Here is a 124,793-nt window from a genome sequence, read left to right on the forward strand (position 1 = left end):
GCACAAACTAGGCACCGCGCACAACCTCGGCATTGCGCACTACATTGACTTCGATCTATTTTCACTTAAAAAAAATCCTAGAATTGCACAAACTATGCACCACGCACTACAATGGCTTTGCCCATGTACACATCGATCTATTTTCACTTAAAAAAAATCCTGGAATTGCACAAACTAGGCACCGCGCAGAACCTCGATTTTGCGCACTACATTGGCTTTGCCCATGTACACATCGATCTATTTTCACTTGAAAAAACATCCTAGAATAGCGCAAACTAGGCACCGCGCAAAACCTCGGCATTGTGCACTACATTGGCTCTGCTCATGTACACATCGATCTATTTCCACTTAGGCACCGCGCAGAACCTCGGCATTGTGCACTACATTGGCTCTGCCCATGTACACATCGATCTATTTTGACTTAAAAAATCTCCTAAAATTGCACAAACTAGGCACCGCGCACAACCTCGGCATTGTGCACTACATTGTCTTTGCCCATGTACACATCGACCTATTTTCATTTAAAAAAACATCCTATAATTGCACAAACTAGGAACCGCGCACAACCTCGGCATTGCGCACTACGTTGGCTCTGCCCATGTACACATCGATCTATTTTCACTTAAAAAAAATTCTAGAATTGCACAAACTTTGCACCACGCACTACAATGGCTTTTCCCATATACACATCGATCTATTTTCACTTAAAAAAAAATCCTGGAATTGCACAAACTAGGCACCGCGCAGAACCTCGATTTTGCGCACTACATTGGCTTTGCCCATGTACACATCGATCTATTTTCACTTGAAAAAACATGCTAGAATAGCGCAAACTAGGCACCGCGCAAAACCTCGGCATTGTGCACTACATTGGCTCTGCTCATGTACACATCGATCTATTTCCACTTAGAAAAACATCCTAGAATTGCACAAACTAGGCACCGCGCAGAACCTCGGCATTGTGCACTACATTGGCTCTGCCCATGTACACATCGATCTATTTTGACTTAAAAAATCTCCTAAAATTGCACAAACTAGGAACCGCGCACAACCTCGGCATTGTGCACTATATTGGCTTTGCCCATGTACACATCGATCTATTTTCACTTAAAAAAATCCTGGAATTGCACAAACTAGGCACCGCGCAGAACCTCGGCTTTGCGCACTACATTGGCTTTGCCCATGAACACATCGATCTATTTTCACTTAAAAAATCCTAGAATAGCGCAAACTAGGCACCGCGCACAACCTCGGCATTGTGCACTACATTGGCTTTGCCCATGTACACATCGATCTATTTTCACTTAAAAAAACATCCTATAATTGCACAAACTAGGCACCGCGCACAACCTCCGCATTGCGCACTACATTGACTTCGATCTATTTTCACTTAAAAAAAATCCTAGAATTGCACAAACTATGCACCACGCACTACAATGGCTTTGCCCATGTACACATCGACCTATTTTCATTTAAAAAAACATCCTATAATTGCACAAACTAGGCACCGCGCACAACCTCGGCATTGCGCACTACGTTGGCTCTGCCCATGTACACATCGATCTATTTTCACTTAAAAAAAATTCTAGAATTGCACAAAGTAGGCACCGCGCACAACCTCGGCATTGTGCACTACATTGGCTTTGCCCATGTACACATCGATCTATTTTCACTGAAAAAAACGTCCTATAATTGCACAAACTAGGCACCGCGCACCACCTCGGCATTGCGCACTACGTTGGCTCTGCCCATGTACACATCGATCTATTTTCACTTAAAAAAAATTCTAGAATTGCACAAACTATGCACCACGCACTACAATGGCTTTGCCCATATACACATCCATCTATTTTCACTTAAAAAAAATCCTGGAATTGCACAAACTAGGCACCGCGCAGAACCTCGGCTTTGCGCATGTACACATCGATCTATTTTCACTTAAAAAAACATCCTATAATTGCACAAACTAGGCACCACGCACAACCTCGGCATTGCGCACTACATTGACTTTGATCTATTTTCACTTAAAAAAAATCCTAGAATTGCACAAACTATGCACCACGCACTACAATGGCTTTGCCCATGTACACATCGATCTATTTTCACTTAAAAACAATCCTGGAATTGCACAAACTAGGCACCGCGCAGAACCTCGATTTTGCGCACTACATTGGCTCTGCCCATGTACACATCGATCCATTTTCACTTAAAAAACATCCTAGAATAGCGCAAACTAGGCACCGCGCAAAACCTCGGCATTGTGCACTACATTGGCTCTGCTCATGTACACATCGATCTATTTCCACTTAGGCACCGCGCAGAACCTCGGCATTGTGCACTACATTGGCTCTGCCCATGTACACATCGATCTATTTTGACTTAAAAAATCTCCTAAAATTGCACAAACTAGGCACCGCGCACAACCTCGGCATTGTGCACTACATTGTCTTTGCCCATGTACACATCGACCTATTTTCATTTAAAAAACATCATATAATTGCACAAACTAGGCACCGCGCACAACCTCGGCATTGCGCACTACGTTGGCTCTGCCCATGTACACATCGATCTATTTTCACTTAAAAAAATTCTAGAATTGCACAAACTTTGCACCACGCACTACAATGGCTTTTCCCATATACACATCGATCTATTTTCACTTAAAAAAAATCCTGGAATTGCACAAACTAGGCACCGCGCAGAACCTCGATTTTGCGCACTACATTGGCTTTGCCCATGTACACATCGATCTATTTTCACTTGAAAAAACATCCTAGAATAGCGCAAACTAGGCACCGCGCAAAACCTCGGCATTGTGCACTACATTGGCTCTGCTCATGTACACATCGATCTATTTCCACTTAGAAAAACATCCTAGATTTGCACAAACTAGGCACCGCGCAGAACCTCGGCATTGTGCACTACATCGGCTCTGCCCATGTACACATCGATCTATTTTGACTTAAAAAATCTCCTAAAATTGCACATACTAGGCACCGCGCACAACCTCGGCATTGTGCACTACATTGGCTTTGCCCATGTACACATCGACCTATTTTCATTTAAAAAAACATCCTATAATTGCACAAACTAGGCACCGCGCACAACCTCGGCATTGCGCACTACGTTGGCTCTGCCCATGTACACATCGATCTATTTTCACTTAAAAAAAATTCTAGAATTGCACAAACTTTGCACCACGCACTACAATGGCTTTTCCCATATACACATCGATCTATTTTCACTTAAAAAAAATCGTGGAATTGCACAAACTAGGCACCGCGCAGAACCTCGGCTTTGCGCACTACATTGGCTTTGCCCATGTACACATCGATCTATTTTCACTTTAAAAAATCCTAGAATAGCGCAAACTAGGCACCGCGCACAACCTCGGCATTGTGCACTACATTGGCTTTGCCCATGTACACATCGATCTATTTTCACTTAAAAAAACATCCTATAATTGCACAAACTAGGCACCGCGCACAACCTCGGCATTGCGCACTACATTGGCTTTGCCCATGTACACATCGACCTATTTTCATTTAAAAAAACATCCTATAATTGCACAAACTAGGCACCGCGCACAACCTCGGCATTGCGCACTACGTTGGCTCTGCCCATGTACACATCGATCTATTTTCACTTAAAAAAAGTTCTAGAATTGCACAAACTTTGCACCACGCACTACAATGGCTTTTCCCATATACACATCGATCTATTTGCACTTAAAAAAAATCCTGGAATTGCACAAACTAGGCACCGCGGAGAACCTCGGCTTTGCGCACTACATTGGCTTTGCCCATGTACACATCGATCTATTTTCACTTAAAAAAAATCCTAGAATAGAGCAAACTAGGCACCGCGCACAACCTCGGCATTGTGCACTACATTGGCTTTGCCCATGTACATATCGATCTATTTTCACTTAAAAAAACATTCTATAATTGCACAACCGAGGCACCGCGCACCACCTCGGCATTGCGCACTACGTTGGTTCTGCCCATATACACATCGATCTATTTTCACTTAAAAAAAATCCTGGAATTGCACAAACTAGGCACCGCGCAGAACCTCGGCTTTGCGCATGTACACATCGATCTATTTTCACTTAAAAAAACATCCTATAATTGCACAAACTAGGCACCGCGCACAACCTCGGCATTGCGCACTACATTGACTTCGATCTATTTTCACTTAAAAAAAAATCCTAGAATTGCACAAACTATGCACCACGCACTACAATGGCTTTGCCCATGTACACATCGATCTATTTTCACTTAAAAAAAATCCTGGAATTGCACAAACTAGGCACCGCGCAGAACCTCGATTTTGCGCACTACATTGGCTTTGCCCATGTACACATCGATCTATTTTCACTTGAAAAAACATCCTAGAATAGCGCAAACTAGGCACCGCGCAAAACCTCCGCATTGTGCACTACATTGGCTCTGCTCATGTACACATCGATCTATTTCCACTTAGGCACCGCGCAGAACCTCGGCATTGTGCACTACATTGGCTCTGCCCATGTACACATCGATCTATTTTGACTTAAAAAATCTCCTAAAATTGCACAAACTAGGCACCGCGCACAACCTCGGCATTGTGCACTACATTGTCTTTGCCCATGTACACATCGACCTATTTTCATTTAAAAAAACATCCTATAATTGCACAAACTAGGCACCGCGCACAAACTCGGCATTGCGCACTACGTTGGCTCTGCCCATGTACACATCGATCTATTTTCACTTAAAAAAATTCTAGAACTGCACAAACTTTGCACCACGCACTACAATGGCTTTTCCCATATACACATCGATCTATTTTCACTTAAAAAAAATCCTGTAATTGCATAAACTAGGCACCGCGCAGAACCTCGATTTTGCGCACTACATTGGCTTTGCCCATGTACACATCGATCTATTTTCACTTGAAAAAACATCCTAGAATAGCGCAAACTAGGCACCGCGCAAAACCTCGGCATTGTGCACTACATTGGCTCTGCTCATGTACACATCGATCTATTTCACCTTAGAAAAACATCCTAGAATTGCACAAACTAGGCACCGCGCAGAACCTCGGCATTGTGCACTACATTGGCTCTGCCCATGTACACATCGATCTATTTTGACTTAAAAAATCTCCTAAAATTGCACAAACTAGGCACCGCGCAGAACCTCGGCATTGTGCACTACATTGGCTCTGCCCATGTACACATCGATCTATTTTGACTTAAAAAATCTCCTAAAATTGCACAAACTAGGCACCGCGCACAACCTCGGCATTGTGCACTACATTGGCTTTGCCCATGTACACATCGACCTATTTTCATTTAAAAAAACATCCTATAATTGCACAAACTAGGCACCGCGCACAACCTCGGCATTGCGCACTACGTTGGCTCTGCCCATGTACACATCGATCTATTTTCACTTAAAAAAATTCTAGAATTGCACAAACTTTGCACCACGCACTACAATGGCTTTTCCCATATACACATCGATCTATTTGCACTTAAAAAAAAATCCTGGAATTGCACAAACTAGGCACCGCGCAGAACCTCGGCTTTGCGTACTACATTGGCTTTGCCCATGTACACATCGATCTATTTTCACTTAAAAAAATCCTAGAATAGAGCAAACTAGGCACCGCGCACAACCTCGGCATTGTGCACTACATTGGCTTTGCCCATGTACATATCGATCTATTTTCACTTAAAAAAACATTCTATAATTGCACAAACTAGGCACCGCGCACCACCTCGGCATTGCGCACTACGTTGGCTCTGCCCATGTACACATCGATCTATTTTCACTTAAAAAAAATTCTAGAATTGCACAAACTATGCACCACGCACTACAATGGCTTTGCCCATATACACATCCATCTATTTTCACTTAAAAAAAATCCTGGAATTGCACAAACTAGGCACCGCGCAGAACCTCGGCTTTGCGCATGTACACATCGATCTATTTTCACTTAAAAAAACATCCTATAATTGCACAAACTAGGCACCACGCACAACCTCGGCATTGCGCACTACATTGACTTTGATCTATTTTCACTTAAAAAAAATCCTAGAATTGCACAAACTATGCACCACGCACTACAATGGCTTTGCCCATGTACACATCGATCTATTTTCACTTAAAAACAATCCTGGAATTGCACAAACTAGGCACCGCGCAGAACCTCGATTTTGCGCACTACATTGGCTCTGCCCATGTACACATCGATCCATTTTCACTTAAAAAACATCCTAGAATAGCGCAAACTAGGCACCGCGCAAAACCTCGGCATTGTGCACTACATTGGCTCTGCTCATGTACACATCGATCTATTTCCACTTAGGCACCGCGCAGAACCTCGGCATTGTGCACTACATTGGCTCTGCCCATGTACACATCGATCTATTTTGACTTAAAAAATCTCCTAAAATTGCACAAACTAGGCACCGCGCACAACCTCGGCATTGTGCACTACATTGTCTTTGCCCATGTACACATCGACCTATTTTCATTTAAAAAACATCATATAATTGCACAAACTAGGCACCGCGCACAACCTCGGCATTGCGCACTACGTTGGCTCTGCCCATGTACACATCGATCTATTTTCACTTAAAAAAATTCTAGAATTGCACAAACTTTGCACCACGCACTACAATGGCTTTTCCCATATACACATCGATCTATTTTCACTTAAAAAAAATCCTGGAATTGCACAAACTAGGCACCGCGCAGAACCTCGATTTTGCGCACTACATTGGCTTTGCCCATGTACACATCGATCTATTTTCACTTGAAAAAACATCCTAGAATAGCGCAAACTAGGCACCGCGCAAAACCTCGGCATTGTGCACTACATTGGCTCTGCTCATGTACACATCGATCTATTTCCACTTAGAAAAACATCCTAGATTTGCACAAACTAGGCACCGCGCAGAACCTCGGCATTGTGCACTACATCGGCTCTGCCCATGTACACATCGATCTATTTTGACTTAAAAAATCTCCTAAAATTGCACATACTAGGCACCGCGCACAACCTCGGCATTGTGCACTACATTGGCTTTGCCCATGTACACATCGACCTATTTTCATTTAAAAAAACATCCTATAATTGCACAAACTAGGCACCGCGCACAACCTCGGCATTGCGCACTACGTTGGCTCTGCCCATGTACACATCGATCTATTTTCACTTAAAAAAAATTCTAGAATTGCACAAACTTTGCACCACGCACTACAATGGCTTTTCCCATATACACATCGATCTATTTTCACTTAAAAAAAATCGTGGAATTGCACAAACTAGGCACCGCGCAGAACCTCGGCTTTGCGCACTACATTGGCTTTGCCCATGTACACATCGATCTATTTTCACTTTAAAAAATCCTAGAATAGCGCAAACTAGGCACCGCGCACAACCTCGGCATTGTGCACTACATTGGCTTTGCCCATGTACACATCGATCTATTTTCACTTAAAAAAACATCCTATAATTGCACAAACTAGGCACCGCGCACAACCTCGGCATTGCGCACTACATTGACTTCGATCTATTTTCACTTAAAAAAAATCCTAGAATTGCACAAACTATGCACCACGCACTACAATGGCTTTGCCCATATACACATCGATCTATTTTCACTTAAAAAAAAATCCTGGAATTGCACAAACTAGGCACCGCGCAGAACCTCGGCTTTGCGCACTACATTGGCTTTGCCCATGTACACATCGATCTATTTTCACTTAAAAAAAATCCTAGAATAGAGCAAACTAGGCACCGCGCAGAACCTCGGCATTGTGCACTACATTGGCTCTGCCCATGTAGACATCGATCTATTTTGACTTAAAAAATCTCCTAAAATTGCACAAACTAGGCACCGCGCACAACCTCGGCATTGTGCACTACATTGGCTTTGCCCATGTACACATCGACCTATTTTCATTTAAAAAAACATCCTATAATTGCACAAACTAGGCACCGCGCACAACCTCGGCATTGCGCACTACGTTGGCTCTGCCCATGTACACATCGATCTATTTTCACTTAAAAAAAGTTCTAGAATTGCACAAACTTTGCACCACGCACTACAATGGCTTTTCCCATATACACATCGATCTATTTGCACTTAAAAAAAATCCTGGAATTGCACAAACTAGGCACCGCGGAGAACCTCGGCTTTGCGCACTACATTGGCTTTGCCCATGTACACATCGATCTATTTTCACTTAAAAAAAATCCTAGAATAGAGCAAACTAGGCACCGCGCACAACCTCGGCATTGTGCACTACATTGGCTTTGCCCATGTACATATCGATCTATTTTCACTTAAAAAAACATTCTATAATTGCACAACCGAGGCACCGCGCACCACCTCGGCATTGCGCACTACGTTGGTTCTGCCCATATACACATCGATCTATTTTCACTTAAAAAAAATCCTGGAATTGCACAAACTAGGCACCGCGCAGAACCTCGGCTTTGCGCATGTACACATCGATCTATTTTCACTTAAAAAAACATCCTATAATTGCACAAACTAGGCACCGCGCACAACCTCGGCATTGCGCACTACATTGACTTCGATCTATTTTCACTTAAAAAAAAATCCTAGAATTGCACAAACTATGCACCACGCACTACAATGGCTTTGCCCATGTACACATCGATCTATTTTCACTTAAAAAAAATCCTGGAATTGCACAAACTAGGCACCGCGCAGAACCTCGATTTTGCGCACTACATTGGCTTTGCCCATGTACACATCGATCTATTTTCACTTGAAAAAACATCCTAGAATAGCGCAAACTAGGCACCGCGCAAAACCTCCGCATTGTGCACTACATTGGCTCTGCTCATGTACACATCGATCTATTTCCACTTAGGCACCGCGCAGAACCTCGGCATTGTGCACTACATTGGCTCTGCCCATGTACACATCGATCTATTTTGACTTAAAAAATCTCCTAAAATTGCACAAACTAGGCACCGCGCACAACCTCGGCATTGTGCACTACATTGTCTTTGCCCATGTACACATCGACCTATTTTCATTTAAAAAAACATCCTATAATTGCACAAACTAGGCACCGCGCACAAACTCGGCATTGCGCACTACGTTGGCTCTGCCCATGTACACATCGATCTATTTTCACTTAAAAAAATTCTAGAACTGCACAAACTTTGCACCACGCACTACAATGGCTTTTCCCATATACACATCGATCTATTTTCACTTAAAAAAAATCCTGTAATTGCATAAACTAGGCACCGCGCAGAACCTCGATTTTGCGCACTACATTGGCTTTGCCCATGTACACATCGATCTATTTTCACTTGAAAAAACATCCTAGAATAGCGCAAACTAGGCACCGCGCAAAACCTCGGCATTGTGCACTACATTGGCTCTGCTCATGTACACATCGATCTATTTCACCTTAGAAAAACATCCTAGAATTGCACAAACTAGGCACCGCGCAGAACCTCGGCATTGTGCACTACATTGGCTCTGCCCATGTACACATCGATCTATTTTGACTTAAAAAATCTCCTAAAATTGCACAAACTAGGCACCGCGCAGAACCTCGGCATTGTGCACTACATTGGCTCTGCCCATGTACACATCGATCTATTTTGACTTAAAAAATCTCCTAAAATTGCACAAACTAGGCACCGCGCACAACCTCGGCATTGTGCACTACATTGGCTTTGCCCATGTACACATCGACCTATTTTCATTTAAAAAAACATCCTATAATTGCACAAACTAGGCACCGCGCACAACCTCGGCATTGCGCACTACGTTGGCTCTGCCCATGTACACATCGATCTATTTTCACTTAAAAAAATTCTAGAATTGCACAAACTTTGCACCACGCACTACAATGGCTTTTCCCATATACACATCGATCTATTTGCACTTAAAAAAAAATCCTGGAATTGCACAAACTAGGCACCGCGCAGAACCTCGGCTTTGCGTACTACATTGGCTTTGCCCATGTACACATCGATCTATTTTCACTTAAAAAAATCCTAGAATAGAGCAAACTAGGCACCGCGCACAACCTCGGCATTGTGCACTACATTGGCTTTGCCCATGTACATATCGATCTATTTTCACTTAAAAAAACATTCTATAATTGCACAAACTAGGCACCGCGCACCACCTCGGCATTGCGCACTACGTTGGTTCTGCCCATGTACACATCGATCTATTTTCACGTAAAAAAAATTCTAGAATTGCACAAACTATGCACCACGCACTACAATGGCTTTGCCCATATACACATCGATCTATTTTCACTTAAAAAAATCCTGGAATTGCACAAACTAGGCACCGCGCAGAACCTCGGCTTTTCGCATGTACACATCGATCTATTTTCACTTAAAAAAACATCCTATAATTGCACAAACTAGGCACCGCGCATAACCTCGGCATTGCGCACTACATTGACTTCGATCTATTTTCACTTAAAAAAATCCTAGAATTGCACAAACTATGCACCACGCACTACAATGGCTTTGCCCATGTACACATCGATCTATTTTAACTTAAAAAAAATCCTGGAATTGCACAAACTAGGCACCGCGCAGAACCTCGATTTTGCGCACTACATTGGCTTTGCCCATGTACACATCGATCTATTTTCACTTGAAAAAACATCCTAGAATAGCGCAAACTAGGCACCGCGCAAAACCTCGGCATTGTGCACTACATTGGCTCTGCTCATGTACACATCGATCTATTTCCACTTAGAAAAACATCCTAGAATTGCACAAACTAGGCACCGCGCAGAACCTCGGCATTGTGCACTACATTGGCTCTGCCCATGTACACATCGATCTATTTTGACTTAAAAAATCTCCTAAAATTGCACAAACTAGGAACCGCGCACAACCTCGGCATTGTGCACTATATTGGCTTTGCCCATGTACACATCGATCTATTTTCACTTAAAAAAATCCTGGAATTGCACAAACTAGGCACCGCGCAGAACCTCGGCTTTGCGCACTACATTGGCTTTGCCCATGAACACATCGATCTATTTTCACTTAAAAAATCCTAGAATAGCGCAAACTAGGCACCGCGCACAACCTCGGCATTGTGCACTACATTGGCTTTGCCCATGTACACATCGATCTATTTTCACTTAAAAAAACATTCTATAATTGCACAAACTAGGCACCGCGCACAACCTCGGCATTGCGCACTACATTGACTTCGATCTATTTTCACTTAAAAAAAATCCTAGAATTGCACAAACTATGCACCACGCACTACAATGGCTTTGCCCATGTACACATCGACCTATTTTCATTTAAAAAAACATCCTATAATTGCACAAACTAGGCACCGCGCACAACCTCGGCATTGCGCACTACGTTGGCTCTGCCCATGTACACATCGATCTATTTTCACTTAAAAAAAATTCTAGAATTGCACAAACTTTGCACCACGCACTACAATGGCTTTTCCCATATACACATCGATCTATTTTCACTTAAAAAAATCCTGGAATTGCACAAACTAGGCACCGCGCAGAACCTCGGCTTTGCGCACTACATTGGCTTTGCCCATGTACACATCGATCTATTTTCACTTAAAAAAAATCCTAGAATAGCGCAAACTAGGCACCGCGCACAACCTCGGCATTGTGCACTACATTGGCTTTGCCCATGTACACATCGATCTATTTTCACTTAAAAAAACATCCTATAATTGCACAAACTAGGCACCGCGCACCACCTCGGCATTGCGCACTACGTTGGCTCTGCCCATGTACACATCGATCTATTTTCACTTAAAAAAAATTCTAGAATTGCACAAACTATGCACCACGCACTACAATGGCTTTGCCCATATACACATCCATCTATTTTCACTTAAAAAAAATCCTGGAATTGCACAAACTAGGCACCGCGCAGAACCTCGGCTTTGCGCATGTACACATCGATCTATTTTCACTTAAAAAAACATCCTATAATTGCACAAACTAGGCACCACGCACAACCTCGGCATTGCGCACTACATTGACTTTGATCTATTTTCACTTAAAAAAAATCCTAGAATTGCACAAACTATGCACCACGCACTACAATGGCTTTGCCCATGTACACATCGATCTATTTTCACTTAAAAACAATCCTGGAATTGCACAAACTAGGCACCGCGCAGAACCTCGATTTTGCGCACTACATTGGCTCTGCCCATGTACACATCGATCCATTTTCACTTAAAAAACATCCTAGAATAGCGCAAACTAGGCACCGCGCAAAACCTCGGCATTGTGCACTACATTGGCTCTGCTCATGTACACATCGATCTATTTCCACTTAGGCACCGCGCAGAACCTCGGCATTGTGCACTACATTGGCTCTGCCCATGTACACATCGATCTATTTTGACTTAAAAAATCTCCTAAAATTGCACAAACTAGGCACCGCGCACAACCTCGGCATTGTGCACTACATTGTCTTTGCCCATGTACACATCGACCTATTTTCATTTAAAAAACATCATATAATTGCACAAACTAGGCACCGCGCACAACCTCGGCATTGCGCACTACGTTGGCTCTGCCCATGTACACATCGATCTATTTTCACTTAAAAAAATTCTAGAATTGCACAAACTTTGCACCACGCACTACAATGGCTTTTCCCATATACACATCGATCTATTTTCACTTAAAAAAAATCCTGGAATTGCACAAACTAGGCACCGCGCAGAACCTCGATTTTGCGCACTACATTGGCTTTGCCCATGTACACATCGATCTATTTTCACTTGAAAAAACATCCTAGAATAGCGCAAACTAGGCACCGCGCAAAACCTCGGCATTGTGCACTACATTGGCTCTGCTCATGTACACATCGATCTATTTCCACTTAGAAAAACATCCTAGAATTGCACAAACTAGGCACCGCGCAGAACCTCGGCATTGTGCACTACATCGGCTCTGCCCATGTACACATCGATCTATTTTGACTTAAAAAATCTCCTAAAATTGCACAAACTAGGAACCGCGCACAACCTCGGCATTGTGCACTATATTGGCTTTGCCCATGTACACATCGATCTATTTTCACTTAAAAAAATCCTGGAATTGCACAAACTAGGCACCGCGCAGAACCTCGGCTTTGCGCACTACATTGGCTTTGCCCATGAACACATCGATCTATTTTCACTTAAAAAATCCTAGAATAGCGCAAACTAGGCACCGCGCACAACCTCGGCATTGTGCACTACATTGGCTTTGCCCATGTACACATCGATCTATTTTCACTTAAAAAAACATTCTATAATTGCACAAACTAGGCACCGCGCACAACCTCGGCATTGCGCACTACATTGACTTCGATCTATTTTCACTTAAAAAAAATCCTAGAATTGCACAAACTATGCACCACGCACTACAATGGCTTTGCCCATGTACACATCGACCTATTTTCATTTAAAAAAACATCCTATAATTGCACAAACTAGGCACCGCGCACAACCTCGGCATTGCGCACTACGTTGGCTCTGCCCATGTACACATCGATCTATTTTCACTTAAAAAAAATTCTAGAATTGCACAAACTTTGCACCACGCACTACAATGGCTTTTCCCATATACACATCGATCTATTTTCACTTAAAAAAATCCTGGAATTGCACAAACTAGGCACCGCGCAGAACCTCGGCTTTGCGCACTACATTGGCTTTGCCCATGTACACATCGATCTATTTTCACTTAAAAAAAATCCTAGAATAGCGCAAACTAGGCACCGCGCACAACCTCGGCATTGTGCACTACATTGGCTTTGCCCATGTACACATCGATCTATTTTCACTTAAAAAAACATCCTATAATTGCACAAACTAGGCACCGCGCACCACCTCGGCATTGCGCACTACGTTGGCTCTGCCCATGTACACATCGATCTATTTTCACTTAAAAAAAATTCTAGAATTGCACAAACTATGCACCACGCACTACAATGGCTTTGCCCATATACACATCCATCTATTTTCACTTAAAAAAAATCCTGGAATTGCACAAACTAGGCACCGCGCAGAACCTCGGCTTTGCGCATGTACACATCGATCTATTTTCACTTAAAAAAACATCCTATAATTGCACAAACTAGGCACCACGCACAACCTCGGCATTGCGCACTACATTGACTTTGATCTATTTTCACTTAAAAAAAATCCTAGAATTGCACAAACTATGCACCACGCACTACAATGGCTTTGCCCATGTACACATCGATCTATTTTCACTTAAAAACAATCCTGGAATTGCACAAACTAGGCACCGCGCAGAACCTCGATTTTGCGCACTACATTGGCTCTGCCCATGTACACATCGATCCATTTTCACTTAAAAAACATCCTAGAATAGCGCAAACTAGGCACCGCGCAAAACCTCGGCATTGTGCACTACATTGGCTCTGCTCATGTACACATCGATCTATTTCCACTTAGGCACCGCGCAGAACCTCGGCATTGTGCACTACATTGGCTCTGCCCATGTACACATCGATCTATTTTGACTTAAAAAATCTCCTAAAATTGCACAAACTAGGCACCGCGCACAACCTCGGCATTGTGCACTACATTGTCTTTGCCCATGTACACATCGACCTATTTTCATTTAAAAAACATCATATAATTGCACAAACTAGGCACCGCGCACAACCTCGGCATTGCGCACTACGTTGGCTCTGCCCATGTACACATCGATCTATTTTCACTTAAAAAAATTCTAGAATTGCACAAACTTTGCACCACGCACTACAATGGCTTTTCCCATATACACATCGATCTATTTTCACTTAAAAAAAATCCTGGAATTGCACAAACTAGGCACCGCGCAGAACCTCGATTTTGCGCACTACATTGGCTTTGCCCATGTACACATCGATCTATTTTCACTTGAAAAAACATCCTAGAATAGCGCAAACTAGGCACCGCGCAAAACCTCGGCATTGTGCACTACATTGGCTCTGCTCATGTACACATCGATCTATTTCCACTTAGAAAAACATCCTAGAATTGCACAAACTAGGCACCGCGCAGAACCTCGGCATTGTGCACTACATCGGCTCTGCCCATGTACACATCGATCTATTTTGACTTAAAAAATCTCCTAAAATTGCACAAACTAGGAACCGCGCACAACCTCGGCATTGTGCACTATATTGGCTTTGCCCATGTACACATCGATCTATTTTCACTTAAAAAAATCCTGGAATTGCACAAACTAGGCACCGCGCAGAACCTCGGCTTTGCGCACTACATTGGCTTTGCCCATGAACACATCGATCTATTTTCACTTAAAAAATCCTAGAATAGCGCAAACTAGGCACCGCGCACAACCTCGGCATTGTGCACTACATTGGCTTTGCCCATGTACACATCGATCTATTTTCACTTAAAAAAACATTCTATAATTGCACAAACTAGGCACCGCGCACAACCTCGGCATTGCGCACTACATTGACTTCGATCTATTTTCACTTAAAAAAAATCCTAGAATTGCACAAACTATGCACCACGCACTACAATGGCTTTGCCCATGTACACATCGACCTATTTTCATTTAAAAAAACATCCTATAATTGCACAAACTAGGCACCGCGCACAACCTCGGCATTGCGCACTACGTTGGCTCTGCCCATGTACACATCGATCTATTTTCACTTTAAAAAAATTCTAGAATTGCACAAACTTTGCACCACGCACTACAATGGCTTTTCCCATATACACATCGATCTATTTTCACTTAAAAAAATCCTGGAATTGCACAAACTAGGCACCGCGCAGAACCTCGGCTTTGCGCACTACATTGGCTTTGCCCATGTACACATCGATCTATTTTCACTTAAAAAAAATCCTAGAATAGCGCAAACTAGGCACCGCGCACAACCTCGGCATTGTGCACTACATTGGCTTTGCCCATGTACACATCGATCTATTTTCACTTAAAAAAACATCCTATAATTGCACAAACTAGGCACCGCGCACCACCTCGGCATTGCGCACTACGTTGGCTCTGCCCATGTACACATCGATCTATTTTCACTTAAAAAAAATTCTAGAATTGCACAAACTATGCACCACGCACTACAATGGCTTTGCCCATATACACATCCATCTATTTTCACTTAAAAAAAATCCTGGAATTGCACAAACTAGGCACCGCGCAGAACCTCGGCTTTGCGCATGTACACATCGATCTATTTTCACTTAAAAAAACATCCTATAATTGCACAAACTAGGCACCACGCACAACCTCGGCATTGCGCACTACATTGACTTTGATCTATTTTCACTTAAAAAAAATCCTAGAATTGCACAAACTATGCACCACGCACTACAATGGCTTTGCCCATGTACACATCGATCTATTTTCACTTAAAAACAATCCTGGAATTGCACAAACTAGGCACCGCGCAGAACCTCGATTTTGCGCACTACATTGGCTCTGCCCATGTACACATCGATCCATTTTCACTTAAAAAACATCCTAGAATAGCGCAAACTAGGCACCGCGCAAAACCTCGGCATTGTGCACTACATTGGCTCTGCTCATGTACACATCGATCTATTTCCACTTAGGCACCGCGCAGAACCTCGGCATTGTGCACTACATTGGCTCTGCCCATGTACACATCGATCTATTTTGACTTAAAAAATCTCCTAAAATTGCACAAACTAGGCACCGCGCACAACCTCGGCATTGTGCACTACATTGTCTTTGCCCATGTACACATCGACCTATTTTCATTTAAAAAACATCATATAATTGCACAAACTAGGCACCGCGCACAACCTCGGCATTGCGCACTACGTTGGCTCTGCCCATGTACACATCGATCTATTTTCACTTAAAAAAATTCTAGAATTGCACAAACTTTGCACCACGCACTACAATGGCTTTTCCCATATACACATCGATCTATTTTCACTTAAAAAAAATCCTGGAATTGCACAAACTAGGCACCGCGCAGAACCTCGATTTTGCGCACTACATTGGCTTTGCCCATGTACACATCGATCTATTTTCACTTGAAAAAACATCCTAGAATAGCGCAAACTAGGCACCGCGCAAAACCTCGGCATTGTGCACTACATTGGCTCTGCTCATGTACACATCGATCTATTTCCACTTAGAAAAACATCCTAGAATTGCACAAACTAGGCACCGCGCAGAACCTCGGCATTGTGCACTACATCGGCTCTGCCCATGTACACATCGATCTATTTTGACTTAAAAAATCTCCTAAAATTGCACATACTAGGCACCGCGCACAACCTCGGCATTGTGCACTACATTGGCTTTGCCCATGTACACATCGACCTATTTTCATTTAAAAAAACATCCTATAATTGCACAAACTAGGCACCGCGCACAACCTCGGCATTGCGCACTACGTTGGCTCTGCCCATGTACACATCGATCTATTTTCACTTAAAAAAAATTCTAGAATTGCACAAACTTTGCACCACGCACTACAATGGCTTTTCCCATATACACATCGATCTATTTTCACTTAAAAAAAATCGTGGAATTGCACAAACTAGGCACCGCGCAGAACCTCGGCTTTGCGCACTACATTGGCTTTGCCCATGTACACATCGATCTATTTTCACTTTAAAAAATCCTAGAATAGCGCAAACTAGGCACCGCGCACAACCTCGGCATTGTGCACTACATTGGCTTTGCCCATGTACACATCGATCTATTTTCACTTAAAAAAACATCCTATAATTGCACAAACTAGGCACCGCGCACAACCTCGGCATTGCGCACTACATTGACTTCGATCTATTTTCACTTAAAAAAAATCCTAGAATTGCACAAACTATGCACCACGCACTACAATGGCTTTGCCCATATACACATCGATCTATTTTCACTTAAAAAAAATCCTGGAATTGCACAAACTAGGCACCGCGCAGAACCTCGGCTTTGCGCACTACATTGGCTTTGCCCATGTACACATCGATCTATTTTCACTTAAAAAAAATCCTAGAATAGAGCAAACTAGGCACCGCGCAGAACCTCGGCATTGTGCACTACATTGGCTCTGCCCATGTACACATCGATCTATTTTGACTTAAAAAATCTCCTAAAATTGCACAAACTAGGCACCGCGCACAACCTCGGCATTGTGCACTACATTGGCTTTGCCCATGTACACATCGACCTATTTTCATTTAAAAAAACATCCTATAATTGCACAAACTAGGCACCGCGCACAACCTCGGCATTGCGCACTACGTTGGCTCTGCCCATGTACACATCGATCTATTTTCACTTAAAAAAAAATTCTAGAATTGCACAAACTTTGCACCACGCACTACAATGGCTTTTCCCATATACACATCGATCTATTTGCACTTAAAAAAAAATCCTGGAATTGCACAAACTAGGCACCGCGGAGAACCTCGGCTTTGCGCACTACATTGGCTTTGCCCATGTACACATCGATCTATTTTCACTTAAAAAAATCCTAGAATAGAGCAAACTAGGCACCGCGCACAACCTCGGCATTGTGCACTACATTGGCTTTGCCCATGTACATATCGATCTATTTTCACTTAAAAAAACATTCTATAATTGCACAACCTAGGCACCGCGCACCACCTCGGCATTGCGCACTACGTTGGTTCTGCCCATGTACACATCGATCTATTTTCACGTAAAAAAATTCTAGAATTGCACAAACTATGCACCACGCACTACAATGGCTTTGCCCATATACACATCGATCTATTTTCACTTAAAAAAAATCCTGGAATTGCACAAACTAGGCACCGCGCAGAACCTCGGCTTTGCGCATGTACACATCGATCTATTTTCACTTAAAAAAACATCCTATAATTGCACAAACTAGGCACCGCGCACAACCTCGGCATTGCGCACTACATTGACTTCGATCTATTTTCACTTAAAAAAAAATCCTAGAATTGCACAAACTATGCTCCACGCACTACAATGGCTTTGCCCATGTACACATCGATCTATTTTCACTTAAAAAAAATCCTGGAATTGCACAAACTAGGCACCGCGCAGAACCTCGATTTTGCGCACTACATTGGCTTTGCCCATGTACACATCGATCTATTTTCACTTGAAAAAACATCCTAGAATAGCGCAAACTAGGCACCGCGCAAAACCTCCGCATTGTGCACTACATTGGCTCTGCTCATGTACACATCGATCTATTTCCACTTAGGCACCGCGCAGAACCTCGGCATTGTGCACTACATTGGCTCTGCCCATGTACACATCGATCTATTTTGACTTAAAAAATCTCCTAAAATTGCACAAACTAGGCACCGCGCACAACCTCGGCATTGTGCACTACATTGTCTTTGCCCATGTACACATCGACCTATTTTCATTTAAAAAAACATCCTATAATTGCACAAACTAGGCACCGCGCACAACCTCGGCATTGCGCACTACGTTGGCTCTGCCCATGTACACATCGATCTATTTTCACTTAAAAAAATTCTAGAACTGCACAAACTTTGCACCACGCACTACAATGGCTTTTCCCATATACACATCGATCTATTTTCACTTAAAAAAAAATCCTGTAATTGCATAAACTAGGCACCGCGCAGAACCTCGATTTTGCGCACTACATTGGCTTTGCCCATGTACACATCGATCTATTTTCACTTGAAAAAACATCCTAGAATAGCGCAAACTAGGCACCGCGCAAAACCTCGGCATTGTGCACTACATTGGCTCTGCTCATGTACACATCGATCTATTTCACCTTAGAAAAACATCCTAGAATTGCACAAACTAGGCACCGCGCAGAACCTCGGCATTGTGCACTACATTGGCTCTGCCCATGTACACATCCATCTATTTTGACTTAAAAAATCTCCTAAAATTGCACAAACTAGGCACCGCGCAGAACCTCGGCATTGTGCACTACATTGGCTCTGCCCATGTACACATCGATCTATTTTGACTTAAAAAATCTCCTAAAATTGCACAAACTAGGCACCGCGCACAACCTCGGCATTGTGCACTACATTGGCTTTGCCCATGTACACATCGACCTTTTTTCATTTAAAAAAACATCCTATAATTGCACAAACTAGGCACCGCGCACCACCTCGGCATTGCGCACTACGTTGGTTCTGCCCATGTACACATCGATCTATTTTCACGTAAAAAAATTCTAGAATTGCACAAACTATGCACCACGCACTACAATGGCTTTGCCCATATACACATCGATCTATTTTCACTTAAAAAAAATCCTGGAATTGCACAAACTAGGCACCGCGCAGAACCTCGGCTTTGCGCATGTACACATCGATCTATTTTCACTTAAAAAAACATCCTATAATTGCACAAACTAGGCACCGCGCACCACCTCGGCATTGCGCACTACGTTGGTTCTGCCCATGTACACATCGATCTATTTTCACGTAAAAAAATTCTAGAATTGCACAAACTATGCACCACGCACTACAATGGCTTTGCCCATATACACATCGATCTATTTTCACTTAAAAAAAATCCTGGAATTGCACAAACTAGGCACCGCGCAGAACCTCGGCTTTGCCCATGTACACATCGACCTTTTTTCATTTAAAAAAACATCCTATAATTGCACAAACTAGGCACCGCGCACAACCTCGGCATTGCGCACTACGTTGGCTCTGCCCATGTACACATCGATCTATTTTCACTTAAAAAAAATTCTAGAATTGCACAAACTTTGCACCACGCACTACAATGGCTTTGCCCATATACACATCGATCTATTTGCACTTAAAAAAAATTCTAGAATTGCACAAACTTTGCACCACGCACTACAATGGCTTTGCCCATATACACATCGATCTATTTGCACTTAAAAAAAAATCCTGGAATTGCACAAACTAGGCACCGCGCAGAACCTCGGCTTTGCGTACTACATTGGCTTTGCCCATGTACACATCGATCTATTTTCACTTAAAAAAATCCTAGAATAGAGCAAACTAGGCACCGCGCACAACCTCGGCATTGTGCACTACATTGGCTTTGCCCATGTACATATCGATCTATTTTCACTTAAAAAAACATTCTATAATTGCACAAACTAGGCACCGCGCACCACCTCGGCATTGCGCACTACGTTGGTTCTGCCCATGTACACATCGATCTATTTTCACGTAAAAAAAATTCTAGAATTGCACAAACTATGCACCACGCACTACAATGGCTTTGCCCATATACACATCGATCTATTTTCACTTAAAAAAATCCTGGAATTGCACAAACTAGGCACCGCGCAGAACCTCGGCTTTTCGCATGTACACATCGATCTATTTTCACTTAAAAAAACATCCTATAATTGCACAAACTAGGCACCGCCCACAACCTCGGCATTGCGCACTACATTGACTTCGATCTATTTTCACTTAAAAAAAATTCTAGAATTGCACAAACTATGCACCACGCACTACAATGGCTTTGCCCATGTACACATCGATCTATTTTAACTTAAAAAAAATCCTGGAATTGCACAAACTAGGCACCGCGCAGAACCTCGATTTTGCGCACTACATTGGCTTTGCCCATGTACACATCGATCTATTTTCACTTGAAAAAACATCCTAGAATAGCGCAAACTAGGCACCGCGCAAAACCTCCGCATTGTGCACTACATTGGCTCTGCTCATGTACACATCGATCTATTTCCACTTAGGCACCGCGCAGAACCTCGGCATTGTGCACTACATTGGCTCTGCCCATGTACACATCGATCTATTTTGACTTAAAAAATCTCCTAAAATTGCACAAACTAGGCACCGCGCACAACCTCGGCATTGTGCACTACATTGTCTTTGCCCATGTACACATCGACCTATTTTCATTTAAAAAAACATCCTATAATTGCACAAACTAGGCACCGCGCACAACCTCGGCATTGCGCACTACATTGGCTTTGCCCATGTACACATCGACCTATTTTCATTTAAAAAACATCGTATAATTGCACAAACTAGGCACCGCGCACAACCTCGGCATTGCGCACTACGTTGGCTCTGCCCATGTACACATCGATCTATTTTCACTTAAAAAAATTCTAGAACTGCACAAACTTTGCACCACGCACTACAATGGCTTTTCCCATATACACATCGATCTATTTTCACTTAAAAAAAATCCTGGAAATGCACAAACTAGGCACCGCGCAGAACCTCGATTTTGCGCACTACATTGGCTTTGCCCATGTACACATCGATCTATTTTGACTTAAAAAAACATCCTATAATTGCACAAACTAGGCACCGCGCACAACCTCGGCATTGCGCACTACATTGACTTCGATCTATTTTCACTTAAAAAAAATCCTAGAATTGCACAAACTATGCACCACGCACTACAATGGCTTTGCCCATGTACACATCGATCTATTTTCACTTAAAAAAAATCCTGGAATTGCACAAACTAGGCACCGCGCAGAACCTCGTCTTTGCGCACTACATTGGCTTTGCCCATGTACACATCGATCTATTTTCACTTAAAAAAAATCCTAGAATAGAGCAAACTAGGCACCGCGCAGAACCTCGGCATTGTGCACTACATTGGCTCTGCCCATGTACACATCGATCTATTTTGACTTGAAAAATCTCCTAAAATTGCACAAACTAGGCACCGCGCACAACCTCGGCATTGTGCACTACATTGGCTTTGCCCATGTACACATCGACCTATTTTCATTTAAAAAAACATCCTATAATTGCACAAACTAGGCACCGCGCACAACCTCGGCATTGCGCACTACGTTGGCACTGCCCATGTACACATCGATCTATTTTCACTTAAAAAAAATTCTAGAATTGCACAAACTTTGCACCACGCACTACAATGGCTTTTCCCATATACACATCGATCTATTTGCACTTAAAAAAAATCCTGGAATTGCACAAACTAGGCACCGCGCAGAACCTCGGCTTTGCGCACTACATTGGCTTTGCCCATGTACACATCGATCTATTTTCACTTAAAAAAAATCCTAGAATAGAGCAAACTAGGCACCGCGCACAACCTCGGCATTGTGCACTACATTGGCTTTGCCCATGTACATATCGATCTATTTTCACTTAAAAAAACATTCTATAATTGCACAAACTAGGCACCGCGCACCACCTCGGCATTGCGCACTACGTTGGTTCTGCCCATGTACACATCGATCTATTTTCACGTAAAAAAAATTCTAGAATTGCACAAACTATGCACCACGCACTACAATGGCTTTGCCCATATAACACATCGATCTATTTTCACTTAAAAAAAATCCTGGCATTGCACAAACTAGGCACTGCGCAGAACCTCGGCTTTGCGCATGTACACATCGATCTATTTTCACTTAAAAAAACATCCTATAATTGCACAAACTAGGCACCGCGCACAACCTCGGCATTGCGCACTACATTGACTTCGATCTATTTTCACTTAAAAAAAATCCTAGAATTGCACAAACTATGCACCACGCACTACAATGGCTTTGCCCATGTACACATCGATCTATTTTCACTTAAAAAAAATCCTGGAATTGCACAAACTAGGCACCGCGCAGAACCTCGATTTTGCGCACTACATTGGCTTTGCCCATGTACACATCGATCTATTTTCACTTCAAAAAACATCCTAGAATAGCGCAAACTAGGCACCGCGCAAAACCTCCGCATTGTGCACTACATTGGCTCTGCTCATGTACACATCGATCTATTTCCACTTAGGCACCGCGCAGAACCTCGGCATTGTGCACTACATTGGCTCTGCCCATGTACACATCGATCTATTTTCACTTAAAAAAAATCCTAGAATTGTACAAACTATGCACAACGCACTACAATGGCTTTGCCCATGTACACATCGACCTATTTTCATTTAAAAAAACATCCTATAATTGCACAAACTAGGCACCGCGCACAACCTCGGCATTGCGCACTACGTTGGCTCTGCCCATGTACACATCGATCTATTTTCACTTAAAAAAAATTCTACAATTGCACAAACTTTGCACCACGCACTACAATGGCTTTTCCCATATACACATCAATCTATTTGCACTTAAAAAAACATCCTAGAATAGCGCAAACTAGGCACCGCGCACAACCTCGGCATTGTGCACTACATTGGCTTTGCCCATGTACACATCGATCTATTTTCATTTAAAAAAACATCCTATAATTGCACAAACTAGGCACCGCGCACCACCTCGGCATTGCGCACTACGTTGGCTCTGCCCATGTACACATCGATCTATTTTCACTTAAAAAAAATTCTAGAATTGCACAAACTATGCACCACGCACTACAATGGCTTTGCCCATATACACATCGATCTATTTTCACTTAAAAAAAAATCCTGGAATTGCACAAACTAGGCACCGCGCACAACCTCGGCATTGCGCACTACATTGACTTCGATCTATTTTCACTTAAAAAAAATCCTAGAATTGCACAAACTATGCACCACGCACTACAATGGCTTTGCCCATGTACACATCGATCTATTTTCACTTAAAAAAAATCCTGGAATTGCACAAACTAGGCACCGCGCAGAACCTCGATTTTGCGCACTACATTGGCTTTGCCCATGTACACATCGATCTATTTTCACTTGAAAAAACATCCTAGAATAGCGCAAACTAGGCACCGCGCAAAACCTCGGCATTGTGCACTACATTGGCTCTGCTCATGTACACATCGATCTATTTCCACTTAGGCACCGCGCAGAACCTCGGCATTGTGCACTACATTGGCTCTGCCCATGTACACATCGATCTATTTTCATTTAAAAAAACATCCTATAATTGCACAAACTAGGAACCGCGCACAACCTCGGCATTGCGCACTACGTTGGCTCTGCCCATGTACACATCGATCTATTTTCACTTAAAAAAAATTCTAGAATTGCACAAACTTTGCACCACGCACTACAATGGCTTTTCCCATATACACATCGATCTATTTTCACTTAAAAAAAATCCTGGAATTGCACAAACTAGGCACCGCGCAGAACCTCGATTTTGCGCACTACATTGGCTTTGCCCATGTACACATCGATCTATTTTCACTTGAAAAAACATCCTAGAATAGCGCAAACTAGGCACCGCGCAAAACCTCGGCATTGTGCACTACATTGGCTCTGCTCATGTACACATCGATCTATTTCCACTTAGAAAAACATCCTAGAATTGCACAAACTAGGCACCGCGCAGAACCTCGGCATTGTGCACTACATTGGCTCTGCCCATGTACACATCGATCTATTTTGACTTAAAAAATCTCCTAAAATTGCACAAACTAGGAACCGCGCACAACCTCGGCATTGTGCACTATATTGGCTTTGCCCATGTACACATCGATCTATTTTCACTTAAAAAAATCCTGGACTTGCACAAACTAGGCACCGCGCAGAACCTCGGCTTTGCGCACTACATTGGCTTTGCCCATGTACACATCGATCTATTTTCACTTAAAAAATCCTAGAATAGCGCAAACTAGGCACCGCGCACAACCTCGGCATTGTGCACTACATTGGCTTTGCCCATGTACACATCGATCTATTTTCACTTAAAAAAAATCCTATAATTGCACAAACTAGGCACCGCGCACAACCTCGGCATTGCGCACTACATTGACTTCGATCTATTTTCACTTAAAAAAAATCCTAGAATTGCACAAACTATGCACCACGCACTACAATGGCTTTGCCCATGTACACATCGACCTATTTTCATTTAAAAAAACATCCTATAATTGCACAAACTAGGCACCGCGCACAACCTCGGCATTGCGCACTACGTTGGCTCTGCCCATGCACACATCGATCTATTTTCACTTAAAAAAAATTCTAGAATTGCACAAACTTTGCACCACGCACTACAATGGCTTTTCCCATATACACATCGATCTATTTTCACTTAAAAAAAATCCTGGAATTGCACAAACTAGGCACCGCGCAGAACCTCGGCTTTGCGCACTACATTGGCTTTGCCCATGTACACATCGATCTATTTTCACTTAAAAAAAATCCTAGAATAGCGCAAACTAGGCACCGCGCACAACCTCGGTATTGTGCACTACATTGGCTTTGCCCATGTACACATCGATCTATTTTCACTTAAAAAAACATCCTATAATTGCACAAACTAGGCACCGCGCACCACCTCGGCATTGCGCACTACGTTGGCTCTGCCCATGTACACATCGATCTATTTTCACTTAAAAAAAATTCTAGAATTGCACAAACTATGCACCACGCACTACAATGGCTTTGCCCATATACACATCGATCTATTTTCACTTAAAAAAAATCCTGGAATTGCACAAACTAGGCACCGCGCAGAACCTCGGCTTTGCGCATGTACACACCGATCTATTTTCACTTAAAAAAACATCCTATAATTGCACAAACTAGGCACCACGCACAACCTCGGCATTGCGCACTACATTGACTTTGATCTATTTTCACTTAAAAAAAATCCTAGAATTGCACAAACTATGCACCACGCACTACAATGGCTTTGCCCATGTACACATCGATCTATTTTCACTTAAAAAAAATCCTGGAATTGCACAAACTAGGCACCGCGCAGAACCTCGATTTTGCGCACTACATTGGCTTTGCCCATGTACACATCGATCTATTTTCACTTGAAAAAACATCCTAGAATAGCGCAAACTAGGCACCGCGCAAAACCTCGGCATTGTGCACTACATTGGCTCTGCTCATGTACACATCGATCTATTTCCACTTAGAAAAACATCCTAGAATTGCACAAACTAGGCACCGTGCAGAACCTCGGCATTGTGCACTACATTGGCTCTGCCCATGTACACATCGATCAATTTTGACTTAAAAAATCTCCTAAAATTGCACAAACTAGGCACCGCGCACAACCTCGGCATTGTGCACTACATTGTCTTTGCCCATGTACACATCGACCTATTTTCATTTAAAAAAACATCCTATAATTGCACAAACTAGGCACCGCGCACAACCTCGGCATTGCGCACTACGTTGGCTCTGCCCATGTACACATCGATCTATTTTCACTTAAAAAAATTCTAGAACTGCACAAACTTTGCACCACGCACTACAATGGCTTTTCCCATATACACATCGATCTATTTTCACTTAAAAAAAATCCTGGAAATGCACAAACTAGGCACCGCGCAGAACCTCGATTTTGCGCACTACATTGGCTTTGCCCATGTACACATCGATCTATTTTGACTTAAAAAAACATCCTATAATTGCACAAACTAGGCACCGCGCACAACCTCGGCATTGCGCACTACATTGACTTCGATCTATTTTCACTTAAAAAAATCCTAGAATTGCACAAACTATGCACCACGCACTACAATGGCTTTGCCCATGTACACATCGATCTATTTTCACTTAAAAAAAAATCCTGGAATTGCACAAACTAGGCACCGCGCAGAAACTCGTCTTTGCGCACTACATTGGCTTTGCCCATGTACACATCGATCTATTTTCACTTAAAAAAAATCCTAGAATAGAGCAAACTAGGCACCGCGCAGAACCTCGGCATTGTGCACTACATTGGCTCTGCCCATGTACACATCGATCTATTTTGACTTGAAAAATCTCCTAAAATTGCACAAACTAGGCACCGCGCACAACCTCGGCATTGTGCACTACATTGGCTTTGCCCATGTACACATCGACCTATTTTCATTTAAAAAAACATCCTATAATTGCACAAACTAGGCACCGCGCACAACCTCGGCATTGCGCACTACGTTGGCACTGCCCATGTACACATCGATCTATTTTCACTTAAAAAAAATTCTAGAATTGCACAAACTTTGCACCACGCACTACAATGGCTTTTCCCATATACACATCGATCTATTTGCACTTAAAAAAAATCCTGGAATTGCACAAACTAGGCACCGCGCAGAACCTCGGCTTTGCGCACTACATTGGCTTTGCCCATGTACACATCGATCTATTTTCACTTAAAAAAAATCCTAGAATAGAGCAAACTAGGCACCGCGCACAACCTCGGCATTGTGCACTACATTGGCTTTGCCCATGTACATATCGATCTATTTTCACTTAAAAAAACATTCTATAATTGCACAAACTAGGCACCGCGCACCACCTCGGCATTGCGCACTACGTTGGTTCTGCCCATGTACACATCGATCTATTTTCACGTAAAAAAAATTCTAGAATTGCACAAACTATGCACCACGCACTACAATGGCTTTGCCCATATAACACATCGATCTATTTTCACTTAAAAAAAATCCTGGAATTGCACAAACTAGGCACCGCGCAGAACCTCGGCTTTGCGCATGTACACATCGATCTATTTTCACTTAAAAAAACATCCTATAATTGCACAAACTAAACACCGCGCACAACCTCGGCATTGCGCACTACATTGACTTCGATCTATTTTCACTTAAAAAAAAATCCTAGAATTGCACAAACTATGCACCACGCACTACAATGGCTTTGCCCATGTACACATCGATCTATTTTCACTTAAAAAAAATCCTGGAATTGCACAAACTAGGCACCGCGCAGAACCTCGATTTTGCGCACTACATTGGCTTTGCCCATGTACACATCGATCTATTTTCACTTGAAAAAACATCCTAGAATAGCGCAAACTAGGCACCGCGCAAAACCTCCGCATTGTGCACTACATTGGCTCTGCTCATGTACACATCGATCTATTTCCACTTAGGCACCGCGCAGAACCTCGGCATTGTGCACTACATTGGCTCTGCCCATGTACACATCGATCTATTTTGACTTAAAAAATCTCCTAAAATTGCACAAACTAGGCACCGCGCACAACCTCGGCATTGTGCACTACATTGTCTTTGCCCATGTACACATCGACCTATTTTCATTTAAAAAAACATCCTATAATTGCACAAACTAGGCACCGCGCACAACCTCGGCATTGCGCACTACATTGACTTCGATCTATTTTCACTTAAAAAAAATCCTAGAATTGTACAAACTATGCACAACGCACTACAATGGCTTTGCCCATGTACACATCGACCTATTTTCATTTAAAAAAACATCCTATAATTGCACAAACTAGGCACCGCGCACAACCTCGGCATTGCGCACTACGTTGGCTCTGCCCATGTACACATCGATCTATTTTCACTTAAAAAAAATTCTAGAATTGCACAAACTTTGCACCACGCACTACAATGGCTTTTCCCATATACACATCGATCTATTTGCACTTAAAAAAACATCCTAGAATAGCGCAAACTAGGCACCGCGCACAACCTCGGCATTGTGCACTACATTGGCTTTGCCCATGTACACATCGATCTATTTTCATTTAAAAAAACATCCTATAATTGCACAAACTAGGCACCGCGCACCACCTCGGCATTGCGCACTACGTTGGCTCTGCCCATGTACACATCGATCTATTTTCACTTAAAAAAAATTCTAGAATTGCACAAACTATGCACCACGCACTACAATGGCTTTGCCCATATACACATCGATCTATTTTCACTTAAAAAAAATCCTGGAATTGCACAAACTAGGCACCGTGCACAACCTCGGCATTGCGCACTACATTGACTTCGATCTATTTTCACTTAAAAAAAATCCTAGAATTGCACAAACTATGCACCACGCACTACAATGGCTTTGCCCATGTACACATCGATCTATTTTCACTTAAAAAAAATCCTGGAATTGCACAAACTAGGCACCGCGCAGAACCTCGATTTTGCGCACTACATTGGCTTTGCCCATGTACACATCGATCTATTTTCACTTGAAAAAACATCCTAGAATAGCGCAAACTAGGCACCGCGCAAAACCTCGGCATTGTGCACTACATTGGCTCTGCTCATGTACACATCGATCTATTTCCACTTAGGCACCGCGCAGAACCTCGGCATTGTGCACTACATTGGCTCTGCCCATGTACACATCGATCTATTTTCATTTAAAAAAACATCCTATAATTGCACAAACTAGGAACCGCGCACAACCTCGGCATTGCGCACTACGTTGGCTCTGCCCATGTACACATCGATCTATTTTCACTTAAAAAAATTCTAGAATTGCACAAACTTTGCACCACGCACTACAATGGCTTTTCCCATATACACATCGATCTATTTTCACTTAAAAAAAATCCTGGAATTGCACAAACTAGGCACCGCGCAGAACCTCGGCTTTGCGCACTACATTGGCTTTGCCCATGTACACATCGACCTATTTTCACTTAAAAAATCCTAGAATAGCGCAAACTAGGCACCGCGCACAACCTCGGCATTGTGCACTACATTGGCTTTGCCCATGTACACATCGATCTATTTTCACTTAAAAAAAATCCTATAATTGCACAAACTAGGCACCGCGCACAACCTCGGCATTGCGCACTACATTGACTTCGATCTATTTTCACTTAAAAAAAATCCTAGAATTGCACAAACTATGCACCACGCACTACAATGGCTTTGCCCATGTACACATCGACCTATTTTCATTTAAAAAAACATCCTATAATTGCACAAACTAGGCACCGCGCACAACCTCGGCATTGCGCACTACGTTGGCTCTGCCCATGTACACATCGATCTATTTTCACTTAAAAAAAATTCTAGAATTGCACAAACTTTGCACCACGCACTACAATGGCTTTTCCCATATACACATCGATCTATTTTCACTTAAAAAAAATCCTGGAATTGCACAAACTAGGCACCGCGCAGAACCTCGGCTTTGCGCACTACATTGGCTTTGCCCATGTACACATCGATCTATTTTCACTTAAAAAAAATCCTAGAATAGCGCAAACTAGGCACCGCGCACAACCTCGGTATTGTGCACTACATTGGCTTTGCCCATGTACACATCGATCTATTTTCACTTAAAAAAACATCCTATAATTGCACAAACTAGGCACCGCGCACCACCTCGGCATTGCGCACTACGTTGGCTCTGCCCATGTACACATCGATCTATTTTCACTTAAAAAAAATTCTAGAATTGCACAAACTATGCACCACGCACTACAATGGCTTTACCCATATACACATCGATCTATTTTCACTTAAAAAAAATCCTGGAATTGCACAAACTAGGCACCGCGCAGAACCTCGGCTTTGCGCATGTACACACCGATCTATTTTCACTTAAAAAAACATCCTATAATTGCACAAACTAGGCACCACGCACAACCTCGGCATTGCGCACTACATTGACTTTGATCTATTTTCACTTAAAAAAAATCCTAGAATTGCACAAACTATGCACCACGCACTACAATGGCTTTGCCCATGTACACATCGATCTATTTTCACTTAAAAAAAATCCTGGAATTGCACAAACTAGGCACCGCGCAGAACCTCGATTTTGCGCACTACATTGGCTCTGCTCATGTACACATCGATCTATTTCCACTTAGGCACCGCGCAGAACCTCGGCATTGTGCACTACATTGGCTCTGCCCATGTACACATCGATCTATTTTGACTTAAAAAATCTCCTAAAATTGCACAAACTAGGCACCGCTCACAACCTCGGCATTGTGCAGTACATTGTCTTTGCCCATGTACACATCGACCTATTTTCATTTAAAAAACATCATATAATTGCACAAACTAGGCACCGCGCACAACCTCGGCATTGCGCACTACGTTGGCTCTGCCCATGTACACATCGATCTATTTTCACTTAAAAAAATTCTAGAATTGCACAAACTTTGCACCACGCACTACAATGGCTTTTCCCATATACACATCGATATATTTTCACTTAAAAAAAATCCTGGAATTGCACAAACTAGGCACCGCGCAGAACCTCGATTTTGCGCACTACATTGGCTTTGCCCATGTACACATCGATCTATTTTCACTTGAAAAAACATCCTAGAATAGCGCAAACTACGCACCGCGCAAAACCTCGGCATTGTGCACTACATTGGCTCTGCTCATGTACACATCGATCTATTTCCACTTAGAAAAACATCCTAGAATTGCACAAACTAGGCACCGTGCAGAACTTCGGCATTGTGCACTACATTGGCTCTGCCCATGTACACATCGATCTATTTTGACTTAAAAAATCTCCTAAAATTGCACAAACTAGGCACCGCGCAGAACCTCGGCTTTGCGCACTACATTGGCTTTGCCCATGTACACATCGATCTATTTTCACTTTAAAAAATCCTAGAATAGCGCAAACTAGGCACCGCGCACAACCTCGGCATTGTGCACTACATTGGCTTTGCCCATGTACACATCGATCTATTTTCACTTAAAAAAACATCCTATAATTGCACAAACTAGGCACCGCGCACAACCTCGGCATTGCGCACTACATTGACTTCGATCTATTTTCACTTAAAAAAAATCCTAGAATTGCACAAACTATGCACCACGCACTACAATGGCTTTGCCCATATACACATCGATCTATTTTCACTTAAAAAAAAATCCTGGAATTGCACAAACTAGGCACCGCGCAGAACCTCGGCTTTGCGCACTACATTGGCTTTGCCCATGTACACATCGATCTATTTTCACTTGAAAAAACATCCTAGAATAGCGCAAACTAGGCACCGCGCAAAACCTCCGCATTGTGCACTACATTGGCTCTGCTCATGTACACATCGATCTATTTCCACTTAGGCACCGCGCAGAACCTCGGCATTGTGCACTACATTGGCTCTGCCCATGTACACATCGATCTATTTTGACTTAAAAAATCTCCTAAAATTGCACAAACTAGGCACCGCGCACAACCTCGGCATTGTGCACTACATTGTCTTTGCCCATGTACACATCGACCTATTTTCATTTAAAAAAACATCCTATAATTGCACAAACTAGGCACCGCGCACAACCTCGGCATTGCGCACTACGTTGGCTCTGCCCATGTACACATCGATCTATTTTCACTTAAAAAAATTCTAGAACTGCACAAACTTTGCACCACGCACTACAATGGCTTTTCCCATATACACATCGATCTATTTTCACTTAAAAAAAATCCTGGAAATGCACAAACTAGGCACCGCGCAGAACCTCGATTTTGCGCACTACATTGGCTTTGCCCATGTACACATCGATCTATTTTGACTTAAAAAAACATCCTATAATTGCACAAACTAGGCACCGCGCACAACCTCGGCATTGCGCACTACATTGACTTCGATCTATTTTCACTTAAAAAAAATCCTAGAATTGCACAAACTATGCACCACGCACTACAATGGCTTTGCCCATGTACACATCGATCTATTTTCACTTAAAAAAAAATCCTGGAATTGCACAAACTAGGCACCGCGCAGAACCTCGGCATTGTGCACTACATTGGCTCTGCCCATGTACACATCGATCTATTTTGACTTGAAAAATCTCCTAAAATTGCACAAACTAGGCACCGCGCACAACCTCGGCATTGTGCACTACATTGGCTTTGCCCATGTACACATCGACCTATTTTCATTTAAAAAAACATCCTATAATTGCACAAACTAGGCACCGCGCACAACCTCGGCATTGCGCACTACGTTGGCTCTGCCCATGTACACATCGATCTATTTTCACTTAAAAAAAATTCTAGAATTGCACAAACTTTGCACCACGCACTACAATGGCTTTTCCCATATACACATCGATCTATTTGCACTTAAAAAAATCCTGGAATTGCACAAACTAGGCACCGCGCAGAACCTCGGCTTTGCGCACTACATTGGCTTTGCCCATGTACACATCGATCTATTTTCACTTAAAAAAAATCCTAGAATAGAGCAAACTAGGCACCGCGCACAACCTCGGCATTGTGCACTACATTGGCTTTGCCCATGTACATATCGATCTATTTTCACTTAAAAAAACATTCTATAATTGCACAAACTAGGCACCGCGCACCACCTCGGCATTGCGCACTACGTTGGTTCTGCCCATGTACACATCGATCTATTTTCACGTAAAAAAAATTCTAGAATTGCACAAACTATGCACCACGCACTACAATGGCTTTGCCCATATACACATCGATCTATTTTCACTTAAAAAAAATCCTGGAATTGCACAAACTAGGCACCGCGCAGAACCTCGGCTTTGCGCATGTACACATCGATCTATTTTCACTTAAAAAAACATCCTATAATTGCACAAACTAGGCACCGCGCACAACCTCGGCATTGCGCACTACATTGACTTCGATCTATTTTCACTTAAAAAAAAATCCTAGAATTGCACAAACTATGCACCACGCACTACAATGGCTTTGCCCATGTACACATCGATCTATTTTCACTTAAAAAAAATCCTGGAATTGCACAAACTAGGCACCGCGCAGAACCTCGATTTTGCGCACTACATTGGCTTTGCCCATGTACACATCGATCTATTTTCACTTGAAAAAACATCCTAGAATAGCGCAAACTAGGCACCGCGCAAAACCTCCGCATTGTGCACTACATTGGCTCTGCTCATGTACACATCGATCTATTTCCACTTAGGCACCGCGCAGAACCTCGGCATTGTGCACTACATTGGCTCTGCCCATGTACACATCGATCTATTTTGACTTAAAAAATCTCCTAAAATTGCACAAACTAGGCACCGCGCACAACCTCGGCATTGTGCACTACATTGTCTTTGCCCATGTACACATCGACCTATTTTCATTTAAAAAAACATACTATAATTGCACAAACTAGGCACCGCGCACAACCTCGGCATTGCGCACTACGTTGGCTCTGCCCATGTACACATCGATCTATTTTCACTTAAAAAAATTCTAGAACTGCACAAACTTTGCACCACGCACTACAATGGCTTTTCCCATATACACATCGATCTATTTTCACTTAAAAAAAATCCTGTAATTGCATAAACTAGGCACCGCGCAGAACCTCGATTTTGCGCACTACATTGGCTTTGCCCATGTACACATCGATCTATTTTCACTTGAAAAAACATCCTAGAATAGCGCAAACTAGGCACCGCGCAAAACCTCGGCATTGTGCACTACATTGGCTCTGCTCATGTACACATCGATCTATTTCCACTTAGAAAAACATCCTAGAATTGCACAAACTAGGCACCGCGCAGAACCTCGGCATTGTGCACTACATTGGCTCTGCCCATGTACACATCGATCTATTTTGACTTAAAAAATCTAAAATTGCACAAACTAGGCACCGCGCAGAACCTCGGCATTGTGCACTACATTGGCTCTGCCCATGTACACATCGATCTATTTTGACTTAAAAAATCTCCTAAAATTGCACAAACTAGGCACCGCGCACAACCTCGGCATTGTGCACTACATTGGCTTTGCCCATGTACACATCGACCTATTTTCATTTAAAAAAACATCCTATAATTGCACAAACTAGGCACCGCGCACAACCTCGGCATTGCGCACTACGTTGGCTCTGCCCATGTACACATCGATCTATTTTCACTTAAAAAAAATTCTAGAATTGCACAAACTTTGCACCACGCACTACAATGGCTTTTCCCATATACACATCGATCTATTTGCACTTAAAAAAAAATCCTAGAATAGAGCAAACTAGGCACCGCGCACAACCTCGGCATTGTGCACTACATTGGCTTTGCCCATGTACATATCGATCTATTTTCACTTAAAAAAACATTCTATAATTGCACAAACTAGGCACCGCGCACCACCTCGGCATTGCGCACTACGTTGGTTCTGCCCATGTACACATCGATCTATTTTCACGTAAAAAAAATTCTAGAATTGCACAAACTATGCACCACGCACTACAATGGCTTTGCCCATATACACATCGATCTATTTTCACTTAAAAAAAATCCTGGAATTGCACAAACTAGGCACCGCGCAGAACCTCGGCTTTGCGCATGTACACATCGATCTATTTTCACTTAAAAAACATCCTATAATTGCACAAACTAGGCACCGCGCACAACCTCGGCATTGCGCACTACATTGACTTCGATCTATTTTCACATAAAAAAAAATCCTAGAATTGCACAAACTATGCACCACGCACTACAATGGCTTTGCCCATGTACACATCGATCTATTTTCACTTAAAAAAAATCCTGGAATTGCACAAACTAGGCACCGCGCAGAACCTCGATTTTGCGCACTACATTGGCTTTGCCCATGTACACATCGATCTATTTTCACTTGAAAAAACATCCTAGAATAGCGCAAACTAGGCACCGCGCAAAACCTCCGCATTGTGCACTACATTGGCTCTGCTCATGTACACATCGATCTATTTCCACTTAGGCACCGCGCAGAACCTCGGCATTGTGCACTACATTGGCTCTGCCCATGTACACATCGATCTATTTTGACTTAAAAAATCTCCTAAAATTGCACAAACTAGGCACCGCGCACAACCTCGGCATTGTGCACTACATTGTCTTTGCCCATGTACACATCGACCTATTTTCATTTAAAAAAACATCCTATAATTGCACAAACTAGGCACCGCGCACAACCTCGGCATTGCGCACTACGTTGGCTCTGCCCATGTACACATCGATCTATTTTCACTTAAAAAAATTCTAGAACTGCACAAACTTTGCACCACGCACTACAATGGCTTTTCCCATATACACATCGATCTATTTTCACTTAAAAAAAATCCTGGAAATGCACAAACTAGGCACCGCGCAGAACCTCGATTTTGCGCACTACATTGGCTTTGCCCATGTACACATCGATCTATTTTGACTTAAAAAAACATCCTATAATTGCACAAACTAGGCACCGCGCACAACCTCGGCATTGCGCACTACATTGACTTCGATCTATTTTCACTTAAAAAAATCCTAGAATTGCACAAACTATGCACCACGCACTACAATGGCTTTGCCCATGTACACATCGATCTATTTTCACTTAAAAAAAAAATCCTGGAATTGCACAAACTAGGCACCGCGCAAAACCTCGGCATTGTGCACTACATTGGCTCTGCTCATGTACACATCGATCTATTTCCACTTAGAAAAACATCCTAGAATTGCACAAACTAGGCACCGCGCAGAACCTCGGCATTGTGCACTACATTGGCTCTGCCCATGTACACATCGATCTATTTTGACTTAAAAAATCTCCTAAAATTGCACAAACTAGGCACCGCGCAGAACCTCGGCATTGTGCACTACATTGGCTCTGCCCATGTACACATCGATCTATTTTGACTTAAAAAATCTCCTAAAATTGCACAAACTAGGCACCGCGCACAACCTCGGCATTGTGCACTACATTGGCTTTGCCCATGTACACATCGACCTATTTTCATTTAAAAAAACATCCTATAATTGCACAAACTAGGCACCGCGCACAACCTCGGCATTGCGCACTACGTTGGCTCTGCCCAGGTACACATCGATCTATTTTCACTTAAAAAAAATTCTAGAATTGCACAAACTTTGCACCACGCACTACAATGGCTTTTCCCATATACACATCGATCTATTTGCACTTAAAAAAAATCCTGGAATTGCACAAACTAGGCACCGCGCAGAACCTCGGCTTTGCGCACTACATTGGCTTTGCCCATGTACACATCGATCTATTTTCACTTAAAAAAAATCCTAGAATAGAGCAAACTAGGCACCGCGCACAACCTCGGCATTGTGCACTACATTGGCTTTGCCCATGTACATATCGATCTATTTTCACTTAAGAAAACATTCTATAATTGCACAAACTAGGCACCGCGCACCACCTCGGCATTGCGCACTACGTTGGTTCTGCCCATGTACACATCGATCTATTTTCACGTAAAAAAAATTCTAGAATTGCACAAACTATGCACCACGCACTACAATGGCTTTGCCCATATACACATCGATCTATTTTCACTTAAAAAAAATCCTGGAATTGCACAAACTAGGCACCGCGCAGAACCTCGGCTTTGCGCATGTACACATCGATCTATTTTCACTTAAAAAAACATCCTATAATTGCACAAACTAGGCACCGCGCACAACCTCGGCATTGCGCACTACATTGACTTCGATCTATTTTCACATAAAAAAAATCCTAGAATTGCACAAACTATGCACCACGCACTACAATGGCTTTGCCCATGTACACATCGATCTATTTTCACTTAAAAAAAATCCTGGAATTGCACAAACTAGGCACCGCGCAGAACCTCGATTTTGCGCACTACATTGGCTTTGCCCATGTACACATCGATCTATTTTCACTTGAAAAAACATCCTAGAATAGCGCAAACTAGGCACCGCGCAAAACCTCCGCATTGTGCACTACATTGGCTCTGCTCATGTACACATCGATCTATTTCCACTTAGGGACCGCGCAGAACCTCGGCATTGTGCACTACATTGTCTCTGCCCATGTACACATCGATCTATTTTGACTTAAAAAATCTCCTAAAATTGCACAAACTAGGCACCGCGCACAACCTCGGCATTGTGCACTACATTGTCTTTGCCCATGTACACATCGACCTATTTTCATTTAAAAAAACATCCTATAATTGCACAAACTAGGCACCGCGCACAACCTCGGCATTGCGCACTACGTTGGCTCTGCCCATGTACACATCGATCTATTTTCACTTAAAAAATTCTAGAACTGCACAAACTTTGCACCACGCACTACAATGGCTTTTCCCATATACACATCGATCTATTTTCATTTAAAAAAAAATCCTGGAAATGCGCAAACTAGGCACCGCGCAGAACCTCGATTTTGCGCACTACATTGGCTTTGCCCATGTACACATCGATCTATTTTCACTTGAAAAAACATCCTAGAATAGCGCAAACTAGGCACCGCGCAAAACCTCGGCATTGTGCACTACATTGGCTCTGCTCATGTACACATCGATCTATTTCCACTTAGAAAAACATCCTAGAATTGCACAAACTAGGCACCGCGCAGAACCTCGGCATTGTGCACTACATTGGCTCTGCCCATGTACACATCGATCTATTTTGACTTAAAAAATCTCCTAAAATTGCACAAACTAGGCACCGCGCACAACCTCGGCATTGTGCACTACATTGGCTTTGCCCATGTACACATCGACCTATTTTCATTTAAAAAAACATCCTATAATTGCACAAGCTAGGCACCGCGCACAACCTCGGCATTGCGCACTACGTTGGCTCTGCCCATGTACACATCGATCTATTTTCACTTAAAAAAAATTCTAGAATTGCACAAACTTTGCACCACGCACTACAATGGCTGTTCCCATATACACATCGATCTATTTTCACTTAAAAAAAATCCTGGAATTGCACAAACTAGGCACCGCGCAGAACCTCGGCTTTGCGCACTACATTGGCTTTGCCCATGTACACATCGATCTATTTTCACTTAAAAAAATCCTAGAATAGCGCAAACTAGGCACCGCGCACAACCTCGGCATTGTGCACTACATTGGCTTTGCCCATGTACACATCGATCTATTTTCACTTAAAAAAACATCCTATAATTGCACAAACTAGGCACCGCGCACAACCTCGGCATTGCGCACTACATTGACTTCGATCTATTTTCACTTAAAAAAAATCCTAGAATTGCACAAACTATGCACCACGCACTACAATGGCTTTGCCCATGTACACATCGACCTATTTTCATTTAAAAAACATCCTATAATTGCACGAACTAGGCACCGCGCACAACCTCGGCATTGCGCACTACGTTGGCTCTGCCCATGTACACATCGATCTATTTTCACTTAAAAAAAATTCTAGAATTGCACAAACTTTGCACCACGCACTACAATGGCTTTGCCCATATACACATCGATCTATTTTCACTTAAAAAAAATCCTGGAATTGCACAAACTAGGCACCGCGCAGAACCTCGGCTTTGCACACTACATTAGCTTTGCCCATGTACACATCGATCTATTTTCACTTAAAAAACATCCTAGAATAGCGCAAACTAGGCACCGCGCACAACCTCGGCATTGTGCACTACATTGGCTTTGCCCATGTACACACCGATCTATTTTCACTTAAAAAAACATCCTATAATTGCACAAACTAGGCACCGCGCACAACCTCGGCATTGCGCACTACATTGACTTCGATCTATTTTCACTTAAAAAAAATTCTAGAATTGCACAAACTATGCACCACGCACTACAATGGCTTTGCCCATGTACACATCGATCTATTTTCACTTGAAAAAACATCCTAGAATAGCGCAAACTAGGCACCGCGCAAAACCTCGGCATTGTGCACTACATTGGCTCTGCCCATGTACACATCGATCTATTTTGACTTAAAAATTCTCCTAAAATTGCACAAACCTGGCACCGCGCACAACCTCGGCATTGCGCACTACATTGGCTTTGCCCATGTACACATCGATCTATTTTCACTTAAAAAAACATCCTATAATTGCACAAACTAGGCACCGCGCACAACCTCGGCGTTGCGCACTACATTGGCTCTGCCCATAGAAATCAAATACCGCTGGAAACGTAGACTTAATCCGAACAACACAGTCTACCAAGCTGAATTGTTAGCTATTTAAAAAGCAATCGATCTCTCATATGGTCACCAAGAAACTGTCTATATCTATAGTGACTCACTGTCGAGCATAGCCGCCATAGAAGGACCAGCCAGCCGAGACCCCTTCGTACTCAACATACAAAGGGCATTAGTCAACCTCCCACTCAATTATCGTCCCATCATTAGCTGGGTACCAGCGCACACAGGTGTAGTCGGCAACGAGCTGGCGGATGAACAGGCAAAACAAGCGGCTTCGGGTATCTTCCTGCCAGAACATGCTCTACCTCTGCCTTCCACTTATCTCAAAAAGATTACACGCGGCGACCATTACGCAGAATGGCAGCAGAGATGGGATACTTCCCGGACAGGTCGAAGGACGTATAAATTTATCCCAAAAGTTACAGACCTTGTCTTCTCCAACTCATCTTCATTGACTACGTTCCTCTCTGGGCACGGCCCGTTTCCTGATTACCTACACAGATTTGGACTTAGAGACTGTGATCTCTGTGAATGTGGACTAATCGGAACGCCAGACCATTATGCATTTACATGCAGATTGACAGAGGCGCACCACATGCGTCCTCCTTCAGATAGATATTGGAGGGAATGGACAAAAGTGCTACTAGAACGGAGGGGTGCGTGCTTTAAGCTTCACAAGATCATCAAGTTCTGCAGGGTACACTTTTCATTTGTCACCTAATACCTCCCAGCGCATAACCCTGCTACCAGATAAGTAATATCTGTTTGCTACTGTTATGTCCATATTATTTTCATCATACTCTTATCCTATTCGTTAGATGCATTTAACGTATTACCTTAAATACTACACTTTATGTGACTTTTACTTGACTGTAATAATCATCCTCGATGTGTTTATAGTATTAACTTAATTATTATAATTGATATCATATGCTTTCATTTTAATCTGAATTTTGTAACTACAGTATATGTTGTCAACACATTAACGTGTCTAATATATTAATTTAATCATTATAATCGTAATCTTATGCCTTCCACTTAAATTGAATGTAGTAAATACATAATCCAACGTATATATATGTAAGTGGATTCCCATCAGCATTAAGTAATGAACTGACACTCTTATAAGTATGTTTCATAAGCAAATTATCTTAAGAATGTATTATATTATGTATATTTAAGCATTGCCATAAGTAATGTAAGCAAGATCCTGTATGCGTATCAATAATATGTGTTGCCAGTTGTACAAAATTTCATGCTTGTTTAATCATTGTACCATGGTATTCTGTGCTTTGCTTACTGTACTCAGAAACTTCATTCTTAGTACTCATTCATCTCAGTATGTTGCCATTTTTATCTCTTATGTTTTTATTGCATATTACCAAGAAGTGTCATGTAATCAAAATGCGCACTAAGTCATGTCAGCCATAGCACTTCCCTATATTCTTTATTATTTTACTGCTATGTAATTATGCCTTATTGCAAATCGTGTAACCTACTAAGCAAGCATATCTAATCTAGAATTTATCATGCGCTTACTTAGTATTAATAGTTATAAGATAGTTGCATCATTTCGATGTCCGCACAAAATTCCTGAAACACAGCTGTATGTTTTGCATTAAATTAAGAAATTTTGAAACTTATAGTACTATTTGCGAACCTTGTTATGCACTTATGAGCTTTAGTATTAAATACTATTCTTTAGTTACTCACTATTAATTGTTATTAATATATCTCAGTATCATTCATTTACTTACCTATTCAAATTTGCAATGTTCTGCATTCGAGTATTTAATTATTTATCTTATAATCCTATATATTATGTAAGCGCATATTATGAAACGTATATATTATGTAATATGTAAATAACGTGTGTCTGCTAGGACCTATTTAATGTTAATAATATTCTGTGTGCACAGCTACTAATGAGTACAATATTTGTGCGGATAGTAAGTTATATAATTTGTTCATTGAGCAAAACAGTAATAATAATTGATACTATGTATATTTTTTTAATGCTATGTGTAATTTTAGTGCTATGTATAACCTTCATACTATGTATGTAATCTTCATGCTATGTATATCATCATGCTATGTATGTATGTATGTACAGTATGTCTTTAGTATGTGACACGGACAGATACGCAGCATAGATTAAGCCAAGTTCACCAATAACGATTTGTAGTGAAGTCCGGACACCTTACTAACTCAATGTACTAAATTTCATGCAGTGCTCTTAACCCATTACTGCCGAAGGAACATTCCACAATCTGAGCAATTGTAATTACACGCGCGTATGAATAATACTCAGCTCAGTACAGCACTTACATCTTTTCATGTAGCAGACAACGTCTGCAAAGGTGCCATTGTAACAACCATTACTGTGAATCGGTAACTTCTGACTTAGACTCAATAAATGCCGCTGGTTTGCGGGGCTCGCCCTGGCAGTGGCGGAAGTAGATAGTAGATGATTTCTACAGGTCAGGCACTATTCCGATTGGTTATACCTGAGGCCGGAAGCCTGGTCTGTAGTGCTCTGCCCATGTACACATTGATCTATTTCCACTTGAAAAAACATCCTAGAATTGCACAAACTAGGCACTGCGCACTACATTGGCTCTGCCCATGTACACATCGATCTATTTTCACTTAAAAAAATATCCTGGAATTGCACAAGCTAGGCACCGCGCACAACCTCTGCATTGGCTTTGTCCATGTATATAGCGATCTCTTTTCACTTAAAAATCAGAAATTGAATAAACTCTGCATTGCTCATATACTAAGAAATCTGCTTTCACTTAAAAGAAATCGGAGAATTGCAGAAATTCTCGCATAAGCAACTCCATTAATTCGCGTTGTAAAAAAAAAAAAAAAAAAAAAAAAAGTTTCTAGAAAAATTGAGCTTACTACATGCGAATCAAGATCCTAGCCTAATTGATTTCTCAGCCGTACATTTCTTGCAAATACTACCTTTCGATGACTTTTTCTGACTAACTAACCAGCATGGTATCTTAATTTTTCACAGAAAATGTTATCCTTCATTAATCGACAATCCATCAAAAATCCTCTAAAAAGTTCATACTATATTGTTAATTCATACATAAGATATCTGTTCCCAAAATTTTACGCTTGCTTGAAAACTCCCACCTTAAATTTTCCTTTATAATCTCCTGATACTTAATTACAACATCACTAACAGCAGATTTAGAGCAAGCAATAACTAAACGCAAAAATATCACCTCAAGTAGCCAAAAATATATATATATATATATACAAAATAGTATTCACGGTATCTGAGCGTTAAACAATCGCCAATAACAGTGTTACGAATTATGTATTTAGATATTAATTTTAGTAGAATTCTAATTTAAAATGTTGTATTTCCTCCTGCAACGCAGCGTGAGACAAATTTTAAGACAAATCTATAACGGAAAAGTAAGAATACAGGGCACGTGCATTAAACTTTCAGTAAACGGATATGTCGGTAATTTGTATTGAAATTGAATAAATGTAACTGCTACTAAATTAGCTGTAACCGTAATTCCATCCTCTTGTTTACATTGCGTTTGGCGAATAGTATGGGTTACCAGATCATATCATTTATCGCCGCTCTTGGCGATATTTTTTTTGTTTAAAATTCCGGGTGGGCTATACTAAAGCTGTGCCTATAGTATATTGTACCAACCTGGCAAAGTTGTTTAAATAATTCTCTCCAATTGGTTAGTGTGAATTTCGTATTCGAGAAATTAAATCTCGCCAGAAATTATATATTTTTAATACAAGTACGAGCTTTTAGATTGTATTTCAAAAGGAAGCCTATTAAAGGTAACTTGTGTCAACATGTCATTCTTAGCTAGGAGTAAAACACAGGATTTAAAAGTATTAGCAGAAGAGTTAGGTTTAACCGTGAAACCTGAATTTAAGATTGCTTAGTTGCATAAACTGATTACTGAAAGTCCCGGTTATAATGAGGAGTTTACTCGAGAACTACTGGCTGCAATTAGAGAAGAAAGGGGAAAAAAGGAAGAATGCGAAAGAGAAGGAAGAGAAAAAGAACGCGAAAGAGAAGAAAGAGAAAAAGAACGCGAAAGACAAGAGAGAGAAAGAGAAAGAAGAGAAGAACGCGAAAGGGAAGAAAGAGAAAAAGAACGTGAAAGAGAAGAAAGAGAAAGAAGAGAAGAACGCGAAAGGAAAGAAAGAGAAAGGGAACGCGCAAGAGAAGAAAGAGAAAAGGAACGCGAAAGAGAAGAAATTGAAAGAACAGAAGAGCGTGAAAGAAAATAAAGAGAAAGAAAACAAGAGCGTGAAAGAGAAGAGCGAATTAGAGCCTTTGAGCTACAGAAACTTCAGTTGGAAGCAATGGCTGCAACAGTGCAACCGGTACAAACAACGCAGTTACCTGAGCAGCCTTTAAAAATCAGAATTCACGATGTCATGCCACGTTTCAACCCTAAAGAAGATGAAATAAGTTTATTTCTGGTGTTATTTGAGCGTCAAGCTAAAATAATGAATATACCTGCTGAAAATCAAGTGACTCAACTTATTTCATTGCTGCCTCCCGACATTGTTCAGCTTATTGCTAGAGAACCAGAAGAGGACGCGAAAAAGTATGAATATGTAAAAACTTTACTGTTACAACGATTTAAATTAAGTGCGGAAAAATTTCGACAACTATTTAATAAACACCAAAAATCTACTGAAAGTACTTGGTATGATTTCTACTATGAATTAAAGAATTATTTAGAAGGATGGCTTAACGGATTAAACATTAAAACTTTTGAACAGCTAAAAGATCTCATGCTGGTTGATCAAATAAAAAAGCGTACCTCTCCTGATTTCAAAGAACATTTTATGGATCAATGGACAACCATCATTTCACCTACTGAAATAGTTAAGAAAATTGAAGATTTTGAAGATGTGAGTAAAACAATAAAACCGAAAGTTTCTACCAATCAGACTGAGAAATTTAACAAAGGATCATTTAAACCGCGTTATGATAATTTTGTGAAAAAAATAGAGCAACCGCCTCATTTTAAGCATTCTGATAGATGGGATGATTCAAAATACAAGAAAGATCATCAGCAAAGGAATCAGTTCCAAAACAAAAACCAAGAAAATTTATATGACAAAAGATACCGACCACGTTGTTTCGAGTATGGATCATATGAACATTTTAAGCCTCAGTGCCCTCGCTTAAAACCAAATGAAAAGATAAATTGCGTATTTTCGAATGATGATTTGTTAAAGACGTGTACAATTAACGGTTTAGTTAATGGGTATGAAATGCCTATTCTTCGAGACACAGGAGCCACAGTAGATGTTATATCTCGAAAATATGTAGATAAAGCAAAAATGATTGGAGAACATGTCTGGGTACTATCTCTTAAATGACCATTTAGTATGTCTACCGTTAGCTGAAATTGAAATTAATTGCGAACTTGGTCATATAAAGACAAAAGCAGCTGTTGTTACAAATGATCCTGGCAGATATGTATTGGGTAACAAAACTGCTCAGTTGTTCAAAGATAAACAGTTCTTAAATTTAGAAAGAATAAATGCGGTTTTGACACGATCTCAAGTAAAACGATCTCGAGAAGGAGATCGAAGTAGAGACACCGAAATGGGGAAAAAAGAAGAACTGTCTGTTATTGAGTCTGACGAAGCTATTTTACCGCAAGCTGATGAGAAAAACAAGGAAATTAAGAAAATAATTAATTCTAATTCAAAGGAATGTAAAGGAGAAAAAGAAATTAGATGAAAATGGAAATGAAAGGGAAGTAATTTTTATTCCTGAAAAATATAGGGATCAAATGCAGAACTACACAACTTTTATTCAGAACCAAACAAATAATAGTACTAAAACTCAAGGTAATTGGGTCAATACTCACCCTCCTAAAAGTCAAGCTCCTGTCAATGCTTCACAGAAATCTGACAAACAATCTAAGCGTTCATCTCTTGATGAGAAAACTGAAGTTATATATATGGAAGTTGACTCACATTATTTACCTGGTGATTCATCTTCTATGGATCATGTGTATGATTATTCCTCTACAAGTTCCCCAGTTCCTTCTCCAAAAATTAAAGATGTGTTTGACAGTTCGTTAGCAGCAGATCAAAGAAATTCTTATAAAAGAACTCATGAAGGTGCTTCTAAAGCTGAGAAATTAAAAATAAATTCAGAATATAAGCTCGCGTCAGAAACCTTAGCAAAGAGGCATAAACATGATAGAGGATACTCAAAGTTGCCACATTCAATGAGAATGCAAGTAGCAGATAAGAACAAAGAATCATCTCGCAAAGAGCAAAAACTATCTTACAAGAAAGAACTGACAAAATTAAACGATTCTCAGTTAAACGTTCCAGATGAATTGCCAAGTTTTGGAGTTGAGATGCCATTTAAAGAGAAGTTTTTATAGAAACTAAACAGACAAGAGCGAGTTGTTGAAGAAGAAAAACTGCCACAAAAGCCTCTGTCACACTCACCAGATTTCAGTAAGAAGTTTACAGGAACTGAAAAAAAGTACTCTACCACAGAAAAGGAATGCGCCGCCATAATATTTGTTGTAAAGAAACTTCAATGTTATTTAGACGGCCATACTAAATTCCTCATCATGACCGATCATAATCCCTTAGTTTGGCTCAAAAATAATGTGAGTTTAAATCCACGACTTATGAGATGGGCACTAGTACTACAACCCTACAATTACACGATCGTTCATCGAAGTGGTAAAAACCATAAAAATGTAGACGCATTAAATCGTACTCCCTGGCTTGATTAAATAATTTGTTTCTCTATATAGATAAAAAAATATTTTGTTCCTTCCTCTCTTCTTCAGTGTATGCTATTATGCTATTTCTTGTTTAATTCTCCTTTAAATGCTTGTATTTTAATTCTGTGTTGTGCTGATATTATTGTTTTAAAAACTGTAAACTTTAATTTATAAAAATATAAATTAAAGTTTATCTGGAGGGGGGAGAGGTTGTAATATCTTGTTATTTAATAAATAAATATAATTATTGTTGAAGTGGCAACGCCATATTTGTATCAAAACGTTACTCAGCAACGAGACATATTGTTTTAAAAAAGATTTTGTATTCTGAAGATTTTACAGCTAGAAGTAGTATGAAATTTTGCCACTTAAAAATTGTATAAAAGTTGTGTATCACCGAGAACTAGAAATAAAATTTATGTTCTACTAAGAAGATTGTCTGTTTTGTAAATTACTGCCAAATACATTACACCATGTACAATACGGCTGAGATTTCTCATACCACGATTGTTCTAAGTTAAATGTGCTTTGCACTTTGCAGAGTCGCTACTTCATTTTCCCACCATCCGTGTATTCTCGGTATGCTCTTGACACTGTCGACCGCTATTCAATTTGCATAGCCATGTCTATCCCTAATTTAGTGGCACTTCAGTGTAGTTACAACTCATGAAGCTTGGGCATACGTGTAACGATTGCAAGAGATAAACATGAATTTATTGCCGAAAAAGAGGAGCAAAAGACTTAATATATTGGTTCCGAGAAAAAAAATTTTTTTTTTCTAAAGGTTTTATTGTTCTTACTGGATTCTTTTATAAGGGGAAACTTAAAATAAGGAAAGTAGAAAAAAATATCAAAATCAATTCGGATTACAATCAGAAATAACTTTAAACACCTATATGAAAAGACGAAATTCCATCTCTTTATCCAAACAATCTTGACTGTATTAAGTTCCATCAGGATAAGGCTACAAACCATACCTCTAAATCTACCGCTTTATGTTTTGCAAAAAGTGATATATGAAACCGCAATTGAAGCCATCCCCTCTAGATGCATATCCACCAAATCTCCTGATGTGTCTCCTATGGATTAATGTGCATTTGTACATTTAAAACAAGCTGTTTATACGTGGCATCCCCAAACATTGGACGGACTGTGGAACATTGTGAACGAGAAGTGGCATAAAATCAACCTTGATGTTTTCAGGAAAAGGCTTTTCTCTTACAAATCAAGATGTAACATGACGGTCCAAGAAAAGGGCTCTCAGACGGAATATATTAGAAAATGAAATTATAACGTTTGTTTATACATATAATTCTTTGCAAAATCCTTAAAAGGATACCTGAAAACCCCCTGCACTCAGTCATTTGCGATAGTTACGTTAAATTTTAAACTTCAGACTAAACGTTTCAGGATTATTCACAGAGTTTCCTTTATTCTCATTTTTATTAATAATGCCTCATAAATATTTATTCAAATATATGAAAGTATATGAAAGGTTCATTTTCTAATTTATAAAATACGCTGTTTTTAAATATTTTTAACCCAGAGGGACATTAGCCTGAATTGTGTCCAACGTTTATGTCTGCAAATGAAAAAATGATGCCTTTGGGCGCAATACAAAGTCTGAAAGCTTTCAGTTTAATATTTGTTTTGGGTGTATCTGTGGGGTGTAAATTCTTTAACTTCCAGTATATATCCAATCGAGACATTTTTATAAAAGTTATTTAAATTAATTTCTTCCAAATTTCATGTCATGATTGATTTGTTTGAGTAAAAGTTAGGTTATTTGAAAAGGGCAAAGAAAAGGATGGTTACCTGCCTGGCGCGAGGGATGGCTTAGCGGAGAACGTTCTATGGGAAATCTTCTCATATACATCGAGATAAGGAAAACTGCAGAATCCAACCATGCAGCCAGCACGTCGGCGGGGAATCAAACAGGGTAAAACTCTTAGCATTCTTAAACAGAGGGCATATTGCTATGGGACACATATTGAAAATACTTCGTTTGAAAAGAAAGCAGTATATTCTCATTTATTATTACTAGTAAGTTTTGACATGAAGGCCACAGAGAGAAAAAAATGTAAAATACAAAATAACATCCTTATTCGTGTTTTAATGATAATCTGCAGGTTTTTTATACGAAATGCCGACAAATCACATAGGAAAAACGAAAAGGAAGTAGCAGACAACAAGGGAAAATATGCCTAAGAAAAATTTCAATAATAGCTACAGCTTAACTTAATTCAATGAGAAGTTATATTTAAAATAGAGCATATTGGTAAATCATAACTGAATATGGTGTGTAAACTAGTAAATTAATTTAAGAGCACAAGAAAAACAAATTTAGCAACGGCATTTAACTGCAAATAATATTTTAATTTCAGGTTACCATATAATTTAATTTAAATTTTGCAGTTCTGAAATGTAGCTCTAGAAAAGAATTTTAAAATGATTTTCTGTTTCCATTTCAGCTGTAGCGCAATCGATTGGACAGAAAACATCTTTCCTCCCTCTTATCGAAAAAGGCAATTTCTTCCGTCCAAATCCAATGCTCAGTCAATAAGGACGTCACTTAGTCAGTCATTGGTCAGTCAATGTTCAATTTTTATTCAGTCACTGGTCAGGCAAAGAGATCTTCACTTTCTCAGTCGATTTTCAGTGAATGTCCAATTTTTATTCTGTCACTGGTCAGTTAATCAGATCGTCACTCAGTCACTAGGCTGTCAATGAGATCGTCACTTAGTCAGTCAATGTCCAATTTTTATTCAGTCACTGGTCAGGCAAGGAGATCTTCACTTTCTCAGTTCCTGTACAGTGCATGTCCAAATTTTAGTCTGTCAGTGCTCAGTCAATGAGATCGTCACTCAGTCACTGCTCAGTCAATGAGATCGTCACTCAGTCACTGCTCAGTCAATGTCCAAATTTAGTCAGTCTCCGGCCTGTCAAAGAGATAGTCAGTCAGTGATTTACTGGTCAGACAATGTCCAATTTTTAGTCAGTCAACGGGCAATCAAGGAGACCGTCACATAGTCAGTCAATGTCCAATTTTTAGGCAGGCCCTGGTCAGTCAATGTGATCGTCAGTTAGTGACTGGTCAGAAAATGTCTAATTTTTAGTCAGTCACTGGTCAGACAATGTCCTACTTTTATTCAATGAGATTGTCATTTAGTCAGTCACTGGTCAATGTCCAATTTTTAGGCAAGTACTGGTCAGTCGAGATTGGTGAATTGACAAACAAATCTATCACGAATACAAACTGAAATTGTGTAAACTTATCTCAGATCTATATAATATGTTTTAAGTCCTTTGTTTATTTTAAATTTTTTAAAGCAGAAATATTTCAGTAATGTTTTTCTTATGTTTGAAATTTTGAAACGCTTGCTATGATTCGAAGAAGGATGTTGAGTGTACTCGTCATCAAAGCAGATAACAGGGCCGGTACCAACGACGAGATCAACGAGCTGTTCTTCAGAATCTTCAGTTGGTTTCAGTTCTGTTCTGTCTTCTTGATCCAGTTTGCCATTCATTTTTGGTTCATTATTTGTGTTAAGGAGATTACCAGAATCGATGTCTCTTTGTGTTCCAAGATCGTTATGCGATACAATGCATTCAGCATCCAATGATTCAATAGAGGCATTCAAATTGAATTCTTCCTGTTTCAAGATGGTTATACTGCTATTCGTGCCTATTTGATTACCTGAGTTATCAGGTTTTGGAAAATCAAAATCCTTTTCTGTTTCCTGTTGGAGGTAATTAAATTGCTTTTCATCGCTGATATTGTGCACATCATAAGAATTATTATCGAAATCTTTGGAAAAATGGCCGATGTGGTCAGTATCACTATCAATATGCAACTTAAGAAGATTATTATCAAAAGCTTCGAGGAGATCGGTGTCACTGTCTATGTCCACATCAAAGGAATCATCATTAAATTCATTAATATCAGCATACGAATCAAGGAAATCTAAATTACGTACCGTGTTTCCGGCATTACACTTGTGTTCATTACGGTTAATAAAGTTTTCCTTATTATTTTCCCGAATTCTCTCTTCTCTTCGAGAAAACAAAAGGAAGGCGGTCGCAAAACAAATAAGTATGCCCAATAGGCTGTCGATAAAGGGTGTTGGTATAAAAACGTAACACAATACTGTCAAAAAAAAGAACTCCATTTCTAAAAATGGTTCGAATGCGATTTCAGCATCAAAAATAACAAGCAAATAAGCTCCACACGTAAGATTTTAGCACCACTAGATTTGATATCTCTAATGATTATGGTTTATAAGCATTGTTAAAAATGTATACATTAACTTTGTTTTAATTCAACAAAGCCTAAACAATTATTGGTAAATTCATTGTTTCGAACGTTATTAAAAGGATTCTTTGAATATGTAACAATGAAAGGTATTCTGATATATAACTCTACTCACAATAGAGGGAAGATTCTATGAGTCTGTCTTTCGTTCGGTCTGCGTGTAAGCTGACAGACCCAGGCCTACGAATTTGCTACATAGGTGCATCCAGACAAGAGCCAGTGCACCTCGAAACGAGGTTTCCAAAATTCGAATGACTTTTTAAATTTTATTTTTTTATTTTTGTTTTATTCATTTTTTTGATGAAATCGGTAATTCTCTCTCATTACATCAGCAATAATGGCACGCAACCATTATTGCTGTTGTATCCCTGCCACCATTGTTGATGATATCAGCACTGTTGCCATTCGGAAAAATGAGGACGAAAATTAGCGTTTTAAGAACTTTTAATTAATATCTCTGCTTTTTGCTATTTTTTGGGATAAAAGTGGAAGCGGAAAACGAACCAACGCTAAATTGCCGCTGCCATACATATTCAAATAAATGTTTCTTTTTGGGGAGTTTCTTGCAATACAAAGCATAAACGTAATACTTATATGTACATATATATATATAACCAGAGATTAATATTATTAAAACGAAAATACTTGAATACTCTGAGAAAATATTTTTTATACAAAAAGTACTTTCAAAACATGAATTTGTCTTGGATTTATTAGTGCAAAGCACAGAGAATCATGTTTACCTGCCACTCTGATGGAAAGGGTTTCATCTACCTTTGACTGGGTAAAAATGAAGCTAAATATATGCACAATACAAAAATATATATAACTATTTTTAATTCTTTAATAGTCACCTCTTTAAGATAAAATCAACTGGTTAGCGTAACATGAACTTACGTTATACAATTAGCGAGAACGATACACCAAAATGAGTTTTGGTGATCGATGTACTGAGTGTACATAGTGTTTTTTCTACTTTTCATTATTTACCCTTTACTACATTTACTTAATTATTGCTGATAAATCGATATGGAATTTGCGAAACCTTGGGGCAGCACATTGATGTTTATTATGCGTTAAAAATTTCAACAACTGGTCTGTGCAACTATGCTCCGCTCACTCATGTTACATGCCTCAACAACTACGGCCACGATATTCCGTTAGCTTCAAGACACGGAGCAAGGAGGACGCTACAGCCGTAGCACTAACGAGGATAAAGTTAAGCCAACGGGTTTGTGCTACAGATGTGCTAATTTGCTTTTGCGATGTGAAAGTTACGCTTCAGATATTTTAAATCGCTATTTTACACAAGTTATCCCACTGTTACATATTGCCACATTGGATGTTATTCCGAACTTCAAGTGAAAAGGTCTGTTCCAACATTGGGATTTATTTTTGACTTTTATATGATACCCACTAAGGACAGATATAGATAGGTAACGATTTCAGCGTATTGTACCTCTTAAATAAGCGAAGACCTATGAACTATGACCTATATGTTGTTAGAGGAAATGTATTTAGCGCTAGGAAGGCTTATAAATAATAAGCTCAATCATATGCTTACATACGAAACTATCACAACAGACGACATTTTGACATCATAACAGGCGACGACATTTCATACGACCATCATAACAGACATTCTGAACATGGAAAACGAGTGAATAGAACATAACACTTCAATTCTCTACATTCCTCAATAATAAGATATACTAATTTGGAAAGATGCTCAGTAGAATTCAAGTCAGGGCTTTTAAGTAACCAATTTATGACAGAGAAGTCAGAGGAATGCTCTTCCATCCAACCAACTAGTAGCCAACCGTAACCTTTGAGAGGCGCAGTTATCTTTCTGAGATACTCCCTTTCCGTGTGAATGACAGGGACATAAATGGATGGAGATGATAGCTCATCAACTCCACGTACAGAATCATATTGAGGGAGGTAAGAACAAGTACTAAAGATCCCAAACACAACCAGAAGAAAGCATCCCAGACCATGATTAAGCCTCCAGGCCTTGTACAGTTCCAATCTGTCACACCGGATTCATACATTCATGATTCTCTCGCCATATTCTGAGCCTCCCATCGGTATTAATTAGAGGGATCGAGACTCATCACTCCTACACATTTCATGTCCACTAGTGTCTATTCTCTATATTCTCTTGCCCAGGTAAGAATGGCAACTCGATGGCATGCATTTAGGAAAGGTACCCTAGTGTGTCTACGGCTTCCGAAGCCCATATGGTGAAGGGAGCGATACACGATCTTTTTACTGACTGTACGACTGTCGCTTGCTTTAGCTAGGTGGTAATTTGGGATAATATTTGGCTTCATTGACCATGTACAATACGGCTGAGACTTCTCATACCACGATTGTTCTAACTTAAATGTGCTTTGCACTTTGCAGAGTCGCTACTTCTTTTTCCCACCATCCGTGTATTCTCGGTATGCTCTTGACACTGTCGACCGTTAAAATCCTATCCCGCTGAGGATTATAGAAATTGTATGGCCCAAGCGACGAGAGATTACTATCTGTCCGATATTGAAATTTTACCTATACTGGTATAAGAAACAACTGATTATCGAGAAGCATAGTGTATGTGCATTTATCACAACTCCCTCACGTAAGCCCAGATGCGGCGCAGCGCTATTCAATTTGCATAGCCATGTCTATCCCTAATTTAGTGGCACTTCAGTGTAGTTACAACTCATGAAGCTTGGGAATACGTGTAACGATTGCAAGAGATAAACATGAATTTATTGCCGAAAAAGAGGAGCAAAAGACTTAATATATTGGTTCAGAGAAAAAAAAAATTTTTTTTTCTAAAGGTTTTATTGTTCTTACTGGATTCTTTTATAAGGGGAAACTTAAAATAAGGAAAGTAGAAAAAAATATCAAAATCAATTCGAATTACAATCAGAAATAACTTTAAACACCTATATTAAAAGACGAAATTCCATCACTTTATCCAAACAATCTTGACTGTATTAAGTTCCATCAGGATAAGGCTACAAACCATACCTCTAAATCTACCGCTTTATGTTTTGCAAAAAGTGATATATGAAACCGCAATTGAAGCCATTCCCTCTAGATGCATATCCACCAAATCTCCTGATGTGTCTCCTATGGATTAATGTGCATTTGTACTTTTAAAACAAGCTCTTTATACGTGGCATCCCCAAACATTGGACGGACTGTGGAACATTGTGAACGAGAAGTGGCATAAAATCAACCTTGATGTTTTCAGGAAAAGGCTTTTGTCTTACAAATCAAGATGTAATATGATGGTTCAACAAAAGGGCTCTCAGCCGGAATATATTAGAAAATGAAATTATAACGTTTGTTTATACATATAATTCTTTGCAAAATCCTTAAAAGGATACCTGAAAACCCCCTGCACTCAGTCATTTGCGATAGTTACGTTAAATTTTAAACTTCAGACTAAACGTTTCAGGATTATTCATAGAGTTTCCTTTATTCTAATTTTTATTAATAATGCTTCATAAATATTTATTCAAATATATGAAAGTATATGAAAGGTTCATTTTCTAATTTATAAAATACGCTGTTTTTAAATATTTTTAACCCAGAGGGACATTAGCCCGAATTCTGTCCAAACGTTTATGTCTGCAAATGAAAAAAATGATGCCTTTGGGCGCAATACAAAGTCTGAAAACTTTCAGTTTAATATTTGTTTTGGGTGTATCTGTGGGGTGTAAATTCTTTAATTACTGGGTGTAATTCTAGTATATATCCAATCGAGACATTTTTATAAAAGTTATTTAAATTAATTTCTTCCAAATTTCATGTCATGATTGATTTGTTTGAGTAAAAGTTAGGTTATTTGAAAAGGGCAAAGAAAAGGATGGTTACCTGCCTGGCGCGAGGGATGGCTTAGCGGAGAACGTTCTATGGGAAATCTTCTCATATACATCGAGATAAGGAAAACTGCAGAATCCAACCATGCAGCCAGCACGTCGGCGGGGAATCAAACAGGGTAAAACTCTTAGCATTCTTAAACAGAGGGCATATTGCTATGGGACACATATTGAAAATACTTCGTTTGAAAAGAAAGCAGTATATTCTCATTTATTATTTCTAGTAAGTTTTGACATGAAGGCCACAGAGAGAAAAAAATGTAAAATACAAAATAACATCCTTATTCGGGTTTTAATGATAATCTGGAGGTTTTTTATACGAAATGCCGACAAATCACATAGGAAAAACGAAAAGGAAGTAGCAGACAACAAGGGAAAATATGCCTAAGAAAAATTTCAATAATAGCTACAGCTTAAGTTAATTCAATGAGAAGTTATATTTAAAATAGAGCATATTGGTAAATCATAACTGAATATGGTGTGTAAACTAGTAATTTAATTTAAGAGCACAAGAAAAACAAATTTAGCAACGGCATTTAACTGAAAATAATATTTTAATTTCAGGTTACCATATAATTTAATTTAAATTTTGCAGTTCTGAAATGTAGCTCTAGAAAAGAATTTTAAAATGATTTTCTGTTTCCATTTCAGCTGTAGCGCAATCGATTGGACTGAAAACATCTTTCCTCTCTCTTATCGAAAAAGGCAATTTCTTCCGTCCAAATCCAATGCTCAGTCAATAAGGACGTCACTTAGTCAGTCATTGGTCAGTCAATGTTCAATTTTTATTCAGTCACTGGTCAGGCAAAGAGATCTTCACTTTCTCAGTCGATTTTCAGTGAATGTCCAATTTTTATTCTGTCACTGGTCAGTTAATCAGATCGTCACTCAGTCACTAGGCTGTCAATGAGATCGTCACTTAGTCAGTCAATGTCCAATTTTTATTCAGTCGCTAGTCAAGCAAGGAGATCTTCACTTTCTCAGTTCCTGTTCAGTGCATGTCCAAATTTTAGTCTGTCAGTGCTCAGTCAATGAGATCGTCACTCAGTCACTGCTCAGTCAATGTCCAAATTTAGTCAGTCTCCGGCCTGTCAAAGAGATAGTCAGTCAGTGAGTCACTGGTCAGACAATGTCCAATTTTTAGTCAGTCAACGGGCAATCAAGGAGACCGTCACATAGTCAGTCAACGTCCAATTTTTAGGCAGGCCCTGGTCAGTCAATGTGATCGTCAGTTAGTGACTGGTCAGAAAATGTCTAATTTTTAGTCAGTCACTGGTCAGACAATGTCCAATTTTTAGGCAAGTACTGGTCAGTCGAGAATGGTGTCATGGCAAACAAATCTATCACGAATACAAACTGAAATTGTGTAAACTTATCTCAGATCTATATAATATGTTTTAAGTCCTTTGTTTATTTTTAATTTTTTAAAGCAGAAATATTTCAGTATGGTTTTTCTTATGTTTGAAATTTTGAAACGCTTGCTATGATTCGAAGAAGGATGTTGAGTGTACTCGTCATCAAAGCAGATAACAGGGCCGGTACCAACGACGAGATCAACGAGCTGTTCTTCAGAATCTTCAGTTGGTTTCAGTTCTGTTCTGTCTTCTTGATCCAGTTTGCCATTCATTTTTGGTTCATTATTTGTGTTAAGGAGATTACCAGAATCGATGTCTCTTTGTGTTCCAAGATCGTTATGCGATACAATGCATTCAGCATCCAATGATTCAATAGAGGCATTCAAACTGAATTCTTCCTGGTTCAAGATGGTTATACTATCAGGTTCAATGTTTCTTCTAACCTTCTTCGGAAACATACAATGACCTGACTAGAACAGAGAGCTTACTAAAGCTATGTTCACTAATTGTAGTAAGTAGACAGGATACAGACGAAGGGTATACAAAACCCTTTATTTTTTCTTTATATACAATGACTTCCGTACTTCGGAATACAATGACCCTCCACTCGGGGTCTAACTTAAAAGATATCAAAATAAAACTAAACTCTAATTTAACTTTAGAATAAGATTGGCCTTATAATAACAGAAAGCGTATGTAGCACAGAGACTGTGAACACTACAATACGTTTAATTTATCAAGAGGATTAAAACCTCTGGCCTGGAAGGCAAAGTAGCAACTGCGTAACTTCTAAGGTAAGCGGCCTGCTTCGAACTCACGGCTTCCTCTCTTCTGCTTGGCAAAAAGGCCACACTTAAATACTTGGCGTTCGCCAGACAACTTTGCATAAACTCCTTCACGCTTATAATTCTGGCCGGAAGTAGAAAATAAGAAGTGATAGTAAAGATTTAAAATAAAATAAACGTTAGTAAAACTTAAGATCCTTACAATACTGCTATTCGTGCCTATTTGATTACCTGAGTTATCAGGTTTTGGAAAATAAAAATCCTTTTCTGTTTCCTGTTGGAGGTAATTAAATTGCTTTTCATCGCTGATATTGTGCACATCATAAGAATTATTATCGAAATCTTTGGAAAAATGGCCGATGTGGTCAGTATCACTATCAATATGCAACTTAAGAAGATTATTATCAAAAGCTTCGAGGAGATCGGTGTCACTGTCTATGTCCACATCAAAGGAATCATCATTAAATTCATTAATATCAGCATATGAATCAAGGAAATCTAAATTACGTACCGTGTTTCCGGCATTAAACTTGTGTTCATTACGGTTAATAAAGTTTTCCTCATTATTTTCCCGAATTCTCTCTTCTCTTCGAGAAAACAAAAGGAAGGCAGTCGCAAAACAAATAAGTATGCCCAATAGGCTGTCGATAAAGGGTGTTGGTATAAAAACGTAACACAATACTGTCAAAAAAAAGAACTCCATTTCTAAAAATGGTTCGAATGCGATTTCAGCATTAAAAATAACAAGCAAATAAGCTCCACACGTAACATTTTAGCACCACTAGATTTGATATCTCTAATGATTATGGTCCCTCTATTGTGAGTAGAGTTATATATCAGAGTACCTTTCATTGTTACATATTCAAAGAATCCTTTTAATAACGTTCGAAACAATGAATTTACCAATAATTGTTTAGGCTTTGTTGAATTAAAACAAAGTTAATGTATACATTTTTAACAATGCTTATAATCCATAATCATTAGAGATATCAAATCTAGGTGTGCTAAAATCTTACGTGTGGAGCTTATTTGATTGTTATTTTTAATGCTGAAATCGCATTCGAACCATTTTTAGAAATGGAGTTCTTTTTTTTGACAGTATTGTGTTACGTTTTTATACCAACACCCTTTATCGACAGCCTATTGGGCATACTTATTTGTTTTGCGACTGCCTTCCTTTTGTTTTCTGGAAGAGAAGAGAGAATTCGGGAAAATAATGAGGAAAACTCTATTAACCGTAATGAACACCAGTTTAATGCGGGAAATAAGGTACGTAATTTAGATTTCCTTGATTCGTATGCTGATATTAATGAATTTAATGATGATTCCTTTGATGTGGACATAGAAAGTGACACCGATCTCCTCGAAGCTTTTGATAATAATCTTCTTAAGTTGCATATTGATAGTGATACTGACCACATCGGCCATTTTTCCAAAGATTTGGATAATAATTCTTATGATGTGCACAATATCAGCGATGAAAAGCAATTTAATTACCTCCAACAGGAAACAGAAAAGGATTTTAATTTTCCAAAACCTGATAACTCAGGTAATCAAACAGGCACGAATAGCAGCATAACCATCTTGAACCAGGAAGAATTCAGTTTGAATGCCTCTATTGAATCATTGGATGCTGAATGCATTGTATCGCATAACAATCTTGGAACACAAAGAGACATCGATTCTGGTAATCTCCTTAACACAAATAATGAACCAAAAATGAATGGCAAACTGGATCAAGAAGACAGAACAGAACTGAAACCAACTGAAGATTCTGAAGAACAGCTCGTTGATCTCGTCGTTGGTACCGTCCCTGTTATCTGCTTTGATGACGAGTACACTTAACATCCTTCTTCGAATCATAGCAAGCGTTTCAAAATTTCAAACATAAGAAAAACATTACTGAAATATTTCTGCTTTAAAAAATTAAAAATAAACAAAGGACTTAAAACATATTATATAGATCTGAGATAAGTTTACACAATTTCAGTTTGTATTCGTGATAGATTTGTTTGCCATGACACCAATCTCGACTGACCAGTACTTGCCTAAAAATTGGACATTGACCAGTGACTGACTAAATGACAATCTCATTGAATAAAAGTAGGACATTGTCTGACCAGTGACTGACTAAAAATTAGACATTTTCTGACCAGTCACTAACTGACGATCACATTGACTGACCAGGGCCTGCCTAAAAATTGGACATTGACTGACTATGTGACGGTCTCCTTGATTGCCCGTTGACTGACTAAAAATTGGACATTGTCTGACCAGTGACTGACTAACTGACTATCTCTTTGACTCACAATAGAGTCTACTCACAATAGAGTCTGTCTTTCGTTCGGTCTGCGTGTAAGCTGATAGACCCAGGCCTACGAATTTGCTACATAGGTGCATCCAGACAAGAGCCAGTGCACCTCGAAACGAGGTTTCCAAAATTCGAATGACTTTTTAAATTTTATTTTTTTATTTTTGTTTTATTCATTTTTTTGATAAAATCGGTAATTCTCTCTCATTACATCAGCAATAATGGCAGGCAACCATTATTGCTGTTGTATCCCTGCCGCCATTGTTGATGATATCAGCACTGTTGCCATTCGGAAAAATGAGGACGAAAATTAGCGTTTTAAGAACTTTTAATTAATATCTCTCCTTTTTGCTATTTTTTGGGATAAAAGTGGAAGCGGAAAACGAACCAACGCTAAATTGCCGCTGCCATACATATTCAAATAAATGTTTCTTTTTGGGGAGTTTCTTGCAACACAAAGCATAAACGTAATACTTATATGTACATATATATATATATATATATATATATATATAACCAGAGATTAATATTATTAAAACGAAAATACTTGAATACTCTGAGAAAATATTTTTTATACAAAAAGTACTTTCAAAACATGAATTTGTCTTAGATTTATTAGTGCAAAGCACAGAGAATCATGTTTACCTGCCACTCTGATGGAAAGGGTTTCATCTACCTTTGACTGGGTAAAAATGAAGCTAAATATATCCACAATACAAAAATATATAAAACTATTTTTAATTCTTTAATAGTCACCTCTTTAAGATAAAATCAACTGGTTAGCGTAACATGAACTTACGTTATACAATTAGCGAGAACGATAGACCAAAATGAGTTTTGGTGATCGATGTACTGAGTGTACATAGTGTTTTTTCTACTTTTCATTATTTACCCTTTATTACATTTACTTAATTATTGCTGATAAATCGATATGGACTTTGCGAAACCTTGGAGCAGCACATTGATGTTTATTATGCGTTAAAAATTTCAACAACTGGTCTGTGCAACTATGCTCCGCTCACTCATGTTACATGCCTCAACAACTACGGCCACGATATTCCGTTAGCTTCAAGACACGGAGCAAGGAGGACGCTACAGCCGTAGCACTAACGAGGATAAATTTAAGCCAACGGGTTTATGCTACAGATGTGCTAATTTGCTTTTACGATGTGAAAGTTACGCTTCAGATATTTTAAATCGCTATTTTACACAAGTTATCCCACTGTTACATATTGCCACATTGGATGTTATTCCGAACTTTAAGTGAAAAGGTCTGTTCCAACATTGGGATTTATGTTTGACTTTTATATGATACCCACTAAGGACAGATATAGATAGGTAACGATTTCAGGGTATTGTACCTCTTAAATGAGCAAAGACCTATGAACTATGACCTATATGTTGTTAGAGGAAATGTATTTAGCGCTAGGAAGGCTTATAAATAATAAACTCAATCATATGCTTACATACGAAACTATCACAACAGACGACATTTCATACGACCATCATAACAGACATTCTGAACATGGAAAACGAGTGAATAGAACATAACACTTCAATTCTCTACATTCCTCAATAATAAGATATACTAATTTGGAAAGATGCTCAGTAGAATTCAAGTAAGGGCTTTTAAGTAACCAATTTATGACAGAGAAGTCAGAGGAATGCTCTTCCATCCAACCAACTAGTAGCCAACCGTAACCTTTGAGAGGCGCAGTTATCTTTCTGAGATACTCCCTTTCCGTGTGAATGACAGAGACATAAATGGATGGAGATGATAGCTCATCAACTCCACGTACAGAATCATATTGAGGGAGGTAAGAACAAGTACTAAAGATCCCAAACACAACCAGAAGAAAGCATCCCAGACCATGATTAAGCCTCCAGGCCTTGTACAGTTCCAATCTGTCACACCGGATTCATACTCGTACTTTCATGATTCTCTCGCCATATTCTGAGCCTCCCATCGGTATTAATTAGAAGGATCCAGACTCATCACTCCTACACATTTCATGTCCACTAGTGTCTATTCTCTATATTCTCTTGCCCAGGTAAGAATGGCAACTCGATGGCATGCATTTAGGAAAGGTACCCTAGTGTGTCTACGGCTTCCGAAGCCCATATGGTGAAGGGAGCGATACACGATCTTTTTACTGACTGTACGACTGTCGCTTGCTTTAGCTAGGTGGTAATTTGGGCTAATATTTGGCTTCATTGACCATGTACAATACGGCTGAGACTTCTCATACCACGATTGTTCTAACTTAAATGTGCTTTGCACTTTGCAGAGTCGCTACTTCTTTTTCCCACCATCCGTGTATTCTCGGTATGCTCTTGACACTGTCGACCGTTAAAATCCTATCCCGCTGAGGATTATAGAAATTGTATGGCCCAAGCGACGAGAGATTACTATCTGCCCGATATTGAAATTTTACCTATACTGGTATAAGAAACAACTGATTATCGAGAAGCATAGTGTATGTGCATTTATCACAACTCCCTCACGTAAGCCCAGATGCGGCGCAGCGCTATTCAATTTGCATAGCCATGTCTATCCCTAATTTAGTGGCACTTCAGTGTAGTTACAACTCATGAAGCTTGGGCATACGTGTAACGATTGCAAGAGATAAACATGAATTTATTGCCGAAAAAGAGGAGCAAAAGACTTAATATATTGGTTCAGAGAAAAAAAAAATTTTTTTTCTAAAGGTTTTATTGTTCTTACTGGTTTTATTGTTCTTTTATAAGGGAAAATTTAAAATAAGGAAAGTAGAAAAAAATATCAAAATCAATTCGGATTACAATCAGAAATAACTTTAAACACCTATATTAAAAGACGAAATTTCATCTCTTTATCCAAACAATCTTGACGGTATTAAGTTCCATCAGGATTAGGCTACAAACCATACCTCTAAATCTACTCTTTATATTTTGAAAAAATTGAGATATGAAACCGGAATTGAAGCTATTCCCTCTAGATGCATATCCTCCAAATCTCCTGATGTGTCTCCTATAGATTAATGTGCATTTGTACTTTAAAAACAATCACTTGTACCTTGCAAAACATGCCCACCGTCAAAAACAAGTTCACCGCTCCTCAGCATCCTCCCCGGGGGGCGATATCGCCCCAATTGAGAACCAATGTTCAATCACTTGACTAGCTAATATTTACTGCATTTTCCCCTCGTTTCTTCTCAGGTTACTTGGATCATAGCAAAACACACGCGGGATGCCTTCGTGGAGGAAACTTATTCGCATTTACCTTACACATGAGAAAAATCACGAAATTTCTCTTGAAACTAACTCGTTCGCTGGGATTTGAACCCCGGTCGAACTATAAGAGTGTTAACCGATCCTACCGCTGGAACGCTGATGGGTATGTATTTTCTTTAAGAATTTAGAACACAAATGACCTTCAGTTTCCTTATATCACCAAAGTCTTCTACCGTTTCATATAAAAATAAAATTACTAAAAATATGTGTGAAAAGACATGTAAATATTTTGGTTGAATTTGGATTCAATTTAATTACCTTCATTTCAGGCTATAATTTACGTAATAGCACACTAAATATTTGAATTTATGAACACATGAGGATTACCCGCCCCCAAAAAGTTCGAGAATAATAAAAGTTCATGATGGCCAAGAGCCTCGAGTGGCCGTGCGGTGAAGGTCGCTGAACTTTGGTAGTTCGAATCCCGCGAACGGGCTGGCTGCATGGTCGTTTTCGTGGTTTTACCCATGCATAACGTGTATACGAGCCAGTTTTCCTTAGAAAGACCTCCACAAAGGCCTCCCTCCGCTTAGGCGGCCCTCGAGGCTTTGCCGTAATCATATAAACCAAACCATCATGATGGTAAAGCCATTTAAATAAACGTACATTGTTCTACGCCAGTGCTGTAATTCGACATTCCACAAAAATGTGTCTCGCTCAGATAACCAATATCGACTCACTAGCGGCCGAGCGCTAAAATCGCTGGACACTGGTAGTTCCGACCTGGGTTCGAATCCAGGCGAACGGGCTGGCTGCATGGTCGTTTTCGTGGTTTTCCCCATGTTTAACATGCATACGAGCCAGTTTCCCTAGGAAAGTCCTCCACGAAGGCATCATTCCTCTTACGCAGACACCCCTACTGTTCTTTGCCATAATAATAAACTAGAATATGTATTCATCTCCTGCAAAAGGGAGAAAATTACAGCCAGTGCAGAAAATTTTTAGATTCACTTTTGCAGATTAAATTTCCCATAAAATAAAGAAACAGTATTCAGTACACATAAATCATTATTTGAATGGATGTAAATACTTAAAACCTTATTTCCAGCTTAATGTAAAATATTTTCCCCTTAAAATTTATATAATAAAAAACAGTTAATTCATATTACTTCGAATACTTGCTTACTTACATAGTTAAAATAAAATCGGGTGTAAAGTTTATGCATATTTATCATTAATACTACATTTTACCTATTAACATTTAAAACTATTACAAGACTAAATTACTCCTGAATGCTTATTTATAAGCCTTTAGCCCTTATATTTGATCAAACTCGACTCATTTGGAAAGTATTAAATCATGTGTTTGTTCTCTTGCAAAATCCTGTGAACTCTGTGATTTCTTGAAAAACCGAAACTGAAAATTATACTTATGATTGCTAAATATTATATTCGTAAGATTATTAGCTCAGAAGGGCTATTCATTTCAAAACGCCATTTTGCATCGATTCACTTTTCAAACTGTTGTCAAGAAATATTATCGTAATGTATTATATTTAAAGAAACTAAATAATGAAAAATCTGCATGAATGTTTCTCGCATCGTGAAGAAACAACGGTACCTAGGGCCATATAATTTTGAAAAACGTAGTCCTCCAACCGAACACGGACCGGAATTTTTAATTTGTTTTATTATCTAGTTCATATTTTGTAAAACTTTAACGAATTTTTTATTAACAAGCTCAATGATTTTAAAGCGAGCAATGGCAACACTGTACGGGGAAAAAAAAAAAAAAAAAAAAAATCTCCAGCGCGCGATACTGTGTATCGGAAATTCTAAAGATATGCTCATTTTAAAATTATTTTCCATTATTGCTGTCAAAGTGAATTTTACGGTTTAAGTGCGAAGAACACGATATTTAATAAATAAAGGTAATCCACAAAACGTTAAAAAAACGCCCCAATCTACAAAACGTTAAAAAAAAAACGCCCCTTTGAGAGTAATGTAAATTCTGAAAGGTCATATTTTTTTTTTAATTAAAAAAAAATATTAAATTTAGTTTTCTTATTTGGACTAATTTTACTATAATCTTAAAGACAGCCTGAAATTCTCAAACGTACACATTTTCAAAACATAAAGGTATAAATGCAATGGGACTCGGAGACAAGAAACAAGCAGTGCTATTGGCAAAATAAAGTCGGATTCCCCCCCCGAACAGGGGCACCTTGAAGCCCAATTTTTAATTCATTTTATTATGTTGTAAAGTTTATTTTAATTTTATAACAATTATTTTTAATTTTGAAACCCTTTCCTTTAAATTCTTGTTTCCCCATTACAAACCCCCTACCAGAATGAATTTTTAGTAACGCGTTGCATGTAAATGAGATAGAAGGAGTATTTAAAGAAGGTTCAGTCTAATCGCGGCATACATTATATATAATCTTCTTTTGTTATTTATTACACTGTAATGTATTTTGCTTACTGCACTTTTGGATGAATTCAATCCAAATCGCGTGATACACGCGATCATGAACTCTGATTTGATATGCTGTCATCAGTAATGATTTATTACGCTGTCCAAGTTAATCTGCATAGCCATTAGAACTAACTCTTCTACTCTTCTAAGACTGTTTTATGTATGGCTTATGTATCAACTAGCCAACGAACGGAAACACCAAACATTATATTTAAAAGGTGCACAGAATTTTACTCTGCGGAAAAACAACTTTATCAAAAACAAAACAAAAAAAAAATTAAATTAAAATGTATTACATATAAAAAAATCACAATGAAATAAGCAATACCCCTTAATACAGACATTAATTATCCTAATAAATAAATTAACCAACTTCCCTTGTAAGGATCCTAAGTTTTACTAACGTTTATTTTATTTTAAATCTTTACTATCATTTCTTATTTTCTACTTCCGGCCAGAATTAAAAGCTTTTAACTTATTTATGCAAATTTGTCTTGCTAACGCCAAGTACTTAAGTTGTGGCTTTTTGCCAAGCAAGAGAGAGGAAGGAGTTATTAGAAGCAGGCCGCTGGCCATAGTAGTTTTACTCGTTTGCTGGTTGCCTTCAAGGCCAGAGGTTTAATCTTCTTGATAATTTTAAACGTATCGTAGTTTTAGCAGCTCTTTGTACTACATACGGCTTTTTGTTAATTAACGGCCAATCTTAAAGTAGGCACTTGTATATTAATCCAAAGTTAGTTTAGTTAGAGTTTTAGTTAATATTTTTATATTCTTACGTTCAGACCACAAGTGGTTGGTCTCTGTATTCCGAAGTTCCGGAAAGCTCTGTAAAGATAGAAAAATAAAGGGTTTCGTATACCCTTCCTGTGTGTATTGTCTACTTCACAATTTATCGAACATAGCTTGAGTAAGCTCCCTGTTCCGAGTCAGGACAGTTCATGTTTCCAAAGCAAGTAAAGAGGAATACCAGTTCTGATACCCTTGCAAAATCCTAACAGTTCAAATGGTATAAAGCATGGGTGTGTAAAGTGCGGCCCAAACGCAAATTATGAAAGTATTTAAATTTACACATTTTTATTTTTAAAAATGTTTGAATTTGATTCATATATAATCGATTCATTCACATTGATTTTATAAAGATTACCTACCCCACAATAAATATCCTAATTTTCACAATCATGCTTTATTAATGTCTTCAGCTTTTGGAAGTACCTATATTTGTGAACAATTATTTCAAAAATGAAGCATACAAAAAACAAAAATAGGACAGACAAACATCTTGAAAATGCATTAAGAATTGCAACCTCGTCTATTGAACCCGATATCGATTTGCTTGTTCAACAAAAGCAAATTCATCCATCTCATTAGCTTGAATTTTTTCTATCTTTATGAAATCCAAACTAAATGAAACAAAACTTTTACAAATTAATCATAAATATGTACCTATACATGCCTAATTCAAATTTAAAAAAATCAATAATAAAAAGAAGTTAATTTGTTTTAATAAAACAACATAGAGCTCATTTTTATTTCAATTTGTTAAAAAATATGTTTCATAAAAAAATCATGCAAAACTTTTTATATAATTAAAACATAATATAAAAAATTGCAATGAAATAAGCAATAAATCTCCATATTTTCAAGAGAAAACAGTCAGTCCAATATCCAAAGCAATGAATGAAAAACTGTTGCCAAAACCCCATTTCCAAAAGAATAAAACTATCATCAAAAAGCTTTCAATCTAAATTCTGCTTTGTAGATGACATGATTCAAAATATACAAACCTCTTTGCCATTAGCTAATAAAGAGAGAGAGAGAGAGAAAAGGAAATTCTTTCTGTTGTGCCTCGCGAGAATAAGAAGATTGCGATGTGAGTGTTGGGCGTCCAAAAATCAAAAGAAAATAAGCAGCACTTAATCTCATATTTTCAACAATCAGCAGTCCAGTATACAAAGCATTGAATGAAAAACCACATTTCTAAAACAATGAAGCTATTCAAAATTATGCGATTTCATCAAGAAAGATAAAGTAAAACAAATCTGATTTGAATTTTGAAAAAATCGCTTCGAGGTGCACTGGCTCTTGTCTAGATGCACCGATGTACCAAATTTCATAGCCCTGGATCTATCAGCTTACGCGCAGCACAAACAAAAGACACACACACAGACTCTTTTTTTTTTCTTTTATTACATGTAGGTTTGGTTTGGTTTATTTAATTATGACAAAGCACACTAGGACTATCTGCCTAAGGGAAGGGATGCCTTCGTGGAGGACTTTCTAAGGGAAGCTGGCTCGTATACACGTTACACATGGGGAAAACCACGAAAACGCCCATGCACAGCACATGCAGCCAGCCCGTTCGCAGGATTTGAACCTCAGACCGAACTACCAGTGTTCAGCGACTTTATCGCTCGGCCGCTGGTGGGCCTCTAGTAGAGAAGAGATTAATCACCCTCCATCCATCCTAACTGTCCTCCTAGACTCATTGACCAAGTAATCGCTCTAATTCAAGCGCCCACTTGTAAACACCAAGACAGCCGGAAAACAACATGCATTTAGCAAGTTAATCATGGTGACTAGCGGAACTTTGAACTTCAGCAGGAGAGCTTAGACCTTAGTGGGGCGTGTTTGCCGTCCGGCTACTCAGTTATTAAGTCCAATATCCTATGCTCGGCCGTATTGTACGTATCTGTTGATAATCGCCAGCTAATTTAATTTAGGGCCAACTAGTTGGGTTATTGTGTCTAGCTTCGGCTACGTCTGTTTAATTTAGTGTTGGGTTATTTTCTTAGAGCTTGCTTTAGAAGGCCAAATGGAGGCTAGTAGAGGAAATGAGAGTTCTGGATCGGGAGCTTAGGGAGCGGGAGTTGAGAGAGCTCCCGAGAAGGAAGGCTCAGCCGTGGAAGGGACGCTTATCTGAAAATGGGGACAGGGAGCCTTATCAGGAAGTGGATGCGAGTAGAGTAGTTGCTACGTCACAGAAAAAGGACGTGTGCTTAGATTATTTTCTTTTTTTAATTTGGTGATTATAGGCATTTAGTAGTTATATGATAATTTGTAAACTTGCTTATTTATATTGAGTTCTTAAAAACGTATATCAAGTAGGTGTTTTAAGTGACTGATACAGTTATTATCTTGAAACAGATATTAGCATATAATAAAATGTTTCCTTCACAGTATAACCTCTTCCGAAGATAATTATTTTCTTACTTTTATTTATCCTATGACTGAATATATGCAAAACTGCTACATGTCATCACTATTTAATAAGAGATTATATTTTACCGATTTATCGGAGGTGATTTCCCTTCGTTAATAAATTTTTAGCCTTTGTGTTTTTTCTTCGTATTGATTATCTCCTAGTTACCCTGAACGAGGATTATTTTCGAATTTAATGATTGAGTGATCCTATACACTCAGAATTTTACCTTATTTCTTAAATCTTCTGTTCATAATATTACATATACTTTCCGTAATCTTCATTACATTACTCATTTTTATTCTTAAATTCATTTTACCCAGAGTTTTTTCAGACTTGTTAGGCAATACTATTAACTTACTCGTTATATTTTATGAGTGCAATTACTAAAACACGCATTTTCGTGTATTATATTATTCAATGTAATTTTTAACTTTTTTCGTTCTTTTCAACGTTAGCGATCTTCAACATATTCTGTATTTTAACTTATTTCATGCATTTTCTAATCATATAGATGACTTGTATTTAATTTTAGATGTAACATTTCTAGCTTGTTTTGTACATTTTAACCTTCACACTATTTAATATACTCAAATTTTTAACCAGTTTCTATTTTCACACTATATACATGACTTTTACTTGATTTCTCTCATACATCTTAACCTCCATGATTTCCAATATAGTCCTAATTTTAACATAATTGCTATATTTTCACATCATATAGACTTTTATTTAATTTTAGGTGTAAATTTTAACTTCCAACATACTCTGAATTTTAACTAATTTGCTATATTTTTACACTATGTACATGACTTTCATTTAATTTATAGCTACTTTCATACGTTTTAACCTTCGTAATTTCAAATATACTTTACATTTTAGTTTAATTCCTATATTTTCTGACCATATATATGAATTTTGTTTAATTTTAGATGTAATTTTTAACTTGTTTCGTACATTTTAAACCTTCGTAATTTTTAAACTACTCTAATTTTGAACTTGCTTATTACATTTTAATACCATATACCTAACTTATTTAATTCTAGATGTAAATTTTAACACCTTTTCTATTTTTTATCGCTTTTAGTTTTCAACATACTAAGAATTTTAACTAATTTGTTATATTTTCACATGACTTTCCTTTAATTTGTAACGACTTTCATACGTTTTAACCTTCCTAATTTCAAACAGGCTCTTAATTTTAGCTTAATTCCTCTATTTTCTTACCATGTATATGAGCTTTATTTAATTTTAGATATTATTTTTAACATGTTTCGTACATTTTATACCTTCATAATTTTTAGAGTACTCTAATTTTGAACTTTTTTATTACATTTTCCTGCCATACGCATGAACTTTAGTTAATTTTAGATGTAATTTTCATACTTTTCCGGCACTGGGTTTCTTTCTAGTTTCCAACATACTCTAAAGTTTAACTCTGTTTTATAATTTTTTATTGTAATTGCGCTTGTGATATTACTATTTCAGCTAAATTAACACGCTTAAATTTCTTAAAAATAGAGATCGATTTCAATTAAGCATTTTATTTTACAACCTTTAACTGTTATTCATATCCAATTCGTTGAATAGCCCTTACTTAGTCCATATTTTATAGTACTATTTTAATTTGCCAATTCTACAATTTATCATTCTGTAGTACTCTTACCATGACTTATCCTACTACTTTACTTCATTATTAACTTCATTCGCATTTTCAAACTTTAACATTTCCTGCATATTCTGGCATTTCCTTTTAATTCTTAATACCCTTTATATCTGAATATATGTTTTTATGCTCTTCAGTGTTACCAATGTTCAGTTTTGAATCTTGATTCTCATTAAGCTAGTTTGATAGATTCCGAATTTTTAGAATGAAATCTCAACTTTCATCCATAATTTTAGACCCATATTCATTCTTTCATGTACTCATAGAAAATTCTTTCTCATTATTTTGAACGCTCAGTACCTTTTAATTCAGTAATTTGTACTAATTGAATGCCTTCTACATCACTTTAAATGTCTTGACTATGTAAATTTTCACTTTATTACCTTTCCCTACACTAAGTACGGATATTTCTGCCTTCATGAACGGCTTTCATGTGAAATGGACGAAATTTGACGTTACATGTATAAAAGAAATTTCTAAAATAAATATTTCCAGTATTGAATAAGAGATGAATGACCATCGATTTTACCCATTGGTTACAATTTCATCTCTTGAAAGTTTGTTTTATTGATATGCATTTATTTCTAACGCATAGTGTTAATACATTTTTTTTAACTTAGCCCAGTTCCAACTTAATTCACTAGACAATTTCATATATAGACTATTTTTCAATTTCTTAGACTAAAATGTTCTTTTCGCAAATGTCAGTTTGCATTAATTTATTTTCTTATGAATGAAATCTTTTGAAGTACTTTACAAAACATATATCATTACCAATATTTACAGAAGGAACCAAAGAGTAAGAGACATTTTACCCAAATCTCTACTACAATTTCGAATATTTTAACCTTCTTCATCACAAATACAGAAATTTCTTCGTACAATACTCACCACAGCAGTTAAATATTCCTTACTAATACACATTTAACAAGTAATAACTCATTTTCAATAAAAAATTACACCCAAATAAGTATTACGTTTTCTTATAATTGTACATATATGTTTGCATTACAGGAACTTTCTATGCATTTTCGAGAACTGTAATTTGCTAAATATTACCTTTTTCTGAGTGAAAAACTCCAAAGACCACCTAAATCATTCATCTTTTCCTGCAGTATTCCCACAGTACACAATAACTATCTTAGAACTATTTTCTTAATATTAAGAACTAAATATGAAATAAACATTTTTCACTGTAGAATATTTAAGCTTTTACCCAAATCAGAATATAATCTTTACTGAATTTAAGTTATTTACCCAGAATTCCCAAGAAAATGTGCGATGGAAAGCAATATATTTACCTAAAAATGAGTCTTAATACATTTTTATTGGTTCCAGATTTACTATCAGTGGGAAAAACCTGAAGTTCACTTTATATACCCTCGTCAGTATACACAGAAAAGTCATGAACCTTTCTGTAGTACAATTAGCCCTTTACATACGTTTAATATCAATCTAAATAATTTAATTAACTTTCAACTAGGATTTTTAAAAGAAAACAATATTTATGCGATGCATTATTAAATTACTCCCACGCGTTGTTAAGGAAAATGCAATTAAATATTCACGTACACACTAAGAAAATTCCACTCGTTAGGAACAGTAAAACCTTACCAATACTTAAACGAAACGTAAAATCGTGTAATGCATTAATATAAAACCTGAGTAACAAATCATATCTTATAAGCAGTATACGGTTAAAAAGAATTTTCTTATAACTTATAAACTTTTAAGAAGTAAGAGTAAGGTAATTAACCAACTTTTTAGAAATGCTCTTTTATTTTCTAAATCTACCCTTTTGTAGTAACAAGAAAATTCAGTGATACCCCTATTTTATTTTTATGTAGCATGTGCATTTCTCCTAACAGATGAAAATCCAGATATCTCACTTTTCCAAAGATTTAGCTTTAGACTTACTTTCATAGGAAAAGGAAAATAATTTTACTTAAAAAACAGGATATCTTCTACTAAAAGACCTTGAAAAAAATCGCGATCACATCTGTATGTAGCACTCAGTGATTTAGTTTCAAACCAAATTTTGATATTGTTTAATCCTGCAAGCAACAATTTTCACCTTCGAGTTAAATTTTATACGACTGCAACAGATTTTTCAATGACTTTCATACTCACAATGTGTAAAAGACTTCTAGTTTTGACTATTTTTATTTCTAATATTGAGAAATACATTGATTATTTTCAGGAAACGTCATTTCACAATCATATTTTACCACTCTGAAACTTTTTAATAATACTTTCTATCATAACGACAACCAGATACTACATTATTTTTTTTACAAAAACATGAACATTTTTTTTTTTTTTTTTTCTCTTCTAGAGATACTAATAAATTCTGCTATAGAAAGAAGATTCAATTCCTATTATAACTCTATATACTATTTTCAAAGAGAAAATACACTCTAGATGATAACATATCACCCATATATTTTTAAAAATTTAGAACAATTTCAGTAAGGCAAATTATCTACAGAGTTTTCAAACGCGGATATATTTCTGAAAGAAACTACCTAACATACCGCTCATTTACTTCTAAACCATTTAAATAAAACCAAACAATTAATAAAATATTTGAATTTTTGATAAAGTTTAGTACATCTATCTATACAGTTATTTAATTCATGAAGTACCAAATTTTGAAAATAATAAGAGTAAAAACATCACTATTTTAGAATTTAGGAAGAGATCTTCAATAATGAGAGTGAACATATACCGAACTTCATGCAAGATTTTTATCGTTTCATACCAAACATTTCACTATTTCGTAGATTCTAAGAACATAGCCCAATCTTTTTCAAAGAATATATATCATTTCACATTAATTAGAGAGTGCCATACGAGTTTAATTGCAGGTGCTTACTGAATGACGCTAAACCTTTCAAGGAAAAAATCAAATAATTTTCATCTTTCATGAAAATTTTTGAATAACAATATTTCATAAGAGCTAGAAGACTTAGTGCAATGAAACTGTATCAAAAATAGAAAACTATTTTCCAAAATATGAATTCCCATTGGAAATTTTAGATATTCTTATGTAAAGTTATATCCGAAGTTATATCACTTCAGTCGAACTTGAAGACCAACCAGATTTATTACATGATTTGATACATTTCTCGTATTTTTTCCGAAAATAGAAGTTTATATTTTTCATACGCAAACTATTACAACGAATTACTGACATTTTATTCCCATATTACTTACCATTTTTTACTGCACAAAACTATTGTAAGTTCCATGTTCGAAGCTCAGCATCCATAAATTTCACATAATACTACAGTTACACAGTGCAAATTATAAGATTTAAGATTAATTTCATACGTAAGCGATGATACAATAGAGAATATGGAAAAGGCATTAGTGATATGGATAAAAGACCAAAATCAAAAATGGATTCCAACTGATACTAATGCTATTAAAAATAAAGATTTATAAAACACTTAAGAACCAGTAACCGTCGACTTCACTAGGAGGGCGGAGAAGGAAAGTATCTTTTTCTGTAAGTCATGGTTGGTTTGAGAGATTTAAACAAAGACATTCTTTACATAATCTAAGATTGAAATTAGAAAGCACATCTGCTGATTCGGATGCAGCACAACAATATCCAGCAAAATTTGGTGAAATCATTGGTGTCAACTCCTACACTTCTGATCAGATCTTCAATGCTCATGGGTCTGGGTTGTTCTGGAAAAAAATGCCTGAAAGAATTTATTAGCTAAAGCTTGCAAATCAGCTAGTGGTCATAAGGTAGCGAAAAGTCGTATTACAATTGTTTTCTGTTGCAGCACTTCAGGCGATTATATAATGAAACCATTGTTTATTAACAAATAAAAAAACTACACTCATTTAAAGGAATAAACATAAATAACCTTCCCGTTTATTGGATGGCTAATAAAAAAAGCATGTGTCACAGCCATAGCTTTCAATGAATGGTTTCTTAACATGTTTGTCCTAGATGTTAAAACTTATTTAAGTAAAAACGGATTGCCTTTTAAGGCTCTTCTATTAATTGATAATGTACCTATCATCCTCAAGATTTACAACACAAAAATATAGAAGTTGTCTGTTTACCAAAGAATACAACTTCCTTATTACAGCCATTAGATCAAGGAATAATTTTGACTTTTAAGGCATTGTATGTCAAACAAATTTTCAGGTATATTTTAGAACAAATGGAGAATGATGAATCTCTTACTCTTACGGATGACTGAAAGAAATTTACAATCTTAGATTGTGTTAAGCATGTTGGACTGTCATATACTTAGATTAAACAATCAACGCTTAACGCAAGCTGGAAAGCAATGTGGTCGGATGGTGCTAAAGACGAGAATGATAGATTACCATTAGATCACGAATATTCTCAGACCTAAATTGGTCCAAACTAATAAGAAGGTTTTGAGGATTTAGCTCAGGCAGATATTAAAGAAATAATGGCTGGTGAAGAACTAAATGAGGATGAGTTAGTTAACATAATTCATGAAACAAACATGATGAAGACAATGATTCTGATGAAGAGCAATCTTAACCAGTTGCATTCACAGCAAGAGCCATCAGCGTAGGACTTGAATTGGGAAGAAAATTAGGTAATCATTTTTTACAATATGATACAAATGTTGAATGAGCTCTCCGATTCCAATGGGAGCTTAGTAAGTGCTTAAATCAATATGAGGAGGTTTACAAAGATTTAAGGAAAAACCATAGGCAATTGTTAATTACGGATTTCACTACAAAGTCTTGTTGATCTGAAATCTTCCCTAATCCGTCAAACCATTGAAGCAGAATCTTATCAAGAATGATCGTGTGATGAAAATGACATTGTACCAATCAAGAAGAAAAGTGATTAAACTTATAATAATTTTTTGAATGATCTTATATTTTCCTAATGTAAAATAAATTAAATATGCACTTCTATTATCTACATATATTTGTTATTTTATGAACAAAGAATAATGCTATTTATTTTAAGATGTCTTAATTTTGTTTTATCTAACTAAATTATGCACATTTAATGTTTTTCTCATTTTACATAGCAAAATCCAAGATTTCGATTTACACGGTTTTGTGCGGAAACCATCTTCCGTGTAAATCGAGGGATAGGTGTATATAACGTGCATCTGATTTTCTTGCAGACGTTGGCTGATGGGCTCGGGGTCCAGGTATATTGTGAATTTTAGGTTTCGTTTGAAGTAAATTCAAAGCGATTTCTCTTCTAAAATTCATGCGAATGATTTCTAATATGGAGTTTTTGTGTAAATGTGTGCAAAATTCACTCAGCAGCCACAATCATATTCAGCATTTTGATAAATAAGTTCTAATACCATTTTTTGCTACGAAACTGGTCGATAACGTCTAAGAAGTCAATCCAACAGGTCTACTCCACCCATTCCTTCACTATATAATTTTATAATGTGAGGTTGGAGAACATAAACTTCCTTTTTTTTAAGCTTGGACACATCTTTTTGCTCTTTCTAATGGTTTGTGAGTGATAACATTTGATGAAATAGTTACAACAGAACTGTAGTTTCAACGGCACATATATACAAATTACCCAATTTGAAATTTTGACATTTCTTTTGCTGTTTTAAGAGGACTTTGTTCCATTCTCGAATCTTGTACTGTGCCATTTGCCTTTGTTAGACAAATCTGTCAGCAGACTGTGCGATGAAAAAAAATTATGGAAAAATACTTTGTTTCTCTAGATTTCAAAGACAACTTTTGATCTAAGCTGCAAATTTGCATTTTTCAACTTTTCGGAGAACCTAATAAATCCTTATGAAGCAGATGTGGTCATTTCTAACAAAAGAAACAAGCAGATATCGGAGCTCAAAACAGGGAACTACAGCTGAAACCAATTACCACATCCTCCTTGGTGAGAGAGGTCATACCCTCTTCCAGTCCTCTGCCCCATCCTTTCTACAGAAATAAATGACACACCATTAATGCCTCTAAAAAAGGGCATGTTTACGAGATACGAGCACTGAATGTATTTAAAAATCTAATAAAGAAAAATATACGTGTGATATCACTGATTTTGCATATCATTACGTGCCAATTTTACACAGTCTTGAGGAAATATTTCTCATTATTATTTGAATTTCTTTTATTAACTTATTAAACTTGTCCTTTTCAAGTATGATGGGGAAATGTTTGGGTGGATTTGAATTTTTAGGAATTTTATAAAAAATTTTTGTTAAGTACTGTAAAAATCGTAAAAAAAGCTAATTTTTAGAAATTTTTTTATGCTGAAATATTCATGTTTAAAAAATAAATCATACCTTCTATAGTAAACGGCAATTTTTTCAAACTGACAGATATATTTTATTTTTTAAAAAATATTAAACATGATGTTCCAAAAAAGGAACACTGGCATGTAAAAGGTTAATAATTCTATTTTAAATATGCTAATGAGTTAATTCAGTTCATAAAATTCTAACTATTGTTTTCAAAGAAGATAATATAATAAACAATATACTAGAAAACAAATTACGATTTTATTACTTTGCAGCTTTAGTGCAAGAGGCAATTAATTCATTACTTATAATTACCTCATATAGATGTAGTAAAACTGCTCCATTATAGTGATAAGACTGCATTTTTATTGTAATAAGATGACTTGGTAGAAGTAAGTTGCAATGGACTGGCGGTGGTTCTCTGCATCATAACCTGAAGACATGATTGCATAGTTAGAACAATGGATGCATAAAAAAAAACTTGCAGACATGGCCTAAATTCCACAAATAATTTTATTTCTAGATAATGCATATTATCACTGTGATTGCAGTATGCACCTCCCAGTTTTGTACAGATTACATCATTTTAAAGGATGAAAATTAGAAAAGTAATCTCTGTGGCAAGGCAAAAATAACAGAGCAATAATTTTTGTAACTAATCAAAAAAACATCCGTCATCTAATCTGCGTTGCGCACTCATCGATGAAGTTTGAACCCAACACCTGTACATTAAACTGCCATGTGATCTGAAATGGAATGCTGTATAAAAGCTTAAATGCGTCGCAACTCTCTCTTTTCTGTCATCCCTTCTGCTTCCAGAAGACTGTGCCTCCTTGCTGCAGAGTTTACTTTTCACATCGATTTTGTGTGTCTGCGCATACTGAAAAGTGTGCACATCTTCTGAAAGATTCTAACAGTGTTTATAGTGAAAAAAGTGTCAGCGAATATTCAAGTTTGGTGCTTTAATTTTGTGTTTAGTACTGTAAATTCTTCAGAAAAATTATAATTCAATGGTAATTATTTTGCAAATTTTTCAATGTTCAGTTTTCAGAAAAAAGTAAAATTTACTAATGAAAACAAGATCACATTCAAAAGAAAATGAAGAAGAAACTGAAACTGACACAATCAGTGTGGATAAATTTCCGTGAGCCATATTCGATGGAACAAATCATGACATTCCAATAAATAAATACTTTTTATTGTTTGAAAAGAAATGTGACTCTAAAAATGTCGCCGCGAAAGATAAAGCCTTACTGTTTTTTTGAACGTTTAAAAGACGAGCCCTTAGCATTTTATTTAAGAGAATATGTTGAGTTAGAATGGAAAGAAGTAAGGAATAAATTTCTTATGTATTTTGCTAGTGCAGAAACCATCACTTTTAGTGACTTTATTAACTGCACTTACTCCAAATTCACTGAGATTGACAAATATTATAGACAAAAGTTAAAATTGGCATAGTCTAAAATTAGATAACAAAATTATCATCAATATGTTAAATCAGGGTCTGCCTGAACAGCAGAAAATGTAAGCACAATCCAAGATTAGATCAACACTGCTAGGAAATTGTTTCTTAGTTCAAGTTTGTCTACCTCAGCTTCATTGGGAGAACAAAAATTTGCAATTCCAAGACCAAGTATACATCCAAGTTTTTACAAGTTTAGATGTAGGTTTTTAAGACCATTTTTCAATCCTAGGTATAATGTTCCACAAACATCGAGAAATTCCCAGCCACGTCAACTGTCTTATCTGCATAGATCATTTCCTTCTTTAAGTCTAAACAATCAAAATTGTCAACAAATCAAACCAAAAAAAGAAGTGAAATTATTTTAAAGTTAAGGTATAAATTAGTTAAAAAGAAGTCCTCACAATTCTGGGCACAGGGTCTCAGGTAAATGTGCTATCTGAAAATATTTAAAATTCTATTGATGCAAAAATTGAACTTACTCAAAATAATCCTAATACTAAATTATGTTTATTATCCACAGGTCTTGTTGTAACTAAAGTAATTAAATTACTATGCAAAATAGGTAAAATTAGTAATACTATAGTATTTTATGTTGTGAATTCTAATTTACCTTATTTATTATTATCATTATCTTGTGTTTCCTTATTTAAATAGCAATTAAATTTAAATAATTATGAAGTGTATCAATTTAAATGCATGATAAGTAAAGTTATTCAATTAAATAAACATTCTCAGACTAAATTTGTATGTAAGAATAGTGTTAAGTACTAAAAATTTTTATAATTATGCTGAAAATAGTGAATTTGATCAATAGCAAAAATTATTAAGTAACTATAATCATATATTTGCTAAAAACAAATATGATGTGGCTGTATGAATATAGAACCTCCATGAGTATTCTTAACTTCAGAATTACCCATAGCCTCTCGATCCTATAGAGCCCCTAAAGATAGTGAAATTAATAGATAAATAGATGAATTATTACATTGCTAGTATCATGAAAACCATCTTTTAGTCCTTATGCTGCACCTGTAACTTTAGCTTTGTTAACTGATGATGAGAGATGAACAAGTATAATCCAGGTTATGTATTGGTTATTTGAAACTTGATCAAATTACCAAAACAGACTGTAAACCTATTCCTAGAATTGATGTTGTGTTAGATAAGTTAACAAATGCAAACATTTTTTCCACATTGGACTTAACATCAGGTTATTAGCATATAAAATTAAATGATAAAGTTACTGAAAAATTGGCATTTACTACAAATTTTGTTATTTATGAATTTACTAGATTATCTTTTGGTTGGAAAATTTCCTCAGCTGTTTTTCAAACAGCTCTTGGACAAATTTTAAACAAATGTCAGATTCAATTTCCTTTAAATTATTTTGATGACATTATAGTGTTTTCCGCACATTTTGATGAACATCTTAAAATAATGTTTGATATATATGAAAAACAGAATATAAAATTAAAACAACTAAGTGTAATTTTGCTAAAGAAAAAATAAATTTTCTAGGATATGACGTTCAAACAGGAAAATATTAGCTCAGTAATGCAAATATTGAGGTTATTAAAAAATTACAACCCCCCTAAAAATGTTAAAGAATTACAAAGATTTTTGGGAAAAGTATATCATAAATTTATTCAAAATTATGCAATAATTAGAGCTCCTTTAACAAATTTACTTAAAAAAGATACTCCTTATAAGTGGACTAACGACTGTCAAATAGCTTTTCAAAAATTAAAAGATGTGTTCATTTCAAGACCCAGTCTAGCTTTGTTTAATCCAAAATATCCCTGTCATGTATTTTTAGATGCATCTAAAGAAGCTGCTGGTGCAGTTTTAGAACAAGATCCAGATGTTAACCTACATCCAATTGCTTCCCATTCTAGAAAATTAAGGTCTTATGAACAAAATTATGCAATTACTGAATCAGAATTTTTAGCAATTATTGATGCCATAGATAATTTTTATTATTATTTACATGATAATCATTTCACTGTACATCCTGATCATGCTGCTTTAGTTTGGCTTAATAATATTAAACATCCTACAGGTAGGTTATTCAGATGGTCTTCGAAATGATCTATGTATGACTTTGATATTAAGTACAAAAAAGGTTTTACTAATGTTGAAGCTGATACGTTAACTAGAAACCTTATTTGTCAACATTTAAGTTTGCAGGTTAATTTATTATCATTAGAAGAAATTAAAGAACATCAAAATTTAGATAATGTCTCTAATCCTAAGTATAAGAAAATTAATGATGTATTAATTACTAAAAAACAAGGATTATATAAAATTGTAATACCCATATCTCTCAGAACTAAATTACTCGAAAGGTTTCACTTACAATTTGGTGATATTGTGTCCTCAATGTCAAATTTATTATCTCTTCAATTATTGACCAGGAACTGTTCAAGATGTTAGAAATTACTGTAAACATTGTGAAGTATGTCAGTTTAATAAGAAAAGTAACAAAAAAGAATTGGGTTAATACAATTTTTACCATCCCTTGAGGAACCTTTTGAAATATTGTCTATTGATACTGTTGGTGGATTAAATTATTATAACTCTACTAAAAACTTAACATTATTATCGACCATGCTATTCAGTATACTTGGACTTTTGTTTCCAAAAGTGTAACTACTGATTCTTATACAAATTGTTTAAGACAAATTTTTCAAATTCAAATACCAAAGAAAATTTTAAGTGATAGAAATGCTGCTTTTACGTCTTCAAAATTTAAGCACTTGCAAGGTATATCCTAATTTTATAACAGTTATTTTTAAGTTAAAGCTAATCTCCTGTCTCTTGCAGCTTCAGCTTGAGTTTTTAGAATCATGTTAAATACAAATTACAAGGAGTACTATTTAAGTCGATGTTCCACTGACTTCGAGAGAGAGAATTAGAATTCCTGAATAGCGTGTGTTTGCTTACGTCTCTCTAAGCTGTTACTATGCTCCCGTATTACGTGCCCTTGATAGCTTCGCTAGCTAATTTAATATTAGAAGCCAACTTAGAAACTGTGTTAGCTTTGGCTAAATCTCTTTAGTTAGACATTAGCTAAGTTCTTATTTCTTACATTTTTGAGTTAAGCCTAAGGCTTTGTTGTACGTCCTGAGAAAAGGACCAATTTTATTTTGAGCAATAAAGGATAATTAACCCTTCTTGAGTTTAAGTTTCTATTTTTAGACTTGAGCAATTATTCACTTAATAGTTCACTAGATTTTTCAACACTTAGTTAATAGATAAAAGCAAGGAAACCTACAGTGATGCCCTAAGCATTTTTGATGAACCATGCCGTTGGAAAATGAAGACCTTCCAAATGTTGCAGTCACCAGCAAACTTAATGGAGGGATTATGTTTCATCGTAGAAACCATGTGAGCAGCTATGAAGCTAGCAATAACATTCGATGGCCAATGTTCCATGATGACTTTCTTAGAGCAGCTGAATCAGCATTTTACTTTACATCCCAAAAACCAGCTGCAGAAAGTTACATTTGCTACAGCTAACCTAAAATGCCAGGCCCTGAGTTGGTTCAAGGGTATCGGTTCAAGGGTATCAGGTTCAAGGGTATTGCTCGTTCAAGGGAACCGAGCAAAGTTGGAGGCAGAGTTAGTTAGTAAATATCAGACAAGCGTCGAAGCTTTGATGGACTTTATTCTTTGAAAAATTAAAATATTTAATTTATTGTATGGAAAAAAGCCAGATAAGGAATTAATCAAAGTGATTTTGCCTAGCCTGCTGCCGTCGATTCAAGATTTCCCGGAGGTAGAAAAATGGCCAGACCTTGGAAAACCTATTTCAGCTGGCTGTGAAGTTCCAAAGTAAATGAGCTGCTGAAAACACATGTTCAGAAAACTTCCGCCAGTATTCGAGGTTTTCGCCTTAACAGAAACCTCAAAGTAAGCAGAATTCTTACTGGCAGGCGGGGAAAGCTGAAAAAGAAGATAACAAGAAGACGGGTTAGTCGAAAGTATTTGGAGATCACAGTAAGAAGCTGCAGAAGCAAGGGATTTAAACTGATCAGGGCAGCCGAGAAGAGGGCCAGGTCAACCCCTGGAACAACAGGGGAAAAAAAAAAAAAAAAAAAAAAAACCCATTGGAAATTAAATTAAATATGGTAGTTATACAAAAATTGTTCCTTGCCGGAAATTCATATTTTATTGAACAACGTCCCTACTACTGCCTTACTGGACACTGCAGCGCAATGCAGCTTTTTGGAGCAAGACTTCTTTAAAAGGAATTTTCGCCATTACGATAGTTTAAAACTACAAGACAAAGGGAAATTGCTGCCTAAGGAAAACAGTGTTGTCTGCATTGGAAAAGTAAGGCTGCACATGCAAACAAAGAATGAGATATGAAAAGTTAATTTTCTGGTAGTGAAAGACCTATTAACTTCAGTTATTTTGGAGGTTGACTTTTAATGCACAGCAAGTGCAAAATTTAATTTTAAGAACTCTATTTTACAGGTCCAGATGGATACTGTTGAAGAAGAAGAGCGGGCCATGCCAGATGTTGACCTCAATCATCTTCAGGAAGAGGAGAAAAAGAAAATGAAAAATTTGGTAAGAAAATTTTGTAAATTATTCGATGAGAAACCTGGCTTCTGTCAGGTCGTGCAGCACGAGACAGATGTAGGAAACACTCCCCCAGTCCGGTCTAAGGTGTGATCTTAGCGATAAGACCACGTGAAGGAAGAAATCCTGGAACAGCATATTAAACAGATGCTGGCAAATAAAATAATTGTTCCGATTAGCAACTCCTACGGAAGCCCGGTAGTTTTATATAGAACGAAAAATGGCCTTGCATACCCAGATCTGAATTCATGGAGTGTTTTTTTAATTTGATACAACACTTACAGGAGAGTTAGAGGCGAGTCTGTTAAATTATCTGTGGCTTAAGCAATAATATACAAAATGAATCAATAAATTTGATAAGAAATGCAATTTTATGCAAAACTGTAGAAATAACAAAAATTACTAAATATTTCCCATTATTGGCAATTGTACTACAGGCATAAGTGTCTGTACGCCAACGTGAACTGTCTGTGCAGTCGATATTTGTGGTGGCAGAAAACTTTCATTAAAACCCAATACATTTAAATTTTTACACCAGAACAGTTTATTAACGATGTTGTTCTCTTTGAAATTGCAGCAACACTTTTGAGCAGATTTCTTGATGTACCACAACTTCTTTTTAACTTTATTTTAGACTTTTCACATTATTGTTTTTCATTATTGGATACTGCAGTTTTAGGTCTAATATGGACTTTTTTCTTTCTTTCTGAAAGGGAAACGAAGTTTAAATGAATGCAGTTATAAAAGAATTTCAAAGTATTCGATAAATATAAAAAATTTATTTACATGGAAAAGTTAAGGCCAATAACTGAAGTAATTCTTATATATACAAGTCTTGTTCGAAACATCATAACAGTTTCAGTTCCCGCTTCAGAAGGCTGCCGCAGATTTTCTGCACAAGGGACAAGTACCATTCTGTAATTGAGATTTAAATTATACAAAATAATAAATAAAATATACTTAAGCATGGTTAAAAAAATTATGGGAGAACAGAGACAAAATACATTGAATACATGAGATTGCATATGCAAGCAGATGTATGAACAATATCCACATACATTTATCTTTAAACGAGGATGGCATTTACTTACCATTCTAAACCACTGAAGAATACGTTCCTTAGGATAAAAATGGCTGCATGGCAAACATTTCGCTTTCTCCGTTTCACAAAGATCTTTTAAACACACACGAAAATTTATTCTCTTATCTGAGGAAGAAATGTAATTAAGAAATTTAAAAAAAAAAACCATTCTATAAAAGAATTGTTTCATATAATCTATAAAGGAAAATATACTTGTTCTAACTTTAAAATTAAACTGATTTATTGAACTCAGTAGTAGTAAAAGAAAAATTATTCAGATTTCTACCATAAAAGTAAAATTTATTAAAAAATTTTTTCAATGTAACAAATTTCATGAATAAGTAAATCTTTCTTTATTTATAAATCAAAACAATTTCTATTATAAGCATTAATATACCATCAAATGAAAACAACACGAGCGTTCTTCCCTGCCTTAATGATCTAGCACCTCTGTTTTTGGAAAGCATAATTTAAGTATACAATTTTCTAACCATTATTTCTTATAATAATTAATAGCTGTATCATAACGGTTTAATGCTCTGTGCCCTGAAAAGTCCTTACCTGGCTTTTATTTTTGTGTGGGTTGTACACATATACTTCCAACTACAAAACTGTTTAAAATGATGCAAGTGTTCATATTTTGCAATTTAAAGTTGAAAGACATCAATTTGGTAAAAATTATGAAATTTTACTTTTCATATCTCCCTCCAGTTCCTATACTTGTTTGAAAAATTTCAGAATAAAACAAAAAAAAATGCTTGAATCTCATACAACAAAACTGATAAAGATATTCGATATTAAAATCGGAGATCCTAATGAGGAGCTGTACACAAATGAAAAAACAAAATTTTTATATTTGTACATAACTAAAAATAAAATTTCAGTTAGGAAAAAGATTCTTAATTAATATGCATTTCTATGGATATTATTCTGAAAAATACTGATCAATATAAAATTTTGCAAAATGCAGATCTCGTATACAAAATCTTGTAGAATTTCTATTATATATAATTTCCATTACACACACATATAGACCATATCGACAAAAATCTTTACGTAGTACAGTACTCACAACTTATTAAAATTATTTTCGTTCCAAGCACATTCGAGTTTTATTACAAACGATATCAGTTTTAAACATTCAATGTAAAATAATAACTACCAATTAATTAATTAATTTAAAAGCAATAATTCAAAATTAACACAAAAATTAAACTATTTATGTAGTTTTGAAACTTGTTTTTTTACAAAACTATTTTTATAAAACAGGTGAAATTTTATCCCATACACAAATGACTGTTCTATGTGTTCATATCCCCCTCAAATTGTTTAAAAAGTTTTTAAATTGCACACTGTAAAAAAAAAAAAAAAAAAAAAAAAAAGGGTCGCTCTTTACAGGCAAAAGTTTTGTAAAGTTACAGAAATTAAAACGTTACATGAGAATTTCCTGAAACGTACACAGACCGAAATATAACTGTGTTGGAAGCAGACGATTTAAGAGTACACTTACAGGCAAAGACTAAGGTTTCAGTTTGGAACACTTGGATCAGGTAACCGATTGGAGAGCGGAGCGGGGGGATCTCAGCCAATCAGGAGAAAACAACAATAATTACTTTAAAGATAGTAGCAGATATATACATGGCTGCCTGTGTGTTTGTAACGTTCCTGAGCGTTAAGTAAATCTTTCATAATTACTGTTTGAAGTATTGTTATTTATTTTATGGATAATTCTTATGCACTTTACACTGTTATATATATTGATCCAGTATTTTAACATTTAGCCCTTGCTACTAGTACATATCAATACCCATAATATGTATTCTATTTAAGATGCTCATAATATGTATTCTATTCTTTATACTTAACCAAAGAATATGTGTTCTATAAATATTCTTTGGTCTAACGGCAGGATGATTTGTACTAGAACGAGTATCTAGCAAGCACATGCACTATCTACATTGAATATAGTGCAAAATACTTATTCTAAATATAGATTTAATAATAGTATTTGTGATTGTGAATCCAATAAATTCAGCCTTCAATTGACCATTTTATTTATAACCAGTATTTTTTATACAACCAGCAGTAATTAATTGAAACAGTGATATCGTATTAATTTCGTATGAAAATTTTATAATTCCAAAATGAAGTAATTACATTTGATTAAAAATTTATCATATGATAATTTTCGTAATGTTTTGTTTTCCTGCCTAGGGGCAACTTCGTTATTCTATATATTTTAGTATATTAATATCAACAGGGAAAAAGTGAAAATGACCTAAAATATTTTTCTAGCAATACGTTAACCCATTTATGCCTAGCGCTCCATTAATGTAACGGTAGTTGTGAACAAAAACAACATATTGCACTTTATTCCCCAGAATATCATTTCATTAATATTTTATAAACTACAAGTTTTATTAAACTCTGTAACTGCCATTGCATATTTATAATGTTTTAAACATATAATATAACATGCAAATCATAAAGTAACTTCTTTTAAAAAAACAAATTGTGACTATGTGGAATTTTAAACCATTCTGTATGTGAATGTCAGTATTAAAAATCAATTAATAATAATAATTTTTTAATAAAACATTAATTTTAGAATTAACAATATAAACATACATAAATACAATGTCAATTCAAGCCACTTTTCCTTATAAATTCCTCCATAAGTACATGCGTCCCTTTAGGCAACTAGCTTTACATGCTTTGCCATGTTCCAGCAAACCAAATTATACAAATATGCAAAAAACTGTACTTTTAAGTTAATGCAAGATATAAAATTCTACATATTTGTAAGCTACATTAGTTTACTTACAGCTTGGCATTTAGTTATCCAATGATTTGCTAGTAATAACTAATGTAGAATGCAAATATCTTTTAAATAAAAGAAAATTAGAAGGGTCTGATTTTTAGATATTTTTAGACCTCTCGAATACGCATCGAGTGTGCTATCATTACATAACAAAGGCATGATGGGAGGAGGGAGAAAATACCTATACAGTAACTGAAGGTAATATTTCTTGCTTCTGTTATTGCTAATGCAAAAAGAAAAGCAACGGTATGAAAGACCTGAAGTGTATTTATAATTTAAGCAATTTGCAGTTGCAGAATGTCCAGTATTCCAAGGGACCTTTCTTAAAAATATTTATTTAAAAAAATATTTAAACATAAAATTTACAAACTTTGTAGATGTGGAATATCACTCTTAATTTATTAATTAATTTAATAGTATTTTGCATAACACTGGTAATAATTATTAGTTAAATTTTATGCAGTTTCTGATCTGAGTTTAACTTTGTAATGTTAATTTTATATATAAATTCAAATGTTCTGTTTGGTAAAGTAGAAATTCTGGAATATTTCAAAAAGAACAAAAATGTACTCTATCTATTAGGACAAGTGAATTTTTTTTTTTTTTTTTTTTTTTTTTTTAAGCTGAAAACAAATTTCTGTGAAAAATTAAAATTATAATTCTAAATGCAAAACGAAGGAATAAATTTGAAAATTATCAGATAAACCCCAATGTTGGTAATTTTTGCAATTTTTTAGAAAATTTTTTATACTTTTCTGAATGAAATACGCTATTTTTTATTAATATTAATTACTACAACTAAATTACTGTGATTTAAATACATAATTTGGCTTAAAATTTATTTGAATTTAATTTTCTAATTTATTTCAATTAAGTATATTTCATATAACATAAGTCTAAAAATAAACTTAATTCTCATCCTGTTTACTGAAATAATTTTTTAAAGATAAATGTCATTTGTTTTCCTTAGATTTTTTTCATGAAGATACATGTTTATATATGTGGGGAGATAGAGGTATTACCATGTTTACTCACAGAATTTTTTCCCTTTTTTTTATTAATTTTATAGTAAGAAAATCGAGAGAGGAAAATTGTTCTATCAATTTAATTTTGAAAGACGTGATTACAGTAAGAATATACCAAATAAAACATATTTAAGGATTTTGTAACTAATTATTTATTTAAAAGAAACCTACTTTAATGCATTTGTAATATTAGCATTTCAGTACCTAATAAGATAATTTCATTCCTGCTTCCCTCTGCTTTTAATTTCATCCACTGCTATTATTGTCCAGGGCTATTCCCTACATCTCAAAGCATTTACTACTTCTAAAATTGCAGTTTGTGTCATCTTCTGAAGCATGCAAGTCATCACCATTCAGTCTGTCTTACCACATGCAATAATTTTTCAAACTTTTAAAATGGATTCGTCCACATACTCATTGTTTTTGTCATGCTAAGAAAGACAAACTTTTGCTTATTACCTGCAAAGGCCATGCTGAACCTTGTCATATCTAAGTGTTGGATTTTATGCCAGCCTAATACAAAAAATTACCCTTAAAGTGAGCAAGCACCAATCGATACTCACTCTGCAATTTTCACCAATCGATACTCACTCTGCAATTTTGCCACATCAGCTGCATAGTCAAATTCTCTAATTATTTATATAAGATTTGAGGCCTAATGAGTAGCAAAGATGACAGCAAGAATGGGAGAAATCAGAGTTATAGAGAAGTAGAAATGAGATAACTTATTAAATGTTGTAATTATGTGGATTCTTATTGAAATGCAAGTTTTTTTTAAAGAAATAAAATTATGATAGTTACTAGTAGCTTATCCATGATTACTTTGCATTTATATTCTTACTTTACAATTTTCTTTGGAAGTTAAAATTTTTTCCTAATTTTCCCCTCTCCATTTCAGATGATAAAATTAGTATATATATATATATATATATATATATTATTATTATTATTAAAAAAAAAAAAAAAAGGGAATACTGCACGAACAGCATTAGATAGCCCCATTTTTCTTGAAGCTGTTCACTGTTATTCTTTTATTAATCAGAGCCCATGCACCCAAAATCCAAGGCAAATTAGTTATTAAGATGAAAACGACACCTACATGAATGAATGTTTTAAAATTTAAGGGAAACTCACTGTATGAAAGACTGAAGGAAGGTGAAAATTAGGTAAATAATTTTAAAAATTTCAGAAGCCTGTGATAAAAAGAAAGCTAGGAAGAAATAAGTGAGTAAATACATTACTTAGGGTTTGAGATTCAGTGATTCATTTGGCACAAATTTCTAATATTGCTTTAGAAATTTAAAGGTAATAGATAATTTAATATTTTTTCAATGCTAGAAAATTTTTTCTGAAATTAAGTATACTCAGGGTTCGTACACATTTCTGCACATGGAAAATAAGCACTTTTAGGGACCATTAATGAAAAAAATTAAGGACCTATGAGCAAATGGGAACTGAATAAATTCAATTAAAAATATTATTCTATGCCTGAATTTCACTTTTGTAATACCATCCTAAAAATAAAATAGATCCCCAAGTAGTATGCATTATTACTAAACATGAATTAACATAATTATTAATAAGTTTAAGAATAAAATAAAGTTCATGCAGTTTATCAAGTAGCATTAAATATTTTACACTTATAATAGGTTGGACATATTTGAAAGATGATAAGTGACATTTACGTTTTACTAATAGTTAGCTGTATGTTGATTTTTTTATGTGTTATTTTGTCACATACTTGATAAGTCTAGATCAAAGGTTCTCAACCGGTGGTATGCAAGAAAAAAAATAGGTGGTACACAAAGAAGAAAAGTATTTTTAACTATTTATTTCAAAAATTAAAATCCCAACATCCTAATTGAGTTTTTTTCTCTAACACTCGTAAATTTATGCGATCTGAGCTTTGTTCAAGATTGGTGGTGGTAGTAGTACTTTGTAGTGGTGGTACTAAAGGTTTTCAATTTTTGTTTAGATGGTACACATTAGTCAAAAGGTTGAGAACTGCTGGTCTAGAGGTTTAGTAAATAGCAGGTAGATTTTATGTCAAACGGCATAAGTTAAAATGAGAAGAAAGATCATAATCAGCATGATTCATAACAAAAGACTGAATGTTATCACCGCTACTGCTTGTCTAAAGAGAGACCTGCTAATTAGAACAAACTCGAAAGACCTGGTGTAGGCACGGTTAGCAAGTGTTGAAAGTTATTTAGACTCTGTTTGATGCAGTTAGTGTCATAGCTTTGTGCAGAATTCCAGGGATTGTAACACAGTTAATATACTTTCAGGTTCCAATAAGCCATTCAAGCACCAGAGGTAATAATTTATTTTGTATTATTTTAAGTCTTACTAGATGCAAAGAATAAGTTTTACTTGAATTTATGCATTTCTGTGTTTTATCTTGTAACCACAGTGAATATTAATGAAAGGAAATAATTCGCTTTAATATGTAGAGATAATTTTTAAGGGTAAGCAGTTAGTTATAAATAATTAAATTAGGTAAATAGGTAACCTTAGTCATTATGGATTTACATGGCCACTATTATTATTTTTTAACAATATTTGTTAAAAAAGCCCTATTAAAATCAAAATCTAATAAAATTTCACAGTTTAAAATACATGTAATTTATGACACTGATTCTTAAATGATATTAGAATAATTACACATTAAAAGCTACAAAACACTTATGTTTTGTAACAATAACACTTAATATTTATCCGTCATTTTAATTTGAAGACTTCTCAAACATTTTGGCTAATTTATATCGATTTCCTTCTCTTTAAGCATCTTTTCTAACAATAATTAAAGATTTGCCTCAATATGCAAACCAATGCTCTCACTAGTTTCTGCGTGCTTTATCTCCTAACTTGTCAACCACTCCATCATGTACCTATGAGAGTTTACTTGATTTGGTAAAAGTTAAATAGTCCCAAACCCCGATAGATGTGAAGCAAATTATCACTATGTCTGAAAGTAACTACAATATCAGACAAAGGTTTAAATAAGCCTCTTATTTAAAAAGAACTTCGAACAAACATAAAGGCATGTTCTGATGCTAACAAAGTCAATCACAATGACGTAATTAAACAAGAACAGTCAAATTCAAACTAAAAATGTGGATTAGTGGTCAAAGATTATACAATTTAATTTAATCTGGCTCAGTAACTCTACCATATAATGAAATAGAAATGGAAAATTATAGTAAAGGCTGAAATCATAAATAATTGGGTAATTTACATAATAATAACTGCACGTATCTTTGAAGAATAATTTTCTTTATGTATTCAATTTCTTTCTTCAACACGTTTCCTTTTCATTTTAGAATTTTTGGATTTAATTAAGGATTTCTGTTATTCTAAAAAACACTAAATGCATTTAGAATGTACAGAAAAAGTGGCTAATTTTATTTCTTTAGTAACGTGAATACTCAGAAGAAATGTGAAATATATATGGTAAAGGCCAGTTACAGAGCTGATGTAGCAGAATTTTTAGAATTAAATGACACACCAAACAACAAAATCTAGAAATGGCAAAACTTTTAGAATTTAGAGCTGGCATTGGAAGCATTTAGAAAGGCACTAGGCAACAGAATATATATCCAAAGAGATTGCATCAAGTGGGAAAATGCCTATGTGTATTTTGTATTTTGCATGGGCGCAGCCCCGGCCCCCCTAGCCGATTTAAATCGGCCACATGGCCAAAACGGGACAGGCCCGTCCAACACAAAAACGAGAAGCCACCGAGCCGGCCATGCTCAAAATTTACACAAGGAAAACCACAATTCAAAATTTACCTGAAAAGACTTAATATTTAAACAACCGAGAAACCAAAGCCCGAGACCCGAGTAACAAAAAAGGTTAAAAAAGGAAACATAACAAACACAAAATTACGAGAGCAAATGGTTGCAATTTTATTGCCTATGTGTATGGTATATTAAGACATATTAGATTAATCTTTTAAATTGCAAGTTTTCAATTTCTTTATGAATAAAAAAATCCCTTTCTATAATGCCTGCCCATGTGAAAAGATTAGAAGCATTTTTGATATTTTACATGCTTGTGTCTAGTGAAAAGTAGAGAAAATAAGGAGAAGATAAACATGTTAAGATTCTAATATCAGAAGTAAAACATTCAGATATTATATATTTTTTTGTTGTTGTTGTTCTTCCAGATGTTCTCTAAAAAGTAAGAAACTCATTGCAAACTTTCTGTAAAATACATCCATTACGTGTTGATACCATGGAGACATTTTTTAAATCTTCTAGAATCGTGGGTCTATAAATCTTGCCTTCAAATCCTTCTAAACTGCAATGTCTAAAACGCTAAAAAAAATTATCCCTACCATTTCTGTAACAGCAAAAAATCAGAAATAATTTTTTTTGGGGGGGGAAAAAAAAAAAGGAGGAGGGAAGAAGTATAAAATTAATTTTATAGAGAAAACTGATGCACATTCTGAGAATTTTGAATATTCTGAGACAATTACATGGGAAAAACTCTTACTAAGAAAAAATTAAAAACAAGACATTTTTAATTAATTACATAACTAATTTTGCTTTTGCTAAGAGCTGTTTCGTAAATTGTGCTTTATAGCATTATACCTTGTTTATTTTTCAGATTCAAAATATTGTATAATAAGTTGCCAAAATGAAACTTTATAATATGACACCAAAAAATAAAAATGTTTTATTTTAATGTTATTTTTTAAATATTTCAATATATTACCATCATTTTATTGAAATTTATCAATGCTTTAAAAAAAACGTCGAAAAAGCCTCAAATCTCGGAATTAAAAAGTTTCTATAGAAACTAAGCTTAAAATCGCCAAAATGTTGAAAAGTCGCCAAATTTAGAACCGTTTTATAAAAGAATTCACATTTCCAAAAGTGAAAAGTTGTTTAAGAGCTCTTTATTAGAAAAAATGAATTTCGAAATGCTTATATTTCACTTCTTGCTTAAAAACTCGAGTATCCCATCATTTATATTAGAAATAGAAACAAATTGTAACTCATGAACGCATTCAAAAGATAACCAACCATATATACAGCAGTGAATCGCCAAAAACATTCCTCCAAAATGCTAATTTCAAAATGGCAGTCGTAAAAACAGAGAGAAATTTCAGATGATTAAAATTAATGACCTTCTGCTAATTTTGGCCATAATTAAGGACTTTTAAGAACCAAAAATTGATTCCAAAAATCTAAGGACTCTTAAGGATTGTAGAAACCCTGAGGGCCACACAAAGAGTCGCAAAGAATTTATGAATGATAAAAGAAAAGATCAAAGTAGTCTATTGAATGTTTTATAGATACGGGATGCAGTACTATTCTAATGAAGACTTCCGTCTTCGAAATTACGATTGCCGATACAAACGGAAAGGGACAAAAAAAAATATTTGGAATCGAGAATGTATATCCCACATCTGCAGTGACCTCGTGTTAAAGCTCAGGTTTATCAACAAAAATCAAAACAACCCCAAATTTGTTTATCCTAAATGATCAGACACAGCTGCATGACATGTATCAGAAGAGATATTTTAATTTATAAATATCTCTCCTGATACATGCCATGCAGCCAACATTTATGTCATTATTTTAACATAAGGGTTGGCTTATGTCACAATAAAGTGATATGTCTAACATACGATACCCTAATAAAATTCCATTTGTGCAACTGAAAAACGAAATGGAGTGTGAACACATTAAGAAACCAATGCTATGAATGTTATATGCTAAGAAACCAATGGAAGTAACAGGATAAACTTTGTGCATGCTGTAACCCCATATATAAATCATGAACTGATATTATTTCAAAACACACATGGAAGTCCGGATTCAGTAAAGGAAGTTACTAATTGGTAGGGTAAATATTCCCAGTTATGAACACAGGACACAATTGCAGATTAAAAGGAAACCAGGGTAATAGATATAACAGAAGATTGGGAATTAAAGGAAATAGATATGCCTAGTATAAACAAAGATGATGAACAAAACCATGTATATTCTATTTCTCAAAATATTCAACCAATTAAGATAGCTGATATAAAATTTGCTGATGAAAGAACTGATATCTTGAAGTTATTAAATGAATTTAGAGATTGCTTTGCTCTTAATTTAAATGAATTAGGATGCATGGATGTAATAAAAATGGACATCAAGGAAACGGACGGAAGGAAGCCTGTAGCTTCTCGCCCCTACAAAGCAAATACAGCTGAACATAATGTGATAAAAGAAATTGCTAAATGGAAAGATAATGGGATAGTTTCCGAAACTAGATCCCCTTATGCTTATCCAGCGTTACTAGTAAAGAAACAACCGGACAACATTGAGTGGTGATTGATTACTGCAGACTTTACAATTAGACAATAAAAGATAAGTTCCCTTTCCCTCGAATATTTGATAGTTTAGAGTGTTTAGGAGGATGTAAAATTTACACTACTGTGGATTTAATCCATGGCTATTTGCAAATACTGTTTAGAAGAAGACATTGAAGACAACGCTCAGTACTCCTGATGAAACAGGACAGTCCGAAAGAATGACATTTGGGTTTGCAAATGCTCCTGCTCAGTTTCAGCATCAAAAGTCGCATGTCCTAGGCCCCTTGTTGAATACTAAGGTGTTACGTTATGTAGATGATATACTTATTCCTGCAAAATCTTGGGAAGAGATGATTTTCAAATTACAAGAGGTACTAGAATGCCTAAGATGGGCAAATTTAATCTTGAAATTATTAACATGCGAATTTGTGAGTAGTTGATTTTTTGGGTTTTATTACAAAACGAAGGTGGTGTAAGACCAGACTGTTGAAAAATAAAAGCCATAACATAATTTCCAGAACCAAAGAATATACACGAAGTGCGAAGGTTCTCGGGTCTAACTGGATTTTTCAGACGATTTGTGCCGAAGTATGCAACATGGTGAAGATGGAAAATGGCAATCTTGTTTTGTTGCATTAGCAAGAAAACAACAAAAGCAGAGAAGAAGTACCATTCCAGCAAATTGGAGTTAATAGCAATCGTATGGATGTTAGATAGGTTAAAACAGTTCTTAATTAGCATAAAATTTACAATTATTACCGACTGCCAAGCCCTTATGAATGCGAATTCATAAGGGCTTGGCATATGAATATGAATATGAATGCGAGGAATTCAAATTAAGGACTTCCTACCGAATTTGGTCGAAATCAATAACTTTTAAGGACCAGAAATAGATTCCAAAAAAATCTAAGGACTCTTTAAGGACCGTACGAACTCTGCTGAGGCTTATCCAGGGCCAGTGCTAGACATTTTGTGGCTCAATGCAGTCTCTGTGGGTCTGAAATTCCACTGCCAAGCTTCTGTCTAAATTCTGAAAATTTTGCCCCCCCCCCCGTAAAATTTTTGCCATTCCTTAATTTTGTTGCTTTGTGCTTCTCTAAACTCTAAAAATTTTGCCTCTCCTATATTCTGCTGCCCAGAGCGACTACACCAGCTCGCATTGTTCCTGGTCTTACCTGAATAACCAGTGAATAATTCTCAATTCAAGTAGCAGTAAATGAAATCTTTCAGCATATAAATATCATTGCATATGGAAAGAAATTTCTGTTAAATTTCTCATCAATGGACTCAGTACTTCACAGCGGAGTGAATATAAAAAGGTTACCCATGTTCTTTGGTATTCAGTTTCTAATATATTAAAAAAAAAAAATTGTTTAGACTTCACTGCCTCACTTCTCAAGTTGCAGTGTGTTGATACTTTCATTCAGTGATGGAAGCAAAAAATAATTATTCGCCAGGTTGGCATCAGTGCCAAAATGATATTACAAATTGGGATTCTCCACATATTTTATTATGGAAAAATATAAAATTTGTAAGCATAAAAAAATGACAAAGTGAAGAGAGGGGAAGGTTGCTGGTGATCGAAATATTTGGATTTTAGATCATTCCGGGTATCGGATATCAAGATTTTGTACTTTCTACTGAATTTTTCATTCCTACACTCAGTAAGAAAATTTCCTATTATATAGTATTCTCAAAAAGACCTCACAGAATTACAATTGAAGGGAAAAATCCATGTTGAATCATTTTAATTAAATTTATACTTTAAGGCCAAAAATCATGAATATTTCATTTTAAATATTTCAAAATATTTCATTTTAAAATTTGAGATTTTTGGCAAAAAATCTCAAATTTTAAAATGAAATACCTTCGTCAATTTTGCTGCATTATTATGAAAAAATATAAAATTTGTAAGCATAAAAAATGACAAAGTGAAGAGAGGGGAAGGTTGCTGGTGATCGAAATATTTGGATTTTAGATCACTCCGGGTATCGGACATCCAGATTTTGTACTTTCCACTGAATTTTTCATTCCTTCACTCAGTTAGAAAAATTTTTATTATATAGTATTCTCAAAAAGACTTCATAGAACTACAACTGAAGGGAAAAATCCATGTTGAATCATTTTAGTTAAATTTATACTCCAAGGCAAGCCAAAAATGATGCCAAAAATCTCCAATTTTAAAATGAAATAAATTGCTCAATTTTTGCAGCAATTTATTTTTTGTGAGTATAAAAATTTTCCTAAATTTAACTACAGGGACAGAGGGACTTACATACTAAACTGGATTTAAAAATTTAAAAGTGCCAAATATTAGCATCATTTGAAATGTTTTTGTATTACAATACATCGTTTGAAATCTGGACGTCCAATATCCAAAGGTATGGACAACCAGCTAAAAATACATTAAAAATACAGAATGAAAGATAGAAAGAGGAACAGTTGTTAATTTATTATATTCAATAACAAAACTAGGCTCATCAAGGATTACTCATGGTTACATGAAATCAAAGTAAAAAATTTTATGCGTTAGGCGAGTTTCTGTTTACGAAAAATGGCCAACAGGAAAATTAAAGTACTAAACAACTCTACAAGCAATTCAAACAGCTTAAAATTAAGAGTTCTGAAAATCATGTTGAAAAGATAATAATCGGGTAAAAAATGCTAAGCTTCGAGCATGTAATACTACATGGATTTTACATGGCTTTACATAATTTTTTCATTATACCAAAATCAGAAAAATGTTTTAATAAAATCAATGCATGTTTTACAGCCAATGGAACTCAAAAGCATGAAACCGACTACAAATCAAACATTTAATGACATTTAGAAAACAAAAAGCCATTAATTACTTTGAATAAAAAGGGGATAAATGCCTTAAAAAACAGTTTTTGAGAAAGCATGTCTTACTAATTTCTTTTCTCCGAGGAAGAAATTATAAATCAGTATTACCTTAAGAAACACACTACACAGATGCAAGTATTTAGCAAAATATTCAGGTATGATATGAATCTAATAGTTGTTTTAATTAATACAATTTGACGATAATTAGCATAATGGAATAAGATAAGCACAGGATATCATAATACAGAAATGTTTCATTATAAGTAAGGAGGAAAAAAAAGTTTGATGTGAAGTTAAATGATTAAAATGGAAGCATATAGAGTTAAAATGCTTACCAATCTGCTCCTTTGATAGTTACATTTTCAGTTCAAGCCATTCGTAACTGTAGGAAAAAAAGGAATTATAATTAATAGCAAGAATTAATCATAAACATGCCACAAGAATGGGTGTTATTTAAACATGGAATCGTTAAATATTCTTAGCTACTTAGAAAGAAAGTGAAAAATTGCTGTAAGTCATAAAAAATGTGATTATTCAAAGAGTTTTATATGAAAAACAAAATAATTAAGAAATAATTTAACTATTTTAAAGAATGTTCCTTCAACAAGAATCCGAAATTTATTAAAAGGTTTATTTAGCACATTTAAACTATCATTTTAATAACATGATTAAAATTTTGGTGGTTACCTTCATACATATATATAGTTGGTAATCATGAATCAGTTAGGAGTAGATAAGTGTAGAGAATAATGTTACATCAGTAACATTCATGCAAGGAAGTGGACACAAGGATTCACAATATTGCGCTTTTCGCAACATCCAGATATTCAGATCTAAAGGACTATTTTAAACTACTAAAATTTTAAACCACACAAAAGGGGAAAAATGGGATAGCTATATCTCCTTATCTACTGGGCCAATTGACAAAATTCAGATTGAGTTTTCTTACATTTAAAAAACAAGACTTAACAGTTGTTCTAACAAAGGTATAACTTCAACACAAAATCAGACTTTTCTGAAAAAACATACAATTTTTTTTCTATATTTCGATTTTACACCTCAAATTATGCCAAAATGCCAAATTTTGTAAAAATATCATGCATAGTTTTTTAAAAAATCAACTCTTAAAATGTTAGCTACTCACTGTTAATTGAATTTGGTAGATATTTATAAAATTTACTTGATTTTTCTAAAATTAAATTTACTTGATTCTTTCTTTCACAATCCAAAATTTAGTTTCAATCCAAATAAAATTTGCACACTTTTTCTGATTTATTTTTTAAATTTGTATTTCTTAACAATTTTTATAAATTTTTTGAAAAAAAATCTGAATTATAACCTATAAAATTTTTACGATCATCTTTAAAAGTAGAAGTATTTCTAGGTATATCTTCAAAAATATTAGTTTTTTATTAAACATTTCTGAAGACACATATGAATTTATATAATGGCCGCACTTTGAAATTTTACATCCTTTTTTGGCGGGGGGAGGGAGACATTACCCGTAACTATGGTTTCCAAATTTTGTTACGATCTTCAATGAGTTTCCACATCTATTTTTAACTTAGCATTTCCAAAAACAATTTTACAGAAAATTAATCAGATGAAATCCTTTCAATTTTACTTATGTTGAACAATAAATACAGTACAAAGTCCGAAATCCAGACGTCCATTATCCGGAATGATCTAAAATCTGGACCCCAAAGCCACAAACATTTTTTTTTTTTTTTAATGCTTTACGCATGCGAATTTGATTTTTTCTTCCATAATAAAATATGGAGATTTTCACTTGAAAATTCCAATTCTTAATTTCCCTTAAGGCACTAAATAAAATACCTTGTTATGGAAAAACAATCACGTAACGGCGGTATCGAGTGCCGGCCCTAGATAAAGCCTTAAGTATATGTGGAAGTTTATTTATTCAGGACTCAGATTATTTTGAAGCATGTGCAAGAAATAAACATAGGTATAGTTGTTGTGTAATTTGAAGAAAAAGGCTAGAGGGCGCTGTTGCTCGCTTAGTTGTAAGAGAATAAAGTTTGTTCATGTTGAAGGCGGCGGCCTAAGAATACGCTCTGTATATAGTAATTAAAATATTGTTAAAAATGAAAAAGTGTTAAAATTAGTAAACCCACTGAACCACCATTATCTGACTTGGAGATGCACAAAATTATTAGATGGTGCATCGGCGTAAGGAATTAAGGCTTTGTGAAGATTTTAGGTGTTCGATCCAAGTGTTTCGATTTCAATGGATATTTCATATTCAAGGGACAATGGAATTCCAAATAAAGGTAGGGAAATCTTAAATTAATTATTTAGTGATTATTTGTAGTACATTAGTAAGTATTTATTATTGCTGTTGTGGGTGTATTTAAATTAAATAAAATGGAAGAGAAGTTAGATAGATTGAAACGTAAACATTCCACATTGAGATCGTCTGTTAGTAGGTTAATTAAAGTGATTGAAGATAAATTAAAAATTGAAGGGGATGAAAATTTGATTAAAGAATTACGAGAATTGTTTGAATTATTAACCGAAAAGAAAAATAATTTGAGAACGCTTGATGATGAAATACAAGAGTTAATTGATGTTAACTTAATTGAAGAAGATTGTAGTATACGCGAAGAATACAATGGCAAATGTATAATTGCTTGTAGTCAAATTAAGCAGTTTCTAGGTGCGGTTACCGCAGTACCGCCAGCGAGGAATCCCCAAAGTTCTGATTTAAACCAGTCTAGTAGTAATGGAATTTTGCATGTAAGTTCCAGTTCTAGTGGGAGTAGTACGCTGAAATTACCAAAATTAATGATTGATAAATTTTGGGGAGACCCCAAACAATGGAATGAATTTTGGAATAGTTTCGAAAATTCGATACATAAAAACGAAACGCTTTCAAAAATACAAAAATTTGTATACTTAAAAACATTCTTAACGGGACAAGCTTCGAATGTTGTGTCAGGCTTTGACTTAACAGAAAGTAATTATGATAGTTGTGTAGCATTACTAAAGGACGGATATGGTCGAAAAGACCTGATCATTAATTCATTCATGAATAAAATTCTCAATTTAGAAGCTGTTAAAAATTCTGCTAACGTAAAGGCTTTACGTAAATTATATGACGAATTAGAAGTTTCGATTCGTAATTTGGAAACTTTAGAAGTAACTTCTGGCTCATATGGACATTTATTAATTCCAATATTATTAAAATTAATTCCGGACGATTTAGTTTTGGAATTTAATCGGCAAAGAGGATCGAAAGATAAAGTTGAAGTTTCGGAATTAACACAATTTATTAAAACGGAAATAGAATGCAGGGAAGTTTCAAATCTAGTATTAAGCGAAAGGAAAAATCCTGTGCCTCCGCGAGTCTATCAATCAAAATATGAAACTAGAAAATATATAAAAAATACACCCACGGCTGCATTTCATACTGCAGTTAACCGAAAATGCATCTTTTGTGATAATTTGCACGAGTCATTTAAATGCGAAGTGAGTGTTTCTGATAAATTAAAGAAACTAAGATTCGAAAACCGCTGCTTTTCTTGTTTTAAAAAATTCCATACATCAGAAAGGTGCAGAAATAAAACTAAATGTAATAAATGTGGCGGTATGTATCACAATGAATCGATTTGTACTAATAAATCCCTTGTAAACAAAAAGTTGGAACAAGGTTATTCCAAAAATGAAACTGAATCTCTGACTTTGAATTCTGAGGAAAGAAATAAAGTTCAAAACTTAAAATTGATTGCTTCTGTTCCTCAAGGTGATAATAATAATGACTGTAATTCTAGGGAAATATTATTACAAACTTGTACAGTTTATGCTTGTTCTAAGTATAAATCAAAATTAACTAGATTAATTCTTGATCAAGGCAGTCACAGATCCTTTATAACGAAAAAATTGGCCGACCATTTAAAACTTACTCTAATCCGTTATGAAAGACTTTCTGTTTATTCATTTGGTGCGACGAAGGCAATGAATCATTCCTATCCGGTCGTTGAAATCGAAATTCAGAATTGGAAACAAAATAATAAAATAAAAATTGAATGTTTGATCTCGGATGTTATTTCCTCGGCGTCCATCAGTGTGCCTAGTAAACAAATAGCAGACTTCATGGAGCATATGGGGTTGCAGATCGCCGATTGTGCAAGAAAAAATAACATAGATGTTGAGATATTAATTGGAGGGGATGAATTCTGGAATGTAGTTTATTCTGAAAGAATTAAAATATCTGAAGGGTTGTACGCAGTCAGTTCTGTGTTTGGTTGGGTTGCCGCAGGAATCCAGAAAAATAAAACAAACAAAAATTGTTCTGAAAATTTAGCGGTAATGACAAACACTGTTGTGTTGAAAGATTTAAAAGGTTTTTGGGAATTAGAACATATGGGAATTAATGATTCTGATGATTATTCCGATATTGACTGCGAAATAGACCAGTTTGAAAGAAATTTGCAGTTTAAAAACGGAAGATATGAGGCAAATTTAATCTGGAAATACAGTCCGAATAATCTAGGAAATAATTTTGAGGTAGCTAAGAAACGATTCGCAAACTTTCACAATAAACTAAGTAAAACTCCGGAGATTTTTCGGGAATATAAAAATATAATTGAGAACCAGATATTAGAAGGAATTGTGGAGGAATGTCCAAATAATGATACAAATTTGGGATATTTTATGCCTCACCGAGCAGTGATACGATCTAGTGAAACTACTAAGGTAAGAATTGTGTACGATGCTAGCTCAAGGACAGAGGACACGAATTCGTTAAATGACTGCCTTGAATCGGGACCTAATCTAAATCCAAATATACTAGACATTATGTTAAATTTTCGTAAGTTTAAGATAGCGTTTTGTGGAGACGTTGAAAAAGCCTTTTTGATGATAGGAATTGCTGAAGGTGATAGAAAATTTCTAAAATTTCTTTGGTTTAATGAAAATAATGACTCCTTTAAGATTATGCAAATGTGTCGCGTAGCTTTCGGTTTGACTATATCTCCTTTCATTTTGGCCACCACTATAAAATATCACATTCGAAAATATAAAGATAAAATGCCAGACAGTTTCCAAATGTTAAATTCTTCTGTCTATGTCGATGACCTATATTTTGGAGCAGGAATGGTTGAAGATGCGTATCGGTTATCTGTAGATGCGGTTAATATATTTAAGGATGCTGGGATGAATTTCAGAAAATTAAGAACTAATTCTAAAGCATTAAGCGATTTATGGGTCTTAAATGGGATTAAGGAATCAGATAACAAATTAACTAGTGAATCGAATTTCTTAGGCATGATTTGGAATTCCATTGAAGACAATATAAAGTTAAATTTAAAAAATTTAATTGACTTTTCTACTGGAAACGATTTTGCTACAAAAAGGAAACTTTTGCAAAGTATCGCCCAAATATACGATCCATTTGGATTTATTGCACCCTTTGTTATTCGGGCAAAAATTATTATGCAAGAAATCTGGTGTTCCGGTTCTGACTGGGATGAGGTTCTTCCTGCAGAGATTAAGGACAAATTCAACATTTGGCGGGAGGAACTTAATGATTTAACTGAAATATCGATTCAGCGAAATTTCTTTGATGACGATCCAATGAATATAAGCCTTCACCTATTTTCGGACGCTAGTCCTAAAGCATATGGGGCCATCGCATATTTCAGATATTGTACGAGTGATTCTAAAATTAAAACTTCCTTTATCATGTCGAAATGCAGAGTTGCACCTTTAAGAGCAATCACGCTTCCTCGTTTAGAGTTAATGGGAGCACTCGTGGCTGCTCGAATGTATAAATATTTGAAAAAATTGTTTGGTGATTTAATTGAGGATGTTTATTTTTGGAGTGATTCCGAAATCGCCATTACTTGGATTAAAGGTTCGCCAAATAATTGGAAACCATTTATCGCCAATCGTGTTACAGAAATACAGAGTATATGCAACAACAAATTGTGGAACCACTGCGAAGGAAAACAAAATCCTTCCGATTTACTGACTCGAGGAATTAGTGCTCAGTCACTAATTAAGAATGATCTGTGGTGGCATGGGCCACACTGGTTACGTTTTCCTACTGAAAACTTTCCAAAACAAAAGAAATTAAAACCAAATTCAGAATCGTTGGAGTTAAGAAAAAGTATTATTTTGACTGCACCTGTAATTAACAATGAATCCCCAATTTTGCATATAGAAAAATTCAGTTCTTTAGGAAAATTACTTCGAATCACTGCCTATGTATTTAGATTTATTGGGAGACTTCGGAAAAGGTCTACAGAGAATGGACCTTTAAGTGCTTTTGAGATTAAAGCAGCTGAACATTATTGGGTAAAAATTACGCAACGAGAATCGTATCAAGCGGAAATAATTAAGTTATCAGATAAAAAATCAATTCTCGATTCTTCCATCTACTCCCTTAATCCAAGGCTTGATGAGGAGGGAATTCTTCGGTTGAAAGGTCGCATTCAATTTGCAGACTGTCACGAGAATTTAAAACATCCTATTCTATTACCCTCAAAATGCAAGTTTACCGAGTTGATCATCACGGACTCGCATGAAAGGGTATTCCATGCTGGAGTTAATTCGACACTAACTCAGATCAGAGACAAATATTGGATCATTAAGGGAAGACAGCGTGTTAAGACTATCATCAGCAAATGTGTGATATGCAAACGATATAGTGCTCGTCCTGGGGTACAGGATATCGCTCCACTTCCTCCAGACAGAATCCAAGAGTCGCCTCCATTTGCTGTGACCGGGTTGGACTTCGCCGGTCCATTTTTTACGAAAGACAGGCAAGGTAAAGTTTACATGCTGTTGTTAACGTGTGAGGTCACTCGTGCCTTACATATAGAGATAGTAACTGATCTCAGCACTGAAAGTTTTTTGCTAGCTTTCCAAAGATTTTTAGCTCGCTGAGGACTGTGTACCATCGTGTACTCCGATAATGCCAAGACTTTTAAAAGAGCTGATAGAGAACTAAAACATATTTTTAAAACTTTGAGTGACTCATCTGTGAAAGAATTATTTTCTGCTAGAGGCATAAATTGGAAATTTATTATTGAGAGGGGTCCATGGTGGGGAGGGTTTTGGGAGCGTATGGTACGAACCATAAAATCCAGCTTGCGAAAAATTATTGGTCGATCATCCCTTACTGTGAAAGAGCTTGAAACAGTGCTCATTGAAATCGAGGCAATGATTAATTGTAGACCAATTACCTACGTGTTTACCGATCCCAATGAACCTTCTCCACTAACACCCTCTCATTTTCTGGTTGGTAGACGATTGCTATCTCTGCCTGCTAATAAAATAACATCAAATAATTTGATTGGGTCAAGAAATTCAATTATTAAACGATATAAATACCATCAAGATATTTTAAATCATTTTTGGAAGCATTGGAGATCAGAGTATCTTTTTAATCTGAGATTTGCCAATATTTGTCCTCCACACTCTAACGCATCTCACTTTAAAATCAACGATATTGTCTTGATTCATGACGACAAACATCCCAGAAATCTTTGGACAATAGGTAAAATTTTGGAATTAATGCCAGGCAGAGATGGTAAAATAAGATCTTGCATAATTAAAACACCTACTGGTACCTTAAAAAGGCCTATACAATTGTTATATAATATGGAACTTAACTAATGTTTGTATTTTGTATTTTTAGGTTTGATTATCCTGACCTTGCTGATAGGTATCATTTAATGTTTTGTAAAATTTTATGTGCTTATAATTATGTATGCATGTTTGTTATATTTAACCATTTCTCCAGGATTTATTGTCGAAATATTAATTGAATATTCTAGGATTTATTATTGAAAGATGAACTCTCCACCGAGTTCAGGTGGGGAGTGTTGTGTAATTTGAAGAAAAAGGCTAGAGGGCGCTGTTGCTCGCTTAGTTGTAAGAGAATAAAGTTTGTTCATGTTGAAGGCGGCGGCCTAAGAATACGCTCTGTATATAGTAATTAAAATATTGTTAAAAATGAAAAAGTGTTAAAATTAGTAAACCCACTGAATCACCATTATCTGACTTGGAGATGCACAAAATTATTAGAATAGTAAATAACTAAACTAATACAGTTCAGGCTTAATTCAGTACTCTATAGGAGCAAGACAAAATTTAGCGAAACAGCTTGGCTTTCGTCGTCAAGATTGTGATACACAGCCAATAATGTATAATCGATGCTATTAAGTTAGGCTAAAATTATCTTTACTGATTCTAAGGCATTTCAATTAATGCAGCAGACTGCACTGCGCTCTGCTCTTCTAATTTGATCCAGCTTATTATTTTTTGCAGACTCTTTTTATTACGGCAATTTTATAAAAACTAAGCTTGAACTTTCAATTAAGTCGAAAAGTGTTTCCAATTCTGGAGTTGCCAAAGGATATCCATAGCGAAACTAAGTTTTCATGTCCATTAAACAAAAAGTGGAATTTCTGCAAAATATGGATAAAGGCATATCCGTCTCAAAATTATGCGAGGAATATGGCATTGGAAAGTCCACTATATATGAGACAAGAAAAAATAAAAAGGAACTTTTTGAATTTTTTGTGGAAGCATCTTAAACAACTTGCATTGAAAGAAATGTTTCATAAAGTAAACAAATGAATATTAAGCTTTCTTTTGTAAATTTTAATACCCTTTAGATCATAATTCTTCTTTATTTCATAAATTACGGTTTCATATTTTTAATTTTATAATTTCTGCATGCAATCCTACCAGATTTAAACTGATGATCTATAATCCGGAATCGCCGAAGTCCCGACGAGTCTGTATTAACGGCTTTTGACTGTATATAACAAAACATCACTGTTGCCACAAAAAATCTACATTATAAGGAACATATTAAATTGTGTATTAACTGAGTTCGTGCACGTTCCTGAACAGGCCCATTTCCTTCCAATGGATTCACACTCCATCACTAATACAGAATTGTATTGAATTTTAATTGTATAATTTCTGCATGCCATCTTACCAGATTTAAATTGATGATCTATTATCCAGAAAAATCCCAAATCTGGAATCGCTGAAGTCCCGACCAGTCCGGATTTCAGACTTTGTACTGTATTTATTAATACCATATGAAGAGATACTTTTAAGAATATTACTCAAATTTTTAATGCATTTTATTTTCACTTTTTTTAAGTGTTTGTTAGAGTAAATTTTTAATTTTGCAATGTTATTGTCTGTTATTTTACTTAATTTTATATACAACAAAATTTATTTTGTAGATTTCAAAATTGTGCATCATAAACATATTTAATACTTCTAAATATATAAAACAATACATAAAAAATATAAATAAAACATGCTTATCTTCTACTACAGATATGTTTAACAGCAACAAAATTTAATAATAAGATTTTTCTTTTCTTTCACGGTTGCAGCAAATGCAAGAAATAAAAATAATTCTGAAGACATTTTTTATGTTGAAAGGTATTTAGTGGCATTAACTGCACAAGATATTTTTAAGCAAGTTGTAGCTTCTATTTAAAAGAGCCACTGATATTATCATCCAAGACTCATATTTTCAAACTACAGTTAATTTTTATATAAACATGAGGTTTAGAATAATCACTTTCCTAAAAATCAAATAATGACACAAACATCACATTCTTTGGAGCCTGAATTAATCAGAATCACAGAAGTTTAGTGGTTATGTAGAAACTATCTGCAGCAGGACAACTCAGAAAGTTCTGGGAACAAGTAAAATATACACAAAAAATTTTGGAATCATTTACCATGATCTCTATTAAATAAATTTAAGATGATTTCTCAAAATAAAAATTCCACTTTTTAAAAAATTAAATCCTGGAAAGCACTTTCCTGTTTTCACACATGTGCTTAAAATTCTAATTTAGAATGCAATTGTGAAAAACTGAATCATTGCCTATGAAAAAATACTTCATTTTCAGATTAGATATCAATTCCCCTCCCCCCTCAGTAGTACATAGAGTTCAAACTGCAAAATGTCCTGCAAAAAAGAAATAAAAATGCATTTCAATAGTCAGTACATAACGGAATATGCTATACAATATTTACATATATGTTGCTTCAAAGCACTAAACTGGGACGTAAATTTCTTCTGAAATTTAAGATGAATATGAAAAAGGTACACAATAAATAATTATTAAACTAACTTGAAGACCTTTAACCAAGAATTTAAACATGCTGCTAATTAATGTACACAGAATCATAACCTCTAGTGCAGTAATACGAAATAGCAAATGTAATAAACAGTAACTCTTTAATCAACATTAAGAAAACTGCTGAAACTGAACATGAAACACAAAGTTAATAATTTCAAAAACAGTAATAAAAAAAGTGTTTCAAACCTTTACATATAATAACATGTATACACACTTTTGGGCATAATAGCAATTCAGCCTTTTAGGGCATAGTGCATGCTGCAGGAAAGGTTTGAGATGGCACACAAAGTTGTCTCAGTTCACAAGTTCCTTTGGCCAGTGAAGGCAAACTCATTAGTCAACAGAGTCAATTATCAACAGTTCAACACTGAAATCTCTTTACAAAGCCATATTTTTTAAACTTAAATTACATAGATATTTATACTGTTATACACTTAATTAGATGCTGGCTTTTAGTGAGAACGTTTTCGATCTGATTAAGGTACGTTCGCTAAGTTTCAACTTTTTTCCAACTCTCCCATCCATACTTAACTTGTATTCTTGTTTCGTGTATCTTCTTCCATTCATTCTCTGTATATGTCTAAATCATCTTGTACCTTTCTCAATACTACATCTTTTTTCGCTCCACAACACTCCCTAAAATTAACTCAATACTTCAGTTTTTAAGTCTTAGTTAAACTATATATGTATGTTGAATAAAATTTGATATTATACTTAATAATGATACTATTTATTGATAAAAGAGAATTGTAAGATAGCAAAAAACTTAAATCACAATAATGACTAACAGAACACTAATGTGAACAATGGCCTTGCATCTCCTTGAAAAGTTTGCATTTTGTATGTTGTTTTTAATTTTAAGCATTATTCCAAGTTTTCATGAATAAGAGGACTTCTCGATTTACTCTTGACAAAAAGTTCATGTTTGAAAATGATTGTTCGTATGAATATGTAGACTCAAATAAGGAAAACATCAAACGTTAGTTTTTTAAGCTGATTATATGTGTCGGGAATAATATTATTCCACATGTTAAAAATCAGCATATCTTCCTTCTCCAGGTTACTCGTGCTGTGAACTAAGCACACATTATTTTTCTCAATGTTTCTGTGTCTGAGATGTTCAAATTTCAAGTTCCGTATATATATATATATATTTTTTTTTTAATCCAGCAATTGATTTCAGAGTTGCCAATGTGAATACTAAACAGAAAAATTCAATTCTGTTTCACTAGTATTAAGGGGTTTTTAAACAAAGGCTAACGTTGCTTTGCTAATTTTGAATTCCTGAAACCTGCTGAGAAAAACTTCTCTCGTATCTAAAACTGTTAATTTGAAATAGCAAATGTCAATATTAGATCTATTTTCTTGGGGATGTTTCAACAGGCTTGGAAAGTGAATCAAAGTTTCTGTTTCAAAATCTTGAGCAAAAAGAGATAATTTGCTTTCAAATGAAATACTTACCATCGTAAATGAAATAGCTTCTTACAACATCAGAAAAATTGTGTTTCCTTTCTTCTGTAGTTTTTTTCATTAAGCTGATTTAGATGAGATGTAACGTCTACCATAAAATAAAATTTTTGGATCCACTGATCATTCATTAGTTCTAGATTATAAACACTCTTTTCAAGGAGAAATGCTTTAATTTCTGTTAATAAGGATGCAAAATGTTTCAAAACATTTCCTCTTGATAACCAATGCACTTTATTATTCAGCAGAAGATCTGAGTACTTGCTCTCTATTTCAACTAAAAATTCCTTAACTGGTGATGATTAAAAACTTTAGTTATAATGGGGTTCATAATAATATAATCACGAATTCCATAACTTTGCAAATTTCTTCTGGAAATGTCTGCGCACAAAGCACTTTTTGATGAATGATACGAGGGTAAGTAAGATCTTGTTACTGATTTTTCCTTTCAAAATAATAACAAATACGTTTCTTACGCCGGTCATTCTTTTTGCCCTGTCTGTTGCAATTGAGACAAGTTTATCGAGTGGAATATGATGTTTATGAATACATCCAATTACAGCAATTGCAATATCTTCTTCACGTGTTTGACTTTCTTCTTCACGTGTTTGAAGGGCAGTGGGTTTTTGGGGGAATAGACCACAAATCAGGTCGCTGTTTTTTAGTTGCTGTGCCAGACAGAACAGCGGATACTCTTCTCGCTTTAATTAAGGATTGGATCAAACCGGGAACCCAGATTATTTCGGACTGCTGGAAAGCTTATGACCGTTTGAGCGAAGAAGGTTTTAATCACTTGCAAGTTAACCATTCGCTCCATTTCGTAGATCCTGAAACCGGAGCTCATACTAACACAGTTGAAAGACAATGGCGTGACTTCAAAAATTCTTTGCCGGTTTACAATCGTCGAGGAGATTTTGAAGGATACATAGCCTGGTATTTGTTTAGGAAAATTTGCTCTGCATTGAATGAGCATCCATATGTTAAATTTCTTGAAATTATTAGAGACATAGACTGGGAAGATTGGCATGTACTTCAGGGAGGGGCGGTTAAAGGATCTTCGAAATCTTAAAAACAATACCTATTATTGGATTTTTTTTTCAAATTTTTTTGTTATTTTTCATCTTCATGATCCATTAATTTGGCTCTAAATTGCTTTATCTATTTATAATTTTTTTTTTTTTTTTAATTTTTTTATTCCTGCCCTTGATATTACATTTTCCAAATTTTTTTCATTGATATCTAAATTATGATTCCGATTTTTTTTTTGTGATACTTATCAATAAACAACAGATTAAATGATTCAAGAAAAATGTAAGTACATATTTTTCTTTTATTTTATAATTGTATACTTCAATTTTTGTTAAAAAAATTCATACACTATTTTTAAAAATTGCTGAGATAATTATTGTCACATATGTTTTACTGTTAATTATATTCTATACATTTATATTTTTATATTTTTTTATATAAGGTATTTTAAAGTATTTGAATTTAATAATACTCTAATTCTTTTAAATGTTGGATGATGGTTTTTAATTCGATATTCAATTTCAGTAATAATTTAATCTAATTAAACGTTGGCACAATGTTTTATAGCAGTGTTTTTATTCTCTTCTTTGCTATATGAAAGTAATAACCAAACCAAAACCGAAAGTAATAACCTTACTTTAGTATTTTATACTCATAGTAAATGTATTTATTTACACTTGCCTGCCATCTTAAAAAACGGCATTTTCAACAAAAAATTAATCTATTACTTCTAACGATGTTTATTTTTTTTTAAGTTTCGAATACTTTGAAAACAGCGTTTTTCAAGATGACTGACGTTTGTAAAAATCGTGCCAACATATGCGCCAACGTAAATCGCCAAAAATCTGTGCAACCGTCTAACAAAGTAGCACCCAAGCTGTTACCCGGATGGGCACTGATGCGTTGGTGAATGTCCCCCTGCAAGATTGTTTGCCATACATGCTCCAATATTCAAGTTAGATCACTCTGATCTACAATGGTACAAGATGCTTGCTCATCAGAGCCCAGACATACTCTATTGAAAAGAGACATTTGGCAACCATGCCTGCCATAGAAGTGTTGAAAAAACACAAAGACTACCATAAGTAAAAAGGTGCAAGGTTGAGCATTATCCTATGGAAATATATGTTCAGAGGTACGTGAAAGGAATGGCAACACTATGGGGTGCTGAATCTTGTATTCGATGCTGTAAGGATGTCATGTAATGACAACCACCGAGGTCCAGCTAACAAATGAAATAACCATACCATAACTTCTGGCTGATAGACTCTGTGGAGAACAACAATTAGGTGAGTATGCCACCACCGTTCTGGGCATCTCCAGAAACATCTTCACTGGTCATTGGGGTTCATCACTGAATATAATTCTATTTCAGTCTGCGAGATCCCAGGCCAAATGCACTTCCCACCACAGCAGACATGCTTGACGGTGTGGAACAGTGAGGGGCAGTCAGTGCCATGATTTCAGCCCCCATTTACCAAGTTTTTATATTAACAGTCACTCTGATGTTCTGGTTACTTGTTGGATCATTCATAAGCACCGATTGGACAATCAGGCTGTTCTCGCATTCTGTTGTTACTCTCAGTCAACCGCTACTTTTTTGAAGCTCCGTACAACCATGCTTCGCCTGTTCCTAACAACATCATCAAAAATGGTAACATCGCTCTGCCCCAATTTCCTAGCAACCCCTGCTATTTGACCATCTTGCTGTTGTTAATACAACTGCAGGTCCTCTCTCAAATGGTGACATTTGCTCATAATGCTTGAGAAGCCATCTGCAAAGCATTGGTACAGTCCATGTGGGTTGACAGAACAGACTGGCATGGAAATTATGCCTTATCATTAGAATGCCCTGTTATTTTATATACCATCCGGATGCTCTGTAGTAATGAGCTGGAGCTCCAACTAGTCAGTCATTAGCTGCCAAAAGTTATCATAAGGTATGGGCATATACAATTGCGCCCCATTCATATAATACCACATTGATGCGTCACTTTTTAGAGTGTACAAATGAATTAAAAGCTATTTAACATTTAAGGCTATTTTTAGACATTTTGAGCAGCTATGTGAAGGAAATAGGGAAAAAACCTTACAGAAGTATAGAAGACTGAATTTCTCTACTGAAAGCTATAACTAATTCCCTTTATGCTGTTCATACCGTAACCTATATTGTAATCTGAACTCCATCCACAATGCAAGCCATTTGTTTTGCAATGATGCTCAGCTTCCTTTCTTGTACAATCTACTATGCACTTAACCAGAGCAGTTGCTTTACTCCTTCTGCATGTAATTTTTTTCCTATGACAGAATTGGCAAACACTGATCGAAACACAGATCAGTGCTTCACCAGAAATGATGAGAATGAAAACCCTGCATTTGTAACAAAATTGCCATAATTTTTATAGAAAAATGAGGGCACTGCTTTTGAAGTAGATTTTATTTTTAATGCAGTTTTTATGTTAATTAGACTCCATATGTCACCTTCAGTCACCATGGCTTGCACGAGTAACTGAAAAGTCAAAATTGCACACAGAAGACAATACACAATTTTCTGAAAATTTTTAAGTTGCCTTTCTCCACTTTATCTGCACTTTGGAAGAACTTTTTTTTTTCCTCCCAAAATGACTTAAGTATGCTTACTGCATAGTTTTAAATAAAAATACACACAAAAACCAAACACATGTGCTCAATGGCTTCAACAGGTACAGTACTAGAGTCCAATAACACTCGCACAGTGCGATGTCAGCATAATGATTTAACTGTGACAAACCAATTCTACTCTATCAGTACAATTGCTGCAGCCAGTAACACATATTAATCATGACATCAACACAATCATACATGTTTATCAATCACTTTTGCTTACTCATGTAGTCACTTGACTCAAACTTGGAATTTTCTGTAGCAATTTTTGTCATATCTTAAAAAGCATAAAATTAACTTTAGACCAAAACTCAGTCACATCATCATAATAGCGGATTTGAGTTCTGAATTATTCATGGGAAACAGGACAACCATTTAAGTCCCAAGATCCTTCAAAAAAGTATTAAAAAGTTCAAGTCAAGAATTTGTATGCTAAATTAAATACTGTTAAGAAAAACAAGTTTGAAAACATCATTAACCAACATATAGACTGAAAAGAATTATATCAGACTTATTGTGTCAAGATGTGGACCAAAAGATAGTTCTAATTTATGGTTAAGACAAGATAAGCATCATCATTTACATACTTAACCCACTCTTAAGATTACTGATCCTGACTCTGCCAGTCACTTATGAAAAAATGAAGATACAAATATTTCAAACTAAATGATCCTGCTTACATTTACAATTACAGAAGTGATCTTAGGATCCAGCTTGTACAGCCATTATATCCTACATTATATAAAGTGCAGAAACAAAACATTTTGAACACTACCCAATCACCTAAAGGGGAATAAAATGTTATGGTTTTGAATTCGATTTACACAAGCCTGATTTCATCATCTACTACAATGTTTTAAAAATATGAGTTATGTTCTTTATGCTAAGCTTGTACCGTATGCATTAAATGATGCTTAAACAATATATTTTGTAAACTTTAAAACATAAACCAACTGCAGTAACACATTATTAAATAATATGATAAAGGTAGGTTAGGTTATTTGAATATGGGAAAGCTACAAGGGCTGTCTGCCTAAGAGGTGGAGGACAATTTGAGACAAGCTGGCTTGTATTTATCAGCCTGTCCCCATGAGTTTTGACCCAAACTGGATCAAACTGTCAGTATTCAGTAGTGTGGGCCACTGGTGAGGCAATACAATAAAGAATATGCCAACATTAATGTACTGCGGAAAGAACATACTCATCAGCATTTGTATCCATATCTTCTTCAATAAAAAAAACTCAACATTTTCATATTCATCATCTTCATCAAACTCCCGTTCACAGAATTCAACATGGGCAGGCTCATTTTCATATGCATAAAGAGGTACAGGCATTGATAACAAGCTAAAAATAATAAAATTTATAATATCAATAGAAACAGATGCTGCCAAAATATAAAACAGGTTTTAAAATTTTTAAATTAAAAGGAAATAGTGCTCTTTTTCTGATGAAACATTACATTAAATATTTATTCCCAGTCAGAACGAATAAATTAAAAAATAAAGCACAATGAAACAAATTAAAACTCTCAAAAATTACAATAAAAAATTCATATTATACAGTGTCAAACATTCCTCTCTACATACATATAATTCTAAGTTAAATTTAAAGATTCACTTCATTCAAGGTAATTATCAGCATGGCTTTACCCAAATATTAATTAATTTACCATTCTTCTAGTGTATTTATTGGGAAATTAATTGACTTAGCAAAATAAGAAAATGAGCAAAATTTAAAGTTAGAACTCCTTTCACAATCAATCCTATCTTTTTAAGTTAGAAGGAAAAATTAGTCACCAAAATCAGGTAAAGACAAATTATCAAATACAGTACAAAGTCCGAGATCCGGACTCGTCTGCAATCCCAAATTTTAGGTTATCAGTTTACATTTAGTAAGATAGCATGTAGAAATTATCAAATTAAAAGTATGAATAGTTGTTTACAAAATAATGATGCATTTATGACTTTAAGAGAATGAAAGTTTACAATAAATAAATAAACTTCGATATTTATTTGCTTAAGATAAAATAACCCGCTGAACAAGTATTAATTTAGGATTCAAACAAAACAAAAAAAATCAGTGTTACATCTGCAAATTTTCACAGGACTAGTTTCAATGGTTTTAGCGAACCATCGAAACTTAAAATAATTTACATTTAGAGAAATGTTTATTATATTAAACATTTCTCTAAATGTAAATTATTTAAGTTGCATTGTCACTTTCTCTTTATTTTTACAGATAGATATTATTCTTTATTCAATTGCCAGTCCTCCAACTGCCCTCTCGAAAATTCCCACTAAATCGTCAGTTGAAATCTTTTCATTCTCGTAAACCTCTCTACTTTTTCCACTATCAGTAGCGATATTTTCTGAATTTAGAACCATACTAGATTCCGCCATGTGTTAGTTGATTAATGATTGGGACACTGTGATCACAGATGAATAACATCAATATCCAATATACCAGTTTAATATCAACATAAAAGATTACCAGGTCAATCTTTGGATTATGGTAACTTGGTGATTTTTTGGCGAAAATTTGGTGACCAACCCTGCTACAGCAACCTGCTAGTTTTTGTTTGAACGCCATTTTGTTTTCATGAAGTAAAGGCATTTTTTTTTTTTTTACTCAACATTTTTTCCAACAATCTGCTAGCCGAATTACGCTTATGCTAGAACTTTTATGGAACAAAAGTGCTTAATCATGATGAAGATTAGGTGCGAAATTGGGAGAAAGTGCAGAATCGCAAACTGCTTGCCACGTTTTCAAGAATTGCACATACACGGTATCCATGTACATGTCGACCTATTTTCAATCAAAACAAATCCCAGAATTGCACAAAAATGGCATTGCGTAAACTCTTGACTTTATCCATGTACACTGCTAAAGTCCTAGCTAGTAACCTTTATCGTCTTACCAAAATGTCGCCAAACTACCTGTTACCATATTCCAAAGATTAGCCGATTACCATCCTGTTTGGTATATAGTTACTAGTATTTTTTTTAAAAAAATCTTAGGTATTGCTGCTCAAGATATTTCTAAACTGTCATAAGTTAATACTCACTGATGAAATATGTCATGAGTTAATACTTGGTGATGAAAGCTTAAAATAATGAAAAATTATTTCCCAGTTTGGCATCAGGGTTATAAGTTATTTGGTAGTTATTTGGTATAAGTTATTTCTAAACTGTCATAAGTTAATACTCACTGATGAAATATGTCATGAGTTAATACTTGGTGATGAAAGCTTAAAATAATGAAAAATTATTTCCCAGTTTGGCATCAGGGTTATAAGTTATTTGGTAGGTGTAAATTTGGCAGAGAACTTTGGTAGTGTTTCAGTTTGCGACATATGCCAAGCAAAAAGCTGTTTGTAGAGCCAAATTATTGATAATAGAATATGCCTATAGTGTAGTGGCTCACGTTTGTTTTCTAACACTTATGCTTTTCACCTTTACTTGCAAATGTCTGTTATTAAATATTACCAAAATGGCTTTTTATTTCCCATAGAACATATCACTATATTGACTATGGTAAGGAGCTAGCCTGTTATAATGAACGACTTTAGGCTTGGAATTTGATGACTTAGGGATCAGAACTACAACATTGTTCAGCCTGTGTAAGTACCATCCCAAGGTGACTATTTAGGAGAGAGTCCTTTCCATCAAATCGGATTCCTCAAACAAACCTTGTCTCCTTCCTTCAATCGATGTCCTGTAGCTCTCGTGTCATATCGAGTCTTCATCTTCTCTGTTGCCAAGTTAACTCACTCTTGTGCAAAATCATGTATAATTTTGAACCATAGCTGGACATCTTGGATGTACTCTTCAGGGAATGAAGGCGCATCCAAAGGACAACAAACAAGAGATCACTAGACAGACGAAGGTCGCAACTGAAGAGCATATGGGATGAGAAATAAGCCAGTGGTCTCATGGACAGCACTGGCAATAGGTCAGTAAGAATAGTGGTAGTGTTTTGTCCTAGTCCTTTTCGTTTTTGGAAACCATCAGGGAGAGGTTATTAAGGATGGTTCAATTAAACCTCTTTACCATACCGTCTGACTGAGGATGTAAAAGTGTCGATTGGGTTTTGTCGACGACAAGTAGCTTGCAGAGTTCTTTAATTACAGTTGAGCTAAAATTTCTTCTTTTACAGGAATGTAACTGAAGAGGCAATCTGAATCTGGAAATCCAGTGCTGTAACATTACATCTGCTACCGTGATAGCCTCTTGATCGGGAATAGGATGATACACTTCAGGCCACTTGGTAAAGTAACCAGTGACAATAAGGACGTATTTGTTGCCATCAGCAGTTTGTGGCAGATGTCCCAGGATGTCAAAGGCAATACATCCAAAAGGTATTCCTACATTGTAATTTTGTAGCTTCCCTTGGTTGCATTTCTTCGTTCTTTCCGACCAGCACAGGCATCGCAAGATCGGCACCACTTTTGCATGTCATCCTTTGCGTTACTGCAATAGAACTCTTGAACTCTCTGCAAAGTCTTCTCTGTTAAAGTTAATTCGCTATTGTGCAAAATCATGTATCATTTTGAACCATGCCTGAACATCTTGGATGTACCCAAAGTGGTCCAATTCAAATTTCTGGTATAAGACACTGTTTCAAATATGGAGCGAGTCCCAGAAAGCCCAGTATTATTTTGCCGTAGAACTATCGATTGAAATGTCCTGTCAGGTAGGTTTTGTGTTTGAAAACTCCATTAAGTCAATTATAGGTTTAATGTCACTGTCCTGCAGCTGGTCTTTCCTGACTTCTTTGTCACTGCATAGGTCTCAATCAGCCGATGTTGATTTCATACGACCGGTTTAAGCAGCTTGTATTTCCCATTGACCTTGACACAATATGAGCAGCTTTTTAGGGCAGGGTCTTCTAGACAGGGCACATCGACATTTACATGTGATGATCCCTTCTGATGACAGACAGTCATGTCATATTCCTGGAGTCTGTATCTACCAGGCTATTTGGATTTCAAAATTCTTGAAATTTAAAAGACAGGTCAATGATGCATGATCCCATGTGGAGCAGGAATTTTCTGCTGCAGAGATAATGATGGAAATGTCCTATAGCCTTAACTATGGCAAGCAAAACACGTTGGAACAGATGTTAGAACCTCCTTCAGGTTGCTAAATGCTAAATCCACACAAACTTTTGTTTGCTGTCTGTGAAGTGGTCTTGCGATGTATGAAAAATTCTTCACAAATCTCCTATAGTAGTTGCAAAGACCCAGGAAACTTCTCAGCTGATGCACATTTTCGGGGTGTCTCCGGCCTTCAACCACTGACACCTTTTCTGGATGTGTACCCACCTTCAGCAGAGATGACACGTCCGATGTAAGTCACTTCTTGTCTGAATAATTTGCATTTGGCAGGACTCAACTTTAGACTGGCTTCGTTCACTTTCTGAAGTACCTTTCTAAGATTTTCTAAATGTTCTTCATAACTCTTCCCGACGATGATGATCATCCAAGTATATGAGACAAGCTTCACAGGAAAGACCTCTCAGCACAGTCTCCATGAGGCACATGAATGTCGCTAACGCATTACATAATCCAAATGGTGTCCAAGAATATAATCAATTTTAGGAAGAGGGCAGCTGTCTTTCTTTGTACCCTCGTTTAACCCTTTGATGCACGGTGGTCGTGCCCTGAAACCACCATTTTCAGATTTTTTTTTTTCTCCTCTTTTTTCCGAAATTTTTGAGTGAAAATGAATTGATTACTGATCTTTTACATCTAAATAACACAAAATGACTGTAAAATCATATATGTTTTAGGTATTAATACTTCAGATCGGATGCCTTTTAAAATTTGTTTTCGATGAGACAAAATAACTTCCTTTTATTAATATATACAACTTTAAATTTCAAAAGTTAGTCATCGCACATCAGGATTTCTGTCATAAACAATAAATAATTGCAGTAATTAAACTGCATATATATAAAAAACCTCTATATATGTGGCATTTGCTATGTGGTTTCAGGGCGCGACCACTGCACCACTAGAGCATTGTGTCACAATGCTTACAATCCTCTAGAGGCTTGGTGGTCACGCCTTGAAACCACTGGCGTTTGTTTCTCAATGACGTTCGCTTGCTTTTCAAATAGGAATGTTTATTTTTACCCGGATATAGATAAAGGGTTTTGAAACCACAGAGTTTAAGTTTAATTCATTCAATGAAATTTATTTATTTCTAGGAAACATTTTCCTTAATAAAGGCTAAAAATTGAAAACTAGGAAGCATAAAGTTACCAGTAAGAAATCTCTAACAAAGTGAAAGACCATCCACATAATCCAATTGCTATATTAATTAATCTCAAAATAAATAAGAAATATTGACTTCCAGTTAACAGTTACAGAAAGAGGCTCTCTGCAGAAGCATATATGTTTTATGAAAAGAAATTTTCCCTAAATATATTAATGATTACTATTTTTATGTCATAATTTATCAGTTCTAAAGATAGCACAAAAAGAAAAAGAATTTTCAGGAAAGCTTAACTTTGAACATTTCTATTATTTTGTGAAAGCAAAAAAAATCTGTTTATTTTACAATTTTTAATTAACATAATCTAATATTTTAAAGCATATGCATAACTTTATGATAAGAAACATATTCATGGAAGGGTTATTTCACATTAGGAAAAGCTTCTATCATTCTACAACTTTTATTTATTTTTAATTAAAACAAATTTTAAGACTATTTAACAGGAAGAGAGAAATAAAATGGAATGGAAATATCCCTATTATAAATAACCAATAAAAGTCCTGAATTTTTTTAAAAAAGTGTGGAAATTTTTCTCTTTTTAAATATTTAACATCACTGGATAAATAGTAGCATTTAGGTTGATTAGCATATTTCAGCTAAATATTCACCGTATCCTTAACTCTTACTATCTATCACAATATCAAATATACCTAATATTAAAAGTTTGAAAAACATTATTATAATTAAACTGTCTTGGTCTAAACATCTTACCAGATTAATAAAGTTCTGCTTCAAGTAAGAGAAAACCAGTTATGTAATTAATTGATAATACTGTATTATATTCTACAGGATATCTTTGTTGGTTTTCCAAGAGGTTTTTCCTTTCGAATTCTGTCCTGCTTCAGAAAATATGTTATAGTGTCAAAAGCTGTTAAATACATGATTTTAGAAATTTTCAGAAAGATCATTTGAGAAATTTTACTAAAAAATTTCCTTTTTCTACTTGCAAACCAAAAACAAATTTAAGAGTTTCTAGTTTATTTACAGCGTGAACTCCGTCTAAGGTATTTTGTGCGTTATGGCATTTTGTCCCATTTTTAACGAGCATTTTAAGCACACGGTTCTGAAGAATAATGGTCAACTTAATATAATATGTGACATGACGAAAATATGGTCAGCCTATTTTTGAAGTTATACTTTACATCTGGATTTATTGTATTGAAGACTAAGAAAACGCATAATTCAAGGAAACTAACGTTTTATAATTTTAGTTTCGCACATTTAAATATTCTGGCACTTTTTTAGGAAACTAAACATATTCGACTACATTTGCACATCAAAAATTTTAATTTACTCGTATATTGAATTCCTGTGTACAAACGGAACACAAATATTAATATTTTGTATAGTTGAAAAAAAATATATAAGTGAATACATACAAAACAAGCCTTTTGAAGCTTCCTTCTCCATATCCATAATCATCTGCTAATAAGACACACGTGAAGTTATAGAACTTTTAAAATCAAAAGCCCGCGGTACACAACAGATTTGTTCTTTGGTGTAACCAAAACCACAACCGGCGAATCAGCTTTACGCTGCAACGCAGTGTTGCCAAATCGCGCAATTTTTTCGCAAATTTGCTACTTTTGACAAAACTATGCTGCCAAAATTTATGTGCTTGTGATTTTGCGAAATTTTCGCTGCTCTTTTTTCTTAAACGCACACATGTTAAAATATATTTTCTCTTAAAATTAATTTATAATAAAAAATTTCCCCCCCCCCTCACTTGTTCCACCAGATAGGTCATGAGGCTTGCAGAAGTAAGGAAATACATCAGCAACAGATAAGAGCTATTAATACAGATGAATAAGACAACAGAATAATATATGAAACCTAGATCTGGAGAGAATAACGAATATATTGTTCCGGATTTTGTATTTTAGTTAGCAATTTTTAGTAGAATTTTAATTAAAATCGTTTTATTTCACCGTGTAATGCAGCGTATGAAGAGTTTTAAGAGAAGCTACGCCGAAAAAGTAAAAATACTGGAGCACGCGGTGCTTGTAATAATAGATATCTGGTAATGTACGAGTATATTTAATCCGAATAAATGTAATTGACTACTGTGCTAGCTGTGACCGTTAATTCTAATCTTTTGCTTTACAGAAACTGGTGCACGATTGAAAAGTTTTAAAACGCCGGAGAGAAATATCTCAGTTCAGTTGTTTACATAACTGTTTTGTTGAGTGTAGCGAATTTGCAGTGAGATCGGATTAGCTTTCTCTGAGCTTTGGATTGCGTTTTATTTGATGTTTTAGTAGTTTAAAATGTAACTACTGCGTGATATTGTGCGCATATCTAAGAGGAAAAATCCAGCATTGTGTTTTAATTCTTGTGATAAGAATAAATTTCGGCGCCCCTCTGGCCTAGGCTCCCTTATACAGTGAACAATTTTGCCACCCCCATGCGGCGGCCTTTATAGCAGTTCTTTCAATCATGGCCGTAAGAATGTACAACGTTCTTCAATTCATTAAAAAAATATGACTTATTTTGATATCGGATTTCTAACTTTAACATTAGGTTAAGTGTCATTAGGTTAACTGGAAGCAGAAAAGATGAAAAATATGCAACAGTTTTCGCCGGGAATCGAACTACGGACCTTTGAAATACCGGTTCAGAGCGCAGAACCACTACACCACGAAGGCATGCTACAGAAGTTTGAGAAATACCTTCCTTATATACTCTCCTTTTTAAAGGGCGACTAGGGTTTTAGGGAACCTAGTCGCCAAATCCTGGGTGCGGAGAATCATCATCCACAACCCTTTTAGTTCGGGCGCCACTTGTAGAGTCATTAGGATTTATTTGGAAGCAGGCAACCAATATAAAAAATGAGCAACCGCCTTCGCCGGGAATCGAACCACGGGCACCAGTCCAGCGTGCTACCGTTACGCCACGAAGGCACGCTAGGGAAGTGGGAGAAATACCTTATAACTTGGCATGTTTTGATTGTCAATAAAATACATTCGCTAGATTTGGCGCGAGGTTAAATGAGCACGTTTACTAAATTTGGCGCTTTTGCGCATATATTTTCGCTGCAATTTTTTACAGTCCCTAAAATGGAAAAGAACCAATTTTATTTTTATTATTGGTTTCTTTAAATTTGAAATTACAATCATTTAGTTGGAATACTTTTCCCTCCTTGAACATTTGCATATCTTGACATTTGCATGTTATGGGTGATAACGAACAGTAGTATTTTTTTATTTATTACATGAGTTATGAGAACTAGTTATTATGTAAGAATTTAAAGTACTCTTTTTTTCATCAGTATCTGATTCAGAAGTATATGTATGTGCGTATATAAGTGTAAACACACACAGACACAAATGTATATACATATATACATTTCTGCACCCGGTCCTAATAACAGAACAGTACGGAATTAAATTTAACTTACACCATTTGAAATAAAATTACTGCAGAGATTTGCATTGTTCAAGTACTTTTCCCCTACACTCTATTATATGTACGTACGAAGGATGTGTTTATGCACATACCTATATACGCACATACATTTCTGAATCCGGAAGAGTGATACCATATACACACACATATATATATATTGTTGTATGATCTCAAATTCATTTAGTTCGAAAACAAGTTATTCTAATACTTGCGCAATAGCTGCAAAGTAAGATAATAATAGTTTATTTACTAAAGAAATATTGACTATATTATCTCCTAATATTAATTTTAGTAGAAGTATCTAAAAAGAGTGAACCCACAGGTAAGAACCCACAGTTTAATTCTGAAAATTGTTTTAAAGTAACTTGAATGTAAATTGTTAAAAATGTTTTACGGGGACTTGAATAAAATCATGAATAACAAAATTTCAATTGGAAAAAGAAATTAAATTAAAAGCAAGTAATTATTGCCATTGATCGGAAATTAGTTGACTTTTCAAGTATTTTAAGCATTCGTAAAAAAAAAAAAAAAAAAAAAAAAATGCTTATAAACTACTTGTGTGAAAGTGCTTTCTGTACACAAACGCAAGAAAATTTTATATTAAAGAACACTAAATCACAAAAGCACGTATGAAAGTAAATCCCAAAATAGAAATAGAAAAAAAGTAATCAACTTCATGCATCGTTATCATTACAAAAATCAATTTCATACATTTGTTTTTTATTAAATGGAAGAAAAATCAACTTCATACTATCTTAATTTATTTTTTAATCGACCGTCCCAGGAGAGTGATAAGTTTTCTTTTCTGAAGGTCAGTATCTGTCAGATTATTATTACATTATAAGGTGTTACATTATAAGGTATTATGATTACATTATAAGGTATTTTTTCCACCTTCTTAGCGAGACTTCGTGGTGTAGTAGTGTGCACGCTCAGCGCGTCATTGAGAGGTCCGCGGTTCGATTTCCGGCAAGGCATTGCCACTTTTCCTTTTCTCCTGCTTCCAAACAACCTAATGTCTCTACAACATATTTTATTCAAATTTATCATACATGAGTTAAACTACCTGCGTTTCACTTTTTAGAATGAGCATAAAATTTTACTAACCATAATTATAAGGAACTAAATAAATGATTGCTAAAATGAAGATAGCGTAAGGTTGCTTATGGACATCGTGTATATCAGCGGTAGTCAACCTTTCTATACCTACCACCCACTTTTAGGTAGTAAAATGCCCTTACCGCTCACCGGTTTCGCAGTAACCTAATTTAGCGTCAATGCAAAGTAAATGTTTGAGTGCAGCTTTACTAAAATACATAAAGTTAAATTTATCCATTTATTTGTAGAAACATTAGGTCATTCTGAAGCAGGAGACATGTAAAATGAGCAATGCCCTCGCCGGGACTCGAACCACAGACCTCTCGATATACGCCAAATGTACTGGCCATAACACCACGAAGGCACGCTAAGAAGGTGGGAGAAAAACCTTATATACTCCCCGTTTTAAAAGGCTAACGGGGATTAGCGGACTCAATCGCCAAATCCTGGTGGTGGAGAATAATCATCCACCAACGTTTTTAGTTCAGGCGCCAGTGTAGAGAGATTAGATACTTTTTGAAAGCAGGAGAGGACACAAATGAGCTATACCCTCGCCGGGGCTCGGACCACTGTCCTCTCGATACGCACCGAGTATGCTGCCCATTACACCACGAAGGAACGCTAAGAAGGCGGGAGAACACTTTATATATTAATATTTGCTCATATTTTTATGAGATAGAAAGTTACGTTCCGCGTAGCTAGCTGGGACATCGGTTCCAGCGAAAATATTTCGCTAGGAGCCTTTCGATGGTAGGAAAAGAAGAAACTCGTTTCTAGAAAAGATTTCTCCTAGCGTCACTCTTTGTTAAGATGTGATAATCCCATCATCGCGCTATAGTCACAGAACAACACCTAAGTGAAATGGCGAAGGAATGGAACAGAAATGGAACAGAAAATATGGAAACAGAAATATGGAAACAGAAAAGAGCAGCTCGCGGGGGAACGGACTTTAGAACCAGATGCACAAAAGCCTCTACCGCCCACCATTAATTCTTTCGCATCGAAAGAGGATCCAATCTATTTTCGTCAAACATCGGAAAGGCCCGTGTGGGCAAATATCTCTTGGAATGGTTTTCCTTCCCCCATGACAAGTAGAATGCTACAGAACTAACTATAACTTACTTACGTAAAGCGACAACTTCTTTCTTGGATGCTTTCACCACAGTGTGCAGTTTCCCCTTGGGACAGGATTGCAACTTTGGGAATCAACAGCTAAACACTGACAGTAAACAATGGAAAAAGATGGTACATTAAAATAACAGATTTACTTTTATTCTCTTCAAAAGAATGGTTAGGTCGTCGATGATTAGGATGAACTTCCGAAAGCAATGCACTAACGAGATGGGGGAAAGCACTAGGTAGAAATTTATTCAGACATTCGGGCGGCCTGCCGATATCTCAATCCTCGGGCGTTTGGGACGACTTCGATGCGAAAGCGTTAAAGCTTAAATAGCCCATTAGTGGACGGTAGGAACCAGATTGACCCTTCCTGGTGTCATATACAGGGTGCGTCATAAAAATGTATGCACACTTTGAACTATCATATAAAATGTATTTTCTTAGCTACAGGGTTAAATTTATAAGGAAACGTAATGTTATGTTTTCTCCACATATGGCAGCAGAGTCGTCGATCGAGCTGTGCAATCCAGGTAGTGCCAAGAGAGTAACGTTGACATGGCGGGTGGTATGTTTGCGCTTCCAAGAGCGGAAGCGGGTTATTAAATGGTACTGGAAGTTTGAGAATGTTGTTGACGCTTAGGTACAGAGATGTGATAATGGGACGGATCCGCCTTCAAGGTTAACAATTATACGTCTACGAGAAAAATCCGAGGTTCACAGAGCAATGTC

General features: G+C 36.0%; 1 long non-coding RNA gene across 3 annotated transcripts; it reads right to left on the minus strand.

Moving 5' to 3' along the window:
- Window positions 1-56,439: 56,439 nt before the first annotated feature.
- LOC146997894 (uncharacterized) lies at window positions 56,440-119,984 on the minus strand. Of its 3 annotated transcripts, none has more exons than XR_015040111.1 (7): window positions 119,822-119,984; window positions 113,363-113,508; window positions 97,210-97,256; window positions 83,882-83,997; window positions 83,577-83,705; window positions 77,054-77,171; window positions 56,440-56,579 (listed from the first exon to the last, which is right to left on the minus strand). It is a non-coding gene; the product is annotated as an uncharacterized LOC146997894 (long non-coding RNA). The 3 variants fall into 3 exon arrangements; XR_015040112.1 differs by lacking the exon at window positions 56,440-56,579 and adding an exon at window positions 76,404-76,421; XR_015040113.1 differs by lacking the exons at window positions 56,440-56,579; window positions 77,054-77,171 and adding an exon at window positions 83,311-83,496 and having other exon boundaries at window positions 119,822-119,981.
- Between the last annotated feature and the right edge of the window lie 4,809 nt (window positions 119,985-124,793).

This window comes from Stegodyphus dumicola, chromosome 3 (assembly GCF_044657685.1).
Source record: "Stegodyphus dumicola isolate Sdum_Otavi_A_Nest chromosome 3, ASM4465768v1".
NCBI lineage: Eukaryota > Metazoa > Arthropoda > Arachnida > Araneae > Eresidae > Stegodyphus > Stegodyphus dumicola.